At 41.6% G+C, this 144,179-nt stretch overlaps 4 protein-coding genes and 1 long non-coding RNA gene across 6 annotated transcripts; 4 read left to right on the forward strand and 1 right to left on the reverse strand.

The window, feature by feature from the left end:
• Positions 1 to 17,565: 17,565 nt before the first annotated feature.
• LOC311040985 (leucine-rich repeat-containing protein 3-like) lies at positions 17,566 to 19,488 on the forward strand (the record flags this gene model as incomplete). The annotated part of the gene is made up of 3 exons (XM_084051423.1): positions 17,566 to 17,919; positions 18,501 to 18,734; positions 19,264 to 19,488. The coding sequence occupies 3 exons, from the start codon at positions 17,566 to 17,568 to the stop codon at positions 19,486 to 19,488; spliced, it is 813 nt and encodes a 270-aa protein (XP_083907549.1).
• A 12,527-nt stretch (positions 19,489 to 32,015) lies between these two features.
• LOC311040507 lies at positions 32,016 to 38,238 on the forward strand. Its single transcript, XR_014600278.1, has 10 exons — positions 32,016 to 32,085; positions 32,287 to 32,327; positions 33,670 to 33,754; positions 34,680 to 34,811; positions 35,273 to 35,351; positions 35,545 to 35,689; positions 35,906 to 36,016; positions 36,410 to 36,548; positions 37,055 to 37,170; positions 37,341 to 38,238. It is a non-coding gene; the product is annotated as an uncharacterized lncRNA (long non-coding RNA).
• A 7,760-nt stretch (positions 38,239 to 45,998) lies between these two features.
• On the forward strand, positions 45,999 to 62,957 carry fam171b (family with sequence similarity 171 member B; the record flags this gene model as incomplete). Its single annotated transcript, XM_084051424.1, has 9 exons — positions 45,999 to 46,218; positions 52,332 to 52,571; positions 56,267 to 56,359; positions 57,061 to 57,219; positions 59,060 to 59,233; positions 60,094 to 60,210; positions 60,593 to 60,716; positions 61,325 to 61,697; positions 61,938 to 62,957. 9 exons carry the CDS (start codon positions 45,999 to 46,001, stop codon positions 62,955 to 62,957), a joined length of 2,520 nt encoding a protein of 839 aa, XP_083907550.1.
• Positions 62,958 to 72,814: 9,857 nt separating this feature from the next.
• On the reverse strand, positions 72,815 to 88,321 carry zswim2 (zinc finger, SWIM-type containing 2; the record flags this gene model as incomplete). Its single annotated transcript, XM_084051425.1, has 11 exons — positions 72,815 to 73,381; positions 73,670 to 73,891; positions 75,448 to 75,604; positions 80,516 to 80,610; positions 81,746 to 81,833; positions 82,945 to 83,057; positions 84,563 to 84,719; positions 86,203 to 86,440; positions 86,752 to 86,792; positions 87,747 to 87,823; positions 88,175 to 88,321. The coding sequence occupies 11 exons, from the start codon at positions 88,319 to 88,321 to the stop codon at positions 72,815 to 72,817; spliced, it is 1,902 nt and encodes a 633-aa protein (XP_083907551.1).
• Positions 88,322 to 91,481: 3,160 nt separating this feature from the next.
• LOC311040500 (calcitonin gene-related peptide type 1 receptor-like) lies at positions 91,482 to 119,892 on the forward strand. Of its 2 annotated transcripts, none has more exons than XM_084050825.1 (13): positions 91,482 to 91,597; positions 106,966 to 107,060; positions 107,407 to 107,548; positions 108,514 to 108,624; positions 109,936 to 110,048; positions 110,843 to 110,934; positions 111,982 to 112,108; positions 114,032 to 114,185; positions 115,307 to 115,367; positions 115,646 to 115,712; positions 115,898 to 116,116; positions 117,141 to 117,182; positions 117,751 to 119,892. In XM_084050825.1, the coding sequence occupies exons 2-13, from the start codon at positions 106,992 to 106,994 to the stop codon at positions 117,967 to 117,969; spliced, it is 1,416 nt and encodes a 471-aa protein (XP_083906951.1). In that variant the 5' UTR covers positions 91,482 to 91,597; positions 106,966 to 106,991; the 3' UTR covers positions 117,970 to 119,892. The 2 variants fall into 2 exon arrangements, with proteins under 2 accessions (XP_083906951.1, XP_083906950.1); XM_084050824.1 differs by having other exon boundaries at positions 91,508 to 91,613; positions 106,980 to 107,060.
• Positions 119,893 to 144,179: the final 24,287 nt, after the last annotated feature.

The raw sequence follows: 144,179 nt of genomic DNA on the forward strand, positions 1-144,179 counted from the left end.
CCAAAGTAGCCTGACAGCGCGTCGCGGGTTAGAGTCCCGATCCCGACGGCCTTAGCTGCATGTCACTCCCCATCTCTATTCCCCATTTCCTGTCAGACTACTATCCTATCAATAAAGGCATATGAGCCACAAAATAAATCCTTAAAAAAAAAGAAAGAAAGAAACCAGTCAAACAAGTCCAATATTTCAAATCCTCCTAATATAATATGAGCAAAAAAAGAAACACAGTCCCCTAGTGCGTGGTTAGAATAGCAATAAATGAGGCAGAAATGCTGTCGGTGCAATTGGATAAACATTGGGGCGGGTATAATAACAGCAGGATAGAATCATTGTCTCTTCCTCTTTGCAAATTTAACTCTGAGAGCAAACAAATGGAACCAAATGGACCCTCTGTGTCCATTTGAGAGTGAAAAAATGGACCCATGTGTTCGCTCTCAGAGTTACAAATGAGTTAGGTTAGGGCCCATTTGGTTCCCATTTGCGCACACACACTCTCTCTCTCGAGTTCAAAGAACCACTGAGGATTTTACTGTGTGTAATGGTGCCTGCAAATATTGCCTAAGCGCCCTTGATCAAGGTGCTGAACTTCAAAGACACTTCCATCATGTATTCTCTGATGGAGCGCATGTGTGTCAGTACTGGCTACGCGTAGGTACAGGCAGGCTGAATGCATAAAGACAGACGTCCTCTTGAGTTTGACAATGAAGTACAATTTAGGCATTTAATGTAGCAGACGCTCTTAATCCAGAGCGATTTACAGAAAGCAAGGAAAACACGAGGTAATACATCAAAATGCATACAAATTGTAATCTAGGATCATATGTAAACCAATAACCTATCTATCATCAGTCTAAACAGTATAATATAAAACAAAAAAATCTATCATCAGTACATTGAAACTATGCACACTATAGGATGCCAGGTCAATCTAAATGACATTTTAGCCTTTGCATAAGTGCATTATGTACATTATGTACCCACAAAGTTCCATGTGTGAGTGGATCCATGTTGTCGGTCTGGCTAGTGCCAGATCAATCTGGGAACCCATCGCCAAATAAAAATGAAAAACAGCGCCCTCTGCTGTTTTTTACTCTTTCACTTGGCTCTGGGCCGAGCTGAATGGAGCACCCGTGCGCAAGGAAACCGGGGTTTTGGTCTACCCTCAGCGCTCCACTTCCGGTGGTGCGCTTATGTTTTCATTCCCACTAACAATATTTCTACACGGAACACTAACACCACTTCTCCCAGAGAACATGGATCGTTTTGGTTATAAGCCCACTTGTTTCTATGATGAAAGAGCAAGTTAAAATGTGAATATCTTTCCGTGGTTTTGTCTGCTTCAAGGACGCTATTGTTAAATGAGTTTCGGCTTGTTTTCAGTGGGAAGGGAACGCACAGACAGTAAATCCCACCCACTACATTTGATTGGGTAAAGCGCGGCCTGCTTCCTGATCTGAAGGCACGCCCACTTGTAAGCTAACGCGCACACGTTCTGAACGGGGCTCTCTTGAGAGATTAGTGCCAGGTTAACCCTAACCCCCAATTAGCATCCCAATTAGTCTCTTAACTACCCCCAAGAGACAGCGGGGGCAGTAGCATGCCACTTGGACAGAGGCCGGGGTCTGTTCAGCCTCGGTCGGGTCGCCTGGAGGAGGGTGCCTGTTGCAAGACCCGAAACACCCAGTGACTCCATGTGTCCAAGTGCGTGCATCAGTTGATGTTTTATTAACTCAAAATAAACTGTAGGCAGTGAATGCCATCACCTTTCTATGGGAGAAGTGATTTTACCTCCCTTTTGGCCTCCTGAAATATGAAAGATATTGCTAACATGTGAAATCTTTGCAACTGCATTTTAAGCATTTATCCCGAGTGATTTGTGGAATGCAAACAATAAGATAGGCGTCAGTTCCTGCATCACAAATGACAAGACATTACATCAAACCAAAGCTTCATTTACAACGGTGTCACTTCCGTGGAAATGAACTGTGACATGTTGGAAATAAGTTATTTGTGTCAAGGGGACACCGTTGTGTGACGGAGTGTTAAGTAGGCTTGATAATGAGCTCAAGAGAATTGAAGTCACGGTGCCATAACAGTCTGGTTCGGCTGATGCAACAGTGAGCTCATGAAAACAGTGCAGACAACAGCTATAGGAAAGACAGATAGAAGGATGTGTGTTTTTTTTTGTTAACCCATTCAATCCGGGAATGCATCTGTGTCATTTTAGATTTTATCTATAGCCATTATTTTATACTTTGGCTATTCAAAAATAGCAGATCTACAAGCTCATAGCGCGGCACCGAGTGCCGCGCTATGAGCTTGTGGATTTGCTTTTTTTTCTTTTTAAATCTTGAAAATGTGTAAGATCTTTGAATATATATATATTTATAAGCAAATATTTGTAACTCATATCTTTGCTGCTGGGGGGTCCCTGGAACTAAATATTTTGATAGGGGGTCGGCGGCCAAATACATTTTGGGGGTTCTTGACATGAAAAAGTTTGTGAACCACTGATCATAGAAAGAGTTTTTCAGAAACCTGTTAGGATTTAGAAGACATTTGTAGATTTGTTCCCGGATGGAATGGGATAAGAGAAGGGTCAGGAAGTAGAGGACATGGGAGAGGGGATATACTGTAACTTGGAGAGCTGATGCAAGCTACCTCTTGAACAAACTTTGTTCAAGACGTAGCTTACATCATCTCATTACTTAAGCCCTATATAATACTTTGTCGTACGACAAATAGCAAAAATAGCAGATCCACAAGTTCACAACAAGTCGCATTGTGAGCTTGTAGATCGACTATTTTCACTATTTTTGAGGAGAAGAAAAAACATGTTTAAAGTTTTTTTTGCATACTTTTTTGGACTCATTTCATTATAGGTGACATGTGTCCAGAATAGGTATGAAAGGTTGAAGTGGTTAATGAGTTGTTATCTCAGGACAGACGGTGACTACCGCTCTCCTGACCGGAGAGTGAACTGCCTCATTAGACGGAAGCTGACTACTCCACCACCACCCTTCAAAATGTCAGCACAGCAGCAATGATTACCTGCAACTGACCCTGGTCTGGTTCACCTCCGTATCATCACTGGGGAGGCGTATGCTTCTATAACGTTGCTGGGGAGGTGCGTGCTTCTGTATCAATGCTGAGGAGGTGTTTGCTTCTCTAGGGCATAGCAGTGGCGGCCATTTTCTGGTTCCATCGTTCCAGACCCCCCAATCATTTAATTCTGCGAAAAAGAAAAAGAAATTGAATATTTAATTGTGTGATATACTATTTTTAATAAATACCCTTTGCTTTGCGGTTTTTGAAAAAGAACATTCACAGTATCAAAAATTACTGGGGAGGTGCATCCTTTCATTAGCCTGGGATCCAGCCTGCTTCGCTACGTTCGGCGGACTTTTTTTTCTCTCTTCGCTTCTCAGTCTGGAATGCCTCCTATCTCCAAGGGAGGCGGGACATGGCATACGGCTGGAATCGTGCCGTGGCTTCTGATTGGTCTGTGGTGCGGGGCGGGACAAAAGAAACGGTGTGATCGTTGTGATTCGTCATTCGTTTGAACAACATCCAATCAGCAACGACGTTGCCTAACGTAACATATGTAGTTCCAGTGTAGTTCTGCAAAACGAGTCAATAGGAGGATTTCCAGACTGAGAAGCGAAGAGAGAAAAAAAAGTCAGCCGAACGTAACTAAGCAGGCTGGATCCCAGGCTATCCTTTCATATCATTACTGGGAAGGTGCATGCTTCTGTAGCATTGCTGGGGAGGTACAGTGCATGCCTCAAGATCTTTGCTGGGGGAGGTGCATTTTTTTCATATGATTGCTGGGGAGGTGCATGCTTTCATATCATTGCTGGGGTGGAGCATGCTTTTATATCATTACTGGGGGAGGTGCATGCTTTCATATCATCAATGGGGAGGTGCATGCTTTCATGTCATTAATGGGGAGGTGCATGCTTTCATGTCATTAATGGGGAGGTGCATGCTTTCATGTCATTAATGGGGAGGTGCATGCTTTCATATCATTATTAGGGGAGGTGCTTGCTTTTAGCCTGGCATGGCCAGACTAATATCACTGCGTAGATATTTGTCATGTGGAACGTGCATTTCCGAGGGGCTAATAAAAAAAATGCCTCTGGTAATAAACCCGCCCCATTTTTGCATACTGGGCCCTGATTGGTCCCTCACTACTTCGGAGGGAGTGAAATCCAATCACAACTGAGCGGTGCCAGATATTATTGCTGGGGTGGAGCATACTTTTATCTCATTACTTGGGGAAGAGCATACTTTTATCTCATTACTGGGGGAGGTGCATGCCTTCCAGTGGGTCATCAGTCTACACTTATGGCAATAACAAGACAAGGGAGGGGCAGAGGGAGAAAGCTTTATGTAGTGTATGGACATAATTAAAGTGCATTGAAGTGCATGAAGGTTCCGACTATCTGAGAGACAGCAATGGAATATTTGTTTCTGTTATTGTGAACACGATCTGAACAATATGACTAAAGGAATGCTTATGTAAACTCGTATGCACTATTACTACTTCGGTCATCGATTCATATATTATTCATATATATTCATATTTTGTCCTCTAAAACGCTGCTATTTTTTTGTAAAATAACATATAAGTCATGCAAGTAAAAATTAGTTTTAGTCTTAAGGTCCTTACATACCGGCGAATATAGCGAATATACGCAAAATTCGTACTCGTTCCGAATAATTAAAAGACGCTTTTTCGCTTCGCTTTTTCGCTCCATGTACGGAGCCATTGACTTTATAAGGTTTTAAAAAAAAACGCATTATTCGCACGAAAAAATCGCCCCGGTGTGTAAGGACCTTTAGCCTTTATAATAGATATACTTTGCACCTTTTGTACTTGTTTTGTACCTCTGTTTTTCTATCTCTGTTCTGTTTTCCTTGTGTAATGTACTGTAATGTAGGCTCTATTGTTGCTTGTTTTTATGATTTTTTTGTGGGGACTGCGGATGAAGATTTCCATCATTGCTAAGTCCGGTGTATGTGTATGTGCATTACATTGATATGTATTGTTTCATTAATATACAGTGTCCCGTCTAAATAAACAAATAATCAGAGATTCTGCCTTTCAGAAATATTGGCAGAGGCACTTTGCATGATGTGGGTGGCCTATAATGAAATCTACGTCACGGGACGGGTCATTTGAATCACACAGTTAGCTGTGGGGGGCGTTTAGAGGTCCTTTGTCATTGTGTATGTGACAGGCTCAATATTGAAGCTCTTACAGTCAGCACAGGACAATTACAATCTGGGCATATTGAACAGTGAGAGCGGTTTATAGCAGACACACTTTACTTTACGTCTACGAGGGGGAGAAAAGAGAGAGAAACTGTAAATGATAAGATCTGAGATGATTAGAAACCATTGAGACCTGGAGCCGATTCTACAAATGTCTTCTAAAGCGCATGTTTCTATATCAGTGGTTCTCAAACTTTTTCATAATTGTCTAGGACCCGCCAAAATTATATGTATTTGCCCGCGTACCCCCCACCTCAAAAGATTGTTTTTCCAGGGACCCCCCAGAAGCAAAGATTGGAGTTAAAAATGTTCGCTTTAAAAGAATACATATATTCAACGATGTTCACACGTTTTCACAATTTTTCAAAAATAGCAGATCTACAAGCTTTTTTTATAATAGTCAAAGTGTAAAATAATGCTTTTTCAGCTCAAATCTAAAAATGACACAGATGCGTTCCAGGTCTTAATGGGATAAACTACAGCAGCACTTGTGACTTTTAGAACAAACACACAAATCCATTATGAACGTGTCTTTTCTCATCTGCACTCCTCCAGGATAAACTACTATAACAGTGGTTCTGAAAGTGGGGTCCAGGGACTCCTAGGGGTCTTAGGGGGGGTTCCAGGGGGTCCCCAGGAAAAATTGTTAATAACCTATAGCGTCACATTTGGAACCACTATTATTTCGTACTTTGGCTATTAAAGAATAGCAGATATACAAGCTCACAGCGTGGCACGAAGCTTGTACATCTGCTACAGTATTTTTGAAAAGTCTTGAAAATGTTTGGATATTTTTGAATATTTTTTTTACACTCTTCTTGGGGTCCCTGGCACAAAGCATTTTCAGATGGGGGGCCGCAGCCAAATACATATCAATTTGGGGGTCCTTGACACAAAAAAGCAAACTTTTTCATGTCAAGGACCCCCAAATTGACACATATTAGCGTGCAGACCCCCATCTGAAAACATATGCCCAGGACCCCCATAAGAGAAGATTTGTTACGGCTCTAGCAGTGATTCCTCAACCATTTTCATTTCAAGGATCCTCAGTTTTACATGCATTAGGCTACGGACCCCCATTTAATGGCATTTCTACCTCTGGGACTCCAAATTATATTGTAAAATCAATGTTAATGTAACTCTGAGAGTGTACAAATGGAAGTTACAGACCCATAAGGGTCCATTTGGTTCCTAACTATCATTTAGCTGGGGACCCCCTGGAACTCCATCAAGGACCCCTGGGGGTCCCCGGACCCCACTTTGAGAACCACTGTCCCAAAGCACTACTGGTTCTAGGGTTTGGGGACCCCCAGGGGTCCTTGAAACGGTTCCAAAATTACTGATAGTTAGGAATCAAATGGACCCTTCTGGCATTTGGGGTCCCCAAATAATTGAACTGTCAGAGTTAAATTTAAATTTAAATTAATTGGGCGTTTTACTATATGGCAGGGAACTGTTAATGAGGTGATTAATAATTTCATAGCTCCATCAGGACATTAGGCAGTGGTGTAAAGTAACTAAGTACATTTACTCAAGTACTGTACAACAATACAATTTTGAGGTATTTTTTACCTATATCCAATTTTCAATACGTTTACTTCCACTCCACTACATCTCAGAGGAACATATTGTACTTTTACTCCAACACAATTATTTGAAAACTTTAGTTACTTACTTTTTAGATTTAGATTTTTATTACTAAACATACCATTAACCACTTGAGCTCTCTATATATTTCGGCTATTTGAAAATAGCCGATCTACAAGCTCACAACGCCTGGCATCGTGGGGCGTTGTGAGCTTGTAGATCTGCTATCAAAACAGGATACATTTTGAATCTTGAAATGGGACATTTTGCATAAAGAATACTTTTAATTCTGGGACTTTAAATAGCCTACATTTGCCATAGAACTGGGGACCCTGCAAAAAAATCATATTTGAACTGGGGACCCACCCACAAAATAATCATATTTGAACTGAGGACCCCCAAAATAATCATATTTGAACTGGGGACACCGCAAAATAATCATATTTGAACTGGGGACACCGCAAAATAATCATATTTGAACTCACTGGGGACCACCCCATTGCATTAATGGTCTTTTAAAAAACAAAATTGTTTAGATATTAAAAAGGTCTTTAATAAAAGTCCTTAAATTGTCACTTTACATGTCATCTGGGGACCCCTCCAAAATCGTGGTAACCCTCCTTGGGGGTCCACGACCCACAGGTTGAGAACCACTCTGCAGTAGGCTACCATGACATTGCTGACCACGAAATCACATTGTATGACGTAATGTCAGACTCCACAGTGTTTGCTGAGCTGTTATTTAAAGCTACGCATGTTGCTATCATCAAAGTGAGTGACGGGACTACGACGGTGTTGCACCGACATGGGTGACCTATCGAGTTCTGTGACTCCAATTCGCTGAGGGGGACGGACGGTCGGAGGAGTGTAGTGCAGTCTATGGTTAAATCCAGTGGTGGAAAAGTATTCAAATGTTTTACTTAAGTAAAAGTATCAATACTGCAAGTAAAAGTCCGAAATTAAAGTACAAAGGTATTGATATCAAAATGTAGCCTACTTAAAGTACCAAAAGTAAAAAGTAGCCTACTCGAATGCAGAATGTCCCATTTAACAAGTTTTCAAAAATGTATAAAAATCTGTTGAAAATAGCCGATCTACAAGCTCACATGTGTCACGATGCTACATATAATGTGAGCTGAGCTTGTAGATCGGCTATTTTCAAATGTGTTGGCTCCAGACAGTAATCAGCAGAGGGGGGGCATTATTTTTTCCAAGGGGGGGCACTTTATTTTTCAACACCCCTATATATAGCAAGCAAATTCTCACCTACAATTAACAACACCACAGTGAAAGTGCTTTGAAAAAGGCTACAAATATAGGCTACAATTATGCACCAACAACAACAAATACAATTATAATGTCTTAATGTAATGTCACCATCTCCACGGCGGGAGAAATATATTATGCGTACATAATAACAGCCTTCATGTAATGTAGTAGACCCACTGTAAACAATAACTATACACAAAAAAACAATGTTGAGCATTATAATCATATCATTTCGCCATTTCCACGGCGGGAGCAATGGGCGGGAGGAAAAGGGAAAACAAGGCTATGCACCAACAACAACAAATACAACTATGTTGAGCATTAATTTATATACCTACAGTATCTTAATGTCGCCATCTCCACGGCGGGAGGAAAAGGGAAAACAAGGCTATGCACCAACAATAACAAATACAACTATGTTGAGCATTAATTTATATACCTACTACAGACAGTGTCTTAATGTCGCCATCTCCACGGCGGCAGGAAAAGTTGGTCAAAGTTAAACCTCGTCCGTCACAACTTTGACCGTCATGGCTGAACTTCAACCTGTTTTTTGCACTTTCTCCATTACAACCCGTACATCTACATAAACGTTCAAATTTCAAATATAAAGTGCTTACCCCATGGCCACAGATGTTACAATTCTGTACGGGCCCTCAGAAGTACCCGTATCTTCCGTATTGTTAATTAAAAAGCATTTTAATCCGATCGGTGGCCATTTTCTCCATGCTTTCTACTACGTGAAACCCTACCCTATCGGTTGAAAGGTGTATTGCACTCCGATACATTATAACTATGAAAATGGCCCCCAATCGGATTAAAATTATTTTTATTGAACAACACTGAATATACGGGTACTTTTGAGGATCCGTACATAATTGTAACGTCCGTGGCCATGAAGTAAGCACTTTATTTTTGAAATGTGAACGTTTAAGTAGATGTACGGGCCGTAAAATGGAGAAAGTGCAAAAACCAGGTTGAAGTTTCGTCATGACTGTCATGATATGACGTTGCAGTGCTACCATGACACCATGAACTCACAAACGCGCGTTTCTTTCCTACTGTAAATGCTGCTCGGTCGGATATTTATCCCATTTCACCTGTTTTAGTGGCTCTGGTCCAAACGTTAAGCTGTGACTGGCTCTGGAAGTTGCAGCGGGAACCGGACGTGCGTTTGAACTCGCCGCAACGACAGACACCGGGCATATAGTTTCACAACAATCTACATCGTCGCCTGACATTCGGACGGTGGTGGTGGGTCTGATTTTTCAGATGTAGATGGACAAGATGGTGCCGTTTTTTGCGGCGTTTTGAGACACTTCCTTAAGTTCCTTATGTCCATTTCACTAGTTTTCTCACTTAATACGTGCACCATGCATGCACAACAACAACACACAGGAGGTAATGTCAACTGTCAAGTCGCTCGCGACGTGTCAGGTGTGCTACATCAAAACAAATCCGACTCGGTGCAGTGCCAGTGTACCTTTTGTTATTGCATTTTCATTAAACTAGTAATTAATTAGAACATGTATATATTAATAATAATCACACAGAACATGTCAAGAACATATATTTAACAACCTATATATGGACTGGGGGGACCGATTCTAATGTGGGTGGGCATTGCCCCTCAATGCCCACCCATAGGCCGACACTAACAAATATTTTGAAAATAGCAGATCTACAAGCTCACAATGTGTCATGATGCGACGCATTGCTTGTACATCTGCTATTTTCAAATGGCCAAAATGTATACAGGGTTGACAGTAGAGTATTTGTTACTAGCCTACAGTAACTAGTAACAAAGTATTCAAATAATTGTAGTGGAGTGAAAGTACAATATTTTCCTCTGAGATGTAGTGGAGTAGAAGTAGCCTACTGAAAATTGGAAATACTCCAGTAAAAGTACCTCAAAATTGTACTTAAGTAGCTTACACAGTAGGCTACTTGAGCACATGTACCGTTACTTTCCACCACTCATTAAATCCCATGCTCATTGAACTCCTTTAAAACGGCATGACGTTTGTGTGTCTGGGGGGCTTACATAATTCGTTGGGTCACCATTGTCGGTGAAACGCCTGTCCAACTTAAGTGCTGCGCAGAGACAGACAGTCCAGCCGTTTGCTATTACAGCAGGGCTGCTGGTATAGCCTTTATATATATACTGTTCTTTAAGCGAGCCATTTGTTATTTATTGTATCTATGGATCTATGAAGTTTCTACTTAGAAACGAGGATTTAAGTGTCTGGGATTTTTTAATTAATTTGGATCTGGATATATAAAAAAAAAAGCGACCGTTACTCTCTGGGGGTTTGATGACCGGATCATGAGGATCAGGTAGGTCATTGGGTCTCAAAGTGGGGTCCGGGGACCCCCAGGGGTCCTTGAGGGAGTTCCAGGGGGTCCCCAGCTAAATGATGGATAGTTAATAGTAACCAAATGGACCCTTATGGGTCACACACAGTAAGCAAATTTTGAATTCCGGACTTTTACTTGTATAACAGAGTATTTCTACATTGCAGTATTGATACTTTTACTTAGACTAGAATAAACCCACCACCTACAGTATCTCCCAGACTCCTAGAAGTGACTACTAGAATGATGTGCAGGGTGTAATGTGTATACAGTAGATGTGAGGGGACTTAATTTAACCCATTAAGACCTGAAGCTGATTCTACAAATGTCTTCTAAATCCCAACAGTTTTCTGAAAAAACTTATGTTTCTATATCAGTGGTGCTCAAACTTTTTCATGTCAAGGACCCCCAAAATGTATTTGGCCGCTGACCCCCATCTCAAAATATTGTGTTCCAGGGACCCCCAGAAGCAAAGATTGGAGGTAAAAATGTTCACTTTAAAACAATATATATTCAATGATTTGCACACGTTTTCACGATTTTTCAAAAACAGCAGATCTACAAGCTTGTAGTGCGGCACTCAGTGCCGCACTACAAGCTTGTAGATCTGCTATTTTTGAATAGCCAAAGTGTAATCAAAATAATGAAAAACCTCTCTCTCACACATTTGCCAGTATGCCAGTGATCACCCTTGTAGATCTGCTATTTTTGAATAGCCAATGTATAAAGGGGTATAAAGTGGTTAAAAATTATTATGAATGCTATGTTTACTACTTTTGCTGGGGACCTCCTGGCATCATCCCCCTTAAGATAATGTTTTGGATTTCATGTGTTGTGATATGTTATAAGCATGAATCTGAAGCAATTTTTTGAAATGTTCAAAAAATTGCAGATCTACAAGCTTGCAAACAAAAACACAAAAAAAAGTGCTGCATACTCAAAGTACATTTACTTAGTTACTGCCCACACCACTTCTGGTGTGATGATCCTGCAGCATAAAGCATAAACAGTAAAAACAAAACAAAAAATGAAAATCTTTTATTTTTGTTGGCATGAATCAGTTTTTTAAAGTTCATCTCCTGCATGTTAAACAGTGCCTTGATGATGTCAGTGGGCTTATCGTTTCTCACGACGAGGCAGACGGAACTGCGTGCATGCGTACAATCCACTCTGTTGAAACAGCACCGCCATTATTATGATAATCTTGACCTTTGCTTGTCACAACCCCAAGGAGTCTGAACATAACTTAACCCATTTAGACCCAGACCGGGAAATAATCTGTGTCATTTTCAGATTTCTTAGGGCTATTCGAAAATAGCAGATCTACAAGCTTGTAGATCTGCTATTTTCGAGAAAAAAAAACGATTGTGTAAATGTGTGAAAATCGTTGAATATATAATAATAATAATAATACATTTTATTTGTATTGCACTTTACATTTGAAACAAACCTCAAAGTGCTACAGTACATAATAAAACAAGATAAAAAAAAAACATTTGCAAGGTAATCAAAAAGTCTAAAACAGGTTTAAAACATGTTTAAAAACAAGTTTAAAAATGAGAGGCAGGGTCCATTAACCCGGCTTAAAAAGCTAACCAAATGCTTTGTTAAAATGGTAGGTTTTTAGTGCTCTCTTGAAAGTGTTTTTTTAACTAAAATCTTTGCTACTGGGGTCCCTGGAACAACTTTTTTGGGAGATGGGGGTCCGCGGCCAAATACATATCATTTTGAGGGTCCTTGACATGAAAAAAAGTTGAGCACCACTGATTATAGCAACATACTTCTAGGATTTAGAAGACATTTGTAGAATCCCCCAGAAGCAAAGATTTGAGTTACAAATGTTCGCTTTAAAACATACAGCATTATATTCAAAGATTTGCACTAATGTTCACGATTTTTCAAAAAGATTGCAGATCTACAAGCTCATAGCGGTATGAGCTTGTAGATCTGCTATCTTTGAATAGCCAAAGTATAAGATAATGGTTAAAGTGGTTAAGATATAAAATCTAAGATGATGCTTTCCCGGTCTTAATGGGTTACGGCTTGTGACACGGGAAGGTGTTTAATCACTAGTGGGGATATATTTTATCTCTGCTTCTATGTCAGACTGAATTAAATACATGCTTTTTCCTTTTGGGAACTGTCTGATATGTTTGAAACGATCAGAATTTAATAATGAAATTTAAAATGACCCTGAAGAAAAAAGGGAAAGAAAGGAAAGCTCCTCTCTTGCTTAGACAGAATATAGAACTTGCTGGAGCAATAAAATAAAAAAAAGCTGAACAAAATGACATCCCAACAAACCATGCCTAACTGCTTCTCCAAAGCGAGTGACACCCACGGTCACACCACCAGAGGCAGCGCCTATACGATCTAGTAGCTACCCGACACATTTAGCACAAATGTGGGACAATATTCATTCTACTACTCTGCCACTATAACGTGGAATGCCCTGACATCAAATTAAAGGATGTGAATCACTGCCTTTTTTCAAAACTGGCCTGAAAAAGCATCTGTCAGAAAACAACAACTGGAGCTAGACATTACATCCCATTGAAATGAGGGCTCATAAACTGCAGCTATTTCTATGTTTCCACATGGAAACAACTCCCCAGGACTTTTTTGTCAGCCTTTTAGCCCAATTTACAATTGGCACTATCAGTGGTCTCTCAAGGCTGTACAGAGCCAACTAGAACGGCTCAGTAAATCAGCATCATTTGCCCTTTCAGGAAGGGATGGATAACATAAACAATACGTACGTATTTACTCGCGTATAGTGATCGATAGTCTACTGTAATAGACAGGCTATATGTCATTCTGCATTCAGGCTGAGATGTAGTATCTTGGGCCATAGTTGGCTGGTTTCCCTCAGCTGTCACCTACAGTGATGTAAAGGATAACCTTAATTGGAAACAGGTGCACCTCGTTGACCTATCGAGGTCATTCCTGTCTCTTTCTGTTGGCCAAGAAGCTCTAGCTGCAAATGGATGCTCCCCTAGAATGAAAGTGAATGGGATGTTCTGTGTCGTAATAGACCTCGGCGGTTTTCCGGCAAACAAACGCAAAAGTATTTTCAGCTGTAATGTCCGCAGCACAAGGCTCCCGGCTGTAAAATAATGTCTTCCCGTAGAAGCCACATGTCTGTATGCAATCCATTTAGTGGAAAGAAAACTGTTTAATTTGCGATGGAGAAATACTTCACTACCTACAATTCTAATGGGGCGGCAGTGGCTCAGGGGTAGAGTGGCCGGTAGAGCGGTGGAAGCCGTGAGGTTCCCAGTTCGATCCAGTTCGATCCCGGGCTCCCCCCCCCCGGGTTCGATCCCGGGCTCCCCCAGAGTTAGTGTCTAAGTGTCCTTGAGCAAGACACTGAACCCCTAATTGCTCCCGATGAGCAGGTCGGTGCCTTGCATGGTTTCCTCCGCCATCGGTGTATGAATGTGTGTGTGAATGGGTGAATGTAATGCACAATCTTTGTAAAGTGCTTTGGTTAGGCCACCTGTCCACTATTACGACTCAGTACCATGGACAGCTCACAGTTCATGTGGTTTCAGAACTATCATCACCATGGATAGCTCCACTTTGCTCAAACCTAGCATTTCCCCCATATAGGGGGCACGGTGGCACTGTCGGTCTGCATGTTCTCCTCGTGTCTCCTAGGGTAGTTAATACCCTCACAAAAACATGCAGTAATCCTGGTCGCTATACCGCCACCCCATGACAGCCTTCCACGCGCTACGTCCTACTGGGGAAACTCCCCCCTGTCAGGTGATAAGAAGCTCAGTTGGCTCTCATGCATTGAAGGAGACATGAGCTCGGCTCTTGGCTCCCTAGGCTGGCGGGCGGAGTGTAGCGCCCAGGATCACTTAGATAATTGGCACCGGGTGAAAAAGGGTTGCAAAAATAGTGGGATAAAAAATATATGTAAAAAAAAAAAAAAAACTAGCACTTCCTCCTCCGGAAACAGCAGCGTTCTAAAAGTGGGCGGTCACCATCGAGGTCTATAATGAGGGTCATGTAGTGATGACTCACTCCAGTGACACATTTGCTGTCACACCAAGCCCCCTTGTTCTCCGGCATCTAAACTAGCTTTCCACCAAGGTTGCCCAAATGGCACAAGGATAGATAAATGATTTAAATCCAATACCACCGAAGTGGAAAAAGCGGCACTCCAAAATAAAGGATGCAAGACTGGCTCAGATGCAAATTCTCAGTGGTGGAAAAAGTACTTAAAGAAGAAAAGATATCAGTTAATTTTCGCTTTAAGAAATATAAATATTCAAAGATATGCACACTTTTTCAAGGTTTTTCAAAAATAGCTGATCTATATATCTGCTATTTTTGAATAGCCAAAGCTAGGTGGTTAAAATGATTGTGATGCTATGTTAACTAATTTAGCTGGGGACCCCCTGGTACCCCTCCAAGGACCACTGGTGGTCCCCGGACCACTGGTTGAAAACCACTGATCTAATCCATAGCTTGAAAAAAGAAGCAACTAGAAAAAGTGCTCCTCGGAGCACAGGTCTCCGCCAGGTCACGTAGGTTATTGTGGGCCGGCAATGTTCGGAATTTGCCAATCAGGATGGAATATGAAAAATCGGACGGATCCGTCTTGATCACTTGACTGAGATAATGTGTACCGATTTGCATGATGTTTGGACAACATTTTTAGGAGTAATATATAAAATAAATCGGCTATAATAGAGCAATGTTAAAATGGTGGCATTTGCTCCTCAACGTAGCACGAATTTGCGTGCAAAGTTTCACCGCAATCGGACGCTGTGTTCATGATTTGCAGCATTTTGTTCAAAACGTGCCACTCCTGCAAACTTCAGATGTCAATCTTAGCCAATCACAATGGAATATGAAAAATCTGAAAGACGCGTTTCGTTTAATGACTATAGAAATACTGTGTACCGATTTGCGGGATTTTTGGACAAAATCTGTAGGAGTACTGTCAAAAAACGTGTTTTGCACAAATCGGTCTCCTGGTGGCGCTATAAAAGGCCCATGTGAAAGATTTGGGCCAGAGGTTCTGAATTGGCATCAAGGGAGTGTGTGTGCACAGTTTTGCTGACATCAAGCCAACAGTGCCAGAGATCAGCTGTACACAGAGAGAATGACACGCACATGGACGGACGGACACACGGACGGACAGAGTGCAAAACATACTCTCTCGCCATGCCTTTCGGCCTGGCGGAGACAATAACAATGCACAATAATGTCACTTCTTCATCAAAGTGTGCAGATATGGAATTCAGGGGGGTGGGAGGGATAACATACTGTTTGTGTATGCTTTTGTCTTATTGACCTGTATGTGAATAGGCTCTATGCACAGCAGCCATATTGGAAAGAAATTAGGCCTCTTCCTTACTTCCTTCACAGGTGTTACCAATGATACTAATGAAGGCTCTGTTCCATTTAGTGTAGCACAGTGGTTCTCAAACCTTTTCATTTCAAGGACCCCCATAACTCTGAGAGTGTACAAATGGAACCAAATGGACCCTTACGGGTCCATTTGGTTCCATTTGTACACACTCAGAGTTACACACCTGTAAGGGGTCCATATTGAACCCCCTCAAGGAACCATGAGGGTCCCTGGACCCCACTTTGAGACCCACTGGTGTAGCAGAGTGTTTCCAGTGAGCAAACATGCACAACATTAGCGCCCTGACTCTGTTTGACCAGAATGGAACAGAGCCTTCATTAGTATCATGGATAACACCTGTGAAGGAAGTAAGAAGAGGCCCAATTTATTTCCAATATGACGGCTGTGCATAGAGCCTATTGGAAAATACCAATGAAGAAACCTTGAACAAAAAAAAGTGTGCAGATAAAGCCACCACAGGCCTGAAACAAGACAGTACAATTTGAGGCCAACTTTCTGGTAGTCTAGCATGACATTTGTTATCTCTCTCTCTCACTCACTCTCTCTTTCTTTCTCTCTCCCACCCAGGGTTGTTGACATAATTGGGAATACCATGCTATGCCCTCTCCTCTGGACATGTTGTCCAAAAATAGCCCTCCCCCCTCTCTCTTTTGCTGGATTACTTCTACATTGGGATGCAAGCCCGCGGGTGTGCTCAGCTGTCTGCGACTGTCAGTGTAAACGACTGAAAGCTTATTTGTAAGCATGCCGATGTACTTTGATGGTCCGGAAAAACATTTTCTCCCCGGTTTAGTCAACCCCAATTTCCCCCATGTGCACTGTGGTGCCAGTCACTGCCAAACTCCACTGTTAGTCGCGTGGGGAGGAGGGCGTAGATGAACATTCTTCATGTCAAGGAAATCATTTTGTCCCAGGGACCATCACAAGAGTAGAGTTATGTTGTTACATACAGTATAGATCTAGTACATACATGTCATTCTATGACCAGAGAGTGAAACCTAGGGGTCTGAATAGTCATTATTGTACATGATCTCATACATTCTCTCATCAAACGGTTTGTTAAGACCGTTTTTGGTCGAAACATGTAGGTGTGTTAAAGAAAGGCTGTTCCCTCTTTTAACTTCCGAGTGCCCGGATCTCCCATTTTTTGGGAGATCTGATGAAATCTGATGTCTTATACCGTCTGATCCAGGAGCACCTTTTGCTAGTTTAAACTTCCACGTCTCCGGTGAGCACCTGGTTGCTTCGTTCTTGGTTCCACACTTTGCTGGGGACCCCATTTGAAGCTGGGAACGCCTCTGTGTCATTTTAGCCGTTGCTATATATATAAATATATATATATCGCTGTCGCCGGGCAAAAACCCTATAGTTGATCACACTACACAGTCACACAAAAAAAAACATCAAAAGTAGCAGATCTGCAAGTTCGTTGTGAGCTTGCAGATCTGCTACTTTTGCAGAATTTCAATCCTGAAAAGTCACAGTTCTGGACATGTAAAGTTTTCCAGAAAACTGAGGATTTAGAAGGGGTTTTTTGGAATCGACCTCAGGTCTTAATGGGTTAAATAAAGGTCTACCCCCCCCACCCCCAAGCTCACTTTACTTTAAGTACATTTTAATACCAATACTTTTGTGTTGATACTTTTACTGAAGTATTTTTCCACCACTGTATGACGGGGCCAACACTAATGGTAGTCTCAGGGCCATTCACTGGACCCGGGTCTCTGGCCGCTAGCTTCGTGGTGGGAGGAGCGCTCTGGTGGCTCCTCCTCCTGTCGGTGGCGATGACGTCGACCCTGGACGCCTCCGCCGCGTGCCCCAAGAGCTGCCACTGCTCGGAGCGCGGCGGCGCCGTGGTGCAGTGCACGTCGCGCAACCTGGAGCGCATCCCGGCCGACCTGCCGCGGGACACCGTGGTCCTGCTGCTCTCGTCCAACCGCATCCGCCACATCCCCAGCCACGCCTTCAAGGACCTGCCGCGCCTACGGGAGCTGGACCTCTCCTACAACGCCATCGAGAGCGTGGAGGCCGAGGCCTTCCAGGTACTGTATAGGCCCGTCACGATTATGACATTTAGCTTGACGATTAACTCTTTTACCGCCATGGATGCGTTTTCGAGTCAATTGGTACTTGGTCCACACGGCCATTGACTCGCTAGACGCGTTTAAAAAAAAAAGGGGAAAAAAGAAAGAAAATGCTGCTCCATTCACTTCCCAGTTAAAATATTAGGGAAATATTCTGTATCTCGGCTCCTGTGTTTTACTATGTATTTTTGGCAAAACATGCTATTTTCAACTTTTTTTGCAACTATGGAACAGATTACCGTGTTCGGCTATTTTCCCCCCCCAAATTCTACGAGACCCTTGTGCGTGTAATGAGGGGATCACAGAAAGCTCACAGAAAATATTCCATGTTTTTTGCCGTCTCAAGCGAACTTGACCCATGAGAGGCACCACGAGCGAGCTAAAGCGAGCGAGTTGCCATGCCGAACGAGTCATGTACAGAATGGTAAATCATGTTTTGGGGTGAGCTCTGCCCGCCCGGTAGGTCAGTATCTCACCTACTCAGACCGATCAATAGTCTGATTAAACGTGATAATGTCCCATTCCCGCTCTACTTCCAGGGCACGTCGGAGAAGCTGAGGACGCTGGACCTCTCCAACAACCGCCTGAGCCGCGTGCCCAAGGAGACCTTCTCCAAGCTGCACGCCCGCATCCGCCTCTCCAACAACCCCTGGCACTGCGAGTGCTCCCTGCAGGAGATGCTGAGGGAGCTCCGCCTGGACCCCGAGACGGTCAACGAGGTCAGCTGCTCCACCTCCGTGCAAGAGGAGTACGCCGGACAGCCCGTCATCCAGGTATACAGTGTATATATATACCGTGTATATATGTTGTTGCTATGGTTGGGGCGGAAAACCCCTTATCTCCATACTCTAAACTTTTTGTGTTTCTTCGTAAATGAACCCATTAACACATGCCAAGGACGTGAATATTCGTCCTCCACCGAAGAAGAGTACACCCAGAAATCACGTGATCACAAAAACAAAATTTATGCTAATAAAGGATTTATAAAAGTCAATTTTTCTCGTTTTTCTGTTGTTTTTGGCCAAAACAAGCCACATTGAACTGGCCATAGCTCTGGAATGGCCATTTTCTACACTTTCAAGATTTTTCAAAATGTTTTTCAAAAAAATAGCAGATGTACAGGGAAAATGTATGGTTTCTTGTACTCTTTTTCCTAATCCCAGTGCGTTGCTACCTGCCGATGACTCTTTTTTTTCTAATTTTCATCGTTTTACCCATGAAATCTAAACGTTACTACAAAATGTACCGAAACAAACAAAACTAAACTAAACTATCTAAACTGTCCGTCCGTCCACCCCTCAGGTCCTGGACGCAGGGATCAACCTATGCAACTTCCACCACAAGACGACGGACGTGGCCATGCTGGTGGCCATGTTCTGCTGGTTCTCCATGGTGATCGCCTACGTCATCTGCTACGTCCGGCACAACCAGGAGGACGCCCGCCGCCACATGGAGTACCTCAAGTCACTGCCCGGCGCCTCCCACATCGACGGCAAGGACTGCGACACCGCTAGCAGCGTGGTCTAGTAGTGCGTTGGTGGATCCCCAACCTTTTGGGTTAATACACCCAAAAGAACAGAATTTTGAACATTCAGTGGATTTTCTGTGCTCCGGGGTTTTCTGAATAATTAGGCTCAGAAAAGTGCTGTGATTGGCCCGTGGACTTTGACGTCACAGTCCATTAATCCCGCCCCCCTGTCCTCCCCGCCCCTCCCTTCCCCGGTCCTTCTCCTTTGGGGGACGATGATTGACAGGCAAAATCCCTCAACAGCGACACCCGCAGGCAAATAGGCTTTCTTTTTCATTGCAGCTGAAAAGGCCTCAGAACACAGGAAGAAAAACAACTGCCATGGCTCACTGAAGTGGATTTTTCAGTTAAAACCTTTTAATACACGTTTGAAGGGACTATGATGAAGACTTTTAATGTTTTGTATGTTTTGTTCTAACTCTAAGGACCCCCAGTTTGATGAGCATTATTATACCATGTTTTTTAATCTCTGGGACCCCAAGAATGGACACTGCAAAAATCCTCAGTGTTTATTTAACTCTGAGAGTGTACAAACCATCTGGACCCCATTGGTGGTCCCCGGAACCCAATGTTCAGGAACAGTGATCTAGCCCAGGGGTCTTCAACGTTTTTAGCCCAAGGACCCCCTAGCTGAGAGAGAGATGAAGCAGGGACCCCCTCTATATTGTACACAATTGTGTTTCAAATTCAACTTTTTTTGTTTACTTGGTCTGTTCTTTTTTCCCTCTACACCGATAGCTCTTTAGGCAAAAAATAGCAGATCTACAAGCTCACAACGGCTCACGCTGAGACGCGTCGTGAGCTTGTACATCGGCTATTTTGGGCTAAAGTTCTCCTCAGAAAAGGGATGCTAGGGTTCAAGTGGTTAAGGTAAAAAAAAAAATCATATCACACAAAGATTTGGCGGACCCCCTGTAGTAACTCTGAGGACCCCCTAGGGGTCCCGGACCCCCTGTTGAAGACCCCTGATCTAGCCGCACTGATGTTTCCCAAACTTTTTTAGCTCGAGACCCAAAAGAGACATTTGATGTCTCCCCAGGACCCAAACTATAGTGGAAACAGCAGATCGGCTATTTTCACTACGTCTTACACATTTGTTTTCTGATTTAGTGAAATTCTTTGATTTTTTATTTATTTATTAATTCATGAAATGATTGAATATGAAAAATATTTAAATTTGTTTTTAATTCATGAAAAAACTATTTTTTTTAATGGATTTTTCCAATGTTTTGAAATAATAATTAAAAATAAAATGTACAGTAGGACAAAAAATAAAGGGGTATTTACTCGTGACCCATAGAAAATGTTTCCCCGACCCAGTGTTTGGGAGACAGCGGACTCTAGTGGTATAGTGTGTGTGTGTGAGAGTGCATTATGTAGCATAAAGTAGCCTGTAAACCCAGAATCCTATAATATCTCCCTTGGCCAGCAGGGGGAGGGATTCCTCTTTAGTTCATCGGTATGTTATGTTTGGTTTCCCATTGAGAGACCAGGGTTCAAATCCAGGTATAGTCACAGTACAGTACATTAGCGCTGTGACCCGTATGAGGTTTCCCTAGGTCAGTGGTTCTCAAACCTTTTCGTGCCAAGGACCCCCAAAATGATATATATTTGGCAGCGAACCCCCATCTCAAAATATGTTGTTCAAGGGACACCCGAAGCAAAGATTTGAGTAACAAATGTTCGCTTTAAAAATATATCTATTCAAAGATTTTCAAAAATGTTCACACATTTTCAAAAATGTTCACACATTTTCAAAAATGTTCACAAATATTCAAAAATAGCAGATCTGTACAAGGTCATAGCTTTGAGCTTGTAGATCTGCTATTGTTGAATAGCCAAAGTATAAATAAAGAGGTTAAAATTATTGTGACGCTTTATTAACATATTTTGCCCCACTTTGAGAAGACCCCACATTGAGAACCACTGGCCTAGGTTCACTGATTCATAGGTTCATTTGTTTTGCCCCCCCCATCCAGTTATTACACCTGTTATTACATACACAGTACATAAGAATTTATGAATTTATGTTGCTGCTGGGTCTGAGTTAAGATTTTTGTTTAGATTCACGACATACGTTATGTTTTTATTATCATGTGTGTGTGTGTGTGTGTGTGTGTGTGTGTGTGTGTGTGTGTGTGTGTGTGTGTGTGTGTGTGTGTGTGTGTGTGTGTGTGTGTGTGTGTGTGTGTGTGTGTGTGTGTGTGCTTTTGCCCCATTATTAACGTTTCAACACTAAAGATTAAATTCACACTGGATGAAAAGACGGTGTCCCTTATAGTGTTGAGTTTTACTTCAATTTACATCGAAGATCCATAAACACACACAAGAGATGATATATAGCTAAAATCTAAAATTCGTAGTAATGGGTTAATGTCACTAGACCAACTTTATATGCTAAAGGGATAGTTCACCCAAAATATGTATTATTTTCTATCAATTACACACTCCATGAAGCCTTGAATTCAAGTAGATTTTTGTTTTTGTCGCATTCCTAAGCCAATAATTTGATAACCGGCGTAAAGATGCTAATGTCTCCGGTAGGAAACTCAAAGTTGACACTTTGAGTCTCCTATACCGGAGCCGCCGCTGGTCCTTGGAATGCGACAAAAACAAAAAACCTCTCCATGAATTCAATGGGCCATGCCATGGGCTGTGTAATCGATAGAAAAAAAGTCATTTTGGGGGTGAACTATCCCTTTAACCACTAGGTTAAAACATTGAAATAATTTGGAACATTTCACCATCTCTAAAAAGCTCACAACGCATCGCGACGCTTTTATGAGCTTGTAAATCTGCAGTTTTCTTCCACTATTCCTCGTACAGTGAAGTATACAGGACTATTATGACTTTGCAATACGTCTCATGTCGGGTGGAAACCTCATTATGTCCAAAAGTGTTACTTTTCAGGATTCAAAAGCATTAAAAATAGCAGATCCACAATCTTTAAAGGCGGAGCTTGTAGATCGGCTATTTTTGATGCTTTGGTGTGACGCTGTAGTATGATCAAGTATGGCTTTGATTTACGGAAAAAAAACTAAAAGTACAAATATGGAGATAAAGAGGTTTCTGCCCGACAGCCAGTCGCGGAAAAAGTACTCAAATGTTTTACTTAAGTAAAAATATCAATGCTGCAATGTAGAAGTACTCTGTTACAAGTAAAAGTCCGGAATTCTAAATTTACTTGAGTACAAAAGTATTGGTATAAAAATGTACTTAAAGTACCAAAAGTAAAAGTACAAAAATGTTTGAAAATAGCAGATCTACAAGCTCACATAGTTACTTTACACCACTGCCGACAGCAAAGGTACCATGCATGCAGAAGGTGGGAAGAAGCTCAATTCATGTCCAAAGCTTAGACTTAAAGGAAAGATAGCAAACACAATTCCTGTGGCCCCCCGGAGAGTAAATAGCCCCAAGCTGTTTTAAGAGATAAGTGTGCGCCATAATGAGGAAAGCAGGCCATGAATGGCCTCATGAAGCTCTACAAAAATGATTACCTTTACAAAAAATAGACAAGGAAAAGAAAGGCCAATCAACCTGAGCATACAGAGATACCATCTCCAGAGCTCCATTATACAGATTGCCCTATGGAGTCACAATGACATGTTCATTGATTTAGTATGACGCTCCTCCATAGGGCTGTCATGATCGTGAGACTTTTTTTAGTTGACTATTTATTGCCATAGAGATAAATAATTGAGATGAATGAGTCAGTTGTGTGTTTGGCATTGCCTATTGAAAAAAAATAAAGAATTCAATTACATTTCTTTTAGGCTTTGTGTTAACATACATTGCACAGGGCAGACAATGACGAATAACTTAAATATACGAAGAATGACTGACAATGACCTATAAATACAAAAATAAAACAATAGTGAAAATGCTATTAAACATTGAAAAATAAATCAAAACATTTTAACGGTTCCCTGTTTCAAATGGACCCTTACATATCAGTAACTCTCAGAGTGTACAGTATATATGGAACCAAATGGACCCTTACAGATCTGTAACTCTCAGAGTGTATATATGGAACCAAATGGACCCGTACAGGTCTGTCACTCTGAGAGTGTACAAATGGAACCAAATGGACCCTTACAGGTCTGTCAATCTGAGAGTGTACAAATGGAACTTACGGGTCCATTTGGTTCCAATTGTACACTCTCAAGAGTTATGGTAGTCCCAGAAAATAAAAGGTTTGTACAGCAGACGTTCCGGATCCCAACCCTATAAGGCCTATAGGCCTCATCCCCACTATGGTCGAGTCATGACTATTCGGTCTGACTCATTTAGCTGCAAAAATAAATTCATTAACACAACTGCGGTGGTTTGGAGATGGTCTGGTCTCCCTGCTCTTCTATTGATGCATTTATGCCGCACATTGTGAGCTTGTAGATCTGCTGTTTTTGCTATTATGCGTCATTATGACGAAGTAGCCCTGTAAAGGGGCTTAAGTAGTTAAAGGGTGCTGAATATCATGGCGAGACAGCCTTCAATCGATAGGCCTAAATAATTCAACAAACCCTTGGTGTCCTCCTATATGGATTATTCGTTTTTTTTAATGGCGTTTTTATTGAATTACTTGGGAGACGGGACAGCGGAGATGGACAGCAAAGTGAATGTCGGTGTTTGGGGGGGAGGGGGGAGGGGGGGGGGGGGGTGGTGGTCTTGACATCCAGGCCCCCGTGGGAACTTCTAATAAAATGCACTGAATCGTTTTCACATCCTCAGGCTTTAGACCCTATAATCATTTAGACGTTATCTCGCACAGCGTTGGTCCATTGAGGGCTTTTGAATGAGACATCGTCCACCAGCGAGCGATGTGTCATCTTCACCGCGGCACCGAACGCCGGCATAATATTCAAGTTTTAAAGCTAATTAACCCATTTAGACCCGGGAAAGCGTCTTGTGGCATTTTTTAGATTTCTTGGGCCATTCAAAAAAAGAGCAGATTTACAAGCTCATGCATGGCGCGGCACTCAGAGCTTGTAGATCTGCTATTATTTGGGGAAATCGTGAAACTTTGTGTTTTAAAGCGAACATTTTTTGATCTGTGTTTCTGGGGGTGGGGGGGGTCCCTGGAACAACATATTTTGAGATGGGGGGGTCCACGGCCAAATACATATAATTTTGGGGGTCCGTGACATGGAAAAGTTGGAGCACCACTGATATAGCAACATACCGTTAGGACATTTTTAGATAGGTAGGTATTTGGCCGCGGACCCCCATCTCAAGATGTTTTGTTCCAGGGACACCCCCCCCCCGCCGCCCCCCAGAAGCAAAGCTTTGAGTTACAAATGTTCGCTTAAAATATACATATTCACCGATTTGCACACATTCTAACGATTTTTCAAAAATAGCAGATCTACAAGCTCGTAAATCTGCTATTTTTTAATAGCCAAGGAAATCTAAAAATGACAGAGAGGCGTTCCCGGATTGAATGGCTTAAAGTGAGAGAAAGAGAGAAAGAAGTGTGTTGTCGGGAACAGGGACAAGGTTTTAGTTTGCACGGTAACGAAACATAAAAGTGACGTGCTAATAAACAAGAATACAAAACAACAAACGCATCAATCCAAGTTTGTGTTGGTTAACGTAAAATAAGACCCAAAATGTCTCATTAGCTCTCGACCTTTGTCGAAAAAAAAAAAAAGGTCCTTCCAGACAGCTGAGACAACTTTCTCGCATGGCAGCCGCACCCACTCGCTCTCGCCTTTCTTGTCTCTGTGTCCCTGTCTGAAATAAAGCATAAAACGCCCCAAAAATAAATCTATAAAAGAAGAAAACAGAAAATCATTATACGAGACGACGGGGGGGTTTGGGAAATCGTTGTCTGTCGGAAGTTGTGCGGAAGCTAAATAATTGCTTTGGGCCTCGGATAACTTGAACTTTTTCCGTTTACAAAAACCTCAAAACTTAACCCATTATAAGGCCTGAGGTTTCGATTCTACAAATGCCTTCTGGATCCTAACAGTTTTTGGAAAAAAAACGTATGTTACCTTGTCAGTGTTTCTCAAACCTTTTCATGTCAAGGACCCCAAAATGTATATGTATTTGGCCGTGGGCCCCATCTCAAAATACGTTGCTCCAGGGACCCCCCAGAAGCAAAGATTTGAGTTACAAATGTTCGCTTTAAAAAAAATATATATATATATATATATTCAAAGATTTGCACCCGCTTTCACGATTTTTCAAAAATAGCAGATCTACAAGCTCATAGCGCGGCACCGAGTGCCGCGCTATGAGCTTGCAGATCTGCTATTTTTGAAAAGCCACGGTGTAAAATAATGCTTTTTAGCTCAAATCTAAAATTGACAACAGATGCGTTCCCGGTCTTAATGGGTTAAAAGAAAACAGATTTCAGAGAGAAAACTTTTTTTTATCTCGCAAAAGATATAGTGAACATGGTGGTCTGTGTAGCCTATTCACCGCTGAGATCTTTGAACACAGTGTTCGGAGGAGGCGTTAGCATAGACTGTATAGGTTCGCTCCTCCTTTGGGTTTCTGGTGGAGATAGGGATTTGAATGGCAGTGCATCTCTGCATTTTCATACACAGCCTTTGTAATATTTTCTCGCATGGCCCCCAATTAATGTGGTAAAACTTGGTCTATAGTTTCAATATAAGGGCCCTGTAACATCCATTGCATAATGGGCTGTATATATCAGTGGTTCTCAAAGTGGGGTCCGGGGACCCCCAGGGGTACTTGAGGGGGTTCCAGGGGGTCCCCAGCTAAATGATGGATAGGAAGCAAATGGACCCTTATGGGTCTGTAACTCTGAGAGTGTACAAATGGAACCAAATGGACCCGGACGGGTCCATTTGGTTCCATTTGCACACTCTCAGAGTTACATTAACATTGATTTTACAATATGAATTGGGTTCCCAAATGCCATTAAATGGGGGTCCGTAGCCTAATGCATGTCAAACTGGGGGTCCTTGAAATGAAAATGGTTGAGAAACACTGCTAGAGCCGTAAAAAATAATCTTCTCTTATGGGGGTCCCTGGCATATCTTTTCAAATGGGGGTCCGCGGGCTAGTAAGTGTCAATATGGGGGTCCTTGACATGAAAAAGTTTGAGAACCACTGGTATATATGTTAGCCTGGCATTGCCAGACTGATGACGTGGATTCACTCGCACGTTCCTCCACACGGTATCAGGTTGGACCATAGGCAGAAAGTATGAGAAATCAGAAAATGAGACTGGCCCAATCAGTGACCGCGTTGCAACTGCTTTCCGTACAACAGTGAAAAGCAGACCCTGATTGGTGGAAAGTAACTAAGTACATGTACTCAAGTACTGTACTCAGTGGCGTAGCGTAGCGGAGGGGTAGCAAGCGATGCGGTGCGGGGGGGCCACCAGCAGGGGGGGCCCCGCCTGCGCTGATACAAATATTTTTACAGCAAAAAAAAAAGAAAAAAAGTTGATTTATATTGATCAAATAGAACCGAATTAGACCCGAATTAGACCCGATTTCTTTTCGCACGCGTGCGCGTGGGCCTCACGTGAAACTCCCGCGGGGAGGCCCCGCGATTCTGCGCTACGCCACTGACTGTACTTAACATATGTAAACTCTCCCCCCCTCCCTCTCTCCCTCCCTCCCTCCCTCTATCTCTTCCCTCCCTCTCTCTCCCTCCCACTCTCGCTGTATCTTATCTTTGCATACCTCACATGTTATGCTCCATCCAGGGGAATGTGTGATGGTGTGCTGCTAACAGAGCATTCTGTGAGGTGTTGCTTTGTGATGGTGTGCTGCTATAACAGTGCATTGTGTGAGGTGTTGTTTTGTGATGGTGTGCTGCTATAACAGTGCATTGTGTGAGGTGTTGCTTTGGGGAACGTGTGATGATGGCCAGAGCCTCTCGATATATAGATAGATAGATAGCGCTGTTGAGTTGTGCTGAGTGCCTGAGGCTGTATCTGCCAAGCAGTGGTGTAAAGTAACCAAGCACATTTACTCAAGTACAGTACGTTTACTTAAGTACAATTTTGAGGTACTTTTACTTTACTGGAGTATTTCCAATTGTCTATACTTTTACTTCTACTCCACAGCATCTCAGAGGCAAATATTGTACTTTTACTCCACTACAATTATTTGAAAACTTTAGTTACTAGTATACTTTGCAGATATAAATGATTATATTATGAAACACACATTAACCACTTCAGCCTTATTCTATACAGAGGCTATTTGAAAATATCAGATCTACAAGCTCACAACGCGTCGCATCGCTCCACTACACGCGTCGCATCGCTTCATTCATGAGTTTCCTTCATGACATTTCATAAAACGTGCATGTTCGATGTCTGTCTGACATGAGTAATGCATTTTTCGACTACCTGAGGGTGGGAGGAAGATATGCACACACATGCACACATGACATGAGAGCCATACGTGTGCACATGCACACATACATGAACACTACATCCACTCAGAGAGGGACACATACCAACATATTGACGCACGTTCGCGCACACACACAATTCATGATGACCCGCAGGGCGCAGAAAAAATTACTATACAGAGAGCTACATGAGAATACAAATCAAAACTTTGGCGTTTGGGATGTTCATGGTGCTCATCAACTCTGACATGTATTGCAGTGGTTCTCAACCAGTGGTCCCTGAGGGGGTTCCAGGTGGTCCCCAGCTAGATGATGTAGAGTCGGTAGCCGAATGGACCCTTATAGATCTTTAACTCTTGAGAGCGTAAAATGAAACCAAATGGACCCGTAATGCTGTTTAGTTCTGCATGTGAAGCCGTTTTAATGCTAATTCACTGTGAGTGAGCGGACCTCCTGTGAGACAGATGTGTTGAGCGTCATCTGGACCTGGGCCTCACCGTGGCTGTGAGCCACTTGGCTCGTCCTCACACCTGCTGACACGTCTGGTGGCTCACACCACTTTATTAATGTCACACAGCTCTGACAGTGAGCTGATGTATTGAGTATAAATGCCCAGAGTGAGCCACGAGGCATGCTAGCCTGGCCCCGGTTCAAATATGATTAATTTGGGGGGCCATGGCATTGAAACGGTTGGGAACCACTGAATAAAGGGATAGTTCACCCAAACAATAACCTTTTTTCTATATATAATATTAGTCACTCCATGGAGACTTGAATTCATGGATATTTTTTTTTGTTTGTGTCGCATTCCTGTAAGCCAATAATTTGATGACCAGCGGTTCCGGTCAGGCAGCGGTTCCGGTAGGAGACACAGAGGAGACTCTCCTACCGGAACCGCTGCCGGTCATCAAATTATTGGCTTAGGAATTGGACAAAAAACAAAAAAATATCTGTGAATTCAAGTCTGAATGGTGTGACTAATCGATAGAAAAAATGTCATTTTGGGGGTGAACTATCGCTTTTAGACACTATGAAAATGCTGAAGGCAGAGCTGGCCCATGGTATTTGGGGGGCCCAACAAAACAAAAGCCTCTCTCCCCCCTGTTGAGGTGTTCAACCCCCTCTTGCTTGAGAACTGTTGGAAAAATTGCGCTGTGTCGCCACCTAGTGGCAAACGAGGCAAATAGTTCAAAGGAGAAGTAAGTAAGAAATCTATTACACTTATTTGCTAAGAACGTACCAAATAATACATTGTTATATATTACCACCATGCTGGATATATGTTCATTTTGAATGTCCGTTATGTTGATTTCAACTGGATTCTGTTTGTGTTTTTATTTGTATTTAAGTACACTTGATGAAGGGTAGATTAAAGGAATTATAATTTAAGATTGCATGTAACCTAACTCAATTCAATTTCAATTCAATTTTATTAAAGTGTCAAATCACAACAAGTTGTCTCAAGACACTTTACATGTAGAGAAGAGACCCGACATCCCACCCTGAGCAAGCAATTTTGCGACAGTGGCAACGAAAAACTCCCGCTTAACTGGAAGAAACGTCAGGCAGACCCTAGGCTCTAGGGTGGCGGCCTTCTGCCTCGACCGTGTCGGGGGAAAGAAGAGAGAGAGAGAGGGAGATACAGAGGAGAGATAGAAAGAGATACAGTGCAAGTAGTAACAATAACAATAGTAGCAAATATAATAGTTTAAGATACACTCTTAAAAATGCTGGGTTATTTCTATAAACACATTGCTGGGTTGATTTGGCTGGGTCATAATTATGGGTTATTTGGGTTCTGTAAACACACTGGTGGGTCAAAGGGGTTACCCAGGGGCTGGGTCAAAGGGGTTATTAGGTCTTCAAACACCTACCTGGGTTATTTCTAACCCAGAGGTTGCTTTATTTTCATTTTCATCATTCTGGAACCATCTTTTTGTCACTTCTCACATCAAAACACAAGGTATGTAACCTATATTTTTTTATCACTATATTTTACCTATATTTATATAATTAAATGTATACATTGTGGTTCTATATGGGCGTTGGTGTAAAGTAACTAAGTACATTTACTCAAGTACTGTACTTAAGTACAATTTTGAGGTATTTTTACTTTACTGGAGTATTTCCCAATTCTCAGTACTTTAAACAAAATGATGCAACGCTGATATCGCTTTTGTAATGCATTTTATAAGGCACCCTGTGTGTATTGTATTCCAATAATAATAATAATAATAATAATAATAATAGTAATAATAATAAGGGTAATAATAATAATAATAATAATAACATGTGTGAGGAAAATTATATTGGCGCGTTCGAGCTGAAGAGCTGATAAATAATCCATTGTCCGATTCGGCGCCCCCTAGTGGCCAAGTTATTCTAGAAGGACCGTAACCCCAATTTTCAGAACCACATGTCTGTGTGAGAGGAAATTTATATTGGCGCGTTCGTGCTGAAGAGCTGATAAATAATCCATTGTCCGATTGTGTTCTCGCCCCCTAGTGGCCAAGTTAATCAACAAAGCACGTAACCCTAGCTTTCGCAACCACATGTCCGTGTGAGAGGAAACTTATATTGGCGCGTTCGCGCTGAAGAGCTGATAAATAATCCATTGTCCGATCGTGTTTTCGCCCCCAAGTGGCCAAGTTAATCGAGAAAGCGCGTAACCCTAGCTTTCGCAACCACATGTCCGTGTGTGAGGAAACTTGTATTGGCGCGTTTGGGCTGATTAGCAGATACGGAATCCGTTGTCCGATTGTGTTTTCGCCCCCTAGTGGCTGAGATAATAGCGAAAAACTGTTCAAAAATAGTAAAAACAAAATCGGACACCAGTATACGCATCAGCGCGCCACCCCGAACGTGCTCGTATAACTCTCCTTGCACACGGCCTTACCGTTCTCCTCAAATGGCTGGGGACTAATCTCAACTTATTTCGCAAATAACACAACATATCTCCTTAACGATACGTTTTTAGAATCCGTCGTTCGGATATGTTGTACAGCTCGCCGAGACGCACGCATGGATGTCTTGTTTGTCCCACTACGACACTTCTAACGTTTACTTCTGACAATGACATAAGGTACATGGAGTCGTAGAACGTTCACCCATACTGAGAGGCAAATTCAGAAATTGGTAAAAATGTCGGTTAGGGACAAACAAGATATCCACACGTGCGTCTTGGCAAGTTGAACAACATATCCAAACATTGGACTCTAAGTCCTTATCGTATTTGAGATATTAAAAAAAATGCAATTGTTTCGGCCGCGTCGACCTTTGCAGTCTTTTCGGTGAACTTTTGAACTTATCAGTGTCAGAAAAAATCAGGATTGGTTCCAATAAATCCGGCTTACTCTAAACATGGATGGAGAGAAGTTTCAGATTTTTAAAAAATATCTCCATTGATTTATCACAGATTAGGTGCTCGATACCGCACGTACAAATCAATGTTTGACAAAACCACTTTCCCAAAGTTTACAAAAATCGAGACCTATCCCATTCGATTCAGCGTCCTTTTCTGAGTCTGGAAAGGTGTTTTTTTAATATTAAAAAAAAATATTTAAAAAAAATGTGAGAAAAGCTAAACCTTGAACTATTTCAAAAATCGATAACTTCTTATTAAACAATTCTAGACTATTGATGTAACCTACCATTCGACTCAAAATCATCTCAGTAAGCGATTGGAAGGGTCAAAAAAATAAAAAAATAAAAAAAATATTTTTGTGAAAAAAGCCTCACGTTTATGACAATTTAACGCTTGTTTAAACCACTTTCCCAAAAGTTAAAAAAATCGAGACCTATCCCATTCAATTCAACGTCCTTTTCTGAGTCTGAAAAAGTGTTTTTTAATTTAAAAAAATATATTTTTGAAAAATGTGAGAAAAGCTTAACTTATATATTTTTCAAAAATCTATAACTGCTAATTGGAAAATTGTAGACTATTGATGTAACCCACGATTCGACTCAGCGTCATCCAATTAGTGAGGGAGGGTGTTAAAAAACAGATTTTAATTATTTGATCTGGTTTAATGTTTATGTCCGGTGATTACTCTCTATACATAGTTTTGGGTTCGTGTGCAAAATTATCAGATGTACAAGCTCCACTTCAGTCTAGCTTTTGACTTGGGAGGCAATACAGATCTGACTTCCCAGCATTCAGCTCGCGCGCGCACTTCCTCCCTCTCACACACACACACACACACACACACACAGAAGTTGCGGTGAAGTTGGTCTAAAGCAGTTCATTCATTTAGGTAAGTTGAGGTTACTAGGGTTATTTATTCATCACATTAATCATTAAAGTTAACAACTATTCAAGTGTATTTTTTAGGAGTGAGTGACTGAAATCACCAACAACATAATGTTACATTTGCTTCATTTGGAAACGTTATTCATTCACTACCAGCGATGTTCTTGACAAAATATATATTTTTTATCTTTTGCCCATTTTGCAGAGTTTATCTGGAGTCGGATAAGAAGGGGGAAGACGGATATCGTGAGTTAAATTACTTTAATGGCTTTGTTTTAGTATGTAACCGAAAAGATTTTCTTTGGGAACCAACTTCGATGTAACACCCGCCCGGCAAGTCACGGTTGCTTTTGGTGTAGTGCGAAGTTAGGTTTCCCATCACAAAGTGTTACCACCGGTTAGCTTAGCATAGCATGCTACTGTAACAACACCAGGTCATGAATGGCGAGGAGGGGGCCAATAATAATAATAATACATCGTGAATGATTAAAATGTCTTTATGGAGAGATTGTTCTTTCGTGAGAGTGAGCTCTATCACTGGTCTGCTTTATATTGCTTTATATTGGGCATTGCGCGCCTAAAGTAGTAAACAAACCAGCAGCCAGCGTTGCCAGATATTGCGAAAAAACAAGCAACCCGGTCTATAAAAAGAAGCCTAAAATAAGCAACCAAGCCAGCTCAGCTTTATTGTCTAATGTTGTTTTCGAGCAGTGATTCTATAAGATGTTCATGTAAAGCATTGGTTCTCAAAGTGGGGTCTGGGGACCCCCAGGAGCTGAGGCGGTTCCAGGGGGTCCCCAGTTAAATGATGGATAGGAACCAAATGGACCCTTATGGTTCTGTAACTCTGAGAGTGTACAAATGGAACCAAATGGACCCGTTAAATTAATATTGATTTTATAATATAAATTCGGGTCCTAGAGCTATAAATGCCATTAAATGGGGGTCCGTAGCCTTAAAATGGTTGAGAATCACTGCTAGAAAGCCATATAAACCTTCTCTTATTGGGGTCCCTGGCCTATCTTTTCAAATGGGGGTCCGCGGGCTAATAAGTGTCAATTTAGGGGTCCTTGACATGAAAAAGTTTGAGAACCACTGATGTAAAGGACCCCCAATATTTACAGGCTACTTTACAGAAAAACAAGGCCAAAGTCGCTTATAATAAACCGATTTGGCAACACTGCCAGAAGTGTGAACGAGAGTTGCTTTCTTTACCTCGTCTCGTTTCGGATGTGCTAGGATAACTAGTTTGTGTCATGGAGGATGAAATGTTGTGTATTATTAAAGCTTATGCTATGATAGTGGCATATAAGAAAGAGAGAGAAAAAAAATAGACTACATATTCATTAATCACAATTATTTGTATGACAATTAATGATCGTCTCCAGACATTCATAATCGTGACAGCCCTACTAACAGCTACTGTACAGCCTGTTTAAAATGACATTTTATTCATTAAAACAAGTTATGCATTGCAGCTCTAACATATGAGAATGGCCCCAAAAATTGGCAGCTAAGGTTACCATACATGTTTGGATATCGCACAGTCTTGTGACATTCTAATGTACTTAATCTGATTTCATTCTAGTAATGTGAGGGTGTCACCATGGACACGTTTGTCACAGAGACCTTGACTGCATGGCAGCTTGAGAACTTGATTGACACATTTAAAGGTAAGTTCATTTTAATTGAGACAATGTTGAGATGTAACTATTAATTATTATTTTGTTGTTAAAAGCAGAAGGCCATATCCAGTTTAGTCTCTATTTTGACTAGGTAATTAACCACCTAACCCCAATGGACATAGTATACTGGACGTGAGTTAGCTCTGTACTTTTCTTTTAATCAACAAAATCTACAAAAATAGCAGATCTACAAGCTCACAACGCATTGTGTTGTGAGCTTGTAGATCATCTATTTCTGGCTAATAATCCCCCCAAAATGTGGATGCTGGGGTGCAAGTGATATATTGTGTTGGTAGCATTTTTTGGTTAAAAAGATAAAAATGTATAATCTGATAGTAATCATTGTTAGGTGCCATTATCATGGTCTGACACATGTCTTTGGAATCATCCTTTAAAGGTAGGGTAAGTGATATTTTTTGGTTAAAACAAAAAGTATTTTGTTAAAAGGTTAAAATACTATATTCTGATAATAATCATTGCTATAGAGTGTTTGTTCAGTAACAGGAGTCTCCCCGTCTCTCCAGCTCTTTAATAAACAGAAAATACATTTTTCGGTAGGTGTCAAAATCTCAGCCAATCAGGAGAAAGTACCAATTTTTAAGCTTAATTTGTATAGTGTTCCAGTTCCAATTTTGCATGCTCATTTCTTAGTGTCATCACTTCCAATTTCACTTGTTTAATCTGTATCCTGATTGAGTTCTCTGTCCTGATTGGATAAAATTGGAAATGAAACTGAAACTGAAACGAAAATGCATTTTCTGTTTTATAAAGAGGTGGAGAGACAAGGAGACTCCTAATACTGAACAAACACTCTATAGCAATGAGTACTATCAGAATATAGAGCTATTTAACACTTATTTTAACCAAAGCAAATCACTTACCCTACCTTTAACTTCACTATGATTCTCTACAGACTGCCATTGCCTCTAACACACCAAGTTCTGCAGAGGGTTTTCCAAGTTCTGCAGACACTTCAGTAACACCAGTGGAGGAATCCACATCAGGAAATCTCCTAACTGTGACTCTGAACCTGCAACCATCATTTGTAAGTATTGACTAAAGAATTCCAAGTGAAAATGCAATCCTAATGATACTGAATTTTAATGTATTCAATGATTTGTTAATTTAACATGTATTTGCACCATTGTCAAGTTATTTGATGAGATGTTTGCACTAAAACATACTCCTATAGGTTCACTTGCTGTTTTTGCATTCGTGGGTTGTGTGTGTTTAGTTTCTACTCCCTCCTGTTGTGACTGACTGACAGTGTGACTTGAATTATTATTATTATTGTTATTGTTGTCCTAGTCTAGTCTAATTCTTTATCCACTCGGTGCCACACTATGAGCTTGTATATCTGCTATTTTTGATTAGCCAAAGTGTAACCATATAACCACATAACCATTCAGTGTTCAATTCAGGGATTTGAATCGTCATATATTTGTAACAATGATTACTGTCTCATTTCATTGTTCTTTGACAAACTTCTACTGTCTATTTCAACAGGCCATCTAATGACACCAAGAAAGCCCTGTATGAATTCCCTTGCCTTAATTTGGATGGTACTACAGTTGGCAGTGGCTATGTAAGTGAATCAACAAACAAACACATAAAGGAGAACACTCCATACACACACACACCTAAAAGAAATGTGCTCAAAGTTTTTCCTAGTGCACAGTCACACGCACATTTTTGGATTGCTCCTTAAAATCCCATGTAACCATCTTCATGGTTTACGCCAGGCCAATTTAAACTGAATCTATTTGTCTCTTTTACAGGCAGCTTGGTACACACCTGGCCGGGGGAAAAAACCTGCTACAGGTTTCCTGGAGGAGCGCTTGAGGAACACCAGGAAGCACATGAGAAGCCTGAAACGACCACACCACCAAGAACCAGAGGAACAGACCGTCCCTTGTACACCAGGTAATACTAATAACCAATGTTAATTATCCCCACCAGGCTAGATTGGACAAATGCAAGGGATTATATTTTCGGTCCATGACTCTTCTGTCCATCATCTTCTAAAAAGTAGTCTCAGGCACCGCTGGACCGATTGGCAACTTTTCACACACTCCAAGTAGGCCAGAACCTCAAATGCTTGAAATCAGCTATAATTAATCTGTACTTAACATTCAACAGAATCTGATGTGCCTCCTGAAAAACTTATTGAAATGGTTGAATGGATGAAGGTCAATAGGTATCCAGTGTCCCAGGTTGAGGACTACATGAATCAAACAGCTCTACATAGAGGCAAGTGGACCCCCCCCCCCTCTACACCAAATGTCTTTGCCGAAAATTGGCAATATAAATGTGCACAACGCATCACAGCATGACACATTGTGATCTTGTTAAACTCAATGTTAACCTATTTTTGAATAATGTTTGCCTATTATGACCCGACCAGATGAGGAATTCGAGGGTTCATGTGGTTAAGCAATATAACATCAGAGGGACTGCTGTAAAATGTATAGTCATTGTCCCTAGGTCACAGGACGGGTGTTGACAATCCAAACATTGACTGACTTAAATCATTTACCTGACACTGCCTGTCCCCTAACCATTTTCCTAACAGGTACTACAAGCCCATATCATTTCTCTAAACACTGTTCTATTGTTTTTCTATTGTTTTTCAAAATGTATCAGATTTCACAAGACTTCCAGCAGCTTCATCCAGACGCAGTGGGAAAGCTGTTTCAGAACTGGGCTACTTTAAGTGACCCAATCCTTGCATATGCCCAGCGAGAGGGAACACTGCCCTCAGTGTTTGATGACATGACACCAGGTAAGCTATTTCCTACTATGTAACACACACCGGTTCTTTGGAAATAGCAGATCTACAAGCTTGCATTGCGTCTCAATGGGACTCGTGAGCTTGTAGATCTGATTTTTAAAAACATTTTAACAATCATCTTGTATGGGGGTCCCTTGCACAACATGGATTGGAGTCCGTGGACACATACATAAATACATGAAGTTTGAGAACTACCTTGTCTCTTAGATTCCTGCTCCCCCCTTCCTTTTCATTGTCTTTCTGGAAACAATCAAAATGATTGAGCTTGCACAAAAATGAATTTCACCCACTGTTTTACACCTGTAAACCTGTGATGTGACAATAAATATTCTGATAAGATGTCACAACATTTCCTGTGATTATAATAGGCTATTCAATTCACACCTTGTTTTACCATTCAACATCACGGCAGAAAAGTCAATATTGCTTCAGAAATATCAATCTTTACTATACTATTTAAATGTTGATGTTATATGTATTTTTCTTATGTTGCGTAGACAGGGCTTTGAAAATCCTGCCGACGCTGCTTCCTCCACCTGTCTTCAGGATGGGAGGAAAAGTCTACAGACCGACCATAGAGGAGTCCTGTGAGTTCTTCATTAATATCCAACCAGTAAGTTTTACTTTAGTTTTTCTACTTCAATAATGGTGGGTGTTTCTGTGTTTATTTATTAGCATTTCCTTGCTTCCATAAAAAAGATAATAAAAACAACATGCTTAACTTAAATGGCAGGTTATATTGCAAGTAACTGTTATGTGTTTTGTGTTATGTGTAATTAACAGGTGGGGACCAACATGGTGCAGTACCTACAGGCAGCAGAGAGAAAGCAACCCTTCCCACACATTTTGTGTCTTGGTGATGACATGACAACATCCCAGGTCTTCACCATTGTCTCAGACAGCGCCATTGATATATCATTATATATAATATAATATATATTTTTTTTTAATTTGTAACTTTGAGGAAAATGGTCTCTATCAACCTTCTCAATCTTTGGGCTAGGGTCCACTGTTGGTCCGCAAGGATATTGCGCGTGGGCCCCCCAAATTCTAATATTTTTGTTTGTTCCTTTAAATTTATGTTTTCTCATTGTGATACCAAGATATAGGACATGTTAGTTCCCAGCTCAATTCAATCGATTAATTGATCATTAAATTAACATGCTCTGAAAATGCTGATCCAGGAATGGTTGAGAACCACTGGTCTAAAGGAGCATTCACATATACTAGAACCTTGCAATTCTTATGCAACTGTTGAATACCACACACACACACACACACACACACACACACACACACACACACACACACACAGAATTAAGTCAGTTGCATAATGTTTGTGTCTGTATATAGTTTCTGCTGGGCAGAGAAATGTTTTATCTCCAGTTCTCCACATTTAAACACGTTGTTTTGTGTGTAAAATGTAAATGTTCAATCAATTACACACCCCATGAACCATTGAATTCATGGAGATTTGTTTAGTTTTTGCCAAAGGAGTCTCTCTGTGTCTGCTACTGGTCATCAAATGATTTGCTTAGGAATGCGTCCCAAAAAAACATCTCAATGAATTCAAGGCGTTGAGGGGTTATTGATAGAAAAAAACTGTTCCTTTAAAATTTTTCATTGGTTCAATATTCATGTATAAAATGTATGTGGGGGGGGGAGATTGTAAAATGTTGTATTGAAAAAAAAAGAGAGAGATTGCTACAAATCCTGTTTTATAGTTGAAATAAAATGTTGCTTTTTGTACATTTTATATATGTGTGTGTGTGTAACTTTTATACATTTTGGGCTTTAAGAAACTGTTCCAAAAACTGTGTAGCCCAGCTAGCACCAGGAGTAATGGAAATAGTCTAATGGAAATAATTCATTAGACTATTTTTACATTATTATTATTATATTATATTTAACCCAGTGATATAGTTAATTTCAATCGCTAGGTTGGGTCAAATAAACAACCCAGTGAATGGTTTAAATTTAACCCAGTGATATAGTTAATTTCAATCACTAGGTTGGGTCAAATACACAACCCAGTGTATGGTTTACATTTAACCCAGTGATATAGTTCATTTCAATCACTAGGTTGGGTCAAATAAACAACCCAGCACATGGTTAACATTTAACCCAGTGATGTAGTTATTTCAATCACTAGGTTGGGTCAAATAAACAACCCAGCACATGGTTAACATTTAACCCAGTGATATAGTTATTTCAATCACTAGGTTGGGTCAAATAAACAACCCAGCACATGGTTAACGTTTAACCCAGTGATATAGTTATTTCAATCACTAGGTTGGGTCAAATAATACAACCCAGCACATGGGTTAAAATGATCGAACCCATATATGGGTTAAGACAACCCAGGGCGTGTTCTGTCCCATAGTGACCCAGTAGCGGGGTTATGGTTGGGTTATTTTTTAACCCAGTTGTTTTAAGAGTGTACTAGTATATGATAATATAATATAGTACAGCAATAATGTGTATGCAGTATATAATGGTATAATATAAAGATGTTAAGATATACAGTATAGTGTAGTGGTATAGTGTAGACTGATGGGAAGATACTAAGATAGCAATATTTCCTCTGTCTATTAGACCTGGCCTGAAAGCAGTGATGGAAGAAGTACTCAATTGTTTTACTTAAGTAAAAACATCAATACCACGATGCAGAAATGCTCTGTTAGGGCGCGCTCCCACCGCACTTTTATTTCACCTCTGGGGCAGAATCTGCCAATGCTTTGTCAATGCAAATGCGTGGATTCCTGGTCTTGCAGATTTTTTCCTAGAATCCACGCATTTGCATTGACAAAGCATTGGCAGATTCTGCCCCAGAGGTGAAATAAAAGTGCGGTGGGAGCGCGCCCTTACAAGTAAAAGTCCGGAATTCAAAATTTACTTGAGTAAAAGTACAAAAGTATTGGCACCAAAATATCAAAACATAAATAAGTACCATAAGTAAAAGTACTCATTACGCAGAATGTCCAATTTCACAAGTTTCCAAATGTATAGAAAGCCTTTGAAAATAGCAGATCTACAAGCTCACAACGCTGTGAGCTTGGAGATTGGCTATTTTCAAATAGCCAAAGTATAGGTAAGGGCTAAGCAAAGCAAAGCAAAGTTTGTTGTTTACCCAGGGTGTCGGACTAAGTACGAAACTTGTTTCCAGCCGGACCCTGCATGGAAGCCTTGCTCAAGGGCTATTCAGCGGTGATTCATGATTGATGTGATGAATTGGGGAATCGAACTAGGGACCTTCAGGTATCAAGGCCGCCCCTCTAACCACTAGGCCACCGCTGCCACTCAAGTGGTTAATGTATGTTTTGTAATATTAATAATCAAAATGAAAAAGAATGTACAAATGGAGCTATACGGTGGTCCTTGAAATCTCAATGTTTGAGAACCACCGGTGGTTGTATTGTATTTGCAGAACAGACGTGAAGTCCACATAACCAGCTCTGACCGTGTGATTAAAAAACGGTTCCAGAAACGAGGTTCCAAATGTGATGGAACCGACTACGGCTCCACAATGTGGGATTCTGGTTCTGTCCAGTTCCGGAGGATCCCAAGCAGTGTTGATTTCGTCGACTAAAACTATTACGAAAAATGTTTGTCGTTCTCACTGACGAAAACTAAATAAAAACTAAGCTATGATGACTAAAACTAAGCCTAAATGTATTGACAATTTTGTCAACAAATAAAAACTAGACTAAAACGTTAGTGAGGGACTAGTGGAGAAGAGATCCAGTAGAACTAAAAGACGAGTCATTTTATGTTTAGTTGCACTTGGGTGATGCGCTCTGAAAATAGCAGATCTACAAGCTCACAACGCTGCGACGCGTTGTGAGCTTGTAGATCTGCTATTTTCAGCATGCAACCAAGTGTAAAATCTGCCGATACGACGCCATCAAGGCACCGGCAAAATACATTTTAGTCGACTAAATCGACTGTAGATTTAGTCGACTATAATCTTATGATATTTAGTCGACTAAAACTAGACAAAAACTAAAACATTTCAGCTGACTAAAATATAACTAAAACTAAATGGAATTTTAGTCAAAAGACTAATGACTAAATGACTAAAACTAAATCAAAATTTGCGGTCAAAATCAACACTGATCCCAAGCATAACCATAACAAGGGTACGAGATCGGTGCTCTGGGTTGCTTTGGCCCTGCTGGGAGCTAGAGGGGTGTGTGTTGGCCTAGGCCTGTTGTCATGCTGTTTTTCTGCCTGAATCCTCCTCAATAAATTGTCAACACAACAAAATCCCTGACTGGATATTAATATTTTCCATAATAACACTTTTATTTTTGTTAGTTTTTTTTTTCCCCACACCAAAAAAAATCCTCAGTGTTCATTAAACTCTTATAAGCGTATACAAATGGACCCAAATGGACCCGTATAAGGTCTGACCTAAAGGTTGTTTTGTTTTGCGAAAGAGTTTCATGTCAATACACTTTGGCTATTCAAAAATAGCAGATATACAAGCTCATAGCGCGGCACCGAGTACCACGCTACGAGCTTGTAGATCTGCTATCTTTTTTAAATCATGAAAATGTGTGCAAATCTTTGAATATATATTGTTTGAAAGCCAACATTTTTAACTCAAATCTTTGCTTCTGGGGGTCCCTAGAACTAAATATTTTGAGTTGGGGGTCGGTGGCCAAATACATATCATTTTGGGCGTCCTTATTATTTTGAAAGAGTTCCCAAAACAACTGACGAGACTTCCAAGAAAGATAATAATCACCGTGACTCATATCTGAAGCTCCAGGAGGTCTGTCTGTGAGCAGGAACATGATCCTGCCTGTGGACAAAGCCATGTGGACCGTATTACATCTCTACCTCGCTGGGGGGGACAGCGGACGTGTCCTTGATGATACTGGAACAGATCTGGCACCACTGGGGGGAAAAAACTCTCTTTTACTTAGGTACAAGTATCAATTCCACAATGTATAAGTACTCTGTTACAAGGAAAAGTCTGGAATTCAAAATGCACTTAGTAAAAGTACAAAAGTATTGGCATAAACAATGTACTTACAGTACCAAAAGTAAAAGTACTCGTTATACAGAATGTCCCTTTTCAAGTTTTCAAATGTATAAAAATCTTTTGATCAATAGCAGATCTACAAGCTCACAATGTGTCGCATCGCGACACATTGTGAGCTTGTAGATCGTCTATTTTCAAATGGCCGAAATATATAGGGCTGATAATAATAATCATAATCATAATCATAATCATAATCTTTAAAGTAACTAGTCACTAAAGTTTTCAAATAATAGTAGTGGAGTAAAAGTACAATATTTTCCTCTGAGATGTAGTGGAGTAGAAGTAAAAGTATTGAAAATTGGAAACACTCCAGTAAAGTAAAAGTACCTCAAAATTGTACTTAAGTACAGTACTTGAGTAAATGTACTTAGTTACTTTCCACGACTAGTTAATGGCACTCTCAGCCTCTCTCACACAACTGATCACAGGTTGATCACAACCTTTGGACAGTCCCAAGATTGTCGTCACACAGCTCGCCTATCAAATCAAGTATGCAAAAACCCCAAATCTAGTGGCTTCAATGAATAGACTATACTGCATGATCAGGGCTGCCCACAGAAATGGTCTGGGACCCTGAAAAGGTCCAGTGAATGGGCCCTCCCCCTGAAATCTGCTTCATTCATATCAACACATCTGCATGCTGAAGTATCTCTACTACATAAACACATGCAGAGTCATTGATGGCGATGTGGGCTAGATAGGCAGTGTTCACGTGCGCGCACGCACGCACGCACGCACACACAAGCAAGGAAGGGCAAATACACACAAATGCACTTGATATATTCACTCTCTAGCACAAAGAGAATCAGGGACTCTATCACACTCACTCACTCACTCACTCACTCACTCACTCGCACGCACGCACGCACGCACGCACCCTCTCTCACTCACTCACACACACACACACACAACACACACTCTTGCGCACACACTCTCTCTCTCTCACTCGCTCACTCACTCACTCACACACAGGTACTCTCTCACTCACACACACACACACACACACACACACACACACACACATACTCTCTCTCTCACTCACACACTAAAAGGTCAACACGTGTTGACAAGTGTTGTTACACCATGTGTTCTTAGTACAGGATGCTATTTCTTACCTTATGGTTTCATCTTTGCTTATAAGGCCATCTTCCTTACTCTTTCTCATAGACTGTATAAAATGGTCTTTCTGGATGCAAATGAGTCCTTCAAAGTGACTCATTTGTGCAAGCAGTTCTATATTTTCCATTTAGGCCAATAAGGATCTCTCTGCCACAGTTACTGGTGTCACTGTCAATACAAAAAAAGTATAAGTATTCTCAGTGAAATGTAAATGAACACCAGTTAGCCATAGCTACTTCTTGGCTAGTTAACATTAGCCTGGGGAGCAGCTTTCTGAGCTGACTGAAACAAGTTGGTCATTGCCTCCTTGCCAGCTTTTCCTTATATTCCTTATTAGCATGCATGGCACTGGTTATTCAGTCCAACATTAGCTAGTAGTTTAGAAGATCAGTGATGTGCTGAGGTCATGTGTGGCTGGTGTGGTGTTACACTGTATTTTGTGACCCATCCGATTCTGTGACCTGCCCTCACCAGCCTCCATGCATAATATTTGACATTTTTGACTCGTATCATTTTCAGGAGAGGGGGTTTTCATGATCAAACACGCTACAATTTACTAAAGCAACAATACATTTCTGTATTGATGTTTTACCAAACTAATGGTGAGTACGAGACAAACCATCATTTACTATTGAGCTAATAGAGCCGGTGACAAAGATTAAAACGAGACCAGATCAACTTGAGACCGCGGAGTAGAAGTAAAAGTATAGACAATTGCAAATACTCCAGTAAAGCAAAAGTACCTCAAAGTTGTACTTAAGTACAGTACTTGAGTAAATGTACTTAGTTACTTTACACCACACCACATAAGGCTCATATGACAGCAGGTGTTTGATTCTGAAGGACAAGCATGACTAACAGACTGGGTCTATGCAGACAGACAGACAGATAAATATAGCTGAGGTGCATCAAAGCTCATTAAGACTCAAGTCTCAGCTAGTTGTTCTTTCCTGGCTTGAGCCCTGAAAAGGGTGTGTGTGTGCGCGCGCGTGTGCGTGTGTGTGTGTGTGTGTGTGTGTGTGTGTGTGTGTGTGTGTGTGTGTGTGTGTGTGTGTGTGTGTGAATGCTAAATTATTCTCCCCCCATATTCTGCAGTGCATTCCCCATGTCTCTCTTTGTTTTTTCATTTGTTTATTGTTGTTATTATTATTATCTTGTTTGTGTTGGCACAGTCTATAATAGAGCAAACCACACCAACACTTCTTAATAATTAGACTCATAATTGTTGTAGGCTAATACGTGTCAGAATACAGAGTCATATGCAGAACTTTGAACACCTTACCTTGAACGTTATGGTCTGTTTAGATACATTGGCTTCACGTTTCTTCTCTGGCAAAACATTGCATTTTTGTGTAAACATGCGATATAAAAAGCAGCACACGTGCTGTTAATTTACTGTACCAACAGAGGGCGTCATGGAGCCCAAAATGATGTAATACACGCCCTGCTGTGCACAGAGGGTACTTTATTTTACCTTTTATCACATTTATTAGGCCGAGCGGGGACACAAAAGGCACGTGCTTATTTAGGGAATTAAAACTTCAAGGTTTATTGTAACATCAGAAATTTACAGGTGTAAAACCGGAGGTATATTAATTTTCAGTAGGCTATAACAAGCTTCCACAAATTGCATTTTATTTCAAGGTAGCCTACAGCCATAAAAAAAGGAAAATGACAATCAACAAAACAACAATATAAGTGTGTTATTGTGTAGCCTATTCAAAAAAATGAAATTAAAATAAGGTAGAGCATCTCAGTCTCTTGTGCAATAAGAGCAAGTATCAAATATCAATGATATTAATGCTATTCACAGTCACATAAAAAAAAATTGTGTATGACACTCAAAACTGTAACATTGATCTATAACAAAATAATAATTCTGTACATGGGAGTGTTAAAAATCCATTAAAACTAGGAAAGCATCTGTGTCGTTTAAGATTGTTTCAGACAGTTGGCTCTTAAAAAAGTACCAAATAAATACACATCAAATTGGGGGTCCATGGCATGAAAGAGCTTAGAACCAGCGTTTAACATTTTTAGTTTAGAAGGCATTTTGTAGAATTGGCATCATCAGGTCTTAATGGGTTAAATCAGTGGTTCCCAAACTTTTTAGCTCAAGACCCAAAAGAGAGATTAGACCCAATCTGCTGAAAATAGCAGATCTACAAGCTCACAACGTTTAGTTGCTCCACTGCGCCTCCTACAGATCTTGTCAATAGAAACATTCCATCGACCGGATCTGTAGGGGGCGCAGTGGAGCAACTAAAACTTTATTTCCTTCCGGTGAAATATTTTCTTTTCTGGCTAAAAAGTGCATTTTAGACGTGAGGTGTGAGGGGGCTCAGAGTGGTCCCACTAAGGAAAGCAGGCTTTCAACATCTCAAAACCGTCTTTGTTATGGTGAGTAGTGGTGGAAAAAGTACTAAAATTCTTTACTTAAGTAAAAGTACCAATACTGCAATATAAAAATACTCTATTACATGTAAAAGTCCAGAATAAAACATTTACTTGAGTAAAAGTACAAAAGTATTGGCATAAAAATGTAGCCTACTTAAAGTACCAAAAGTAAAAGTACTAAATATTTGAAAATAGCCGATCTACAAGCTCACAACGCGCCACGATGCGACGAGTTGTGAGCTTGTAGATCTGCTATCTTCAAATAGCCTAAGTTTAAAATAGGTTTAAAGTGGTTAATGTATGTTTCATTATATCATAATTTATATCTGCAAAGTAATTAACTAAAGTTTTCAAATAATTGTAGTGGAGTAAAAGTACAATATTTGCCTCTGAGATGTAGTGGAGTAGTAGTAAAAGTATTGGAAATTGGAAATACTCAAGTAAAGTACAAATATCTCAAAATTGTACTTAAGTACAGTACTTAAGTAAATGTACTTAGTTACTTTACACCACCGGGAAACAGTGGGTTAAATGTATCTGTAGAGGCGTGCCTGCCCTAACCACTCACAAGGCAAAACAAGACACCCCATGATCCCCACCGCACACACACACGCACACAGTCAACCTCAGCACCAGCCCCTCTCTAACCCGCTGCACGCTTTGATTGCGTGGCTGAGGCTCCATCCATCCATCTGCCCCTGTTTCCATGAGGAGGCCTCCTCCTCCTGCATAAACAACAGAGATACATTGTATCCGATCCATCCATTCTCCATGTGTTGAGCTCGTTCCGCGGACCACCAGTGTTAAAGTGATGTCTTTTTGGGCTCTCCTCTTCTGGGCTCCCTCTGCTCGCCACGACGCCGCCGGCCAACAACATGGACCGTTACCTGCTGCTGCTGGTGCTGGTGCTGTGCGCGTTGGTGACCGTTGCGTGCGGGGATGAGGAGGAGGCTGGTGATGGAGCTGGAGTCAGCGGCCTGGTGGTGCTCTCCTCCTCCTCCTCCCTGTCCGACGAGGAGGACAATGCCACTGCCAGGGAGCCATCATCAGGGATCATGGTCACTGATCACACCCCGGGTAAAGTCCTCATAGCAGGTAAAGAGTGATCAGTGTGGAGCTTATGGAGGAAAAGACAATTTAAGCTTTGTTTTGGGAGAAAATGTTAAGACGTGGAGCGAGAAGGGGGATTCATACAGGATAGGTGGGCACTATAGGGACATCTGGGCACCTCGATGTGAAATTGTCTATTTGGTCCAAAATGTAAAAAAAATATATATATATTTGAAAAACGGTGTTAAGTAGTGTAAAGTATACATGATGTTAACATGCACGGTACGTCATTAGGAGACTTATTTTTATCCTTCAACTTCTTGTTTATGCCCCAAAATGACTGGATGTACAGGTTGTGTAGCGATTTGTAGCAATTGTAGAAATATTAGACCTTAATTGGCGAATGTTTAAGCATTTTCTGATCATGTATACTTTATTACTTAAGACCATTTTTATAATATTTTTATTTTATTTTATATTTTGGACAAAATAGACAATTTTACATCGAGGTGCCCAGATAGGTAGTGCCCACCTATCCTGTTACAGAGAAAAGTCTAAATTCAGTAAATGCATCCGTCACTGAATTTACACTTTTCTCGCTATTGCTGAACAATAAAATCCTGTACTATCCCATTAAGACCTAGCCTACACATGCCTTCTAAAATCAGTAGTTATTCTCACACTTTCAAGACAACAAAATAATAATAATAAAAAAGAAATAGCAGATCTACAAGCTCACAGTGCGGCACGGAGTGACGCGCTCTGAGCTTGTATATCTGCTATTTTTTTCCTTTTTAATAGCCAACGCCATAAAATCTAAAATGACACAGATGGCTTTGGAGAAATATTAAAACCGTCAATGATGGGATGCATTAGCTACACACAATAAAAGCCTGAGTGTTTATATTACACTGGAACAATTGAACCAAACAAAGGCTTTTCAATGGTTTGTTGAAATTAAACATTTTGGGCGAAATTTTGCCTAAACCACGCAGGCACTGTTTAGGTACAGCCTTACTAACGCTGCCACCTGCCTATACTTACATCCTTTGTAACCTAGCTGTGTTTTCAATGTCCTCCTGATAAACTGTATTAACGTGGTCTTGATAACAGTTATAAGCTATTTAACGTCCCGATGGACTATTGGTAGACGTTTTCAGAGAGTCTAGCCAGCGCCGTCTAATCGGATTATAAATGTACTAATATCATTGTGAAGGTGTGAGGGATTAGAGAGAGTTTTAATCTCTCGCTCTCTGCCCTGGCCATGCAGCTATAGCAGCCAGGCTCTCTGTATAGTGAAGGTGAATGTATATGTTAATCCTATATAATGTGTGCTCCCTTCTGATACAGTATAGTGCTAATAATACCAGCATATCACTTCCACTGATAGCCACCAGGGTGGCAGTCTTTGTTTACTGTTGGGTGGGTGGGGTGGGGTGGGTGTGTGTTTATCCACCATTCCCCACGTCCTCTGCTGCCGACACCCACTGCAACAAAACACCCCCCCCCCCCCTTAACCCATTTAAGACCGGGAACGCATCTGTGTCATTTTCTAGATTTCTTTGGGCTATTCAAAAATAGCAGATCTACAAAAAACAGCAGATATACAAGCTCATAGTGCGGCACTCGGTGCCGCGCTATGAGCTTGTAGATCTGCTGTTTTTTTGGAAAAATAGTGAACATTTGCGCAAATCTTTGAATATGTATATTCTTTTAAAGCAAATATTTGTAACTCAAATCTTTGCTTCTGGGGGGTCCCTGGAACAAAATATTTTGAGATGGGAGTCCGCGGCCAAATATATATATCATTTTGGGGGGGTCCTTGACATGAAAAAGTTTGAGAACCACTGATGTAGCAACATAGGTTTTTTTCAAAAAACTGTTAGGATTTAGAAGACATTTTGGAGAATCGGCCTCAGGTTTTAATGGCTTAAAAGAATGTTTTACAATAATGGGGGGGGATGGGGGGGGGCGGGGGGCTCAGAACCCTGAACTCACCACACGCTACCCGTGCTTCTATATTGCTCGGGGACATACAGTACAATAATAAATATACAGAAACATTATTTAAAATGTACTATTTGTGCCATTTTTGTGGAAGTGTAGAGGATGTGTATATAAGCCTGTCTTTGACTGTTTAGACTAGAGCATTTGTTCTCAAAGTGGGGTCTGGGGACCCCAAGGGGTCCTTGAGGGAGTTCCAGGGGGTCCCCAGCTAAATGATGGGTAGTTAGGAACCAAATGGACCCTTATGGGTCTGTTTAACTCTGAGAGTGTACAAATGGAACCTAATGGACCCGCTATGGTACATTTGGTTCCATTGGAACACTCTCAGAGTTAAATTAACATTGATTTTACAATATAAATTGGGGTCCCAGAGATAGAAATGCCATTAAATGGGGGTCCGTAGCCTAAAGCATGTCAAACTGGGGGTCCTTGAAATTAAAATGGTTGAGAATCACCGCTAGAGCCGTGAAAATCTTCTCTTATGGGGGGTCCCTGGCATATCTATTCAAATGGGGGTCCGCGGGCTAATAAGTGTAAATTTGGGGGTCCTTGACATGAAAACGTTTGAGAACCACTGGTTTAGAGGTGATGGGTAGAGTTATTCTTGGGATCGGAACGACCGCCGATACCGCCTAACATGCTGGTATCGGGGAGTATGCTAGTCACGTAACTCATCACTTGATGACAATTATGTAATTTACAGTAATACATTATTTTGTATTTTGAATGCTTCAGTTGATGTTGCACTACTGTTTTACACTTTAACTGTGGTATTTACATTATGTTGCTAACTTGTAGCTAACTATTATTATTATTAATAATTATTTATTCCATGATCAGTGGTTCTCAGACCTTTTTTTAATTTCAGGGACACCCATAACTGGGTCCACTTGGTTCCATTTGTACACTCTCCGAGTTACAGACCTGCAAGGGTCCATTTGAAACCCCCTCAAGGAACCCTGAGGGTCCCTGGACCCCACTCTGTTAGTATATACATCTTTGGCAGCTGCCAGGTATACCAGACAAATGCTGGTTATTCCTCCTATGGCAATGGTCAATTTCTCAATTCTACCAAGCATACTGTAGGCATCTTTCAGAGGTGCCTTTGGGTGCTTTGGGGTTCAAAACATCTATAGTTGGCCAAAATAAAACTACTATTACTATACAGAGTACCGATTCGGAATCTAGGAACTAGGGGCAGACCAACGTCCACACTGGCCTGGGAACGCCTCGGGATCCCCCAGGAGGAAGTGGCTAAACTACTCATGGTATCGAATCGGTACTCTGTATAGTAGTAGTAGTTTTATTTTGGTCATTAAAAGCAAATTAATACAATGCCCTCATTTGTTATCATTGAAAACATAGACCAAAAAGGTGTAGGCTGAAGCCTTTTAACCTTTGAACAACTATCATAGGTAAGAAAAAACAACAAAACAAACAACAACAAAAAAACAGACAAGCAAACAGGTATTGACCGATATGCAAGTTATATATATCAGAATCGGTATCGGGAAGGAATATATGGTATCGGTACATCTCTAGTGGTCTGGTAGATCCTTTTGTTCTGGTGCGTGGGAACCTCCCAGCACGTTTATTTGAATTAGGCCCAAGAAACATTCACAAGGCATTACTGTAAACAGCTCTGTTGATGACCTAGAAGAACCATCCCTCCTCCGTATAACCTGCCGTCAGCACTGGACTAATATCAGTGGTGTAAACTAACTAATTACATTTACTCAAGTACTGTCCTTTAGTGCAATTTTGAGGAACTTTTACTTTACTGGAGTGTATCCAATTTTCAGTACTTTTACTCATACCCCACTGCACCTCAGAGTCTCTGAGGAAGGTCGAAAGACCGAAACGTCAGTCATTCTTTTACTTGCACTGCATCAATAAAAGGCGTAAATAGTCATTTGAACATAGCCAATCTACAGGCTCACAATGCGTCGCGTTGCGAGCTTGTAGATCTGCTTTTTTCAAACTATTTTCTTTTTCAAACTTGTGAAATGGGACATTCTGCACAATGAGCACTTTTACTGAATGAACTCTGGACATTTACTTTTAACAGAGTATTTCTGAATTGCAGAAAAATGTGTACTTTTCCCACCACTGACTAATATAATGTAGGCCAACACTGCATTCCTTACACAGTGATATACACACACGGTATGCACTGTAACTAGGTTGCAGTTGCATTACAGGTTGTATAGCCTTTATGTGCTGTAGTTTGCATGAATAAGTCTATTTTTGCAGATGTGACTTATATTCATTGGAATGCCTGCTCTATTTTTTTCTTTATATGACGTTTATTTATTCCGTTGAGAGCAAGCTCTCTTTTTCAAGGACGCCCTGAGCACACTGTGATCACAAAAAAAAACGATACAATTTTAAATAAAGTGCAATATATATCAAACAACATTAAAAACGTCACAGTGCCGATACATAAGGGCTACGCAAAGCAGGTGCGGTCCTTATGTGTAATGCATCCTCAAGTAGCATCTTAACCAGGGGTGATGCAACTTTGATGATGGAGAGGGCCACGATATTACCAAAGGAATCTAAAAATGACACAGATGCGTTCCCGGTCTTAAAGGGTTAAGGACAGTAGAGTGAAGATAGGGCAGGAAACGGGGAGAGAGACAAGGAGTGACACACAGTACAGGCCGTCGGGCTCGGGAATTGAGCCCGCGACTCGCTGTCAGGCTGCATTAGAGCCTGTGTTTGTGGTAAGCGCATTACCCGCTAGGCCATCGCCGCCCCTGTAATTTGTTGTTGCGGAAAGTGCAACATTCAAACCGCGTCATTCTGCAGGGAGTAGACGGCACTGTGCTGCTTGGCTTGGGCTTGCCATAGAGATGTGAAGTGGTGTAAAGTAACTAACACATTAGTTACTATACATGTACTCAAGTATTGTACTTAAGTACAATTTTGAGGTACCTTTTACTTTACTGAAGTATTTCCAATTGTTCCAATACTTTTACTGTTACTCCACTACATCTCAGAGGCAAATAAACATACTACATTAACCACTTTAGCCCTATTTTATACCTAGGCTATTTGAAAATAGCCGATCTACAGCTTGTAGATGTGCTGTTTTCATACTTTTACTTTTGGTACTTTAAGTACATTTTGATACCAATATTTTTTACTTTTACTCAAGTACATTTTCAATTCCAGACTTTTACTTATAACAGAGTATTTCTACATTGCAGTATTGATACTTATACTAAAAAAAAGTTTGTACTTTTTCCACCACTGACCATTGCCATAGGAATAACCAGCATTTGTCTGGTATACCTGCAGTTACCAAAGATCTGTATTATGCTAACAATTCATGTCACATGATGACAAACCCCCCCTCCCCCTCGGTAACCTTTCGCTGGTCATAAAATAGTGATGAGCCAACAGCGGCACGGAGGAAAAATACATCAAAGTCAAGTGGCAAGAGGAGCCACGTGCCTCCCTTAGTCATGTCCTCCATTCTAAACTCTGTAATGTGCACACGTCCACATTAGACTCCCGTCTCCACCAATGAACAGTCAACAAGGGAAAGAATGCTTTCATTTTTTATGCCCCAGGCAGTGGTGTAAAGCAGCTATACATCTACTCAAGTATTGCACTTTTTTGAGGTATTTTTATGTGTACATATATATATATATATATATATTTTTTTTTTTAAAGCAAACATTTATAACTCAAATCTTTGCTTCTGGGGATTCTACAAATGTCTTCTAAATCCTAATAGTTTTTGGAAAAAAAAACTTATGTTGCTATAATTAGTGGTTCTCAAACTTTTTCATGTCAAGGACCCCCAAAATGATATGTATTTGGCCGAGGACCCCACTCTCAAAATATGTTGTTCCGGGGACCCCCCAGAAGCACATTTTTGAGTTAAAAAAATTTCGCTTTGAAAAATATATTTGCAAAAATGTTCACGATTTTTCAAAACATAGCAGATCTACAAGCTCATAGATCTGCTCATAGAACACTCGGTGCCGCGCTATGAGCTTGCAGATCTGCTATTTTTTAATAGCCCAAAGTATGAAATAATGGTTAAAGTGGTTACACCCATTACGACGCGTTCCCGGTCGTAACGGGGTTGAAAATTCGTCCAAATTGTAAACGTTTGTCGTTCGTCCTCCTCTAAACAGAGACCCCGGAGTTTGCCCTGAGGGTGCAGGTGAAGGACGCGGTGACTCGGCAGCCTCTGGCGGGCGCCTCGGTGGACGTGTACGTCAACCACACCCTCCGGACGTCCCGGCGGGCCGGGGGGGCCCGGGGCGAGGTGCTGCTCAGGGTGCCCTACAGCCCGGGCCTCAGCCTGGTGCTGATGGCCACCATGGAGGGCTACGTCCCCAGCCCTCTGCCCTGGAGGACCAGCAAGAGACCCAGTGAGTACATCCGTCATCCACTTCCATTCAGAGCAGCTGTGTGGTATTGACTATAGCAGGGGTCTTCAACAGGGGGTCCGGGACCCCTAGGGGGTCCTCAGAGTTACTACAGGGGGTCCGCCAAATCTTTGTGAGATATGATTTTTTTTTACCTTAACCACTTGAACCCTAGCATCCCTTTTCTGAGGAGAACTTTAGCCAAAAAATAGCCGATCTACAAGCTCACAACGCGTTGTATAGGTGTATAGGTGTAGAGGGAAAAAAGAACAGTAAAAGAAAAATGAGTTTAATCTGAAACACAATTGTAGGCCTACACAATATAGAGGGGGTCCATGCTTCATCTCTGTCTCAGCTAGGGGGTCCTTGGGCTGAAAACGTTGAAGATCCCTGGACTATAGAGCACCCAAGTCTGACGTAATTTACACATCCTACCTGGTTCGCGGTTTTCCACCCCCATTCTGAGTTCCCATAGACGTGTTTAATATCGCGTCAAATAAGAACTGTGTTCTAAAAATAAACAAATGATCCCGGCGGTTTGACTCTTATGGATATGAAGCATCAACTGACGGTGAGAAAACGATAATGTTACTTCCGCCGAATTAGTTACATTTTCGCCAGAAACAGGCTGTATCAAATATAAGTGACTGACTATCATAAACGATACAGAACCTCCTCCCTGACAATATCGCTGAGACAGTTTGTTTATTTCTGGACCACAATTCTTATATGAGACGATTCTAAGATGACCCAATGTTATTCTCCATAGAGAAATTCACGAACCAGGGGATGAACGAGTGACGTCAGGACTTCTGTACTCTATAGGGCTGATTATGAAATTTTACTTGACGATTAATTGTCACGCAAATAATTGTGTTTTTGGCATTGAACAAATGAATACCAATTACATTTATGTTTGGCTTTTAAGCTTTGAAGTTGCACAGGACAGATATGACAAATAACCTAAATTAAAACCATACTTGACTGACATACTTTCAAAAAGACTACAAAAAGATTAATAGTGAAAATAGCCGATCTACAAGCACACAACGCGTTGCATCGTGGCGCGTTGTGAGCGTCTGTGTCATTTTTATATTTCTTTGGCTATTCAAAAATAGCAGATATACAAGCTCATAGCTATGAGCTTGTATATCTGCTATTTATTTAATTTATCCTGAAAATGTGTGCAAATCTTTTAATATATATATATATATTATTTTTTTAAAGTGAACATTTGTAACTCAAGTCTTTGCTTCTGTGGGATTCTACAAATGTCTTCTAAATCCTAACAGTTTAAAAAAATATATATATATCAAACTCTTTTCATGCCAAGGACCCCCAACATTATATTGTATTTGGCCGCAAACCCCCATCTCAAAATATGTTGTTCCAGGGACCCCCCAGAAGCAAAGATTTGAGTTAAAAATGTTTTTTTGCTTAAAAAAATCTACATATATATATCCAATTATTTGCAAAAATGTTAATTGCAGATCAACAAGCTCATAGCGCAGCACTCGGTGCCACGCTATGAGCTTGTATATCTGCTATTTTTTAATAGCCAAATAAATCTTAAAATGACACAGATGCGTTCCCGGTCTTAATGGCTTAAACAAGACTAAGAGTAGGGTATGAAATCAGTTTCCAACCCGAGTGTCAAACGCAATAGAGACAAATAGCCAAAGGCAACAGCAGTAACACTTAACTGAGCCATTTATTTGTGCCAAAACGGCAAAGAACTGCCCTAAGCCATTCGTGCCGCATGCTAATAATAAACATGTAAAAAAAAAACACACACAATTATTTACAGTAACAGAAGCTATTCTAACACACATTTTGAATTAAATATGCTCATTTAAGATTGATGAGCCTCTCAGCAGCCCAGTGACAACAAACAATTTGTCACGAAGGTTTTCATTCCCATCACACAGCAGACAGCAGAGTTACAGTACTAATGCACTGTAAGGTGTAATCCAACGCTCCAGGTTCCACGGTCGTTGTATTGATTTACGCCCTCCTGCTTCCAGTGGCGTAAAGTAACTAAGTACATTTACTCAAGTACTGTACTTAAGTACAATTTTGAGTTTTTTTTTTTACTTTACGGGAGTGTTTCCAATTTGCAGTACTTGCAGTACAATTATTTGAAAACTTTAGTTACTAGTCACTTTGTAGATTTGGATTATTATTACAAAATATATTAACCACTTCAGCCCTATATACATTTCGGCCATTTGAAAATAGCCGATCTACAAGCTCACAATGCGTCGCGATGCGACGCATTGTGAGCTTGTAGATCTGCTATTTTCTATCAATTAGTCACCCCATGGAGACTTGAATTCATGGATAATTTTTGTTTGTTTTTGTCGCATGAATTCAAGTCTCCATGGGGTGACTATTTGAAAGGAAAAACATGTCCTTTTAGGGGTGAACTATGCCTTTAACATCATAATAGTGCAAATGCATCAGGGGGGATGCAAAGGCTCGTGAATATCGAAGATGTGACAAATAACCGAAAGAAAGGACTGATTATCTTCAAACTTTAACAAAGAATATGTGGTAATACCCGATCTACAAGCTCACAACGTGTCGCATCGTGAGCTTGTACATCTGCTATTTCCACTATTTGTGATTTAAAAAATATATATGAACACTAAAACATATTAAAAAAACTATAAAACTAAAAAATATCAAAATATATGTTACTCTACTTTTCAACATTATGACGATTATTATTAAGGCGATGAATTATGTAGTAATTGTGACAGGCCAAGCTCTGGTGAAACATATCCCCCCAGATATAGGAGGAAAAAAAACACTCTCTATTGTCCCGTATCGCGTACCCTCCCCATGTGGAGGATGGGAAGGGATGGGTGGGGGGGGGTGGCTCCCATCCCATGTGCATGTTGACGCGTGGTCTTTGTTAGAGAGGGGCCCGCCGGACCCTCTGCTTGGGTGGGAGTGGGGAGTGGGGGGTGGGCGGTGGGGGTGGGCGTTGTGTGATTACCCTCCTCATGCTCTGGCTGAGAGGCAGGAGGGTTGCAGCGACAGAAGACACGGCAGGATGAGAGCGAGGGGAAGCCAGATGGAGCGAGGGGTAGAGCGAGGGAGGGTAGCCACTAGCGTGGGTAAAGAAACACAGAGAGAGAGAGAGAGAGAGAGAGAGAGAGAGAGAGAGAGAGAGGGAGAGAGAGAGAGAGAGAGAGAGAGAGAGGGGGAAACAGACAGACAGAATGAGTAATAAGTAGCAGCTGGAGGAACACGTTGCTGTGATGTCATCATCATGCATCCGCACCGACCCAGAGTTTGAGGCACCTCCCTGCTGTATTATCTAACCAGCTGAACCCCTTAAAAAACACACACTGTGTCAGTGACACCACCTGCTGGTGGTGTTGCACATTACACGCTGCAAGTGCTCCTACAGTAAAGCACTGATGATGATGTCCATTCATTCATAACATCACAAGTTGATTAGCATTATCTTCAACCAGAGGAAAGTGATTATTAGTTGGTGTTGTGTTATCATGTATTGTATATGTGTTAAACTGTGAGGCATAGGTCTTAATTACTCCAGCGTTGAGTGAGTTGTTTGGCTGGTTATGTGTGAGAGTGTGTTACAAACAACAAGTCGTTCAAGTAGTTAGTAATGTAATGTGTGTGTGTGTGTGTGTGTGTGTGTGTGTGTGTGTGTGTGTGTGGTCCAGTATTCTCTTCAGTCACCATCCTGCTGCTCCCTCACAGCCAGGGCAACATCTGGCTGTTTGAAGACTCCGTTCTCATCACCGGAAAAATACCAGGTACTGTAACGTCAGTCCTCAACCAAGCTCATAGCACGGCACCGAGTGCCGCGCTATGAGCTTGTAGATCTGCTATTTATGTATTTCTAGCTTGTATATCTGCTATTCTTGAATAGCCGAAGAAATCTAAAGTGACACAGATGCGTTCCGGGATCGAACGGGTCAATCGAACAGAAAGTGACCCGAAACTAACCGCTCCACTTCCTCGTGCGCTCTCTCTCTCTCTCGCCCTGATTCCTGCTGCTCTCGAATAGCGGCAAAAAAAGGGCTCAGTAACATACACCGTATTTATGTCTATAAATACATTATGCGGTCGAGGGATTCAGATGGCCGTCAAATAACCCTTTAAGACCGGGAATGGATCTGTGTCATTTTAGATTTCTTTGGCTATTAAAAAATAGCAGATGTACAAGCTCTAGATCTACTATTTTTTTTTAAATTGTGGAAAATCTGTGCAAAATGTTTGAATATACATTTTTAACTCAAATATTTGCTTCTGCAACATAATCCCCCAGAAGCAAAGATTTGAGTTAAAAAATGTCGCTTTAAAAAAAAATATATATATATATATTCAAAGATTTGCAAAAATAAAATCACGATTTTTCCAAAAATAGCCCAAAGAAATAAAATAAAAAAAGACACACAGATGCGTACCCGGTCTTGAAGGGATAATTTGATACGTGGTCTTCCTCTCTCCACAGATATGTCCTCCCAGCCCAGCGTCAGGTTTCCCAAGGACCTCCTGGCGCTCTCCGAGGGCGCCAACGTGTCGTCCCTGACGGCCTACGTGACGGTGCCGCACCGCCACCTGACCAAGGACTGCGTCAACTGCACGCCCGGCGTCGTCAGCAGCAAGTCAGGTGAACCGGCTGAATGATACTTCTTTTAAAGTGGGGTCCGGGGACCCCCGGGGGTACTTGAGGGGATACCAGGGGGTCCCCAGTTAAATGATTTATAGGAACCAATGGATCCTTGTGGGTCTGTAACTCTGAGAGTGTACAAATGGAACCAAATGGACCCTCCATTTGTACACTCTCAGAGTTACATTAACATAGATTTTACAATATGAATTGGGGTCCCAGAGATAGAAATGCCATTAAATTTTTTGGGGTCCTTGACATGAAAAAGTTTGAGAACCACTGGATTAGTCACCCCATGGAGACTTGAATTTGTGGTTCCTTTTTTGTTTTTTTTCGCATTCCTAAGCCAATAATTTGATGACCGGCAGCGGTTCCGGTACAGGAGACACAAAGATTCTCCTGTGTGTCTCCTACCGGAACCGCTGCCTACCGGTCCGCTGGTCATCAAATGTATTGGCTTAGGAATGCGACAAAGAACTAAAAGATATCCATGGACCATGACTTCAAGTCTCCATGACTAATCGATAGAAAAAACGTTTATTTTCGGGGTGAACTATCCCTTTAAGGCCTTGGGCTGATTCTACAAATGCCTTCTAAATCAGTAGTTCTCAAACTTGTTCGTGTCAAGGGCCCCCAAATTGATATGTATTTGGCCTCTTGAGTGAGAGGAGGTTAAGTTAAATGAAATACACATGATCAAGGGTCATATCTGACAGACAGCAACATTTCTCTGACGGGATATCCAACATATTAGTCTTTAAAAGCTGACAGTTTTAAAGCCTTTTTACAGTTTGTTCCCGTCTCTTGCCCCGGGCGGACCGGAATGAAGACAAAACAAACGAAAGTGTTTATCCTTGTACTAACGAGACATTTTACGCCTCCAGCTCGCGCTGCCGTTCCTCTGCGTTGAATGTGGCACATACAGTACAGCGGGCATCATTTGCACTCATTACACACCAGCAATCGTCTGAATTCACAAAATAAACTCAATTTTGTTCAGCTAACCAGCGTTTGGTTAACCCATTAAGACCTGAGGCGATTCTTTAAAAAAAAAAGTTTTTCAAAAATTGCAGATCTACAAGCTCATAGCGCGGCACTCGGTGCCGCGCTATGAGCTTGTATATCTGTTATTTTTTAATAGCCAGAGAAATCTAAAGTGACACAGACGCCTTCCAGGTCTCAATGGGTTTAAATTGTTTAAGAAATAAATCGTACAACAAATAGCGAAAATAAGGGTTCTCCGAATAGGTGTTCGCAAGCTCACAGCCCAACTTTTTAACATCAGCATCTTACGAGATGTATTGCTCAGCACCTAGATGTTGCTGCTGTTTTGCTGTCGTTTTACATCTGTTTTAGATTTTTTTATTGTTTTTCATCCGTTTTGACTTTTTCTGTATTGCTTTTCATCCGTTTTGACTTTTTCTGTATTGTTTTTCATCCGTTTTGACTTTTGCTGTATTGTTTTTCATCCGTTTTGACTTTTGCTGTATTGTTTTTCATCCGTTTTGACTTTTGCTGTATTGTTTTTCATCCGTTTTGACTTTTGCTGTATTGTACGGCACTTTGAGCTCCATTTCGAAAAAGTGCTATATAAATAAAGCTCATTATCATTATCACAACGCTTCGCATCTTGACATGTTGTGAGTTTGTAGATCAGCATTTTTTTGGCTACATTTGAATTTAAGAAAATGGCAGATTAAAAGCAAAGGCATGGATCTCCCCCCAGCAAATCCAAACCTATCTATACTCATTACAAGCTGAAAGCACTAAAAGTTACAGATACTGTACACTATACTCAGAGTTAAAGGAACACCCCGCTGTGTTTCCATCCATACTACAGTCTACAGGAGTGTGGAGCTGAAGGCGGTGGCGGCCATCAGCGCCATTCTCTACTCTGAGGGCCAGGAGCTCCAGCTGCGGCGGGGTCCCATCCAGATCACCTTACCCCTGGGACACGGCACCAACCTACGGGCCGCCGACGCCGTCCCGGCCTGGGCCTTCAACGCCAAGACCGGTACATATAGTTCTTTTAACCCACTAAGACCTGGAACTGTGTCATTTTTTGATTTGAGCTAAAAAAGCATTATTTTACACTTTGGGCTTTTCAAAAGGTGCCGCGCTACGAGCTTGTAGATCTGCTATTTTTGAAAAATCGTAAAAATGTGTGCAAATCTTTGAATATATATATTTTTAAAGCGAACATTTTTAACTCAAATCTTTGCTTCTGGGGGGGTCCCTGGAACAACATATTTTGATGGGGGTCCACGGCCAAATACATATAATTTTGGGGGTCCTTGACATGAAAAAGATTGAGCATCACTGATATAGAAACATACGTTTTTCAGAAAACTGTTGAGATTTAGGAGACATTTAGAATCGGCTTCAGGTCTCAATGGGTTAACCCATTAAAACCAGTCGTGGAAAGTAACTAAGTACAATTTTGAGGTATTTGTACTGTACTTTATTGAGTATTTCCACTTTCCAATACTTTTACTTCTACTCCACTACATTTCAGGGGCAAATATTGTACTTTTACTCCACTACAATTATTTGAAAACTTTAGTTACTAGTTACTTTGTAGATTTGGATTATTATTACAAAACATACAGTAATCACTTCAGCCCTATATACATTTTGGCCATTTGAAAATAGCCGATCTACAAGCTCACGATGCGTCGCGATGGGACACATTGTGAGCTTGTAGATCGGCTATATTCAAAAAGATTTGAAAACTTGTACTTTTTCCATCACTGATTAAAACCAGGTATAAGCATCTGTGTCATTTTAGAGCGTGTCGCAATTGTACTTGAGTACGGTACTTGAGTAAATGTACTTACGTTACGCCACTGGTTTGGTGTGTGTGTGTGTGTGCAGGTGCGTGGGAGAACCAGGGTCTGGGTATGGTGAAGACTGCCCCCGGTGGTCTGGTGTGGAGCTACACGGCCTCCCATCTGGGCTACTGGATTGCTGCTCCCCTACCCTCCTCAAAGGGTATGAGAAGTTTTATACTGTTACACGCACCCTCTGTCTGTTTGTTTATTAAAGAGCTGGAGAGACGGGGAGACTCCTGTTACTGAACAAACACTCTATAGCAATGATTACTATCAGAATATAGTGCTTTAACCTTTTAACAAAATACTTTTTGTTTTAACCCAAAAATATCACTTACCCTACCTTTTAAATGTCATCAAAAGGTGGTTCCGTGGCTCAAATGCCGAATAAATAATGGACCTTGATGTGAAAAGGGTTGAAAACCTCTGGCATACACCAATGACACCAGGGCAAACCCTTAGTGCCTTCACTAATATGTTTGGCAGTGAATTTGAATTATGGTAAATGGTAAAAAACGTATGTGTTTGGCCTGTCCTTCCAGGTTACATGGGACATGGGAGCTCCATGGAGTTCCTCTCGTACCATACCTACCTGCTGGTGGGCATACTGGGAGGAACGTTGGCCATCGTGATCGGGTTTCTCTCTGTGCTCGTGTGCCACTGTGGGTAAGTGTAGCCGTCACAGCAGTGTTAACCCGTTGAGACCTGGAACGCATCTGTGTCATTGTTTTGATTTGAGCTTTTAAAAAAAAGCATTCTTTTACACTTTGGCTATTCAAAAATAGCAGATCTACAAGCTCGTAGCGCGGCACCGAGTGCCGCGCTACGAGCTTGTAGATCTGCTATTTTTGAAAAATTGTGAAAATGTGTGCAAATCTTTGAAATGCCTCCAAATGTTATTATTATTATTATTTTAAAGGGCTGAAAATGTGTGCAAATCTTTGAATACATTTTTATATCTGAAAAGTAACTATAACTAGTTTTCAAATACTTTTAGTGGAGTAAAAGTGCAATATTTGTCTCTGAGATGTAGTGGAGTAGAAGTAAAAGTATTGGAAATTGGAAACACTCCAGTAAAGTACAAATGCCTCCAAATGTTACGTAAGTACAGTACTTAAGTAAATGTAATGAGTTACTTTCCACCACTGACCATGGATCCATTTTAAGTAACGTAATAACATGTGAACGGACGTGTTTTCTTCTTCCGCACACACACACACACACACGCACACACACACACACACACACACACACACCTACACCCACACACACAGAGATTCACACCGAGAGCCCCGCAGGAGGAGGAAAGCCCGCTTCTCCAAGCTCTCCGTCCTGAAGAAGGACCAGACCACCTCCACACACATGGAGGAGGGGCTGCTGGCGTCGCGCGGCAGCGCCCAGTGTGACCCCTCCTCCTCCACGCCGCGGCACAACAAGGCCAACTACAACATCTACGTGGAGGACCCCTCCGGGAGCCGCCCGGCCGGGGGGGCGGGGGCCCCCCTCTACGAGAACCTGGGCCCCCCGGACCGCCACGCCCACCAGTCCTCGGCGTCCCACTACGTCAACAACGGCGAGGTGGCGCGCCTCCGCGAGCGCTCCGAGCAGAACCGCTGCTCCAACCTGAGCGCCGATCAGTTCTTCCAGGTAGGGATGGAAATGATCGTTTAATTCATTGATTGATAACCTTATCGATCGATTGACCGATTGATTGATAAGCGGCGTTTTTTTTTAGGACCAAAAGGAAAATTCTTGTCCGAAACCGAAAATGAGTGCAGAAACATAATTGCCTTGATGTATATAACATTAACGAGATAATTTTGATCGAATACATTCTTAATGGTAGTTAATCGATTGTAGATTAATTGTTAACATCCCTTCTTCCAGGACAAGCTGATGCACATCTTCAATCAGCCGGTCGCCCTCATCCAGGCGCCGGAGCTCTTCGGCGCTCAGGAGCTGCAGCAGGCGCCCGGCGGCTGCAAGTCCGCCACTTTCCCCCGCAACGGAGGCGACTACGACCCTCACTCGGAGCCCGCCGACGGCGACGGCTTCGTCCAGACCCTTCCCAAAGCCCCCCACCACCACCACTCTCAGCAGGCACGGAGCAGCCCCCAGCGCGGGAGCCAGGACGAACCGCAGCCCCTGGAAACGCCTCCGCCGGGGCAAGTTCCCAACCCCGCCGCATGGGGGCGCTACAACAACCTCCTCGAGTCCTCCGTCTCCGTGCCGGGGACTCTCAACGAGGCGGCCGGCATGGGGGCCTTCGGCGGCGGGGGGCGCGGGGGTCCGGGAGAGCTCCAGGGGATCTCCGAGCGAACCCTGCTGGAGCTGACGCGGGGCAAGTCGTCCTCGTCCCACCCGGGACCCCGGGCCTGGTTCGTGTCCCTGGAGGGCAAGCCGGCGGCCCGCGTGCGGCACTCCATCATCGAGCTCCACGGCCGCCACCGGCCGCCCAGCAGCAACGACACCAGCCTGGACTCCGGCGTGGACATGAGCGAGTCGGCGCCGCAGAGCCTCCGCGACGCCTACCGCGACCGGCCCCACTCCTCCGCCTCCCGGGCCTCGTCGCTGCCGTCCCACCACGGCCGGAGCGGCCGCTACGGCGAGGAGCAGGACCTGAGCAGCAGCGAGAGCGGCACCACGGCCACGTGCTCGCCGGAGGACCCCTCCCTGAGGAACATCCTGGACAGCAGCAGCGGCGCCATCCCCAACATACCGGAGGAGCGCGACGGCATGGACACGTCCAGCGCCCAGGAGGACAGCCAGGAGTCCCGGGGGACGCCTCCCCCCCGCCGGCTGAGGAAGGTGCGGGAGAAGGGCGGCGGCGGGGGGAGGACGGCAGAGAAGAGGAGCGGTGGCGCCAAGCACGTGCGCGAGGGGCGGCCGCTGGCCAAGCGGAGCTGAGAGGCGCGGACGGACGGAAGCCGTTTCTTTGAACCCCCGGCAGCGGTGGCTCCGTTAAGGTTTGTGATCGGGAACCAGAGGAATCGGAGGAACCTAGATCCAACATTGAGGAACCCGGTTCCATCGCATTTGGAACCGTTTCCAGAACCGGATCTACCACACCGTCAGAGCTGGTTATGTGGACTTCACGTCCGCTGTACAATTACAATACCGGTGGTTCTCAAACGTTTTAATTTCAAGGACCAACCATAACTCTTGAGAGTGTACGAATGGAACCCAATGGACCCGTAAGGGTCCATTGGGTTCCATTCGTACACTCTCAGAGTTACAGACCTGAAAGGGTCAATTTGGAACCCCCTAAAGGAAACGTTAAGGAATCAGACCGTTAAGGAGGGAATCGTCAAGGAACCGGAATCGTTTAAATATTTAAAGGTTCCCAACCCACCCAATGGAAGCCTGTGGTGGAACACGTGGAGGGTTAGGGTTCACAGTGGGGGCGGAGTGACTACGGCAGAAAAGTCAGGAACATGACACACTCCTACTTAACAGTATATATGTCTGGTTTATCCGTTTACCCATATCGAGCTATTTTCACTATGCCCGCACGATATTTGTAAACAAAAAAACAAGGAGAAAAAAAACTATTTGCGATTGTTTTGCTGATCAGTGCGACGCGATTTTAATTGCGATACACGTGGGACACAGCTTTTTATAAATACGTTTTCTTTTTTCGCACTCTCAAAAAATATTAAGAACATGTGCATGTGTTGTTGGTTTTTGTTGGGGTGGTGGGGGGAGGGTAAATTCTTAGGATTTCTTAGGGTCTCTGGACGGAAGATTTTGATTCAGACTAATTTGTAAACTGTTCTGAATGGCAGGGAGCCCTGACAGTCGTGTCGTTGTTGTCTGTCTGAAGCGCCGGTCCCCTCTAAGCCAAAAGTGCTGCTTCTTGTGGTTTTTGGGAAGTTACAGTACAGTAAATATCGCCATTTTCCCCACATAATAGGCTCTATGCACAGCAGCCATATTGGAAATAAATTGGGCCTCTTCCTTACTTCCCTCACAGGTTTTACCAATGATACAAATGAAGGCTCTGTTCCATTTCATGTAGCACAGTGGTTCTCAAACCTTTTAATGTCAAGGACCCCCATAACTCTGAGAGTGTACAAATGGAACCAAATGGACCCTTACGGGTCCATTTGGTTCCATTTGTACACTCTCAGAGTTACACCTATTTAAGGGGCCATTTGGAACCCCCTCAAGGAACCATGAGGGGTCCCTGGACCACACTTTGAGACCCACTGGTGTAGCAGAGTGTTTCCAGTGAGCCAACATGCACAACATCAGCGCCCTGACTCTGTTTGACCAGAATGGAACAGAGCCTTCATTAGTATCATTGGTAACACCTGTGAAGGAAGTAAGAGGAGGCCAAATTTCTCTCCAAAATGGCTGCTGTGCATAGAGCCTAAATGTTCAAACACTTTCATTGTTGGCCTTGTAGCGGCGAGTGGATTATCTGTGTGCGTGTTCACAAGGCATTGTTGTAGCTGGATTACGTGATTGTACAACTGTGCCAAAGAATGCATAATTACGCTAGCTAGCTCAAGTACAAACGCAAGATCCTCGTCGTATACTGAAGCATCTTGTAGCTGCTGTGGGTGTGTGTCGTACACCGTTGATGCCCATTCGCCCCATGAAGCTTAAAAATGTACTCCATCGTGTTTGCTTGCTTAAAAGAACAGATCTACAAGCTAGCGCTGTTCTTTTTTCCTTTGTCCGTTTTCCCCTTTTCTCCCAATTGTGTCGCTATGCCAATTCCCCTTTGTGCTGTAATCCCTTGCTGCTGCTGACCTCTACTGGTTGGTTCATTAAAGGAGTAGTTCAGCCAAAAACACTTGTTTTCTATCAATTACACACCCCATGAAGCCTTGAATTCATGGAGATTAAGCCAATCATTTGATGACCGGCGGAGTCTCCAGTAGGAGACTCTTTTAGTAGGAGCTATTGACCGATGGTCATCAAATTACTGGCTTAGGAATGCGAGAAAAACAAAACAATCTCCATGAATTCATGGATTCACAGGGTGTGTCATCGATAGAAAATAAGTCATTTTTGGGGTGAACTGTGGGGGAACACACTATCCTTCTCAGTTCAGCTCCCCGCTGATCGGGCACCCTGACCAGCCTGTAGGGGTCGCTACAGCGCAACGACAGCGGTCACCTTCCCCACCCAGCTTCGCTTTCCCGCCCCAAGCTGGATGAACCGCGGAGGATTCAAACCCCTAGACTCCTTGGTGGTGGTGGTGGTGGGCACCGGGAAGGAATTTATACCCCCTTACATGACCCCGGCCGGGCGCCGACCAATAGATCTGTTCTTTTTTAGGCAAGCGGCGCAGCGCAGAGTACGAAGTAGGCTTAAATCAAAGATCACCAGCGAGATGTTTCACTGCAAAAATGTCCAACGGAACCTAATGTCCCACAGCTCCTGTATCTGCCATTTTTTTATAGGGCACCTATCATCCTGCCTCTACTACTCAATATTTACTATGATGTGCTTTTCTCAATCCAGTCAGGTGTCACTATAAACACGTTTTTGAGTTATGTACACTATTGAGGACATGTTCAGGTCAGATTACATTACTGACTCGCCTAACTGGGGCCAGAATGACGTAAGAAATATATATTTTGAACGTGAAATACGTTGTTTTTTCTTAAATGCTACAAGCTTACTAGCCTGCCTACACAAGTCCTGTCTTAGATGAGTCATTAGCACGTTAACTTGGTCTTTCTCCGCTATACACTCACGACATGCTTCAACTCGTTCTCATTTTTAACCCGTTAAGACCTGATGTCAGGTGGAAACCTCATATTGTCCAAAACTGTCACTTTTCAGGATTCATATTCAAAAACAGAAAAAGTAGCAGATCTACAAGCTCGAAACGCGTCGCTTCGCGACGCGTTTCGAGCTTCTGGATCTGCTACTTTTGATGCTTTTGTGTTGACGCTGTAAAAAACACAAAAAGATGAAATATGGAGTTAAGAGGTTTCTGCCCCCAGTTTAAAAAAAAAACATGTTGCTATAAATATATATATATATATATATATATATATATATATATATATATATATATATATATATATATATATATATATATATAGCTAAAATGACACATATGCTTTCCCGGTTTTAATGGGTTAACTGGGCCAATACATTTATTGTACAAATCATGAAAGGCAGGACTTCGTTCTACCGCAACCCACTGAAACCCCCAAACGGCCAAACACTAAATCTTCTGACGTACAATCTTAGTTTTTACCTCCAGAGGAGTCTCAGTGACGTGTGGCCGACAGAGGTATTACGCCACAAACAAACAAGGCACAGTTCTAGCTGAAACTGGTCTGTTTTTTCAGGGTGGATATGGACACAGGTCTATAGTGCACTTATCCCTCACCATAACTGCCTCCTGTAAAGGAAATAGATATTTGGAGCCTTTTTTCGATATTTGGAGCGTTTACAATGCTCGCTAAACCTGCTGCTTTTAGGTACATTAGGAAACCATAGCTGGAAATCAGCATGCTGTCCGTTCATAGACGTAGCTTATTTAATTTCCCTCAAATGAAATAACTTATGAAATAACTTATAGTGTGAAATGCCTCTCATTATGTAATATTATGACAAGACTTTTATTGAACTTAGATTTAGACTTTAGACGTGCAAAACTGAGTTTGAGAAACCGAGAATGTGATCCTCTATGGTTTTGGACGACGGAGAGATTAGTGTAGCTTTTAAATGATCATCGTTTGACATAACCGCCACCTGTCATTTGTTTTAGAATGCATGAAAGTGAATGTTTTACCGTGTGTAGGAATATATTTCGCGTTTGCCCGTGGAACCCACATGGGGCAGATAGAGCGTCAGTCAGAATGTGGTGTCTGAGTGAGTGGTCCCATTTTCACTAAAGCCAGCTCAACATTGTGAGGTGACACCCAAAGATAATAGTATCTAGTAACTATAAAACACATAGAGGATCTTCTCAACAATGGCCTAAATTCTTGTGAGGTTTATAGGAACAGAGACTCTCTCTCTCTCTTTCCCGATAAACTGTACATGCATTTCATTTTAAAAGAAACCATTTTGAGCTTTTTCTACACTTTCAGCCCAAACACGCTTCCTGAAACAGAATGGAACGCCGCCTGGATCTATAGCTACTTTTTCTTGGTTTGGAGATACGCTAGAACGTATGATATTTAGATTACATCTTCAGGTAGCTCTCCACTGCGCCGACGTTGGCAGCGGTAAGTGTCTGTTGCCGAAAATCTGCTGCCGAATGGGCAGTGGGTAGACTGTCGCATCGGGTCGCAAGTTTGTTAGGGAAGCGTCGAAAGGCGGATAGCAGCGGGTTTGTTGTTGCAAAAGACATAATTTCAGGTGCATTCAGCAACTTTTTTTCACACCTTCCAAACCGACTGATCTGCCGACTTCCATTCGACTGTCAGTCTGTAGTAATCTGTTGGAGCCTGTTTTGGTGGAGAGCTAGTCTCGCGTTACCACACTGTTGCCTCCCACAATTTTCAAATGTTTCCGGTCATACAGTCTGGGACTCGGAAGCTCTGATCATGATTAGAATATAAACCGGATGTGAAGCCTCCTCTCCACTTCCGTTTCGTCTTTACAGTCGCTCAAATTTATCCCAATATAAATACAAATCATCTAAGTATATTTAGCTTGCTGCTTAGCAGAAATGGAAATTAAAAAGTAAATGTAAAGATATTTTAAAATATATTTTCGTGAACGGAAGTGCCAGTTTCCTCTCTCGGATTTTGGGAGTTGTAGTTCCAGACTCTATATAGCATTCAGAGATTGTGGAATACTGTAGTTGTCTGGCTACGCGAGACTAGTGTAGAGCTAGCTACCTTTAAGGCTGTTCAAGGCGACCACTGCTCACAAAGCCCTCAGTGTGCAGACTCTAGGGCCTAGAGTCTGCACACTGAAATGAGTTCACACCTTTTAGTAAAAACCCATCTTCTGTTTAGACACGGTGTGTTTTTTTTTTCTTCTTTTCAACGACACGCTGAACATTTTAGCACAGGGGTCTTTAACAGGGGGTCCGGGACCCCTAGGGGGTACTCAGAGTTACTACAGGGGGTCCGCCAAATCTTTGTGTGATATGATTTCTCTTTTCGCATTAACCACTTGAACCCTAGCATCCCTATTCTGAGGAGAACTTTAGCCAAAAATAGCAGATCTACAAGCTCACAATGCCTCGTGCTGCGAGGCGTTGTGAGCTTGTAGATTGGCTATTTTTTAGCAAAGAGGTGTTTGGTGTAGAGGGAAAAAAGAACAGACCAAGTAAACAAAAAAAGTTGAATCTGAAACACAATTTTATACAATATAGAGGGGATCCCTGTTTCATCTCTCTCTCAGCAAGGGGGTCCTTGGCCTGAAAACGTTGAAGACCCCTGTTTTAGCACACCTGTTTGCTACACTGCCGCACCACACTAGCAAACAGTATACATTTTGAATGTAATCCAACCTAAAGATATTCACAGTCATAGTAATGGAGCCTCTAGCCCCCGATTTTGTACATCAACTTACGACAGTGTCGTCGTGCACCGTACAAGCTCACAATGCGTCCCGTCGTGAGCTCATTACACGAGAGGGCATGGCGTTTGGCGAACCACTCATTGCCCCGCTATACGCAAATACAGTCAAAATGGTTTCTTCAGCAATATTGACACCACACTGAAATCTCGATAGAGACCTACACAGGCAGAAATGTTATATTTAGTCTTCCATCATAGTAGCAGTAGTTGTACTATTTCACTCATTTCACCTCTATATGTATGGGGCTTATTGTAGTTACATACATAAGAGGCTTCTTTTTTTTGTACATAGTTAAGCAATATGTTATGTGTTGTGTGACGAGAATGTGAACTATTTATTTAGCTATTGCTTTTTTGGTTGAAAGGACAGTTTTTTTCTTTCATACTGAGAGTATGCCAGTGTGTTCGTTCAGTGGTTCTCAAACTGTGGGTCGGGACCCCCAAGGCGGGGGAGGGAGGGGGATTTTGGGGTCCAGATGATTAGCTTAAAGTGCAACGTTGTTTTCTCACCCAACAGTAAACAAACCAACATACAGTATACTGTAAATGTATACACTGTTTCTAAAGTGACAATTTGAGGGCTGTTAAGACCTTTTTAGTACCTCTAAAAAAGAAATAAAAATAAGACTGTTACTGCATAAAAAAAATATTCAACAAACTATACTTTAAAAATGGTCAAACATTGGCCAAATTGTAAAGAGGCCAAAATTGTGAAAATAGATCGATATGGATCGATATTTTCACAATATCTATCTGTGGAACCGAGTCAAACTAAATGTAATGCCTCAATCCTACAATTCCAAGTGCTTGTCAGGATGGGGGGTCCCCCGTTCAAATATGGTTATTTTGGGGAGTCGTGGCCTGAGCAGTTTGAGAACCACTGTGTTAGTCAACATGCATTGAAATAACACGCTCTTTGAGCCATGCACAGTACAATATGGAGGGTTTATAGTACTGTAAGTGTAAAGGGTCACTTTTTACACTTGCAGAGTTAAAGGGCAAGACCATTTTGGTAGAGGTTTTGGGCTGTGTAGCTACCTTACCATGATGTAACTCCAAAGGTGGACAAGACATCAAAAATAATTGTTGCATTGATTAGAAATTGATATTTTAAAATATGCTCCTTATTGACTCACATTGTACGGTTAAACAGCTCTCAAAGTAATTATTTTAGCCCGTAAACAAACACAAACAAAGCTGATTCAGACAATATAGAGCATCACCAAATCCAGTACTGTTTGTTTTTTAAATACAAATGTCAACTTCCTGTTGATTTGACTAGTTGTATTAGGAACAAAATCCGGACTGGATCCACGGATCCAGATCTTCAAATAGTAAGATCAACAGGAAGTTGACATTTTTTATTTAAAAAGAAAAACAGTACTGCAGGGTTTGGTGATGTTCTATATTGTCTAAAAGAGTGACTTTGAGAGCTGTTTAACCCGTACAATGTAAGTCATATGAGGAGCATATTTTAAATAATCAATTTCTCATCAATGCGGCAATTATCTTTGATTTCTTGTCCACCTTTGGGGTTACATCAGGGTCAAGGTAACTACACAGAACTCTATCAAAGTGGTCTTGCCCTTTAACGCTCCGGATCTTCCTCATTCTATTAATGTGAGTACTTTGTCGAGGTCGGACTGAGGACGGACGGACGTCTTCTGACGACTTTAAAACAACTTGAACATCCATAAATGTAGCACGTTAAGCACATGGTCCTTATGGGTTGTCAAAGAATGAAAATACCCTCTCCCCTCGACAGCAATCAGCTTGGTAATGTGTTTAATGTCCCAGCCATCATGAATAAATGAGGGGGGGGGGGGGGGGGGGGGGGGTTATGAAAGAATATTTCTAGAGCCCGACCGATATATCAGTTTGGCCGAAATATGGGCCGTTATTTCACTTTAATTGTTTGCTTGTTCAATGTATAATTACAATTAATTTCATTATAGTATGAGTTTAATACATTGTTACATGTCCTCAAATGGAAACTTTAATCAAATCTTAGTTGATTTCAAGATTTTGTACTATTTCGCAATGCGTCGCGTTGTGACCTTGTAGATCGGCTATTTTCACAATAGCAATTTATGGAATTTTATTTGATTTTTGGGAATTTATTTATGAAATTATTTTGTTTTAAATTCATGAACATTTTAGATTTTGGGTCGGGCTCTAGATATTTCATTATGGAAAAAAACCTGAGCCTGCCATTCTGCTACACAGAGATCAGTGAACCAGTGTTGCCAGATTCTGTGAGAGAAACAAGCAACCAGGTCTAGGAAAACCAGCCCAAACTACATGTACATCAGCTATTTGAAAATAGCAGATCTACAAGCTCACAACGCGTCGCGATGCGACGCGTTGTGAGCTTGTAGAGCGGCTATTTTCAAATAAAATCTTGCCGGAAAATTATAATAAGCAGATCTGGCAACCCCGGATAGAACAAGCAACAAGTGTTTGAAATGTAAAAAGCTCATGATTTTACTGTGTGGTTTGGGTTTAGATCTGATGTCGACATGAGTTTATACCCTTGAATGTGACTGAAACAACATCACCTCTGTAACAACCAATGCTTTCAACAGAGCGAGTAGCTAACTTGGGAGATCGTTTTCCCCACCCGGTTTCACTGCTCTCACTGTTACTACTATACTGGCTTTTTAAAACCCCATTTATACGTTGTCTACGGCGGTGGGGCGTGCCGGAAAACGGCCAGTGGTGGAAGAAGTACTCAGATATTTTACTTAAGTAAAAGTAGCAATACCACAACATGAAAATACTCTGTTACAAAGTAAAAGGCCTGTGTTCGAAATGTTACTTGAGTAAAAGTACAAAAGTATTGGCATCAAAATTTACTTAAAGTACCTAAAGTGAAAGTACAAAATGTTTGAAAATAGCAGATCTACAACTTGTAGATCGGCTATTTTCAAATAGCCTAGTTATAAAATGGGGCTAAAGTGGTTAATGTATGTTTTATAGTAGAATAATTTCTTCTGCAAAGTAACTAGAAACTAAAGTTTTCAAATAATTGTAGTGGAGTAAAAGTACAATATTTCCCTCTGAAATGTAGTGGAGTAGAGGTAAAAGTACTGAAAATTGGACATACTCAAGTAAAGTAAAAAATACCTCAAAATTGTACTTAAGTACATTACTTAGTTACTTTACACCACTGGAAATAGACCATTTTTTTGGCATACAACTGTACGACAAAGTATAAATGAAGCATTATTAGGCAACATTGCTTTCATTCTAAAGTGGTCCCGCTGAATGTATTCGTATTGATTTTCAATGTTTTATTATGTATTAGCGTAGCTCTATTGTGTCTAGTCATCGATTGTTACAGGCCTCCATCCTTCTGACATGGCCGACTCTTTGTGTTTACCCCCGTAATAGCAGTAGTGTTCTTTAGTCTTGCCTTTTTCTGTGCACTTACTTAATAAACTCACTTGATACCAGTGCAAGTTGACACGCGTTCTCATTCCAACACTTTTGGATCGCGATGAAAATGATCCCAGCAAAGTGAATACGTCATGTGATCACAGCATGTCGTATTGATCGCATTGATCGTATGGATCTCATCTTAAACAAGCTCAGTGCTTAATGAGTCTTCCAGTTTAGTAGACCTTGTATTGTGAATTTGTACTTCCATGTACTGATGTTCTCATGTCTTACTAAATAAAGTACATCAATCAATCAATCAATCAATCAATCAATCAATCGCAATGAACCCATTAAGACCTGAAGCCGATTTTACAAATGTCTTCTACAATAAATCCCAACAGTATTCTGTTGGGACCACCCATCTTAAAATATTTTGTTCCAGGGACCCCCCAGAAGCAAATATTTGAGTTAAAGATGTTCGCTTTAAAAGAATATATAAAGTGGTTAAAGTTAAGTTGTTCAAATCTAAAATGACAGATGCTTTCCCGGTCTTAAAGGGTTAAATATAATAATAAGTGTAATATTAACAAGTTATCCGCTCAAATTAACTCATTCAGTGCCACATGACGTCTAAGACGTCACGTGGCCTGACGCCCCGTGCGCCACATGACGTCAAAGACGTCATGAAAAAGAAAAACATGTTCAGAACCCAAGATATGATGATTTGAAGATTTGCTGCTCCATTCACTCTTTGTTTAACTTCTAACTTAAAAAGGCTGTATCTCGGCTCCTAAGCACTTTTTCTTTTTACAATGAATTTTGGCTGTGGCACTCAGAGCCAAAATTGCATAAATAAGCTGGGCACTGAATGAGTTAATAATCGTATGACTTCTTCCTCCGTTGCTGTGCGTTCATCAAGACACCAGTCATTGTGAGCTCCGTGGGGGGTCCGTCCTTCCTGTCCGCTCTGAGCGCCGCGGGCCCGGCTCTCACCCGAGTACCGGTTCGCCACACGGGCGTGGCCGCGAAGGCCGCGACATCACGACGCTCTAATTCTGGTCTCTTCGCACCGGCAAAAAGACCCGCGGCTCGCGCACGCTGGCCGGCGTTTGGGACCGACGCTGCAGGTCCGCGTGCCGTCGGCGTCGCTGCTCCGCGTCGTCCCGGGGTCTGGCGCGAGGGGGCGCTGCCGTGTCTGTCGCCCAAGGGACGTTTTCCCTGTTCGTCGAAGGTGTAGCTCCTTCCGGGAAAAGTAATGTGGCGTGGTGGGTGTATTTCCCACTGTATCTCTGCGTTTCTCCCCATACCCACTGTATTGACACGCAGGCCTCGTAAGGCGCTATCCGTTGGTCGATCTTCCGGGGCGTTTCCGGGTATCAGAGACCCAGGTAGCACCTCTAAGCTCCTCGGGGGAGGAGGAACCCGGGCCGTCTTGTAGGGCTGCAGGAAAAAATCGATTTGAATTAAAAAATCGATTCTCATGTTGGACGATTCAGAATCGATTCTCATTTAAAGAAAAAAAAAATCCCGGTATTTTTGTATGATGACATTTTTGAGAAGTGGCAAGTTCTGGGTTGCATCGGGAAAGAAAATCGATTTTGAATCGGAAAAATACGTTTTTTAATCGAGAATCGTTTTAAATTGAAAAAAATCGGAAGAAATCGGAATCGTGACCCCAAGAATCGGAATCGAATCATGAGAGAGCAGAAGATTCACAGCCCTACCTACCGTCCTGGCCATCAGCGACACGCCGGGGACGAAGAGGTCCGTCGCGCTCTTCTCCGGGACGTCGGCGCGGTCGAAGGCGCGGCGCGGCGCGGCCAGCTTGGAGGAGGAGGAGCCGGTGGTCGTCTTCGTCTCACTGGCGGTCAATGGGCTGTAAACGACATAACCGTCCAACGGGCAAGAGTCGGACGCCTGCAGGACCCCATCCACACAGCCGGCGTGGAACTGAAGCAAGAGCGCGTGTGTGTGTGTGTGTGTGTGTGACGGGGGAAAGAGAGAGACATCGGTGTAATATATCTCATAGTTTTAGGTTTTTGTATTGTATACAGCAGTGGTTCTCAAACTATTTCATGTCACGGACCCCCAAATTGACACTTATTAGCCCGCGAGACCCCTATTTGAAAAGATATGGCACGGACCCCCCATAAGAGATGATTTTTACAGCTCTAGTCAATTCTCAACCATTTTAATTGAAGGACCCCCCAGTTTGGCATGCATAAGACTACAGACCCCTATTTTATGGCATTTCTATCTCTGGGACCCCAATTCATATTGTAAAATCAATGTTCATTCATGTTCACCAAATGGACCCGTTAGGGTCCATTTGCACACTCTTAGAGTTACAGACCCATAAGGGTCCATTTGGTTCCTAACTATCCATCATTTAGCTGGGGACCGCCTGGAACTGCCTCAAGGACCCCTGGGGGTCCCCGGACCCCCCTTTGAGAACCAATGGTATACAGTAAACATATACACACGCGCACACATGTGGCTCTAGTGTATGTACTGTACCATGTCATTGCTGTGGGTCAGAAACCTCTTATCTCCATATTCTTACTTTTTGTGTTTTTTCATAAATGAACGCCCCACTACAGCGTCCCACAACAGCATCAAGAGTAGTACATCCACAAGCACAAAGCAACGCGTTTTGAGCTTGTCGAAATTGAATAATGAAAAGTAACAGTTTTGGGCATACTGTACGAGGTTTCCACCCGGCAGAGACAATGTACTGTGCATGCTTTTATGCCTGTTTGTGTTTAATTTAGTGTAACTGGTTGCATCTTTGTGTTGCAATCAACTGCAGCTGTTGAGGCCAGACACAAACATGTTGAGGCCGTCCGCAAACATACGGACGGACAGACACACACACACACGTTCAAATGTAGGGGCGGTTGGCACCACTCAAAAACGGAGTAGCTTGCAGCGCCTTCTTTTTTCCCAATTTTTATCTCACGATTTTGTAACCCCATTTTTTACACCCAGTGCCAATTGTCTATGTAATCCTGAGCGCTACCTTCCCTCTGCCAACCTAGGGAGGCCAGTCCCTTGAGGGGTTCCAGGTGATCCCCAGCTAAATGATGGAAGAGTTGGTAACCAAATGGCCCCTTATAGATCTTCAACTCTTGAGAGCGTAAAATGAAACCAAATGGACCCTGACGGGTTCAACATCAGATGTTAAACATCTGCATTACTTAATTTACAAAAAGTCTACACAATTAGAGAATGTAGAATGTATTGTTATTTTGACGTTTGCCTGTTATCTCTCCTATTGGTACCAACATCAACACAGCATGGAATTGTGGACAAAATCGTACCCAACGACGACAAAATATCAAGAGGACAAGAGGCAAAATTGCATCAAACGGCGGTTCCGCGACTCAAATGCCGAACAAATAATGGACCTTGACATGAAAAAGGTTGAAAACCACTGTTTTAGGGACATCCAAGTGATATTTGGTCGCCTGCAAAGGTGAAAAATATGATGATCTTTTTCTCTCTACCTTGTGATGGCAGGGCAGGGTTCGGACATGCTGGCCCAGGGCGAAGCTCTGGAGACAGATCCGACACTGCTGTCCTGCACGCAGCAGTCTGGATCCTGTCCTCACCCTGACTGTGGGCAGACACTCCAACACACGCGCTGGCAAAGAGGAACCACCGCTATGGAGATAGATGATAATACATAGAAACGTTGATTGTATGTTTACGTACTTGGAAGATAATTACCATAACCCTTTAAACCAGTCTTCAACGTTTTTCAGGCCAAGGACCCCTTAGCAGAGAGAGAGAGAGAGAGAGAGAGAGAGAGAGAGATGAAGCAGGGACCCCCCACTATGTTAAATGTGTGTTCAGACATTTAAGCACTTAAACCCTGAAGTCTTTGTAAACTTGACCTTTGGCTTGATACTTGGTCTACTCTTCCCCACCCCCCCCCCCCCCCAGTACACCAAAACTCTTTGCCGGAAATACCCGATCTACAAGCTCACAACGCATCACAGACATGTTGTGAGCTTGTAGGGTTTGTAGATCTCGCAGATCTAATGTTAGTTGGTTAATGTCAAAATAACACAAAGATTTGCAGTATCTCTGAGGACACTCTAGGGGTCCCGGTCCCCTGTTGAAGACACCTGCCTTAAACCATATTTTATAATCAGCCGGATGACATATCCCGCTGCAAAAAAATGTGAGTACAATTGTGAGCTTGTGGCTACGGCGAAACATTTTCCATGTAAAGGACGTGAACAAGCATTGGCTTCCCTGATTGGCCATCCCAACCAACCGTCTCGCTTCATGGATTGGCTAAGCTTTGTGTGACTTTTGAGCCGCTTTACCAACATAAGCGGTAGCACACTTAATACAATGTTTTACAGCGCAGGACTTAAGCCAAAATTAATCAAGCCAATTTGTAACGTTTGTCCTGCTGGTGTGTAAGATGTTTCGCTGGACCCTGCACCTGAAAGGAGCACCGGTCAGATCCTACTGTCCTGGTGTGGCGGTAGGTCATAAGGTGTACTCCTTTGTGGGGCTGGGTAACACGGACAACAGAATCAATGTGCATGTTTTCAACACCGTGTCTCTGCGCTGGATAAAACTACCCAGAAGAGAACAGAGAAAGGTTCCCGCCAACCGCTTGTACCACACATCTGGGCTGATAGATGATGGCATCTACATCTGGGGAGGAATGGTCAATTTTGAGTTAGAAGATGCCGGCAACGGGGTCAACATCTGGGGGGACCACTGCAATGTGCTTTATGTGTTCGATGTCAACACCCACAGATGGTTCAAGCCCAAGGTTTCCGGGACTGTTCCAGAGGGGCAGGCCGGCCACTCGGCCTGTGTCTTGGGGAAGGTCATGTATATCTTTGGGGGAATCAACCATCTGACTATATACAGTAATGACATCTACAAGTTGGACACCAACGCAATGGTCTGGTCTTTGATTGACACCAAAGGCACTCCGGCACCCGTTTCACGATGTCACTCCGCCACCATCATCGGGACAAAGATGTTTGTGTTTGGTGGCCAAGGGAACCAGGACGAGATCAGCTACAACAATATCAGAGTGTTTGACACAGAGACCAACAGCTGGCTGAGCACGCCTTCTGCACAGCTTCCAGAAGGACGCAGGGAACACTCTGCCTTCGCGTACAACGGAGAGCTGTACATATTTGGCGGTACCAACTTTAATCTGGACCGGAACTTCAATGATCTGTGTAAGTTCAATCCACAGACCTTCTCCTGGAAGAAGCTTGAGCCCAAGGGGAAATGCCCGTCATGTAAATTCATGCATATAATGTGCTGTTGCATGGTTGGAGATCGTATCATCTTCTTTCGATCATGTCCACATGTCCACATCCTAGACTTGAGTCCTAGTTTGAGGACATTATGCAAGCTAGCCGTTATCCAGTGTGGTCTGCAGCATTCAGGACTCCCATATGACATCAGGTGGGAACTGGCAGCCATGACTGGTCACGTATGTCAAAGGAGCAAGATCCAAATGCAGGAGAAACATAAGAAGAGTTGGTTTGTAACGAATCAGTTTAATGCCCATCGGATGATTTTGAGAAAAAGAAAGAAATACGACATCAAGCGGGAACCTGCAGCCATGACTGGTCACGGTATCCGTCAGAGGAGCAGGATCCAAACGAAAGAGAAACCGAAGCAGAGCTGGTTTGTGAAGAATCAGTTTAATGCAGGGGTGTCAAACCGGCGGTCCAGTCCCGCCCGCCAGATGGTTTTGAGAAAAAGAAAAAACAAGAACCATTAGCCACTCTGACGCCTATATACCTCACCTCCCACCATGTCTCTTCACACAGTCCTCGTCAGCGAGCTTGTTGTGTAAAGTTTAAACAGCATAGCAATAGATGGCAGTTACCTCGCTGCTCTCACTTTGCATAAACCATTGGGGGCGGCCATAGCTGAATGGTTAGTGAACCCGCCTAGGGAGCCAGAGGCCCTGGTTGCCCCAGGTTCGATTCCAGGCCAGGTCAGCATGTGTCGATGAAATGAAATTTGTCCCTGAGCAAGACTCTTAACCCCTAATTGCTCACAGGTTCTCATTGGAAACAAGACCGCAAGGACTTTCATGAACGACCTGTTAAACGGAATTATCCTTATCCTTCTCAAAGTGGGGTTCGGTGACCCCCAGGGGTCCTTGCCCCCCCCAAGGACCCCTGGGGGTACCAGGGGGTCCCCAGCAGCAAAATTAATTAATAAAGCGTCACAATCATTTTAACCACTTTAGCCATATGTTATACTTTGGCTATTCAAAAATAGCAGATATACAAGCTCATAGTGCGGCACCGAGTGCCGCACTATGAGCTTGTAGATCTGCTATTTTTGAAAAATTGCGAAAAAATCTTTACATCTTTTTTTTTACTCAAATCTTTGCTTCCTGGGGGTCCCTGGCACAACATATTTTCAGGTGGGGGTCCTCGGCCAAATACATATCAATTTGGGGGTCCTTGGCGCGAACAGGTTTGAGAACCACTGGCGTAAACTACATCGTTAGACATGTATGTATAAACACACACAAATTACTCAGGTAGGTAAGATGTAGTAGTTGACGAGAACAGCAGAGAAGTCCGTGGCAATGTAGCTGCCCTTAAAAAGGCTCCCTTCATTCAAAGGGGAAATAAAGCAGTAGACGGTTTCAGCCTGAGCCCAACAGGGCCTGTCGGGGACCGCCTGTCGGGGACCGCCTGTCGGGGACTGCCAGGCTCAGGCTGAGATGGCAATCTATGCTCATTCGCTGGGTTCCGCCTAGGCTGCATGCGCAAAAATAAATACATACTTTAACAAATAAACAATATAATATATAGTGTGTCCTAATACATTAGTATTACATTATTCGTATTAGTACAAGTGGAAGCACTGAGTGAACGTTTTTGAGTAGACAGACAAAACAAACTGTAACACTCAAATCAACGTGTCCATTCAGCATGATTTATAAACGGCTCACAAAAAAAACCCAAAATATAAAGTCTCTCTCTCTCTATTTCTGTCTCTCTCTTTCTCTCTCTGTAGCCTTTCTGGCAATAACTGACTTGTGTTTTTGTTTTTTTCTCTCAGATTTGGGTCGGTCTCTGGCTCAGTATTGTATGTAATTATCAGGCTTTGGGTCGGGCTTCAGCTTGTTCTCAAATCGGTTCACGTTTTTATTTTCAGGTCCAGCATTGAGAAATGGTAAACCCACTGCTCCCCACCAGGAGCCAAGCAGCATCACACAGGAGGATAGAGAACCCTATTATTACCAAATGAACTACACTATGACTAATCTCTCAAGAACAGATTCTGCCCTGCGGTGGAATCTGTCGGAGGAGTTCGTCATAACGTGTGCGCATTGGCTACAAGTGGGCGTGCCTTCAGATCAGGAAGCGGGCCGCGCTTTACCCAATCAAATGTAGTGGGCGGGATTCACGTGTCCATCCACCCTTCCCCCCTCGAAACTAGCCGAAACTAATTTAACAATAGCGTCCTCGGAGCGGACAAAACCACGGAAAGATATTCACATTTTAACTTACTCTTTCATCATAGAAACAAGTGGGCTTATAACCAAAACCATCCATGTTCTCTGGGAGAAGTGGTGTTAGTGTTCCGTGTAGAAATATTGTTAGTGGGAATGAAAACGTGGTCGCACCAACCGGAAGTGATGCGCTGAAGGCAGACATGAAACCGGAGTTTCCCTGCGCACTAGTCTTCCATTTTCCTCCCGCCAGACCCCACAGACAATATCAGAAAACAGAGGTCGCTGTTTTTCATTTTCTGTGGGGTCTGGCTACGCGAGACTACACTAGGACAGACACGGCTGTGCAGATCTTTGAGAATAGAAACTTCTTTACCAGTTCATCTCCTTCAAGGATGAATGAAGAACAGAGGTGCCCCCAACCTTTTGTGAATCAGTGCCCACTTGAAAATGTAAAGTGTTCGTGAACGGCTGCCGCATGCATTTTCAGATCATGTTTCATTTAATAAATCAATCAATCAATCAATCGTGCTCCGGCTTGTAGGGACCCCCTACTCTATATTGTATGAAATTGTGTTTCAGATTAAAGTTTTTTTTTACCTAGTCTGCTATTTTTCCCTCTACACCTATAGCCTCTTTGCCAAAAATAGCAGATCTACAAGCTCACAACGCCTCGCACTGCGAGGCGTTGTGTTACAAATGATACTAATGAAGGCTCTGTTCCATTTAGTGTAGCACAGTGGTTCTCAAACTTTTTAATTTCAAGGACCCCCATAACTCTGAGTGTGTACAAATGGAACCAAATGGACCCTTGCGGGTCCATTTGGTTCCATTTGTACACTCTCAGAGTTACACACCCATAAGGGGCCATTTGGAACCCCCTCAAGGAACCATGAAGGTCCAAGGACCACACTTTGAGACCCACTGGTGTAGCAGAGTGTTTCCAGTGAGCCAACATGCACAACATCAGCACCCTGACTCTGTTTGACCAGAATGGAACAGAGCCTTCATTAGTATCATTGGTAACACCTGTGAATGAAGTAAGAAGTGGCCCATTTTCTTTCCAATATGGCTGCTGTGCATAGAGCCTATTAGGCATGCCTTGCCTGTCATCAGCTGGCTGAGAGGTCACCGTGGTGCTTGGGTCATCAGGTAGAGGGATCAGACGGTGTTCTGCATACTGCCACTTCTCTCTTCTTTTCTGTCGGACAATTAATCAAATAGTTCATTTGTTTTTTTTTCCCCACAGTAATGTATGTTTATTTAGCTGTGGTCCTATACCCTCTGATCTCCATCTTTGGACCAGTCAATTCATGTTTTTACAAAAGTGACAACCACTGAACTTACTGTACTTCAAGAATTCACATCTGAAATCCAGTACCACAATTTACAAGCTCAGTTCTTATTTAAGAATGTAATATTAAATGTGAGAATTAAGGAGGAACTTTTGAGTTCGTAAATTAAATTGATTCCCACATGCACAGCTCTCCCTGTTTCCAGCTCAGTGGTCCCACCCTCTTTTTTTTATTATTATGTTTTTTTTAAATTAATTTTTAATATCCAATCACCCCCCACACGCATTTTCCCAGAGAATTTCATACATTTTCAAAAATAACTAACAAAGAAATGTCATGAATTGAAACAAGAACTTTTAAGAAGTAGTGAAAATAGCCAATCTACTAGCTCAAAACGCATTTTGAGCTTGTAGATCTGCTACTTTCACTAGTTTGGGTCCTGGGAAGACATCAACTTTCTCTATTGGGTCTCGAGCTAAAAAGTTCGGGAAGCACTGTGATAGACCAATCAAATGGGGTAAACAAAGACACGTTTTGGTTACAATGTGAAGGAGGTATGCACAAGCTAAAATGGGGTGTTCTTTAACCGCCAGTCAGGTGAGCATTTCCACAGGGTGACAGAGTTCAGCGCCTCAATTGGCCAACGCCGCCTCCTAGGGCAGCTCATTGAAGGGAGGTACAACTTCTATAATCAATCAGCTTGATATGGTGGCATCTGCACTCTGACTGGCAAGCTGTAGACAGCTGCACTGAGTTGGTTCTGATCAAGTTTGTCTATGAATAGTGCTCACTCTGTCTCAAGTCTTCGCTGGCTCTCCTTGGTGGAAGGTCCTCAGTTCAAATTTGACTATTTTGGGGGCTCCCCAGTTCAAATATGATAATTTTGGGGGAGTCCCCAGTTCAAATACGATTATTTTCGGGGGTCGCGGCCTTAAAAGTTTGAGAACCACTGCCTGTAGAGAAATAACCTCCCAGCTGAGGTCTCCAGAGGAGAGCATGCAATGCAAGGTGTGAATTCAAAGCTGGGTCCACTTTTCTTACCGTTCGTGAAACAAACTGATGCTGCGGCGGGTGGCGGTTGTTCTTCACGCAGGCCTCACACAGGTAGTAGTAACTGCAGACCGTGCACCTGAAGTCCATACAGAGGGAAGCGAAGAGCAACCAATGTGGCACATGTTTCATCAAAAGGCAAAGACTTAATGGGCCCTTACCTTGCGCGGCGCCTTACCCATTATCCCTTAACTTATTAGCCATATTTCACTAGTTTGAAAAACATTTTTAAATAGTTCAACAAGCCGATCGACACATCGACACATTGTGAGCTTGTAGAGTGGCTATTTGAACTATTTTAAAATGTTTTTCAAAATAGTAAAAAATGGCAATAAAGTTTAGGGATAAGGGGAAAGGCGGCGCGCAAGATAGGGCCCAATGTTTTCATTCCAAACACACATTTCACCGGCTGAGAAGTTACGTGTGTGTGTGGACAAGATAACTTGAGAATGCAGGAGGATGAGACTAGGAGGATTTGCATGAGACTAATTAGTGGTAATGATCGGCAGCCTGCCTTGAAGAGATTATTAACTTTTGGGAGGTCAAGCTCACAATCATGATCGAGGTCTGACTCGACCACTTGAGTCCCTATTTTATACTTTGTCTCATGACCCACCTTTCATGTTCATGTTTGAAAAGGTTTGCCTATGATGACACACCTAAATGCCAGGCTGAAAGCAGTTAACTTTTGGATCAAAAAGGTCAACGGTCAAGGTCACACAATCTGACTGTCAACCTAAAGTTTAGTTGTAAAATATCATGGTCAACAAAGTACTACATTTTTTTTTACTTTAGTAAAAGTATCAATACTGCAATGTAGAAATACTCTGTTACAAGTAAAAGTCTAGAATAAAAAATGTACTTGAGTAAAAGTACAAAAGTATTGGTATCAAAATGTACTTAAAAGTACCAAAAGTAGAAAGTACTCATTACGCAGAATGGCCCATTTCACAAGTTTTCAAATGTAGAAAAATGTTTAAAAGATCTTTTGAAAATAGCAGATCTACTGTACAAGCTCACAATGCGTTGCATCGCGAGCTTGTAGATCGTCTATTTTCAAATGGTCAAAATGTATATAGGGCTGAAGTATGTTTTGTAATAATAATCAAAACGTACCGTACTTGAGTAAATGTACTTAGCTACTTTACACCACTGATGGTCACAAACAATCCACATGGCTTCGGGCTTACTTGTAGCATGTGCCCGTGACGGGGCAGACCCGGCAACCGTGGCAGACGACTCCCAGGTGTTTGTCGGGCCTCTCTCTCTCGGCGGAGGTGTGCAGCGAGGCCGCGTTCTTCACCTGCTCCAGTGTTGATTTTGACCGCACATTTTTATTTAGTTTTAGTAATAGTATTTTGAATACAATTCCATACAGTTTTAGTCATATTTTAGTCATCTGAAATGTTTGACTTTTTGTCTAGTTTTAGTCGACTAAATCTACAGTAGATTTCTAGTCGACTAAAATGCATCTTGGCGGTGCCTTGATGGCGTCGTAATGGCTGATTTTACACTTGGTTGCATGCTGAAAAGAGCAGATCTACAAGCTCACAACGCGTTGCGCTGCGACGCGTTGTGAGCTTCTAGATCCGCTATTTTCAGAGCGTATGATACTGCATATGATGGTGATCATATGCAGTATCTATCATCAGCACTGAAGGTGTACAACATGCTCAACGGCTTCTGCTTAATGTTCTTGCTTTTCATGATGACATCTCATGTGGGTAAAGGACATTACTATCGACAACATTCACAACAGCGTGGGGGCAATTTATCCAAGGATTGGATTGAAGAGATGAGGGCGGTGATCTTTCTGTGTGTGAGGATACACCCCGATATTTTATGTCAAGACACACCAGTGCTTCAACTCTCCCTCTACTGGTTCTGCACATTCTGGGGAAGTCCACTCCACTCACATGCATCATGACAGCATATTTCCTGATCTTTATGGCAGTCTGCTCCCCAGACTGGTGAGCAGAGACAGTGATCCAGAATCCATCATGGTGCTGACAGACAAGGTCTAGTTTAGCCTCTATGGCATGGAGCACATGCATCTTCGGCAGGCACTGGGTTAGATATCAAACACACTGCGCATGGCTAGCATGGAAGAAGTACTTCATCATGTGCTTCATGGGAGAAAAGGTGACAAGTTAATGTCAATGTGTCTCCCTGCACATTCAAACTGGTGGTTGTGAAGTGTAGGAAGAAGTTGTCTACCCACTGTCAGCCAGTAGGATGGAGATGTGCAGTGTCCAGGTAGGCCACTGCTGTATCTGTTCAAATGTCTTTGGCCCAGTTGATAGAAACCACTTCAAGAGTGCTGCTGATACACTCAGGACTGACCACTGAACTTGCCTGTCATGTGCTGCAACCACATGCATTTCCACTTCCAGTGCTGAACCTTGCATCAGTTTTGCAATGCAGCTGAAGAATGACTGTATAACATGCATCCCACCGGGATGCACAATTACATTATAGAGCTGTTCTGGCTGAATTGTGAGGTGAATAGGGCCTACTGTACATGTCAACCAGTGACCATATCTGCTGCCTGCTTGGACACCTGGTTGGAAGGTGCGTGAGATACCTTGACCTGACCTTTACCACATAGGCCAAAGACTGACCAGCAAGTGAAAATATAACAATAGAAATAGATTCTACAACTATGACGAAATTGTCAATATATTTAGTCTTAGTTTTAGTCATCATAGCTTAGTTTTTATTTTGTTTTTATGTACTTTTCGTCAGTGAAAAAAGGTAGTCGACCAACATTTTTCGTCATAGTTTTGAGTAGACGAAATCAACACTGACCTGCTCCTCCAGCAGCTTCAGGGAGCTGAACACCTCCCTGCACAGGGGGCACCTGACCACCAGGGGGCACCTGACCGCCAGCTCCCCCTCTGAGCGAGTCTGGTGGTCCGCCCACACCTTCATGCAGGATATGTGGACGTTGTTGCCACAGCCGAACCTGGGGAGGGGCAGTGGTGGAAAAAGTACTCAAATGCACATTTTACTTGAGTAAAAAGTACAAAAGTATTGGTATCAAAATGTACTTAAAGTACCAAAAGTAAAAGTACTAAAATGTTTGAAAATAGCAGATCTACAAGCTCACAACGCGATGCGATGTGTTGTTGTGATCTTGTAGATCGTCTATTTTCAAAAAGCCTCGGTATAAAATAGGGCTAAAGTGGTTAATGTTTTATAATGTAATAATTTATATCTGCAAAGTAACTAGTAACTATTTCAAATAATTGTAGTGGCGTAAAAGTACAATATTTGCCTCTGAGATGTAGTGGAGTAGAAGTAAAAGTATAGACAATTGGAAATACTCCAGTAAAGTAAAAGCCCCTCAAAATTGTACTTAAGTAAAGTATTTGAGTGGGGGGGGGGGGGTTTCAGATGGGGGCGTATCCCCATCTGAAAACATTTTGTGCCAGGGAGCCCCATACCAGATTTGTGTTGTTAAATGTAAAAAAAAGGGAGAAGGGAGAAGGAGTCCCGCACACTAGGCTACCCTAGCATGTCTGATATCTGCTCTAGAGGGGCGGGTTCAAAATCTCTGGAGAAACATTCCGTGAGATCCCATTGGTTCACCGATCTGTCCGTCAGCCCCCGCCCCGCCCCATGCCCCTCCTCCTCCCCTCAATGTGCAGCATTGAGAGCCCTGACGTCACAACATTTGGAGCGACGCCCACTGCACTCTGGTTGGTTGGGGAAATGAAACACTTCCTATTCCAGGAACGTCAACAGGCTGGTCCAGGCTCTTATTTTTGAGCGAAAATAAAAAATGAAAGCCTGGAGATCGAGGCTATACGCGCACACTGTCTTCACTTATAAAGAGGTCTATTTAGGATGCAACGTTTCGGCCGCTTGGACCTTCATAAGCCATAAAGAAGCAAGTGGGCACACAGCCAGTATGTATGACATCTCTCAGAGAGGTGAGGGCCAATCAAAGCCACACGCCAATCTGCTACCATGGAGCAGGGGGGCGGCCCATATAGGTGAGTGAAGCTGGTACTTTTCCACAGTAAAAGGAATATTCTTACAGAACTTGAGAAAAGATTAGCTACAAAAATACAATTAAATCAGTCAGTTGAAAGGTATTACAATCACAAATATAAAATGCTATTAGGGTCTATACCGAGTGAGGCAGAATATATGAACATGGATATAACAACAAATGTCCCAGGAGGCCGTTAAAATGTTTAAAAAATATTTCAAATTTACTTTTTTCCCCAAGATTCTTTTTTGAAAATAGCAGATCTACAAGGAAGTTGAAGGGATGGCAGATCGGCTATTTTCAAATAGCCGATGTGTATAGGTGTGTGGCCTATAGAGTCGCTTGTTTTGGGCTTGTTTTCATAGACCTGGTTGCTTATTTCTCTTGCAAAATCTGGCAACACTGACACACGCCCCCCCCCCCCACCACCACCACCACAACAATAAGTCACCTGCAGTGTGCCACAGGTAAGCGTTTCTCCAGCAGTCCCTCTTGGCAGATGGGACAGACGTCCTGGGCCTGGATGCTTTTCTGGCGGACGATGCATCCGTCCTCCTGGGGGTCCGCGGCCTGCTCACAGGGGGTCCCCGGGGAGCCGGAGCTTTGCGTCTGATGGGGGGCTCGACCTCCACATGCACCCTGCAAGACCTCCACGATCTGCCTCTCCCCCAGACCATGCTGAAAGCAATCTGGAGCAAACAGAGTTACCTTATAGCAGAGTTAAAGCTTGCATGGCAGTGTACGTGCGTGTGTACGTGTTCCAACCCTCCCTAGTCAAAGAAATCCTATAGGATTTGTTCCAAAATCTTATAGGATTATTAATTGGATTTTTTTCTATTGGAATCTTACAGGATTTTTTTTACTAGGACCGTAAGAATAATATAATTAGAAATGAATCACAATGTCAACATACGCTGGGGTTCAATTCTTTTGACAGTGTACTGCGTCATGAAAGAAAATAAGGAATAAAAGGTCCGTATAATCAATCCCTTCAACTTACATTCGTGGTCTCGGGGTAGCCTGAATTTCCTCATTAAAACCCTGTGATGAAGTCAGAGGAAACACATCATTTTTCTATCTAATTATAGCATTGTAATCACTTTCGGTATGATGGTGTGTATCGATAAACCTGATATTAATCATTCAAACAAGACAGGAATCAATATTGACCATTATATATTACATAGGTTTTCATTTATCACAGATGGTGTTAGCTGAACGATGATGAATGTCTCCATGCACTGAGCATATGTACTGTTCTTGTAAATTCAGACGTGTATTAGGATTAGGTTTAATTCATATTGCTTAACCACTTTCAAACTGGCGTCCTTATTTAGGCAAAAAAAAAAGATAGCAAAAATGGTAGCTCTACAAGCTCACAACGTGTTATATCGTGACGCAAATGGAGTTTGTAGATCTGCTATTTCTACAATTCACTGTAATACTAAGTAAGTATAAGGTTTAAGTCATTAAACCCTTTCGGTCAACTAAAGGAGGGGTCTTCAAAATGTTTCAACCCAAGGACCCCTTAGCTGAGAGAGAGAGAGATGAAGCAGGGACCCCCACCCATATCGTAGAAAATTGCGTTGCAGATTAAACCTTTTCATAGATTTCATAGATAGCTGCATAGACTTGTTTGACAGACACTATCATCAGTGTGTATTGGATTAATTTTAATGTGTATTTTCACTTTCAGACATTTATACCACTCGAACTTTACTTAGTAAACTTGACCTTTCACTCTGTACTTAGTGCGCTCTTTTGTCCAAACGTCTTTGCCAAAAAACAGACGATCTATAAGCTCACAACGCCTCGTAGCGCGAGGCGTTGTGAGCTTGTAGATCGGCTATTTTTTGGCTAAAGTTCTCCTCAGAATAGAGATGCTAGGGTTCAAGTGGTTAGTGTAAAAATAATAATAATAATAATGTTCCTATCACAGAAAGCATTTGGTGCTCCTGATGAAGACCCCTGAACGTGGCCGTGTCCTCATCATACCAGCAGATGTGTTTGCAGAGGTCCCTGTCCCTGTGGAACGCAGGACACGTGCACGTATGCAGGTCACCCAGGCACACCTGTGGCAAAACACAACAACAACCAGTGGTGGAAAAAGTACTCTACTAATTGCTTTACTTAAGTAAAAGTACCAATACTGCAATGTAGAAGTACTCCGTTACAAGTAAAAGTCCCTAATTCAAAATTTACTTGAGTAAAAGTGCAAAAGTATTGGCATCAAAATGTACTTAAAGTACCAAAAGTAAAAGTTACTAAAATATTTGAAAATAGCAGATCTACAATAGAAACAAAGGAGACTCTCTGTGTCTCCTACCGGAGAAGCAAAGTATTGAAAATTGGAAATACTCAAATAAAGTAAAATACCCCCAAATTGTACTGAAATACATAGTACTTGAGTAGGATTATATTACCTTGTGTTTGGCCTCTCCTTCCTCTTGAAGCAGGAAGCGCGTGGGGCCGTAGGACCTCAGGAGGAAGATGGTCGTGTTGAGGGCTTGGTCCTGGTGGAAGCTCACAGCGTCACTGGCCGTGTTCCTCCATGCAGGTTTCTTGTACATGATGCTTTGTCACTAAAGAATTAACCAGTAGTCATTATTAATTTCTCTTCACGGAGGTTAAATTAATAGTAGGGTAAGTGATATGTTTTGGTCAAAACAAAAAGTGTTTTGTTAAAAGGTTAGAGCTCTATTTTATGATATTATCATTGCTATAGAGTGTTTGTTCAGTAACAGTGTTAAATTGCTCTGTGTTGTGATAGTAATCATTGCTATAGAGTGTTTGTTCAGTAACAGTGTTAAATAGCTCTGTGTTGTGATAGTAATCAGAGTGTTTGTTCAGTAACAGTGTGTTAAATAGCTCTGTGTTGTGATAGTAGTCACTGCTATAGAGTAGACTAGAGTGTTAACAGGAGTCTCTCCCTGTCTCTACAGCTCTTTAACAAACAGAAAATACATATTCACAAAATGTCAGCCAATCAGGAGAGAGTACCCATTTATCAGCTTCAATGTTATAGTGCAGGGGTCTTCAACGGGGGGTCCGGGACCCCTAGGGGGTCCTCAGAGTTACTACAGGGGGTCCGCCATATCTTTGTGTGATATGATTTTTTGTTTTACCTTAACCACTTGAACCCTACCATCCTTTTTCTGAGTAGAACTTTAGCCAAAAATAGCAGATACAAGCTCACAACGCCTCGCTCTGCGAGGCGTTGTGAGCTTGTAAATCGGCTATTTTTTTGGCAAAGAGGTATAGGTGAGATGTAGAGGGAAAAAAGAGCTGACCAAGTAAACAAAGAAAGTTTAATCTGGAACACAATTTTATACAATATAGTGGGGGTCCCTGCTTCATCTCTCTCTCAGCTAGGGGGTCCTTGGCCTGAAAAGGTTGAAGACCCCTGTTATAGTGTTCGGGTTCCAAATGTGTCTGCTCATGTATTTGTGTCATCACTTCCAATTTCACTTGTTTGATAATAATCTGTATCCTGACTGAGTTCTCTCTCCTGATTGGATACGATTGGTATCCTGACCGGAAAATGCATTCTGTGTTCATTAAAGAGCTGGAGAGACATGGAGACTCTGAACTCTATCACTGAACAAACACTCTATAGCAGTGATTCTCAACCAGTGGTCCGGGGACCACCAGTGGTCCCTAACGGGTCCATTTGGTTCCATTTGTACACTCTCAGAGTTAAATGAACACTAATGATGATGATTACAGTGTAGATTAAGACCCCCAAGAAATCAAAATGGTTGAGTCCCTGGCATATCTTTTCAAATGGGGGTCCGTGGGCTAATATGTGTCAATTTGGGGGTCCTCGACGAGAAAAAGGTTGAAAACCACTGCTATATAGCAATGAGTATTATCGGAATATAGAGATATTTAACTCTTACCCTACCTTTAACTCGAATGACAGGCTGCAGACGTGTGTGTTGATTGTTCTCTTTACCTGAGATAAAGATACATTTAAATGCAAAAAATAAAATAAAACTTAAGGCAAAGAAGGACCCTATTCATTATGATTTTAAAGTTGGTTTAAATTAATACTAACTGCTACAAAGCTTACCTGGAGCTGCTGAAAAAAAGTCCATCCCCTGATTGGCTGAAGTCTATCAGTCAGATGGAAACAAGTTAATTAAAAAATAAAAACCCAATTTGTTGCGTTTATGACTACTATTAAAGCTCATACGTTTAGCTAAATGCATTGCAGGTACTTGCTGTTACAATAAAACTGGTGACATAGTGAAAGATGTGACTACAGCGGTCCACGCGTCTTACAGATTCCGCCACAGTCACAGTATTCGATAGGGCACCGATGTCGGTGAAACAATTGTGATGACAGCTGTCAAGAGAAGCACGCTGTAGTCATGGTAACAGCCTGGCTGTTGTTGGTGTCCCTCGCCTGTAGAGGACGGTGTTGACATGATCACCAGTCTAACTGGGTTTGTTGGTGAGATTGACTTGACCATTTAAAGATAGTATTTACCTGGATAGCAGTGGTGTAAAGTAACTAAGTACATTTACTCAAGTACTGTACTTAAGTGCAATTTTGAGGTATGTTTTACTTTACTGGAGTATTTTCAATTTTCAAAACGTTTACTTCTAATCCACTAGGCCTACATCTCAGAGGCAAATATTGTACTTTTACTTGACTGCAATCATTTGAAAACTTTATTTACTAGTTACTTTGTAGATTTTGATTATTATTACAAAACACGCATTAAACACTTCAGCCTTATGTATACTGATTTTAGAAAATAGCAGATCTACAAGCTCACAAAGCGATGCGTTGTGAGCTTGTAGATCTGCTATTTTCAAAGCATGTTTATACATTTGAAAACTTGGGAAATTGGACATTCTGCATAATGAGTACTTTCACTTTCAGACCGTATAAGTATATTTTAATGCGAATACTTTTGTACTTTTAAATCGAGTACATTTTTAATACCGGACTTCTATTTGTATAATAATTATGGTATTGTACTATAAGTAAAAAATATGAGTACTTCCTCCACCACTGCTGGATATGTGTAGCCTGGTTCCAGACAAATCTGCCATTGCAAAATAAAATTGCCCGTGGCAGATTAGGTCTGGCCCCTCTCAATAGAGATTTTGTTTCTCTCCCTCCGAAGTTGTGAGGGACCAATCAGAGCCCAGTATGCAAACACGGGGCAGGTTTATCACCAGAGGCATTTTTTTAATTTGCCCCTCGGAAATGCATGTTCCACACAGAGATTCCAGACTAATATCTACGCAGTGATATTAGTCTGGCCATGCGAGGCTAGGATATGTGGAAATAAATACATAAAATAACTTGTAGAGCCTTGCAGAAAGCTTTTATTCAAAACGCATTGTGAGCTTCTAGATCTGCTATTTTCAAAAGATTTTTATACTTCTTTTATTTTCATTTGAAAACCTGTGAAATGGGACATTCTACATAATGAGTACTTTCTACTTTTAGTACATGTTGATACCAATACTTTTGTAAGTAGTACTTAACAGAGTATTTCTGCGTTGCAGTATTGGTACTTTTACTTAAGTCACAAATGAGCCTAGGCTACTTTTTACACCACTGATGATACAGGCTATTCAGATGATGACACCCCCCCTCCCAGTGTGTGACGTCACAGGGATCTGCGTCCAGTCTCTCCTCTCTATCAGGTTCAGAACAGACTCTCTCTCATTCTATTTCTAACCCTCTCCTCCTCATTGGACTTGTGGATCTAACACTTTGTAAAGGAGGATATATAATATATATATACACGATCATTTAACAAGGACACTGCTCTGGAAACAGCATAGAAAGTATATTGTTGCTGTAACTGTTCTTTCCAGGAAAGGTAAGTCCTATTACATGTAATGTAACGGTTTCTCTAACGCAGTGGTTCTCAAACTTTTTCTTGTCAAGGACCCCCAAAAATGACATGTATTTGGCCGCGGACCCCCCATCTCAAATGTTTTGTTCCAGGGACCCCCGCAGAAGCAAAGATTTGAGTTACGAATGTTTTGAAGATTGAAGATTTTTCAAAAAATAGCAGATACAAGCTCAAAGCGGGCACTCGGTGCCATATGAGCTTGTAGATCTGCTATTTTTGAATAGCCAAAGGTATAAAAGGTTAAAATGATTGTGACACTATATTAACACATTTTGCTGTGGGCCCCCCAAGGACCCATGGGGGTCCCCGGGCCCCACTTTGAGAACCAATGCTCTATGTCCCATCTAAGCCTAATTTAGGTTTCGTCGTAAAACGGTGTCACTGATTGCCGAAATATAACTGATTAATGCGTCGCGTTTTAATAACTTCATTTCGGCCAAATTAAGGCACCGACGTGCAACGAGCTTTTACACTTTTAGACGTGTGTTTGCTGGCTTATATGTCGTATAAAACCTACATGATCATGCATCAGGTTATTATGGGAATTATAGAAGTGGAATGCACAGTTTGTATGCGTTCTATGGACATAAAATGGTCTTAAAGTAATGTAAAGTGTGATGTGAACACAGTACATCAGTATCAGACTTAATTTTATCCTTCAACTTATTATGCCCCAAAATGACTGTATATACAGGTTTTGTAGCAATTTGTAGAAATATTAGACCTTGTAATTGTCGAGCGTTTAAGCATTTTCTAACCATGTATAGCCTACTTTACTTTACTTAAAAACATTTGCCAAATATGTATATATTATTTTTACATTTTGGACAACATAGCCAATTTGACATCGAGGTGCCCAGATGTCCTGTAGTGCCCACCTATCCTGTTACCACTGTAAGATGCATGTACTGTAGGCTAGATATGGTGTAAGGCAGGGGTCTTCAACGTTTTCAGGCCAAGGACCCCCTAACTGAGAGAGGGATGAAGCAGGGACCCCCTCTATATTGTATACAATTGTATTTTAGATTTTTTTTGTTTACTTGGTCTGCTCTTTTTTCCCTCTACACCTATACCTCTTTGCCAAAAAATAGCCGATCTACAAGCTCACAATGCCTCGCCCTGAGAGGCGTTGTGAGCTTGTAGTTCGGCTATTTTTGGCTAAAGTTCTCTTCAGAAAAGGGATGCTAGGTTGGTTAATGTAAAAACATAAATCATATCACACAAAGATTTGGCGGACCCCCTGTAGTAACTCTCTCTGAGGACCCCCTAGGGGTCCCGGACCCCCTGTTGAAGACCCCTGGTGTAAGGCCATTGAAAGACATGCAGGGGACACACCTTACGCATGTTGCGTAGCATTTTAAGCTACATTATTTTCTTTGGAAATGTCACATATCTGCCATTATTCTAGTTGAATCCATCTTGTTGTCATACAGTAGGGCAGGCTATGTCTGCCCTGTTTTATGAAGATAATGATTTGTGGGCATGTCTAGGACAGGGGTCTTCAACAGGGGGTCCGGGACCCCTAGGGGGTCCTCAGAGTTACTACAGGGGGTCCACCAAATCTTTGTGTGATATGATTTTTTTCCTTTTACATTAACCACTTCAACCCTAGCATCCCTTTCCTGAGGAGAACTTTAGCCAAAAATAGACGATCTACAAGCTCACAACGCCTCGCTATTTTTGGCTAAAGTTCTCCTCCTCCTCCAAAGAGTTATAGGTGTATAGGGAAAAAAGAGCAGCAAACTGTTATCTGACACACAATTTTATACAATACAGAGGGGGTCCCTGCTTCCTCTCTCTCTCTCTCTCAGCTAGAGGGTCCTTGGGCCTGAAAACGTTGAAGACCCCTGCTATATAGGAGTTAAACAGGGTCAAGTTGGGGCTCAAACCTTTTGTTTTTACCCTCTCAGTATCCATACATACACATAATGCACAAATATACAGACACATGAACCTGTTTGTGATGTGCTACTCCTGTTTCTGCAGATAACTGCAAGTGATTCTGCAGTGATCTGTAAACAGACTGTCTAACTGACAGGATCAACTAGTAATTAATCTGTCTATTCTGTCGGACAGATCACAAACTATGCTATAGGGACAGATCATTAAGTAAACTATTCTCTCCTATAGAGCGTTGGTTCTCAAAGTGGGGTCCGGGGACCCCCAGCGGGTCCCCAGCCAAATGTGTCAACATAGAATCACAATGATTTTAACCACTTTAACCTTTTATATTTTGGCTATTCAAAAATAGCAGATATACAAGTTCATAGCGCGGCACCGAGTGCCGCGCTATGAGCTTGTAGATCTGCTATTTTTGAAAAATCGTGAATATTTGAGCAAGTCTTTGAATATAATATTTTTTAAAGCAAACATTTGTAACTCAAATCTTTGCTTCTGGGGGTCCCTGGAACAAAACATTTTGACATGGGGGTCCGCGACCAATTACATATCATTTTGGGGGTCCTTGACATGCAAACGTTTGAGAACCACTGATATAGAGGACATGATCATTAGTAAACTATTCTATAGGACAGGATTTAGTAAATTAAATTGTCTATACTGTTGGGACAGGATCATTAGCAAACTGTATATCAGGACTGCAACCTATTAAGTCCAGAATTGTCTCTTGGCAGCGGTGTAAAGTAACTAAGTACATTTACTCAAGTACTGTACTTAGTTTTGAGGTATTTCTTACTTTACTGGAGTATTTCCAGTTTTCTATACTTTTACTTCTACTCCACTACATCTCAGAGGCAAATGTTGTACTTTTACTCCACTACAATTATTTGAAAACTTCAGTTACTAGTTACTTTGCAGATATAAATTATTATATTGTAAGACATACATTAACCACTTTAGCCCTATTTTATACTTATGCTGTTTGAAAATAGCAGATCTGCTATTTTCAATCATTTGAATACTTGGTACTTTAAGTTATTGTGATGCCAATACTTTTGTACTTTTACTCAAGTAACATTTTGAGCACACAGGCCTTTTACTTGTAACAGAGTATTTTTTTTATTGTGGTATTGCTACTTTTACTTAAGTAAAATATGCTTATGAGTACTTCTTCCACCACTGAGTAGCAAACTGTATATCAGGACTGCAGCCTATTAAGCTCCAGAATTGTCTCTTGGTGCAGTAGTAATGTATTTAGAAGAATGTGTGAGGTTCGTGCACTCTGTGTTGTTGGGACATTGTTGCAACATTGCTTCCTAAAAGCCGAAAGGGCCAAGGGGCCTCTGCAACGGTCCCAGCAGGAGCCCCCTCTAGCACAGCTATGTCTAATCCCATTCAAATCAAATTCAACATAAAGTAGAGCTGCCAAGAGAATGTAGAACTATCACAAATGACAATATATCATGTGTTTTGTAATCAAACTAATCGATTTAATTGATTATATATTTAAAAAAAAGATAATTGGTAATTTAATATAATAATAGATTAAATACTCAATCCCTATTTTTGGGACAGGACATTATAGGTGTGTTGTGAGCTTGTTGATCTGCTACTTTCACTATAATTACACGACACTGTTGTGCAAGGTAAAACATTATTCTTAAGTGGTTATATATATATATATATATATATATATATATATATATATATATATATATATATATATATATATATATATATATATATATATATATATATATATATATATATATATATATATATATATATATATATGTATAAACTATTCAATGAATTGAAAAAGTAAACAATAGAATAATCACGAAGGAAATAATGGATATTTGCAGCCCTATATTTCCATAATCTCCCAACCTGCCATGCACAGCTGTTTTGCATCGCTCTCTCTAAAGTCGTACAGCTAATATCTACTGATGGGTGTTGTTGTAGGGCAGTGCATGGTTTTCAACCTTTTTCATGCCAAGGACCCCTAAATTGATATACATTTGGCCGCGGACCCCCATCTCAAAATGTTTTGTGCCAGGGTCCTCAGAGTAACTACAGGGGCGGGGGGGCCGCCAAAACTTTTATTTTTTCACACTAACCACCTGAACCCACCACCACTCTGAGGGGAACATTAGCCGAAAATACCCGATCTTGTACAGTTAGATCGGCTATTTTCGCTGAACGTCGCCCCCCCCCCCTGGAAACACAGGGACGGCTAGGGTTCATGTGGTTAGAGTGGATATTATGTAACCGGATCCGTCCTGTGTACAGTATAGATGGGAAGCAACGACGTATGTTAAAATAAGAATCACTGGTCAGCACTCTAGAGATATGGGTATTTGTAAGAACGGATACATGAATGCAAAAATGACCCCTCCATGCCCCCCTGACGCGGCCCCTGACCACCAATATATCTGAAATAATTGTACATTTGATGCTATAGCAGTACCTTGTTATAAAACGCTTTTAGGGGCCAGCTCCCAAGCGTCATTTAATCTGCCTTTTGTTTTCACATGCTCAGCATGTCACTGTTCAGTGGTCCAAGAAGTACTCACATGTTTGTACCTAAGTAAAAGTACCAATACCACAATGCACAATGTAGAAATACTCTGTTACAAGTAAATGTCCGGTATTCAAAATGTACTTGAGTAAAAGTACAAGAGTATTCGCATTAAAACATGCTCAAGTACTGAATGTAAAAGTGCTCGTATTTGCAGAATGTCCCATTTCACAAGTTTCCAAATGTGTAAAAATGCTTTGAAAATAGCAGATCTCACAGATCTCACTCGCAGATCTCACAACGTGTCACTTTGCGACGCGTTGTGAGCTTGTAGATCTGCTATTTCCAAATAGCCTAAGTACTGTATGAATAGGGCTGAAGTGGTTAATGCATGTTTTGTAATAATAATCAAAATCTGCAAAGTAACTAGTAACTAAAGTTTTCAAATAATTGTAGTGGTGGAGCAAAAGTACAATATTTGCCTCTGAGATGTAGTGGAGTAGAAATATTGAAAATACTCCAGTAAAGTAAAAACAATCCTCAAAATTGTACTTTAAGTACAGTACTTGAATAAATGTAATGAATTACTTTCCACAACTGTCTACAACTAGTCTTAGAGAGCCTTGGCTTGAGAACCTATATCCTTCATTTCATACAAGCTCACAGATCTACAAGCTTAAAAAAAACATGTGGCGGTTGTGGGCTTGTATATCGCCTATTATCAGTGTGTGACACCAAAAGTACAAAGGGGCTTTTTTAGATGTCTTGACTAGGCAAACATGCCCAACCCCCAAATTCGTTACAACCATAGATGCAATTGCTACCCTAGCCTAATACCTGTCACCAATGACCCCAAGTTTAGTAATGGAGGTGCCAAATTGTGGACGTAAACAAACAAAGGACACGTGACGTGCTAAATTGTCTCTCAGATTACACAAACTGAAATGGACGAGTTTTGCTCCTAGATGATGAGATAATTGAAAAAAAAATGAAAAAACGGATGGTAGCACTTTCAGCAATTAAGACCTGGAGAAGCATCTGTGTCATTTTTTGATTTGAGCTAAAAAAGCATTATTTTACACTTTGGCTATTCAGAAATAGCAGATATACAAGCTCATAGCGCGGCACCGAGTGCCGTGCTATGAGCTTGTAGATCTGCTATTTTTGAGAAATCGTAAAAATGTGTGCAAATCTTTGAATATATATATTTTTTCAAGCAAACATTTGTAACTCAAACCTTTGCTTCTGGGGGTCCCTGGAACAACATATTTTGTGATGGGGTCCTTGGCCAAATATATATAAATTTTGGGGTCCTTGACATGAAAAAGTTTGAGAACCACTGAAATAGTAACATAAGTTTTTCCAAAAAAAAATAGACATTCTAAAAACAGACATTTTGTAGAATCGGCCTCAGGTCTTAATGGGTTAAGCCTAGATCTGGTTGGCCCAGATTCTTTGAGACACTCATGCTGACACTCATATTGAGAAACTCCCCACTGATGTCAGGACAGCAGAGTCACTGCCCATCTTTCGACCGCAGGCTGAAAACCCACCTCTTCAGGAAACACTACCCTGACCCTTCCTCTTTGCCTTGCCTACTTGTTGTCAATTATTTGTACGAGCTCTTGTTTTATTGGATCTTGTTTATTTGATACACTTATTTGTTTTAGCTCTTGCTCAGTTCTCGCTGATTTTCCTATTTGTCTCATCTGTTTAAGAAAGTAGCGAGCTGATATATTGCCCTTTTATCTTAGCGCTAGGTATACTCTTAGTTGCTTGTTTTAGAAGAGAATGCACTTAAAACTTCTGGTGATTAGTAGTTTTCCTGCCTACCCATGTCGAATGCACTTATTGTAAGTCGCTTTGGATGAAAGCGTCTGCTTTGAATGACCGTAATGTAATGTAATGTAATACTGGTATTAGGGGGTGTGGCCAAATCCTCAATTGTCTTGGAGGTGCAAACACAGGTATCGGCATTACGTTTGTGTGACGGATCGTAAAAGCTGCAACGTTATGTATTTTAGTGCAGGGACCTGCAACGGCTATCTTATGAAAAACCAAGACGGGGGGCCCCTCTCTTGCGCGGCTGGCTTTATGCCTACACTTCTTAGGCATTATTTAATACTTTGAAAAGCATTTTAAAGTAGTGTAAACAGCCGATCTACAACCTCACAACGTGTAGATGTAGATCGGCTATTTTCAATATTTGTTTTAATATTATTTTAAGTATTAAAAATGCCATAGGGCCGGGGATGTCCCAATATTTCAAGCTCCCGTGCCACGAAAAGGAGCCAAATCCCCTTCACTTATTCGCATAGTACTAGGGCATTATTTCACTGTAGGCATTTTACATGATTTTTGTCTCCGCCAGGCTGAAAGGCATGGCGAGAGAGTATGTTTTGCACCCTGTCCGTCCGTCCGTCCGTCCGTCCGTCCGTCCGCGTGTCCTGTCCGTGTGTGAGCAGCTAATATCTGGCCCTGTTGGCCCGGTCGCTGCGAAACTGTGCACACACACTCCCTGGATGCCAATTCAGAACCTCTGCCCCACATCTTTCACATGGGCCTGTTAAAGCACCACCAGGAGGCCGATTTGTGCAAAACCCATTTTTTTATATTACTCCTACAGATTTCATCCAAACGTCATGCAAATCGGTGCACAGTATCTCTATAGTCATGTGATCAACACAGATCTGTCCGATTTCCCATATTCCATCCTCATTGGCTAAGGTTGGCTTCCAAAGTTTGCAGGATTGGTCCGTTTTGAACAAAGTGCCTCAAATTATGCACGCAGCTTCCGATTTTCGTGAAATTTCACACGCACATTCCCACTAGGCCAAGGAAGAAATGCCACCCTTTTCACATTGGCCTGTTATAGCGCCACCAGCAGGTCTAATTTAGCAAAACACATTTTTGAAACAAAATGCCTCAAACCATGAATGCAGTGTCCGATTGCAGTGAAAGGCCTAAGAATAAATGGCACCCTTTTCACATTGGCCTATTATACTGTAGCGCCACCAGGAGGCCACAATAACGTACCTGACCTGGCGGAGACCTGTGCTCCGAGGAGCTTTTTTCTAGCTTGGTATTTTTTTCCCGTTTCGTCATAAAAGATGTATACCCTTATGACGGCTGTATATACCAGTAGTTGCCAACCTTTTCAGAGCTCACTTGAACATCTCGAAAGCGTTCGCGGAACACCAGTGGTGTAAGGTAACTAAGTACAGTACATGTACTCAAGTACTGTACCTAATAAGTACAATTTTGAGGTACTTTTACTTTACTGGAGTATTTCCAATTTTCTGTATACTTTTACTTCTACTCCACCACATCTTAGAGACAATTATAACATGTACGACTGCAGCCCACTTTTTTTTTTCAGAAATCCAGCTGTTGTCAGGAATTTATCTGGGGAGGACCGCACAGACGAAGGGGAAACGGGGGTGCAGCACGTTAACCTTTTGACCCCGGAGGTCTCTCTGGGAGCGCTGCTTCCTCCCTGGTCCTTGTTACGCTGCAGATAGCAAAAGATTTAACCCATTGAGACCGGGGAAACGCATCCGTGGAACCACTTTTTAACCATTATTTTACGCTTTGGGCTATTAAAAAAAAATAGCAGACCTACGAGCTCATAGCGCGGCACCGAGTGCCGCGCTATGAGCTTGTAGATCTGCTATTTTCTTGAAAAATCATATTTTTTTTTTGCAAATCTTTGATTTGATGTATTTTTGAAGCAATTCTTTTTTTACTCAAGTCTTTTCTTCTGGGGTGGGGGTGGGGGGGGTGTCCCTGGAACAAAACATTTTCAGAAATGGGGGGTCCGCGGCCAAATACATATCATTTTGGAGGTCCTTGACATGAAAAAGTTTGAGCAGCACTGATTATTATATTATTATAGCAACATACGTTTTTCTTTTTTCTCCAGAAAACTGTTAGGATTTAGAAGACTTTTTGTAGAATCCCCCCAGAAGCAAAGATTTGAGTTAAAAATGTCCGCTTTAAAAAATATATGTATATTACATTCAAAGATTTGCACACATTTTCAAGATTAAAAAAATAAAATAAAAGCAGATCTACGAGCTCATAGCGCGGCTATGCCCGGCTAATAGCCAAAGTATAAGATAATGGTTAAAGTGGTTAACATCTAAAACAACAGACTTTCCCGGCTTTAATGGGTTAAAGCCAAAACGCAAGAATAGTACGCAACAGCATGACACCATGCCCTGTTTAATGTCTGCATGTGAAATAGATGGAAAGAAACGTTTCGTTTCGTAAACGCCATGACACGATCACATTTAAAAGCAAAAATGCATTAGTAATAAATAGTTTCATGTATTACTTTATGCAATACATGACATAAATGACTTCATGCAATAAAGTCATTTATTGCAGTTCATCGTTCAGCCAAGAAATAACGTTTTTTTTTCTTTGTTGATTTCAATATGTATCAATCGTGTTATGAGAGTGTCGAGATTGGATAATGATGATATAAGATATAGGATGAGGATAAAACAGCATATAGGGTATAGCGTGACTGGCCGACCATATGCAATCAGTGACTATTGTGTTGACTGTTTACAGTGCTTGAACTAGGTTTCCTGTGTGTCTATGTTGTACCACCAACGAGAGACAGAGAGAGAGAGAGAGAGAGAGAGAGAGAGAGAGAGAGAGAGAGAGAGAGAAGGGTAGGGTACATTGCTATTCTCTGAGAGTCATGTACATATGCATTCTCAAGCAGCTGAAGCTTAATATCTTATGACCGTAACATGTATCTCGCCTCAGATAATTGTTGTGGAGTAAAAGTTTTGGTACTTTAAGTACATTTTGATACCAATACTTTTGTACTTTTACTCAAGTACATTTTTAATCCAGAATTTTACTTGCAACAGAGTACTTCTACAGTACATTGCAGTATTTAGTAAAAAACATTTGAGTACTTTTTCCACCACTGCAAATCTGTTTGGGTTTTTTTGCATCTTTTTCAAGACTTTTTGAAAATAGCAGATCTACAAGCTCACAACTTATAGATCGGCTGTTTTCAAATAGCCGATCGTATATATAGGTTTTAAAAAAGTGGTTAAACTGACACAGTGGCTTCTTTTTGGGCCGCGGCCCTGTTAAGTGCCCGTATATTTTCTCCTGCCAAAGCGTGGTTTAAAGTTGCTTAGCCTGCATAACATCTACAGAGGAAGGAAGCTGTACGGCCAGCAGAGGAAGTGAAAAAAGGCTTCTATCTGTAATCCAAACATTAAAAAAAGGAGAGTTACTGCCATCAAAACGTTCAAAACATGCGGGTTGGGGAGCCATGAGTTGGATTCTCACATTCATTTATGTCACTTGCCTCTACAAGGGCTTTTTAAAGGTCAGGGACACGTTTGGTAGAGGTTTAGGTTGTGTAGTTATAGTTACCTTGCCATGATGTAACTCCAATATAAATAAATAGATAAATCAAGACGTTTTGCTCCGTTTAATAATAATAATAAGAGTAATAATAATGATAATAATAATAATAACTAATTTAACAATAAAGCAAAAAAGAAAAGCAAAAGCATAAAACAACATTAACATAATAGCAAAAGGAATCAGGCAAAACAGTGAGGACATGAATAACAACACAGAGATTTAAACATCAACTAAAGGCAAGAGTGAAGAAATAGGTCTTGAGCTGTGCTTTAAAGCTATCCACAGAGGCTGCCTGTCTTAGGTGTAATGGGAGTTTATTCCAAGCCGTCGGCCCGTAGAAGCAGAATGCTGCTTCACCGTGTTTTTTATACTTCGAGCAGGTCAGCACTATATATACCTGAGCGGACGGTTTGGAACATATCTAGGCAGGCAGTCATAGAGGTAGGAAGGTGCCAGACCATTTAGAGCTTTATAAACAAGTAAAATCATTTTAAAATCAAATCTAAAAACAAGAAATCGATCATTCAAAAATAATGCTCCCCATTGTTGACTTGAAACAGCCCTCAAAGTCACATTAGCCCATGCATAAAAGAACAATCTTTTGAAAATAGCAGATCTACAAGCTCACAATGCGCCGCGATGCGACACCTTGTGAGCTTGTAGATCGGCTATTTTCAAATGGCCGAAATGTACTGTATATAGGGCTCAAGTGGTCAATGTATGTTTTATAATAAAAATCTACAAAGTAACTATGACTAAAGTTTTCAAATAACCGTAGTGGAGTAAAAGTACAATATTTGCCTCTGAGATGTAGTGGAGTAGAAGTAAAAGTACTGAAAATTGGAAATACTCCAGTAAAAACAATACCTCAAAATTGTACTTAAGTACAGTACTTGAGTAAATGTACTTAGTTACTTTACACTTTACACGCTGGGCGTGTGAATGGTCTCAATATGGATGTGATCAACAAACAGTGTGGAGTCTGAAGGAAATTCCAAGTGGAAAAAGAGACTTCCTCATGTGTGACTGACGCCTGATTTATACGTTGTTGCTCGCCGCTTGCGTTCCCCTGGCTGAAAATAGCAGATCTAAAGCTCACAACGTGTTTTGCGATGAGTCATGCTTAAAAAAAATAAAAGATAAATGTGAAAATGGTACATTTTTGCACGATGAGTACTTTTACTTATAAGACCTGAAGCCGATTCTAATGTCTTCTAAATCCCAACAGTTTTCTGAAAAAAAGTATGTTTCTATATCAGTGGTTCTCAAACTTTTTCATGTCAAGGATCATAGCGCGGCACCGAGTGCCAGCGCTATGAGCTTGTAGATCTGGTATTTTTTAATAGCCAAAGTGTAAAATAAAGTTTTTTTTAGCTAAAATCTAAAAATGACACAGATGCGTCCCAGGTCTTAATGGGTTAAGTATATTGCCCTACTGCAGGGCTATTCAACTGGTGGCCCGCGGGCCAAATCCAATGAAGTTGGACTGGCCCTTAGAAGAATTCCCCCCCCCCCCCCCCCCCCCCCCCCCGCCCCCCATTATTATTATTACAGTGTTTTATTTTTGGCGCTACTGAATCATGGCGAGTGTGATATGAAATGTGAGCTTACCATAATCACAGTAATCCTTAATCATATTCCATCATATTCAAGGGCTTTTGGAGAGAAATGAGACTCCAGTCACATCAGTTTAGAGCACTGCAGAGTGGAGGTGTGTGCGTCTGTCTGTCTGTCTGTCTGTCTGTGTGTGTGTGTCTGTGTGTGTGTGTGTGTGTGTGTGTGTGTGTGTGTGTGTGTGTGTGTGTGTGTGTGTGTGTGTTCTGTCTGTCTGTCTGTCTGTCTGTCTGTCTGTCTGTCTGTCTGTCTGTCTGTCTGTCTGTCTGTCTGTCTGTCTGTCTGTCTGTCTGTCTGTCTGTCTGTCTGTGTCTGTGACCAGCTGATGCTCGTTGACGCTCATTAATGCATCGAAGAAGGCAATATAGGCGCTATGCACGGCAGCCAGATTGGAAAGAAATTGGGCCTCTTTCTTACTTCCTTCACAGGAGTTACCAATGATACTAACGAAGGCTCTGTTCCATTTAGTGTAGCACAGTGGTTCTCAAACCTTTTAATGTCAAGGACCCCCATAACTCTGAGAGTGTACAAATGGAACCAAATGGACCCGTAAGGGTCCAATTGGTTCCATTTGTACACTTTCAGAGTTACATACCTGTAAGGGGCCATTTATAACCTCCCCAAGGAACCATGAGGGACCCTGGACCACACCTTGGGACCCACTGGTGTAGCAGAGTGTTTCCATTGAGCAAACATGCACAATATCAGCACCCTGACTTTGACCAGAATGGAACAGAGCCTTCATTAGTATCATTGGTAACACCTGTGAAGGAAGTAAAAAGAAGCCCAATTTAATTCCAATATGGCTGCTGTGCATAGAGCCTATTATGTTTCTGCAATGTCAAATAGGTCTACATCTATTGTAAGATGAGGCCACAGCTTTCTTTTTTCACGCTAGTGATGAGGGTTGGCCATCACTAGTGTGATGGAGCTAGGCTTTCTAAACAAGAAAGCACGTTTAAGCACTTTTACCATGTACATGAAACATGTACATGAAAATGTGAGTACTTTTTCCACCACTAAGGGTCCATTTGGTTCCATTTTGTACAATCTCACCTTAGAAACCTGTAAGGGTCCATTTGGTTCCATTTGTACACTCTCAGAGTTACAGACATGTAAGGGTTCATGTGGACCGCCTGGGAGGTCCCCGGACCTTACTTTGAGAACCGTGCAGTGGACTAACAGTATACTGGAATATATATATAGAGCCCTTGGCGATTACTGGAATATATCGTGTTAAGTTCAAGGGTACAGGGAACATGGACAAACATGTTATGGCACAACAGCTAATAAGCCTGTAATGTTTATTATAACAGTGTAACAGAACACCGCATCATCGGCATAGTGTTTGTAATGTTTACAATAACAACCACCATACTGTGCTTTTAGCTTTAGACATGAAAGAGACCGACAATATGGCTTTGACATTTAAACAAAGTCTTGTTTGTTTCTGCCGCTCGGGAAATATCCTACGGCAGTCCGTTTGTTCTACATCAGTGGTTTTCAACCAGTGGTCCGGGGACCACCAGTGTTCTTTGGGGGGGGGGGGGGGGGTACCAGGGGGTCCCCAGCTAAATGAGTTAATAGCGTCACAATCATTTTTAACCACTTAGCTTTGGCTATTAAAAAATAGCAGATATACAAGCTAGATCTGCTATTTTTGAAAAACCATGAAAAAGTGTGCATATATTTGAATATTTATTTTTTTTTAAAGCGAAAATTCACTGATATCTTTGCTTCTGGGGGTCCCTGGCAATAAAACCTTTTCAAATAGGGGTCGGCGGCCAAATGTATATCAATCGCGCGTTCGACTCCCACGCGGTCGACCTTTGCTCCGTGTCACCCCCCCCCCCCCCCCCACCCCCCATCTCTCTCGCCATTTCCTGTCAGTCTACTGATAAAGGCTGAAAAAGACCCCAAAAATATCTTTAAAAAAAAGCTTAATTTGCCAATCTAGCAGATCTACAAGCTCCACAAAATATGTTATTGATCATAAAAAAATATCCATTTTAATACAAAATAATCTATTTCTTTACTTATCTTTGGTGTGTGGGGGAGGGGGGGGGGTATAGAATATACTCAATACTTTGAGTAAAAGTACAAAAGTATTGGCATCAAAATGTACTTAAAGTACCAACAGTAAAAGTACTGAAATATTTGAAAATAGCAGCTCTACAAGCTCACAACGCGTTGCGATGCGACGCGTTGTGAGCTTGTAGATCGATTTTGTCCACAATTCCATGCTGTGTTGATGTTGGTACCGATAGGAGAGATAACAGGCAAACGTCCCTGGAACAAAATATTTTCAGATGCGGGGGTCCACGGCCAAATACATATAATTTTGGGGGTCCTTGAAAAGGTTTTGTTCTAGGGACCCCCAGAAGCAAAGATTTTTGTTAAAAATTATGTTTCCAAAAATATATGTATTCAAAGATTTGCAAAAATGTTCACGATAAAGAAACAAATCTACAAGCTCATAGCGCGGCACTTAGTGCCGCGCTATGAGCTTGTAGATCTGCTATTTTTTTGAATAGCCCAAAGTATAAAACAATGGTTGTATAGGCTATAGCTAAAAATCTAAAATGACACAGATGTGTTCCCGGATTGAATGGGTTGAACTCTGTGTGAGGTATTTGTTGTCCTCACCATACACATACTGCATCATTACACGTTTTCCCTCTGCAGTGTTGAAACACACAGAGCTCAGAAGTGGAATACATCATCCAGATCTGTGTGTACATATTTCTGTAAATATTTGTATTAGCAGATGCATACCTCCTGTTTAATGCGGTTACTCACGCTCTCACACCGGGGCCATGTGCATACTGTTTACAAGAGATCCACTTTTTCACCAAAAAAAAGAAATATCCCTTTTCTTAAAATGTTTCTTCTTTTTTATCAACTTTAAAGGGCAAGACCACTTTGGTATAGAGGTAGTTACCTTGCCATGGTGTAACTCCAAAGGTGGACAAGAAATATAAAATAATTGCTCCAGTCGTTAGAAATTGATAATTCAAAATATGCTCCTCATTGACTTACATTGTACGCTGAAACAGCTCTCAAAGTCATTCTTTTAGCCCATAAACGAAGGCAAACAAAGTTGATTCAGACAGTATAGAACATCACCATACCCAGTACTGCTTGTTTTTTTATATAAAAATAGTAAAATCAACAGGAAGTTAACATTTATAAATATAAAAAAAAACATGGTTTTGTGATGTTCTATATTGTCTGAATCAATATTGTTTGTGTTCGTTTATGTGCTAAAAGAGTGACTTTGAGAGCTGTTTTAGCGTACAATGTAAGTCAATGAGGAGCATTTTGAATTATCAATTTCTATTCAATGGCGCAATTATTTATATTTCTTGCCCACCTTTGGAGTTACATCATGGCAAGATAACTACACAACCCAAACCTCTACCCTAAGTGGTCTTGCCCTTTAACCATGGCTGGCGTCCCTGTTTTGGCAGGGCCGCAGATCTACAAGCTCACAGTGCGACGCACTGAGTGCGTCGCAACGTGAGTTTGTAGATCGGCTATTTTCAAATGGCCGAAATGTATATAGGGCTGAAGTGGTAAACGCATGTTTTGTATTAATATCCAAATCTACAAAGTAACTAGTAACAAAAAAGTTGAAATAAATGTATTGGAGTAAAAGTACAATATTTGGATCCGAGATGTAGTGGAGTAGAAGTAAAAGTATTGGAAATCGGAAATACTCCAGTAAAGTAAAAAAATACCTCAAAATAGCGGTATGAAAATAGCGTGATGATGCTCTCCCTCCAGGTGTCGATATACACTGTCAGCCAGCCTTCCCGTTGACTCAGTTTCCTGACAGGGCCAGAGAATGTCTTTCAGTGGGAAAACTAAAGCTATTTGTGGTCCTTTATTTCCTCAGGGTGTCCCGTGGAGAGCAGAGCGACCATGGGGCCTGCTGGCTGCTGTGTGGCCTGTGTCGTCCTGCCGCTGCTACTGCTGGGCTCTGTCACCGAGGTAAGGAATTCACGCCATTTATTTAGAGAGCAGTGGTTCCTCAAACCTATTTCATGCCAAGGACCCCCCCGAAATGATATGTATTTGGCCGCGGACCCCCATCTCAAATATGTTGTTCCAGGGAAATAAATGTTGTTTCTTTGTGGGTGCACGTTCAATGCTGTCTATTTTGTATTATCATTTTTATGTGCATGTGTGTTTCCACACGTGTGCGTGTGTGTGTGTGTGTGTGTGTGTGTGTGTGTGTGTGTGTGTGTGTGTGTGTGTGTGTGTGTGTGTGTGTGTGTGTGTGTGCGTGTGCGTGTGCGTGTGCGTGTGCGTGTGTGTGTGTGTGTGCATGCCCCAGGTGTTTGCAGTAGAAACTGTGGAAGTTGACCAGCCGGACCAGAATTCTCAGAATCAACAGTTTGCCACTCGCAACAAGATCCTCACGGCCCAGTATGAGTGTTACCAGAGGATCCTGAAAGACTCCCATCACCCAAAGTCAGGTGAGGGTTTACCTGGAATGGATCAAAATTGACAACCGAATAAAATGTTTCTAAATGATGACGAGACCAACCTGTCCCAGCTGTGACACATTTTCAGCTTATCTCATTATTCAGGCCGGGAACGTATCTGTGTGTCATTTTTAGATTTCTTTGGCTATTCAAAAATAGCAGATCTACAAGCTCGTAGTACGAGCTTGTAGATCTGCTATTTTTGAATTGTGAGCATATCTTTGAATATATGTATTTTTAAAGCGAACATTTGTAACTCAAATCTTTGCTTCTGGGGGATTCTACAAATGTCTTCTAATCTAAATCCTAATAGTTTTTGAAAAAAATTATGTTGCTATAATCAGTGGTTCTCAAACTTTTTCATGTTGAGGACCACCCAAAATGATATGTATTTTCGCCGCGGACCCCCATCTCAAAATATGTTGGTCCAGGGACCCGCCAAAAGTTGTAACAGTGTTAAAAATGTTGACTTTACAAAATATATATTCAAAAATTTGCACACATTTTCATGATTTTTCCAAAAAATAGCAGAAAGAAATCTAAAAATGACACAGTCAGATGCTTTCCCGGTCTAAACGGGTTAGATTATACGTCTGCTAATTGTCGGTGATGTGACACATAGAGCACAACTAAGAAAACCTGAATACCAACGGTGATGTATATGAAAAATGATCATATACTGTATTTTAAGGTTTTTCTTTTGTTTCAAAAATAGCTGATCTGCAAAATGTTCAAAAATAGCAGATCTGCAAGCAGATAGAGCAGATCGGCCCGTATGAATGAATGAACCAACCATCGTAGAACACTTTGAGCACATAAAAACGGTTTTGTGAAAACACACATACTGGACACATACTGTATTATGCGTTACCGGATTGAATGGGTAAAAAAAAAAAAAAATCTGGCATGTCTGTCACTTTATTTGTCATGTGTGAGTCATTGTGTTGTTGTCCCAGAGGCCGTGTGCAACAGGACGTGGGATGGATGGCTGTGCTGGGACGAGACGGAAGCAGGCTTCACCACCGAGCAGCACTGCCCAGATTACTACCATGATATGGACCCCAAAGGTCCAGTTTTATCTATGTCCTTAAAATAAATCACCCTTTAATAATAACAAACTACAGTAGCCCTCTCTGCCCGCTACCGCGCTTGTTCTGTTGAAACGTCCAATGTCACTCTTGGGTCATGACCAGTGTTGAGGAAGTTACTTTGAAAATGTAATGTTACTTATTACTTTCAATTCAAAGTAATACGTTTCTTTGCAGTATAATTGTATGTGCTAGGTAATGCATTATATTGCTTTTGTGTTGCTTTTACTGTCACAACACGCCTTCAAATGAAGTGCAAAAGGACCAGACAAATTAAATGTAAGAGGAGAGGACAGGCTAAAAAGAAAGGAATGCCACAATAATGTTAATGAACTATTTCCGCAGACTTAAAGACCCTGTAATCACAGGAAGTAGGCCTATAAACAGGAAGTAGGCATACTGTATAAGCAGTATTATGTATTGACGTGTTGTCAGACCACAGAATAATATGTTAAACCACCCAGCCAAATTAGAATGATATAAACAAATTGTTGAGTATATAAAGATTTGTTTCAAAGTCATGAAAAATAAGACTGGTATATCTTGGGTGTACTGTGGCATAATTCCTAACTAAACCAGTCTTCTGCCATCAGTCAATTCTGATGAAATCACTGAAACTCACCTGAGCGTGTGAACAGGTGAGGTGTTTAGCGCCTCCCAGAAAACTGCTCTCAGCAGGAAAAGCCCAAACAAGGCATTTCCCGTTTACATTCCCTTTAAGTTACATTTTTTACCTCTAGAATTACCACAGTTATCCAAGTAACTGAGGAGCGATCAAAGGCACCATAACTGATTTAATGAGCCTTTCGCAGTTTCACTGTACTTGCTGTTTGTATTTCTAAGTAGTAGACCTACCTGGTCCCATTAGATAATGTCACATGACACCTGAGAACACTCACAACGTGGTGTCAGACTCTTAACCCATTGGGACCTGAGGCCGATTCTACAGATGCCTTCGAAATCACTTGTTCTCACACTTTTTCGTAATTCAAAATGATTCAACATTTTTCAAACACTTTTCGAAAATGTTCAGAATGGTTTTGATGAAACACAAACATAACAGTTTTTTTTTTTAAATAATGCTTCACATAGTAACTGTAATAACATTTACCAACTTGTGAAGGTAATGTGTTCTATTACTTTGTTAGTTAGTTATGAAAGTAACATTATTACAGCATGTAATCTGTTTATGTCGTGTGTGATGAGAAAAAAAAGAACAACACAATGGAAAAAGTTGTTGTTCTCAGCAGTTCCATCCATCCTGATGTATTATTCCATATCCGTCGACAGAGATGGCGTCCAAAGTGTGCACAGAGACCGGCCACTGGGGGCAGCACCCGGACAGCAACAGGACCTGGACAAACTACACCAAATGCGTCTCCAACACCGTGCAGGGCCGAATGGTACGTCCGCCATCGTGGACGACACACACTATCAATCACGCTCCCGTTTCTGTCTGTTTTGCGGGCCTTTCACCGTTCACTACAATTCCCAGGATGCATCTGGCCTGCAGGTATCAGCCTCATAGACATAAAGGTAGACGCCTCCTCCGGCTCGGAGGCGGCTGTATCTCGGGCGCCATTTTGGAGAAGGCAAGCTTCCTCACTACTGGCCAATCACAGCGCAGTCTTTTCCTGGAAGAAAATCTACTTACGTATAAAAATATAACGGGATATTTATACAAGTAGATTCTGACAGGTCCCGGGAAAGACGCGCTGTGATTGGCCAGTAGTCAGGAAGCTTGCCTTCTCCAAAATGGCGGCCGCGATACAGGTCGCTCCAATGAACTGCAGAGGCCAATGAGGTATCTAGGTTTCTATATCTATGATCAGCCTGCCACTAAGATCGATGGCTACCATCAGTGTTGCCAAGTCTGCTTATTATAAGCGACTTTGGGCTTGGTTTTCTGTAAAGTTACTTGTAAATATAAATAATGGAAGTTGCGGGTTGAGTTGTTTTGGGCTTGTTTCTTAAGTGTAATTGCTAATTATTATGATGCTGTTTAAACCAGTGGTGCTGAAATATTTTCACGTCAACGTGTCAAGGACCCCCAAATGAATAATGTATTTGTTCGCGGGGTCCCTTAGCTGTCTCTCTAATCAAAGGAGTGCAGTCTGTGCTCACTCTCCTTAAAAGTTGATTTGTGCGCTGAAATGCCGATGTCATCCATGCCTTTATGCGTTGTGTTTCCTCGTAGACGGCGATGAATCTCTTCTACCTGGTTCTGATTGGCCACGGGTTGTCGTTGACGTCACTCTTCGTATCACTGGGGATCTTCTTCCATTTCAAGTAAGCGCGGTGTCATCAGCAAATAACACTCGCTGTCTGCGCTTGATTTAAAATGCTACAATACAGCGAGGTTAACAAGCATGTTGCGCAGCGAAAATAGCCGATCTACAAGCTCTCAATGCGTCTGCGACGCATTGAGAGCTTGTAGATCGGCTATTCTCGGTTATTGATAGCTTGTAGATCGGCTATTCTCGGTTGTTGATTTTAAAATTAGAGCATTTGAGGTGTTCAAACTAGCAATACATTCAGAAGCATCTTCCATAACATCTTATCAGTCTCGGATATTTCATATAAAAGCAAAGGTCAAAGCCTCAATCTGTGATTTCTTCACCTGTTTTGGCAGTGTGAAGAACAGCAGGAACAATATTACTGAAACATCATAATTGAATATTGTGCTAATTGTTTAGGACTCCGTGCTAGTGTGGAGGGGCTCCTTTCATAACTCTTTCACTGCCAGGAATTCCTTCATTCATTCATCCGTCTCCTCTTTTTTTGTTGTGATCACGGGATTTCTGAGTGTGCTCTTCTTCAAATGGCCGAAATATATATAGGGCTGAAGTGATAGTGCATGTCTGTAATAATAATCAAAATCTACAAAGTAAATAGTAACTAAAGTTCCAGTTCACTAAAGTGAACTGGAAAACCGCAATTAGGTTCCCAGTTCGATCCCGGGCTGGGGCGCTCCCCTAGAGTTAGTGTCGAAGTGTCCTTGAGCAAGACGCTGAACCTAATTGCTCCCGATGAGCAGGTTGGTGCCTTGCATGGTTTCCTCCGCCATCGGTGTATGAATGTGTGTGTGAATGGGTTAATGGCACAATCAATGTAAAGCGCTATATAAATGCACCATTTACCATTTACTCTGGAAAGGAAAAATACCTAAAAATTGTACTTAAGTACAGTACTTGAGTAAATGTACTTAGTTACTTTACTAACACTGTTGGCCATATACAAAAAAAATCCGTCGTGGGATATTTTCTTTGCTTTAATCCATGTTATAAGCAATATGTGTGTGATTTGGTCCAAACTGTCTGTCCCTGATCCCTGCAGGAGTCTCAGTTGCCAGAGGATAACGCTGCACAAGAACCTGTTCTTCTCCTTCGTCCTGAACTCCATCATCACCATCATCATGTTCACAACGGTGGCCAACAACCAGCAAGTCATGCAGAGTAATTATGTGAGTCCGATATTTAGCTGAAGGATTTCCTCCCATAGAGCGAAAATCAATCAAACAAAAACGTTTCAGGTGTGTTTTTCGAAATAGAAAAATAAGTGTATTGATTAACCCCTTCAAACCGAGAACGCAGCTCTGTCATTTTAGATTTTTTTGGCTATTCAAAAATAGCAGATATACAAGCTCATGTACACCAGGTACCGCGCTATGAGCCTGTAGATCTGCTATTTTTGAAAAATCTTGAATAGTTTTGCACATCTTTGAATATATATTTTTTATATATATATAACATTTGTAACTCAAATATTTGCTTCTGGGGGTCCCTGGAACAACATATTTTACAAATGTTCGCTTAAAAAATAAATATGATTTGCACAAATTTTCACGATTTTTCAAAAATAGCCAAAAGTATAAGATAATGGTTAAAGTAGTTAAAATCTAAAAAGACAAATGCTTTCCCGGTCTTAATGGGTTAAAACGTTTAAAAGGCCCTTTGTTATTGTCATGTTGGGGGTCCTGCTGTGGCGCGGGAGGTAGAGTGGTCGTGCGGGAAGCGGAAAGGTCTCCGGTTCGATCCCGAGCTATACCCTCCTTGGCTTTGTGTCAGAGTGTACTTGAGCAACACGTTGCAGTGCACCCCTAGCTGCTCCCGATGAGGAGGTTGGTGCTTTGCCTTGGTGTCCTGCACCCAGTGCAGGCTTAACGGAAGGGCTTTAGGTGCTGCAGCACAGGGCACCAGCTATCGCCGAAGAGCGCCGAAATTTAGAACCCCCCCCCTGACAAAACGGTCCCGGGGAGCACCGAAGCGGGTCGTCGCACCGGGCACCACGACCAGGTTAACCCATTAAGACCTGAAGCCGGTTCTACATGTCTCCTAAATCAGTTTTCTAAAAAAACGTATGTTTCTATATCAGTGGTGCTCAATCTTTTTCATGTCAAGGACCCACAGAATGATATGTATTTGGCCGCGGACCCTCATCTCAAAATATTTAGTTCCAGGGACCCCCTGAAGCAAAGATTTGAGTTACAAATGTCGCTTTAAAAGATTGCAGACATTGCACACATTTTCCTGATTTTTCAAAAATAGCAGATCTACAAGCTCGTAGCGCGGCACTCGGTGCCGCGCTATGAGCTTGTATATCTGCTATTTTTGAATAGCCAAAGTGTAAAATAATGCTTTATAGCTCAAATCAAGAAGTGACACAGATGCGTCCCAGGTCTTAACGGGTTAATCCGCCCCTGCCTGAATGTTACACGCACATTGTAAAGCACTCTGGAGAAATAGCATTTACCATGTTAGGTCATTATGCAAGATGAAAGAATACCAAGGACTAGCTCAGCCCTATTTTATGACATCATAAAGGCATTTAAAACTTTTCTATGGAATTTTAGTGTGCCTTGGATGCTATCATATTTGACAAAAACGGCTTACTTTCCTATTGATCTAACCTTGACTTGTGCGCTTATGTCATTATCTTTAACATGTAGTGCTATTTGAACAATAGAAGGTCATTTTAGGTCACTGTCTGCCTTGGACATTGTTTAAATTATTATGTTGTTGTTATTGTTCATTACAAGAATGTCTTTTACAACAAAGACAATATTGTTTCAGTCAACGATGCAAGTGCAATTCATAATTTCTTATTTCAACCTACTGTAGACGTCTATCTGGATAATGGTCCTGATTTGGATTTTTGACCAAACTGTTTCACAAGTGAATCTCGTTGAGACACAGTGAAAGCTGGAAACCGTTTTCTTTTAAAGTTCAATTCAGGTTCTTGAAAGTGAAAGCTGGAAGTTAGCAGGTAGCTAACAGGAAACTGTTTTCTTCTCCGAGTTCAATTCAGGTTCCTGCATCATAATTAAGCCTGCTTGCAAGCTGGTAAACAGAATAATAATAAACCCTCCTCTTTGAATCTTTTCTAGGTGAGCTGCAAGGTCATCAACTTCATCCATCTGTATTTGCTGAGCTGTAACTACTTCTGGATGCTGTGTGAGGGCATCTACCTGCACACGCTCATCGTGGTGGCGGTGTTTGCAGAGAAGCAACATCTCATGTGGTATTACCTCCTAGGATGGGGTGAGTATACTATACAGTGGTGGAAAGAGTACTCGCATTTTCTTTTACTTAAGCAAAAGTTATCAATACTATAATGTTAAAAATTAGGCTACTACTGTTACAAGTAAAAGTCCGGAATTCAAAATGTACCTGAGTGAAAGTACAAAAGTATTGGTATCAAAATGTACTTAAAGTGCCAAAAGTAGAAAGTATACTCATTGTGCAGAATGTCCCATTTCACAAGTTTTCAAATGTGTAAAATGTATAAAAATCATTTGAAAATAGCAGATCTACAAGCTCACAATGCCTCGCATCGCGATAAATCAATGATTATAAAACATACATTAACCACTTTACCCCTATTTTATACCTAGGCTATTTGAAAATAGCCGATCTACAAGCTCACGCGTTGTGAGCTTGTAGATCTGCTATTTTCCAATCTGGCGATATGACGAACCCCCCCGACAGATTCAAGCGGAGAGCAGAATCTGTTCTTGAGAGATTAGCTATTTTCCAATATGTTAATACTTTTGGTACTTTAAGTACATTTTGATACAAATACTTTTGTACTTTTACTCAAGTCAATTTTGAATTCCGGACTTTTACTCGTTAGGGCGCGCTCCCACCGCACTTTTATTTTACCTCTGGGGCCGGAATATGCCAATGCTTTGTCAATGCAAATGCGTGGATTCATGGAAAAATGCGCAAGACCATGAATCCACACATTTGCATTTACAAAGCATTGGCAGATTCCACCCCAGAGGTAAAATAAACGTGCGGTGGGAGCGCGCCCTAACAGAGTACTTCTACATTGCAGTATTGATACTTTTACTTAGGTAAAAAATGTGAGTACTTTTTCCACCGCTGAAGATGAGACGAACTAAATCCAAAAGACTCCCATGTAGCCAATAGGATTATAAAGCAGCTTATGGATATCAAACATCGATAACATAACAGAATAAGCTGTTCAAGACTATACATCCAAGTACAGTACAAACTACACAAAAGGGCTCTGCGAATGCCTTTATCTGAATTGTTTCTGTGCTTTCACAGGATGGTGGCGTAATATGTTTTTTATGATAATGTATCACATTTTATCAGACAATGTGATTAATTAAAATTCGTCTTAATTCTCTGCTCAGGTTTTCCACTCATCCCGGCACTGATCCATGCAGTCGCCCGTCGCTTTTACTACAATGACAGGTGAGCCTTTTTGATTTGGTTTCTCTAATGTTCTACACTGTCAAAGCCCATGGCCCCTTTTTACTCTCAGAGTTAACCCATTAAGATGCGGGAATGCATCTGTGTCATTTTAGGTTTCTTTGGCTTTTCAAAAAAAAATATATTTTTTTTTTATCGTAAAAATATTTGAATATATATATTTTTTCAAGCAAACATTTTGTACTCAAATATTTACTTCTGGGGGGGGGGGGGGCAATTAAACGACAATTAAACAATTATTATTCCTGTCGTTCACGCAGTTGCTGGATCAGTTCTGACACCTCTCTGCTCTACATTATCCATGGGCCCATCTGTGCTGCGTTGCTGGTAAGTGTTCCTTTTCCCTTTTTTTTTATTTCTTATGTTTTTTGCTGTTTCAACAGCGATTTGTTATTCCGCGAGCAAAAGAGTACAGTACCACGGGTCCATTTGGTTCCGTGCAGGGACGCTGGAGAGATCAACCTGGTACTACCATGACTGCGTCATCATTTCTTGTTTTGTCATGATGGCAGGTCAACCTGTTCTTCCTGCTGAACATCGTGCGCGTGCTCATCACCAAGCTGAAGGTGACCCACCAGGCCGAGTCCAGCCTGTACATGAAGGCGGTCCGAGCCACGCTCATCCTGGTGCCCCTGCTCGGCATTCAATTCGTCCTCTTCCCCTACAAGCCCCACGGTCGCCTGGCCTCCGAAATCTTCCAATACATCATGAACATCCTCATACACTACCAGGTAGAGTACAATACCTCATGAACATCCTCATACACTACCAGGTAGAGTACAATACATCATGAACATCCTCATACACTACCAGGTAGAGTACAATACATCATGAACATCCTCATACACTACCAGGTAGAGTACAATACATCATGAACATCCTCATACACTACCAGGTAGAGTACAATACATCATGAACATCCTCATACACTACCAAGTAGGAGTACAGCAGTGTTGATTTTGGTGCCGATACATTACACCAGCGGTGGGCAACTTTGATGATGGAGAGGGCCATTATACAGTATTTCCATTCCCAGAGGGCCACATTGCATAATTTTGTTGTTGTCGGGCAGAAACCTCTTATCTCCATATTGAAACTTTTTTCGTAAATGAATGCTGTACTTCGCCATTCTATGTCACACAAGAGTAGCAAAAATAGCCGATCTACAAGCTCAAAACGTGTCGCAGCGCGACGCGTTTTGAGCTTGTAGATCGGCTATTTTTGCCATTTTTGAATTGGAATCCAGATTTAGATGCATTTAGTTACTTATGTAAACTTTTTAAAATTAAATACAAATACATTAGAATTTTAATACTAGTCATTAAGCTACTAATATAGACTGAAGTAATTAAAGCTGGTCATGTTTGGAATTGGAACAGTTGAAATCAATAATATATCAGTATTCTGATATTAACCTGAGGGCCAGCATTAAGTGAAGGTGGGGGCCGCATGTGGCCCCCGGGCCGCCAGTTGCCCATGTATGTATTACACTATTGTATATTATATTCATATTGAGCTCATTGCTGAATTTTTTCTATCTGTGAAATATCGGTGAAATATCGGTCAAAATCTGTGAAAAAATATCGGAATATCGGTTCAATAACGATATTGCATTTTTTATGAAATATTGTCCAATATCGATATGCTACCGATAATATCGTGCATCGCTAATTATTTCTAAAATGTAGTTTTATAAAGTCATTGTGAAGGGCTATTTATTTATTTATTTGTGTATGTGTTTATTTTTGCTCCCAGGGTCTGCTGGTTGCTACGATATTCTGCTTCTTCAATGGCGAGGTAAGCAGCAGTGGTGTTAAGTAACTAAGTACATTTACTCAAGTACTGTACTTAAGTACAATTTTGAGGTGTTTTTTACTTTACTGGAGTATTTCCAATTTTCTGTACTTTTACTTCTACTCCACTACAAAATATGGTACTTTTACTCCACTACAATTACTTGAAAACTTTAGTTACTAGTTACTTTGTAGATTTAGATTATTATTACAAAACATACATTAACCACTTCAGCCCTATATTTATTTCGTCCACTTGAAAATAGCAGATCTACAAGGTCACAATACGTCGCGATGCGACACATTGTGAGCATTTAGATCTGCTATTTTCTAAAGATTTTAATTCATTTGAAAACTTGAAATGGGACATTCTGCATAATGAGTACTTTTACTTTTGGTACTTTAAGTACATTTTGATACCAATACTTTTGTACTTTTACGCAAGTACATTTTTAATTCCGGACTTTTACGTGTAACAGAGTGTTTCCACATTGCAGTATTGATACTTTTTACTCAAGTAGAAAATGTGAGTAGCCTACTTTTTCCACCACTGGTGTTTTTGCTCCTTGCAGGTGCAGACCGTCCTGAGACGACACTGGAACCAGCAGCGGATGCAGTTCAGCGGGACGTTCTCCCACTCCGGCATCTTCCGGCCGGGCTCCTACGTGGCGTCGTCCCTGACAGAGGTCCACCGCTGCTACAGCATCGAGAGCCACACGGAGCACCTGAACGGCAAGAGCTACCACGACATCGAGACCACCATCCTCAGGTCGGACAACCCTTTCGCCTGAGATCGTCTGATCGTTGATGACGAGCTTCATAAGCTGCTGCCAAAACCTCCTTCCTTCGGGCTTACTTTGAGATTATCTTTTTTTCTTCTTTTGGGATTTCTTTTTTTCTTTCTTTTTTTGGAGACTGGAGTGATTTTGGATTTTTTATTTTTTTTTGCTGAGACAAGATGGAAAGTTTATTATTATTTCCGTGCAGTTATGGTTTGTAGCATTTTCTTTTTTCTTTTAACTTTAATATTTTCTTCTGAAAAACATCTCTTTCGCCAAAAGTCCCAACAGGGATTTTTTGGGAGAGACCCTATTGTTGTCCCTGGCACATACCTAGTAAGCATAAACTGTTGCGGTTTAATATTCCGAGAGGCTTTTCTTGGACGTAGGGGAAGACTCAAATGGATTATTACTACCCACGTTATGTGCACAAGTAATCCATACGGATTAGAGGTCACCCACTGCGATCTCTGAACACTGAAGCACTGAGACTGAAGAGGAGCAATGTCAGCATTGCAGGACACGTTCACTCTGCTCTGTCTTTCACTGGAACTGCTGCGTTTTTGCAGAGAAAGAGTTTGGTGGCCGATGGCTCATTCCACACAGCATTCGGAGCTGTAATTTAGCAAAACATGCTTCAAATGTTTAATTTGAATGGCACTTCCGAAAGGGGATGGTACATATTTCATAAAATGACAGGATATGCGCTTGATTGAAACAGCTTTTGAGTTGTGATTCACTGTTTTTGTTCACAAGCACACACTAGTAATAGGTGTAGAGGCTGGTTCTGCTGGGTTGGGCCACACAGCGACAGAGAGAAGAGAACAGACAGAGAGGCCCCTTTTCTACAGAGCTTGAGCCGGTTCCGTTATTTTTCCCCAGCCTAATTTTCAACCAGTTCAGAGCGTTTCCACCGAAAAGGACCTGGTTCAGAACCCTAAAAGTTGGTTCCGGAACTGGAACCAAAAAAGACTTGGTTTTTCTTGCCCTGAACTGGGAACCAAAGCGGGTGTGTCACTATTCTGCAGGTTGGAAGATGCAGATGCGATATAAACAATGGCCAAAGCATGTGAAAAATCATCATATAATAAAAGGAAAAGGAAAACTGTAACTGCCATTGACAATTGAATTTCCCCTATGAAATGGACACTTGGGCCGGTCATATTTTTGACATATTGCTGGCGAGGCCTGGAATTGAACCTGGGGGGAACTGGGGACTCCTGGCTCCCCAGACAGGCTCTCTAACCATTCAGCAATGCTAGCCCCGCAATTGCAATCGGTTCTGCTTAGAATTTGGTGGAAAAGCGGGCCGGTTCGCGGACGGTTCCGTGAAAGCACCACGGTTCCAAGAATCTAGAACGGAACCAGTTCTGAGAACCAAAAGTTCTCTTGGTGGAAAAGGGACCTCTAGAGAGAACACAGAGAGAGAGAGAGAGAGAGAGAGAGAGAGAGAGAGAGAGAGAGAGAGAGAGAGAGAGAGAGAGAGAGAGAGAGACAGCTGACACGGATTTGTGCAACAACAGCACTGCCCATGTAAAACTATGGTGCGGCCGTTTGGTTTGTGTGTAATGCGTTTTAGTTTTGTTAAAGTGGTTGATTGATACCATCAAGAAACAGGTAAAGATGGATGGCATGTTATCTGTGATGTTCCACTTCACCCATTATTTTATACTTTGGCTATTCAAAAATAGCAGATCTACAAGTGCCGCGCTATGAGCTTGTATATCTGCTATTTTTGAATAGCCAAAGAAATCTGAAAATGACACACAGATGCGTTCCCGGTCTAAATGGGTTAAAAGTTGAAAATAAGCTTCCCAGTATGATTTTGTCTGGCACATAAAATGACCCTTCAAGTACATTTAAGTCGTTCATTGTATTCTCATGTTCATAACCAATTATTTCCAAAATGCTGGAGAGAGATGTGTGTGTGTGTGTGTGTAAGAAAGGAAGACGGGAGAGAAAGGGGAAAGTGTGAAAAGTGCACATTGTCTACTCTGTACATATTTATTATTTTGTTGAACATTACATATACAAAGACACAGTGGTATACAAAGAACGTTATAGAGGCTAAGTTCCTATGAATCAAATCTGTTTATCCTGACTTCTTTCCACGGCCTACGGTCGACTCGTTGTTGTTTTGATGAATTAATAATTTAAGATTTAAACATTTAAACAATTCCTCTGGGCTCTGCTGTTCTACCACTGGTTTCTGCTTCTAAAACAGAGTACACTCGTGTTACCCAGAAAGTGTTAGGAGTGCATGGGGTTATTTATATTTTCCATGTTATGTTCTGAAAGTATCTGAGGGTAAGCACTGGGTGGAATTCGGCAGAATTTGTATTCTATGTTCACACTAAATGCTTAGACTAGAAGCTAATATGCCTAAAGAAAGTCTAAAAAATGTACACCAGAAAAAAACATTTGACAATGTTTTTGTTACTTGTTTTTCTAGATAAAGATAAAGTGCATTATTAACAAGTAGGGTGCTGCTGGTTTCAGCTTTCTACAACCACTATTGGTTTAGCTTTCATAAATACATCAGAACACTGTGCTGACAGCAAGCGTGTGGAATCAGAGGAAGTGTTATTGTTTATAATCAGTGGTGTAAAGTAACTAAGTACATTTACTCAAGTACTGTACTTAAGTACAATTTTGAGGTAATTGCTATATACATTTCATCCATTTGAAAATAGCCGATCTACAAGCTCACAATTGGTACTGTAAGTACATTTTGATACCAATACCTTTGTACTTTTACTCAAGTAAATGTTGGACTTTGAATTTAGGACTTTTACTTGTAGGCCTACGGGCGCGCTCCCACCGAAACATGGTCGGCTGCTGTTAAATGCAGGTTGTGCGCGGCCACAGGTTTTTGAAGCCAGCGGATTCCAAAAAAAAAACACTGACGCGCCTGTCACCAACTTTCAGGACCCTCCCCGTAGCCCGCACCGCCTTCTGCCTTGAGCACCATGGTGCTTCCTGAGTCTTCGGAGGGTCCGCCTTCGACTCACCCGATTGGACACAGGGGGAAAATCAGCTCCTGCCTCCAGCAGTTTTATGCTTCAAATGGACATGTCTTGTAGAGCGGATAAACGCACGGTCTGCGCGACAGGCGTAAAGATCCGCTCTTGCGGTGAATCCACGCATTTACATTGACAAAGCATTGGCAGATTCCGCCGCCAGAGGTCAAATAAAAGTGCGGTGGGGAGCGCACCCTAACAGAGTATTTCTATATTGCAGTATTGATACTTTTACTCAAGTAAAACATTTCAGTACTTTTTCCACCACTGTTTATAACCAATCCATTCCACAAGTCTGGGTTTTAAATGAATGGAAAATGAAGAAATAATGTTGTCGCAATTAGGCTAAAATAAAAAGAGAAACTCTTCATACACACGAGTCATGTCAATAGTGTTTGTATTTCCCTCATCACACCTCTACGCTATTCAAAATAAAATATGTATCAGAACCCTCCTCATCGTCTTCAACTTTAGGTAGATCATTTGTCAAGTTACAACGTTTAGAATTAACCACTGGGAAAGTATGTAATACTGTACATGTAAATAAACATATTTTACAATAAAATGTATTCATATTTACTCTGCTCGCGGCTGTCTTCCATTTTGGATTGTCTGAGGCTATTGGAAAAGATCAAAATGCTTTATTTCTATCATGAGGAAAGGCATCTATTCTCAGTGGTAATTTGATGACCGGCAGCGGTTCCGGTAGGAGACACAAAGAGTCTACCTTATGTGTTACCTACCGGTCATTAAATTATTGGTTTAGGAATGTGACAAAAAAAAACAGCAAAAAAAAATCCATGAATTCAAGTCTCCTTGGGGTGACTAATCGATAGAAAAAAAATAACTTCTTGGGTGAAATATCCCTTTAAGGGAGGACCTGTCCTCTGACGTCACGCTCATGTCACCATGACACAGCCATAACTATATAAGGAGTTCCCAATGCAGTGACGCCCAAATATGGAGTGTGTTGTCTAACCTCAATGTGTCGTCATGGCATCAGGTGCAAACAAATCAGTCAGCTCCATATATGGGCACAAGAGGGGGCATGCCCACATATGGGAATATACTGATGACATCAGGGATCCTATATCGGCACTAAAGGGAGCATGCGCATGTATGGGCATATACTGATGACATCAGGGATCTCCATATATGGGCATAAAAGGGACAAGGACTGACGGATACAGAGATCTCCATATATGGGCATATCAGTCGGATCTGCGGTGCGACGTAGGCGAGGGCCGCGTAGCGCTCTAAATAGGCTCTATGCACAGCAGCCATTTTGGAGAGAAATTGGGCCTCTTCTTACTTCCTTCACAGGTGTTACCAATGATACTAATGAAGGCTCCGTTCCATTCTGGTCCGTGGGCTCCCATTGGTTCAGCGATCTGTGCGCCCGCCCCCGCCCCCGCCCCGCACCGCGCCCCTCCTCTTCCCCCATTGTGCAGCATTGAGAGCCTTGACGTCACAACATTTGGAGCGACGCCCACTGCACTCTGGTTGGTTGGGGAAATGAAAGGTTGACTCCCACTTCCTATGCCAGGAACGTCAACAGCCTGGTCCAGGCTGTTGACCTCCATGCTGGTAAAAGCCTGGGGATCGAGGCTAATTCTGGTCAAACAGAGTCAGGGTGCTGGTACTGTGCATGTTGGCTCACTGAAAACACTCTGCTACACCAGTGGGTCTCAAAGTGTGGTCCAGGGACCCTCATGGTTCCTTCAGGAGGTTCCACATACATCCCCTTATGGGGTGTGTAACTCTGAGAGTGTACAAATGGAACCAAATGTACCCTTACGGGTCCATTTGGATATTTGTGTTTTATTTTTCATCTTACAGGTCGGAGTCACAAGTTAACTGTGTGTGTGTGTGTGTGTGTGTGTGTGTGTGTGTGTGTGTGTGTGTGTGTGTGTGTGTGTGTGTGTGTGTGTGTGTGTGTGTGTGTGTGTGTGTGTGTGTGTGTGTGTGTGTGTGTACGTGTGTGTACGTGTGTGTGTGTGCGTGCGTGTGTGCGTGTGTCCTCCTGGGTGTGGTGTTTGAATCGCTGGCGTTGGATCAGAGAGCAGACATGCGCATGATGATGCAGTTCATTGCCTGACTGCAAGTGTTCGTGATGTTTCACAACAACACTGACCACACACTGTGTGAGACGTAAGATATACGCACGCACGCACGCACGCACGCACGCACGCACGCACGCACGCACGCACGCACGCACGCACGCACGCACGCACGCACGCACACACACACACACACACACACACACACACACACACACACACACACACACACACACACACACACAGATTCACTGAAATCAAAACAACCTCTTACCTTGAATCAATTTAGTATTATCTCTCTCTCTCTCTCTCTCTCTCTCTCTCTCTCTCTCTCTCTCTCTCTCTCTTAAATCCTCCCAGCTTTGGGTTTTTTCGTGTCCAAATGTTGGCAGTGAGTTGTGTTTGTGTTTCAAAGAAAATGCAATATTCACCTCATTTTTAATCTGATATTTAACAGAAGATGACAGTTTTCTTTCCGGGAAGCAGAGGCCGGTCACACCTCAGTACTGAGAACAAAGAGGACAATGCATCATGCAAGGACAGTTGAGTCAGAGTAATTAATGATGAGTTGCACTTGTTCCCGGTGATGTGATGGTCTTAGAGCTCTGCTGTTAAGGGCAAAGAGCTTACACAGAGAAACTGTGCAATCCCAAAACAAAAAACAGGCCAAGCCCTTGAGGCACGATAACTTGTATTGTGTTCATCCTATATAGTAGACTGTTTACTCTCAAAGCAAAAATGTCTTTTCGCGTTCTTTCTTTCTTTCCCTGCGGTGGTTGAGTGGCCGCTTGGTCCGTTCAATAACCGGTTCATCCTGGCTTAAAGGAGTAGTTCACCCAAAAAAAATTACTTATTTTCTATGAATTACACACCTGCATGAAGGATTGAATTCGTGGAGATTTTTTAGTTTTTAGCGCATTCCTAGGCCAATAATTTGATAGCCGGCGGTCTCTCCGGTAGGAGACACAAAGGAGACTCTTCGTGAAAATAATATGTAATCTTTTGGGTGAACTACTCCTTTAAAGTGTCAAAGTGTCCTTGAGCAAGACCTGTTAACTGCACTTGATGAGGGTGTCTACCCCAGCCTAGATCGGGGCCGAATCTCAGGCATAAACATTGTCTATCACACACAAATAAATTGGTGCTTCAGCGGTTCTTTGAGATTCTTGTGGTGCTATATAGCACCACAGTGGTTCTTAAGTGGTTCTTTGGGTGGTTGTGGTGCCTCAGCGGTTCTTCAGTGCTTCTTTGGGATTGTTGTGATGCTATATAGCACCTCAGCACAATTACTGAAGTCCTATACAGCACCACAGGGTTCTTCAGTGCTTCTTTGGGATTGTTGTGGTGCTATATAGCACCTCAGCACAATTACTGAAGTCGTATAGAACAGTGTGGTTCTCAATCCTTGCATGCCCAACATGTCAATATGTATTATATATGTATATATATATATATATATATATATATATATATATATATATATATATATATATATATATATATATATATATATATGTATGTATATATATATATATATATATATATATATATATATATATATATATATATATATGTATATATATATATATATATGTATATATATATATGTATATGTATATATATATATATATATATGTATATATATATATATATATATATATATATATATATATATATATATATATATATATATATATATATATATATATATATATATATATATATATATATATATATATATATATATATCAAACAAAACAGGCATGCACACATGTCAGCCAAATACATGAGCCATTTTAGTTCATCATAAGTAGCTTATTAATAGCCTACAGGCTACAGCCCGAGGTGTATCTCCTGGAATCTCTAGGAAACTGAAGAAAACTACAATTGGCTGCCAAGTGACGTAAATTCTCAGTGCTTCTTTCCGATTGGTTGGCTGACTTGGGTCCAAGTCAGAGCTCACCATGCAGGGTGTCGCGTTACAAAACAACAGATCTACAAGCTAACAACACGTTGCATTGCAACACGCTGCAAGCTTGTAGATCTGTCCTTTTTGACAAGTGACGTTGAGAGCAGAAGGGACGCTGCGTCACAGCGCGAGCTTTGAATTAGCTCGCGGAACAATAACAATCCTCCTGAGAATAAAATAATATAACTGCGTCATCGTTGATTCATCAAGAAGATAGAAGAAAGCAGCTTATAGAAGAGGGCATTTTTCTGAGGTGAGTGTTTAATGGCAAAGAATGTGGCTTTTGACGTTAGGCCTACTGGGGAAACTTTATTTTGGTCATTTGCAATGTTGTACGTGTTTTTGTTGTGTATTCTGGTGGCTTTGAAGACGATGATAATGGCTGTTATGGATATTAAGTATGTTAAGAATATGAGCCTCCCATGTGGCAAAAAACACAGACTTTAACTAGACGTATCTTGATAGGTACAGTTGCCCAAATGATAGTATTATTAATACCATTTTGTGTTTGTCAACAGAGTTTAACTGTCAACCTGGCGTCCCTATTTTGGACATGTCATTATAAGTGAAAATAGGGAAAATATCCTTTTTACAACAAGCTCACAATGGTCACATAGTGACATGTGAGCTTGTAGATAATCTATTTAGCTATATAGTGGTGGTTCTCATAAGTAATGTCTGGGGGCTTAAAGGGCTGTCAGTGGGCCCCAAGCAAAATGAGTTAAAATAGCATTAAAATTAGTTTGACCACCATAACCCTATTTTATAGTCCCCCTTTTTATATATTTACATTATTTATGTATAACTGAGTAGGTATTGGTATGAAAGTGTTAATGCATCACATTGAAGATTATTTAGGCTAGTGTTTATTTTATCCATTATGTTTAGGTACCATGGCTAGATTTTAAGTGAGGAAACCCCTTATAGCCCACTTACCTACAAATGCTCACATATTAGGTTTAGTTCTACTTTCATTGGTTTCTCATAAGAATAAGCTATATTAGTGGATTTCATACATTGTGATTGCCTCCTAAAAAACAGAGTTAAGCCTTTTTGAGATGCTGATGGAGATTACCATAATAGTAATTTCTTTAGCTACTGATGATTTTGTTTTGATATAAAATAGCATGCTGATTATATGGTTATAGGCTAACATTCATCCTAGTTAGTACAGTCATGTGTTAATTGCCTCCTTATTGATCTGTACCCAGTATTACAGCTACTGTAAGAGGTGTAAGGTAAACGTTATTGGACACTTGTATTGCAATACCGGTATTTTTATCAGTCGATTTGAGTATGCTACAAAGAAAACATTGCATGTATGCACCTGGGACGTATCATCAGTGTTGTAGCCTGGGGTCATAGGGTGTCTAGCAACAACATACACCCTCGCCCAGGTGACCCAGCCGATGTTGATCAAGCCCCGACTTACGTCCCAGTAGCTACCCACGGTCAGCCCTATAGGGAAAGACAGAGCTACTCAGTCCGCTTCTCTGGAACTATACTCTGCCGGGACTCGGGGAGGCTCTGGCACGTGGAGGGACTCACTAGGCTCTGTGGGTTGTCTCCTGGCTGGGCTCCTCCTTCATCTCACCAGGTCCAGGACCTGAGCGCTGCACCAGATCCGCTGCACCACCCCGATCCAAACATTTCCTTCTGGCGTGATGGTTCCTTGGGCCGTGGTGGTACTGCAGGCTCCACTTGCGGCTTGCTTGAATGGCCCTCCTAAAGGCCTCACCGTGGGTTTGTTGGGCTTCTTCCTCACGGAAGACACAGGCTGGGGCGCTAACCCATACTGCTCCCGGGATGCCGTCTACATTCCGCTTGTCACCCTTCTCTCCGGTGGTCACCAAACTATTCCTGGTTGTCACGTAGTCTAATTCCTATGAGCCACTATAAATAGAATCACTAACTATAAAGAAAACATTGCATGGATGCACCTGGGACATATCATCAGTGTTGTAGCCTGGGGTCATAGGGTGTTTCTGGTCTTGCAACAACAAAATTGATCGTTAATCAGATATCAGCCAAAATGTTAATATTGTGCATCACTAATTTGAGTAGTAGTATGAAAGCAGTTGAATTTGCCTTTCAAATAAATGTGAGACAAGATGGTTAATGCTATTCCCTCTTCCCCAGGGCCAAGCTCAGATCACCACTTCTGGCATGTCAACACCAATGCAGTATGACCACCGTGCTCACAATGGATGGCCAGGTGATCACAGATGAGAGTGAGTACATCTCCATGCTACTAGGACTCCTATTGTGTGTATATTTTGTGTTCAGAATCCAGTACCCTAAAGGACTGAACAAGACACTGACCTTTTTGAAGTTGTGTTGTTCTGAAATTGAAGGATGCAGGCAAACTTCCTGGGTTTGCCTCTGAGATGTAGTGAGTCCCGGCAGAGTATAGTTCCGGAGAAGCAGACTGAGTAGCTCTGTCTTTCCCTATAGGGCTGACCGTGGGTAGCTACTGGGACGTAAGTCAGGGCTTGATAATAATAATAATAATTGATAATAGCAAAGCTACTAAAGTTTTCAAATAATTGTAGTGGAGTAAAAGTACAATATTTGCCTCTGAGATGTAGTGGAGTATAAGTACAGTATAAGTGTAGACAATTGGAAATGCTCCAGTAAAGTAAAAGTACCTAAACATTTTACTAAGTACAGTACTTGAATAAATGTACTTTGTTACTTTACACCACTATGAAGTGATTATGATGGCAAATGGAAATCAAGCCTAGCATCTACCTAACCCATTAAGACCTGGAACGCATCTGTGTCACTTAAGATTTCTTTGGCTATTCAAAAATAGCAGATACAAGCTCATAGCGCGGCACCGAGTCCCACGCTATGAGCTTCTAGATCTGCTATTTTTGAAAATAACCTTTTTTTTTTAGATTTATTTCAAAAAACTGTTAGGATTTAGAAAACATTTTTAAGAATCGCCTCAGGTCTTAATGGGTTGTTAATGTACTTGGCTTCTGTAAATAAGTAGCCTAAACAACACGATAGGACCTAACGTGAACCCTGGGTTTAGAATCATCAGGGAGTATGCAGGGAACAAACAAATTAAATTCAATTAGTTTCTATTTTTGTTATAGTTGAGCAGTGTAAACCACCTCCCTGATGTTCAGAGCTGATATGATGGAAGACGTGCTGGGAGGAAGGGGGTTAACCTCCAGTGGGAGAACCCTCTGGAGCAGTGTTGCCCGATTCAGCGAGAGAAATGAGCAACCAGGTCTATGAAAACAAGCCCAAAAGAAGCGACTATTGTGGGCCATGTGAGGACCCTTAAACCTATATAATTCGACAGTTTGAGATGTAATTTAAGAGATGTAAGGTAAACATTATTGGACACTTGTATTTTTTATCAGTCAATTTGAGTATGCTATAAAGAAAACATTGCATGGATGCACCTGGGACGTATCATCAGTGTTGTAGCCTGGGGTCATAGGGTGTTTCGGGATCTAGCAACAACATACACCCTCGCCCAGGTGACCCAGCCGAGGTTGATCAAGCCCCGACTGACATGTGAGGACCCTTAAACCTATATAATTAGACTATTTGAAAATAGCCGGCTTCTGCCTTCTTGTACAGTACCGTTTCAAGTTTTCTAATGCATAAACATCTTTTAAAAATAGCAGATCAAGAAGCTCACAATGCGTCACATCGCGACGCATTGTGAGCTTGTAGATCGGCTATTTTCAAATGGCCGAAATGTATATACGGCTGAAGTGGTTAATGTAGGTTTTGTAATAATGATCAAAATCTACAAAGTAACAAGTAAATAAAGTTTTCAAATACATGTAATGGAGTAAAAGTACAACATTTGCCTCTGAGATGTAGTGGAGTAGAAGTAAAATTACAGAAAATTGGAAATACTCCAGAAAAGTAAAAGTACTTAAAATATTTGCTTAAGTACAGCACTTAAGTAAATGTACTTAGTTACTTTACACCACTGAATACAGGACAGACATGCAGGCTAAACATCATCATGTACAACAACAAACACTTACAGCACAACGCGACAACAACAATAATAATGACAGAGGAGCCTCAGGCTGTGTTGTTTTCACCACAACACAAGCGCCATCAAATTAGTCTGCTTCCTCTTCTTCACCCCGTGTGGAAAGGGGGGACCGGTGGACATATTGCACGGCTGCTTCCTGTTTCTAAGAATAAATTGCCGCCATTGAACTCTTGATCCGTCTGCTGCAGGCAGCAAAACACTTCCCCCCTTCTTCCAAGTCGCATCGCGGCCAACGTTTGTTTACCTGCCAGGCTTCTGGCCTTTTTCCCTTTTCTTTTACATTTTTATCCCAAGATTTGTGTAACCTATTTTGTTTCACCCAGTGCCAATTGACTAAGCTTGTTGTAATCCTGGGTGCTACTCTCCCTCTGCCAGCCTGGGGAGAGCCCCGAACTAAGTTCATGCTTCCTTCAACGCATGAGGAGTGAGCAGGCCGCTTCTTATCACCTGACAGGCGGGGCAACGGGACGTTATTCCAACCAGTTCCTTTCCCCTCCATCAGGCGCCCCGGCTGACCAGGCTGAGGCAGCATAGAGGCCAGGATTACTGCATGTTTTTTTTTGTGAGGGTACCTACCCTAGGGCAGTGGTTCTCAACTTGTCGGTCGGGACCCCCAGGGGGGTCCCCACATAATTTTTTGGGGGGGGGGGTCCCCAGATGACAGTGAAGTGACAACTTTAAGGACTCTTAAGCCCTCAAAAAAGAAAGAAAAGAAAAAGAGCATTACTGCAATCCACAAACTATACTAAAACATTGGCCAAATTGACAAATAATATAAGTAGGCTATATATTATTTGTATATATATATATTTTTAAATAGCCGATCTGCTATTTTCACAATTATGTATTTGTGGAACCGAGTCAAATAAAATGGGGGGTCCCCAGTTCAAATATGATTATTTTGGGGGTCACGACCTGAAAAGGTTGAGAACCACTGCCCTAGGGGACACGGGGAGAACATGCACACAGAAAGGCCCTTTCGCCAACTCCACCTAGGGTATGGGCAAATGGGGAAATCACCTTTTCTTATTTCATTAGTTGTGTTATTTTTTTGCCAGACCCAAGGGGTCGGGCTTACATGAGGCTTTGTATCTGTTTTGTCCATACATGGTATGTCACTTTGTCCCCCGGCCCCAGCCAAAAAAGTCTGTCCCCCTTTCGTCATAGAAGGGACATAGAAGGGACACACGTCATGCGAAGCCCGGCCATTCAGATTTCAACCACTAGGGGTCTGGCAGTACCAGGTCTCCTGGTTCTAGTTTATTTATTTATTTGTTGGAAATACATTGTGCTGTCCACTTGGTAGGTTGGTACAGTGGGTAGGCCTATATAGTAAATCAGCATTCATTAACCACTTTATTTTAATCAAACGGACGCGCATGTTCAAACACAAAAGGTTCGTAAATAGCAGATCTACAAGCTCACAATGCGACAAAGCTATTTTCGAATAGCCAACGTATAAGATACGGCTTAAATGTTAAAAACAGAACCAAACAAAAACATCTCAAATGTGCACCCGAGTACTACTGTACCATAGCTCACTATGACCATAGTGTCAGTACAATACTGATATTGTACCATATAGCCTGTAGTAGTTCTATTATCAGTACAGCATAGTGGGGTCTGCGGGGCCCCCAGGGGTCCTTGAAGGGGTTCCCACCCAGCAACAGTAAATGACTGGTAACTCGTAAGTGCGTACAAATGGAACCAAATGGACCCGTAACGGTCTATTTCATACATGGGCAACTGGCGGCCCGGGGCCCACATGCGGCCCCCACCTTCAGTGAATGCGGTCCGCAGGTTAATATCAGAACAATGTTATATTATTGATTTCAGCCAGTGGTGAGCTGTGGATTTTTGAACTAAGGGTACTGTATTTTATGACGTCACGCGCGCGCACGTGCACGCACATAGCCACTCAGCTCAGTGCTAGTTGAAATACTGTATTCAACATGTGATTATTAATGTAATCATATGTATTATTATTTTGTTGTATTGTTGCATTGTTAATTTGTTGTTTTTATTTTCGTTTCAAATTAATTATTTTATTTTCCTTTTAATTTTATATAAAAGAGACATATATATATATATTATATAAAATAGACTCACCCACACATAAGTAGGCCTACTTAAAATAATCAGACAACTTGTCTTTGTCTTGTCTCAGAGAACTGGGTCCTCTGCTAAGCGATCCCCTTCACACCTTGCAGTGCAGAGATGTTGTCTGTCATTGTGAGAGGAATGTAACACATTCAATTCAAGTCCGTGTCTTTTCTCGAGTAGCCTAATGTTATGCAAAGCAGCCAGGTAGACGCTATTGAGAACGGCTCGCCACTGACGGCGCGAACCTTGAGAGGCTATTGTTTTTAAACTTTAAGGCGTTAAACACCGCCGCTGACGGTGCGTGCACGCGCGCCCCCAGCTCCCACAGTGTCAGAACTAAGGGTACGCCGTACCCCCCCGTACCCCCTACAGCTCAACCCTGATTTCAGCTGTTTACAATTCCAAACATGCAAACATGACCCGCTTTAATTACTTCGGTCTATATTAGTAGCTTAATGACTAGTATTACAACAGTTGTCTTTTTTTATGTCCAATGTATTTGTATTTAAGTTCATAAAGTTAACATAAGTATAACTAAATGTATTTGAAATTAAAAAAAAAATGTTACTGTTCGAGATTCCAATTCAAAAGTAGCAAAAAAGAAAATCAGGATTCCAATGCAAAAATAGCAGATCTACAAGCTCAAAAGTGCGACGCGTTTTGAGCTTGTAGATCGGCTACTTTTGCTACTTTTTGTGACATAGAATGGCCCGACAGTATTATGCAATGTGGCCCTCTGAAGTGAGTGTGGATATATGGTGGCCCTCTCCATTATCAAAGTTGCCCACCCCTGGTCTATTTGGTTCCACTCAGGGGTGTCAGTTGGGTATAGCAAAGTATGGCAGCTGATTATTCTGTTATTAAATTACTGTAGAATAACAACAAATGCAAATTAGAACAAAATGAACGCTTTCACAAGGTATTATATTCTCCACAACACTTGTATTCCCCCTATCTTGACAAATGGTACATTCCCCGGTTCAGTAGGTCAGGACAGGTGCAATGCATGATTGTTAATTCGTTTTTTCAAGACAGTTGGCAGACAGTTGTTTACTCTTGGTAAAATAATATTATCCACTGTTGGACTAATCACCATGCCTGTTTTCATTAAGTTCATCTTAAGGTAAGACAGTGCTTATTTTTGTTTTAGCTTCCTTGTTGTGGATGTCTGTGTGCCATCAGTGAGTGTGCTCCCTTTTAAGGCATTATACATGGCTTAGGCTGCTGGCTTATCTCTTCAATTTGTATTTGCTGCTTTTGGAGTGAAACTGTTCTGGTCTGTAACTGGTCTGTTAATGTGATACTGTTGTGTTTTGTTGTTGCATAGTAGGCTAATCAAAGTCAAATCAGATTGCTTATCAAGACAGGCAGGCTGTTTCTTTGTTCTGCTCTCTAACCGTGCCACTTTTAAACGGAATTGCGCATGTTAATGAAAATGACAGTTGATTATCAGTAGCACATTGTATTGGCCAGAAGCATATAGCCACCATAGAGGAAAGGCAGGCAGCTGCCTGCCCAATTAAGTGAGCTCTTGCCTGCCCTGGCCTGAAAGACCAAAGGGGGGGAAAAACAAAAATGCTTTGCCCCTTCCCCGACGTCTCTGCTTAATGATAGATGGACGGGCCGCAAATCACCCCCCCCCCCCCCCCCCGCAGACAACCATTCCAACTGTCCATACTGTTGGATCGTCACAAACTGCACTGTGGCTGTGATTAGGTGACTGATATTGCTTAAAGTTTTCATGACATTCAGTTTTACAACACATTAAAAGTATTTATCATGGTCCCCCCCAAAGGAATGGATAGGGGAGGGGCGGAGAGGAGAGGGGCCAATCACAGATTACTTTTCAGCCTAATTATTCAGAAAACTCCAGCCCACAGAAAATCCCCTGATGGTTCAAAGTTCAGGTTTTTTGGGTCTAATTGAGGTCATAAAACCCCCCAAAAAACATAATAAAAAAAATGTAAATGAATGTCATAGAACCTTTAAAAAAAGACTGGGCAAGTGGGCAGGCAGGGCAGCATTTCACACCATCAACCTTCACTGAAACGAGACTCTAAAAAGTTTCATGTCTCTTAGCGCTTGAGAGATATTTACTGTAACTGAAGGTTTGAATCAAGGGCATATGAATATTGAATATTATTTGATGCATTTCTGTTTGTAGTAGAGGGATGAGACTGCATTTGAAAAGGCTTATGTTGTCTCAAGCCATTTGTGCACACAATTTAGCCTTTGTTTGGCATACTGTCATATTTGAACTGGGGAACCCCCAAAATAATCATATTTGAGTTGAGGCATTACATTTCGTTTGACTAAATATTGTGAAAATAGCCAATCTACAAGCTCACAACGCGAGGCATCTGCTGAATGCCTAAGATATAACCCATTATGACCTGAGGCCGATTTCTACAAAATGTCTTCTAAATCAGTTTTCAGAAAACAGTTTTCTGAAAAGTCTATGTTTCTATGTCAGTGCTTCTCAACCTTTTTCATGTCTTGGCCACGGACCCCCATCTCAAAATATTTACTTCCAGGGAGTAGGGACCCCCGAGAAGCAAATATTTGAGATAAATGTTAGTTTAAAAAATATATATATTCAAAGATTTGCACACATTTTCATGATTTAAAAAAAAAGCAGATCTACAAGCTAAAATAATGCTTTTTTTTTTTTTGAGACACAGATGCGTTCCAGGTCCTAATTGGTTAAACTGTGAAATGTTTCTACTCCTCCCTGCCTTATGTGAAGCTGTCCATGCCGGGCACAGCTGTGCTGGCTTGGGCCGCCTGTGACTGGAGCAGCGGAGCTGCGGACCACAACCTGCTTATTTAGTCCATGAGCCAGACAAGATTTCATTACCGAAAGAGTGGGCAAAACCATACCTATATTAAATTGTTCATAGCGTCAATATAAGTAAATAAATATATGATAACGTTTCCAGCTTTTTCATAGTTTATCACACATTTTTTTAGGTGAAAAAAATCCCAACATTTAAAAAATAGTTATCATAATGAACTTCCCCAGTTGATTACTTACTGTACATGAAGACAATGATTTATCGTATTACAAGTTTTCTGAAATTGTATATTTAAATATGCAAATTAGCATTAAGAAAATATGCCCGAATTTGCATAACTTTCCAGAATCAACATTGGAACATCGGACAAAGCCAGAGTCAACATTCTTATTTCATTTTGTTAAGATGTTGGAGTCAAAGGTTTTTAACGATGGAATATTCAATATCTGGCTCAATTTTGGGGCTCTGGCTCATGGACTAAATTTGCATATTTAAATACACAATTTCAAAAAACTTGTAATACAATAAATCATTGTCTTCATGTAAGTAATCAAGTGGGGAAGTTTCATTATGATAACTATTTTTTAAATGTTGTGATTTTTTTCACCTGTCATGTACATATGGGGAAAATAACAAAATGTGTGATAACTATGGAAAAGCTACTCCTGTGGAAAGGTTATCATATATTTATTTACTTATATTGACCCTATGAACAATTTAATATAGGTATGGTTTTGCCCACTCTTTCGGTAATCATTGCTCAATTTTGGGGCTCTGGCTCATGGACTAATTTACGAGGGTGTCACTCGTACAGTATACGTCGGACAAGCACAATTCTGCACTGGTGGAAATACGCTCGCCACTGAATCGAAAAATGTTCGTCCACTACCTTTTTTCGCTGACGAAAACTAAATAAAACCCAAGCGAAGATGACTTTGACTAAATATATTGACCGGTACTCCAGGGGGTCCCCAGCAAAATGTGTTAATAAAGTGTCACAATCATTTTAACCACTTTATCCATATGTTTTACTTTGGCTATTCAAAAATCTCAAATGTGTGCAAATCTTTAAATCTTTAAAGAAAGGCGAACATTTCGAACTCCAATGTTTTCTTCTGGGGGGGTCCCTGGCACAACATATTTTCAGGTGGGGGTCCGCGGCCAAATACATATCAATTTGGGGGTCCTTGGCATGGAAAAGGATTGGGAACCGCTGACGTCTAGGACTACCAATCCTTGGGCTGATGCCTGTGAACCATTGCCTCACCAGTCTTCCCACATCAGGCTATCTGTGCAAAAGCCTGGTTTCTATTCCGAATTTTAACCAGTGCCATCTGGCACAGACTTGTTTTGCCGGGACAGATAGATCTCTATCACACGCACTTGCACGCACGCACACACACACGCGCGCGCGCGCACACACACACACACACACACACACACACACACACACACACACACACACACACACACACACACACACACACACACACACACACACACACACACACACACACACACACACACACACACACACACACACACACACACACACACACACACACACACACATCAACTGTTATTTAGAGGACATGCTTTTTTTTGCCATGTTGTTTATGTTTGGAGCAGGTCTTTACTGTGGTTTGTGTTGAGTCATTGAGTTTGCACTGACAAAGACTAAGCCGACCATACCCATGCAAAGACAGGTGCACACACGCGTACGTGCGGACACACACATACACGCACACGCACACGCACACGCACACGCACACGCACACGCACACAAGAATAGATGAACACACACAGACTCTGGACACCTGCTATTTGTTATACGGAGCACATGTTTTCTGTCTTTTTTGTTTTTGTTTCGTTGCCAAATTGGTTTTGGAGAGCAGTGAGAGCGGAGCACAGCTTTATTGTTTAAAAAACAACCCAACAGCATTATGTTCTGCCCCATCTGTCTGTTTGACTGACAGGTTTATAGATCACTTATTGGTTCAATATTGAAGAAAAAACTTTGATGTCAAGTACTTTTGTCATGTTGCTGTAGCTTGGTTTGCTACGGTTCTCTGTGGGGCGGCTTCAGCCTTCAAGGCAAGTCCTTTCCAATGGAAGCCAGTAGTGGTAGAAAGTAACTAAAGTACATTTACTTTACTTAACTCATTCAGTGCCCAGCTTATTTATGGAAGTTTGGCTCCGAGTGCCACGGCCAAAATTCATTGTAAAAAAAAAAGTGCTTAGGAGCCGAGATACAGCCTTTTTCAGTAAGAAGTTAAACAAAGAGTGAATGGAGCAGAATATTTTCAAATCATGATATCTTGGGTTCTGAACATTAAAAGAAAAAAAAAAGAAAAAGGTAAAAAAATACTCTGTTAAAAGTAAAAGGCCTGTGTTCAAAATGTTACTTGAGTAAAAGAACAAAAGTATTGGCATCAAAATGTACCAAAAGTAAAAGTACTAAAATGTTTGAAAATAGCAGATCTACAAGCTCACAGGGCGTCAGGCCACGTGACGTCTTAGACGTCATGTGGCACAGAATGAGTTAAGTACAAATTGTAGGCTTTTTTCTTTTTTTACTTTACTTGAGTAGTAAAGATGTTCGATACTTACTTCTACTCCAGTAACTGGCTAATGTTGCAGATGCACTTTTAATGAGGCAAATTGTACTTTACAGCTTTAGTTACTACTTTGCAGATTCAGATTATTAATACAAAACATCCATGAACCACTTAAGTTATACTTTTGTTATACTTTAGTTATACTTTTTGTCAAGGACCCCCCAAAATTATATGTATTTGGTCGCCGACCCCCATCTCAAAATATCTTGTTCCAGGGACCCCCAGAAGTAAAGATTCGAGTTAAAAATGTTCGCTTTAAAACAATATATATTCAAAGATTTGCACACATTTTCGTGATTTTTCAAAAATAGCAGATCTACAAGCTCGTAGCGCGGCACTCGGTGCTGCGCTATGAGCTTGTAGATCTGCTATTTATGAATAGCCAAAGTGTAAAATAATGTATTTTAGCTCAAATCAAAAAGTGACACAGAATGCGTTCCAGGTCTTAATGGGTTAAAGAAAGGCGAACATTTTGAACTCAAATGTTTTCTTCTGGGGGGGGGGGGGTCCCTGGCAAAACATATTTTCAGGTGGGGGTCTGCGGCAAATGAGGCAAATTGTACTTTACAGCTTTGGTTACTACTTTGCAGATTCAGATTATTAATACAAAATATCCATGAACCACCTAAGTTATACTTTTCATGGAGGTAATCGAAGGTCATGGCCGCTGATGCCCCTCGTTTTGGCCTTATATATATGCCCATCAAAAATGCATATACCCTAAGGCAGGGGTGGGCAACTTTGAGGATGGAGAGGGCCACTATATTTCCACACTCACTCCAGAGGGCCACACTGCATATACTGTACTGTCGGGCCATTCTATGTTGCACAGAAGATTGAGCTTGTAGATCTGCTATTTTTGCTACTTTTGAATTGGAATCCAGATTTTTTTTGCCTATTTTTAAATTGGAATCCTGAAGAGTAACATTTTAATTTAATTTCAAATGCATTTGGTTATACTTATGTTAACTTCATGAACTTAAATACAAATACATTGGACATAAAAAAGACAATAGAATTGCAATACTAGTTATTAAGCTACTATAAACTGAAGTCATTAAAGCGGGTCATGTTTGCATGTTTAGAATTGTCCTTTTCTAAATTGAAGCTGATTCAAAGGGAACGGGGAAGGGCTCACAACGGGAAAGAGTCGCCTGTCTGGACTTAGCTACAGTACACTTACAGTATACCAGCGAAAATGCACGTGTCAACGTAGCAATTCCAAGAACAGAAAATACTTTTCACCTACTTAAAAAGTATGGTCGGTCTTGCCAAAACAAATAGCTCATATCCCTGAAGTCATGTGAACCCCATTGTTGTCCAAAAACCTGTAAAGAAGATAATTTATCATTCATTCATTCGTCATGTGTGATAAACCTTGTAGCGTAACGGGCTGTTAACCCGTTAAAACTGGGAAAGCATCTGTGTCATTTTTTATTTTAGCTTTGGCTATTCAGCTTTGGCTAAAAATGTAAAAATCTGTGAAAAATGTTGAATATATATATATATATTTTTAAAGGAGGAGTTCACCAAAAAAATGACTTATTTTCTATCAATTGCACACCCCATGAAGCCTTGAATTCATGGTTTTATTTTAGTTTTTGAGGCATTCCTAAGCCAATAATTTGATGACCGGGTGTGTATCCGGTAGGAGACACAAATAATCTACTTTGTGTCTCCTACCGGATACATTAGCCGGTAGGAGACGGGAATCAAATTATTGGCGTAGGAATGCCACAAAAACAAAAATAAATCCATGGATTCAAGGCTTCATGGGGTGTGCAATTGATAGAAAATAAGTCATTTTTTGGGTGAACTACTTTAACACAAATGATCGAATGAATGAATAGGTTTAGACAAGTAGAATCTTTGTGTCTCCTCCCGGAAATACACCCGGGCATCAAATTATTGCGACAAAAAACAAAATATATCCATGTATTCAAGGCTTCATGGGGTGTGCAATTGATAACTTCTCAGATTTTTGGTGTTTGCAAAAAGAATGCTTTCCATAAGCTTGTAAAAGTTGACCCTCCTTCGGTCTAGGGTGGTCAGAGCTGAATGGGTAGAGAGTCCCCCTGGGAAACTTAAAGGAGGAGTTCACCCAAAAAATGATTTATTTTCTATCAATTGCACACCCCTTGAAGCATTGAATACATGGATATATTTTGGGTGTATTTCCGGTAGGAGACACAAAGATTCTACTTTGTGTCTCCTACCGGATACATTAGCCGGTAGGTAGTGATAACTGCCATTAAGCTACAAGATTGGAAGGGTTATCATACCAAAATATAAACTAGAGACATGTAGGAAGACAAAAATACAAAAACTTTACGGTCACCTTAGGTGGTACCAAAATATGGCTTGGCCCCTGGACTAATTAGCCAAAAGTAGCCGCTCTAAGCTCACAACGTGTATAAGTACAGCTCAGGTGCAGACAACTGGCAACTCTATTTGGGAATCGTTTACACACAATCTTTCTGGAAAACTGCAGCCGAAAGTTCGATAGAATGCTCACAGCGCGTCGCATCACGACGCGTTGTGAGCTTGTAGATCGGCTATTTTCAAACATTTTTGTACTTTTACTTTTGGTACTTTAAGTACATTTTGATGCCAATACTTTTGTACTTTTACTGAAGGAACACAAGCCTTTTACTTGTAACAGAGTATTTTTATATTGTGGTATTGCTACTTTTACTTAAGTAAAATATCTGAGTACTTTTTCCACCACTGTTTTTACGCGAGTGCCGTGACTTCTTCTCCGTGGCGTCTTATCGGCGGTTTGGGTTATTTTGCAACATGCCTGCGTGATTGGTCAGTGTGCATGGCGCGTTCTGATCCCGGGTCAATATCAAAGACATGTAAGATAGGAAACCAAGCCTAGCCGTCTTCAATTGATTTCCCGTATCTGTGTGACATAGGTGCCCCGCCCCTTTGGGAGACCAGAAGTATGGCTGTGAGTCTCTTAAGTGAAAGGGGTGGGGACTGGGGACGAGGGGATAGCCGGCTGGGAGAGTCAACTACGGTCATTTAGAAGACCATCTGTGTACAATACGTGTACCATCTTGTACCTACAGTAGTGGCGACGCGTGGGGGATGGCTTATCTTGGTAACTTGGGGATCTTTGTCTATCATACAGACAAAGAATGCAGACTCTCTACGTCCCCAGCTAACAGCTGAGCGCTCATCACCGACCGTGGAAGACTCGGTGACGTCAGCGCGACACAGGGACGTACGTGCATGATTTATGACCCTGTGTTGGCGCGGCGCGCGGTGGCCTGAGAAGGCTTGGCCCGGTGGCAGACTTCCTGTGGTCCCACCCACACCCGGGTCACGATCATTTTGCTGTCGGGGCCACGCTGCTCACCCTAACCCTTGTACGCCCTCCCCACCCTCCCTCGCGCCGAGCCAACTCGCTCCATTCCATTGTTCTCAGGAGTGCAGACATCCCCATACTTGACTGGCTACATCATGCTCAGTGCTTCGCTTTATTTGCCAGATGTTTTTTTATGGTTGGTTCGTAAGTGTTTATGTGCGTGCGCGTGAACGCGTATGTGTGTTTGTTTGTTTGTTTATAGTACGTTTGGTTCGCTGGGAAATTGTTGTTCATGTGTCCTTGGTTTAGCAGAAATCACTGCTGTGTGTGTGTGTGTGTGTGTGTGTGTGTGTGTGTGTGTGTGTGTGTGTTTGTGTGTGTGCGCGTGTGCGTGTTTGTGCGTGTTTGTGCGTGTGCGAATGACTGGAATGACTGGAATCGGCCTGTCTATTGTTTCAAACACACACACACACACACACACACACACACACACACACACACACACACACACACAGTATGTGTGTGCGTGAAGTCACTTATGGACAGACACGTACAAACACTCAGACACACAAAACATTCAAGTAACACACACACACACACACACACACACACACACACACACACACACACACACACACACACACACACACACACACACACACACACACACACACACACACACACACGCGCGTCATTGGCAAGTGGATCAAAGATGAATAGACCACAATATGTGTTGTGTTTTTGTTTCACCTTGGTAAACACACAGTGTGGAATGAATGCCCCTCTGACCCAGAGAGTTCCAGGACCAAGAGGAACCAAACAGAACATTTTACTAAGTACAGTACTTGAGTACTTTACAGAACTTTGTTACTTTACATCAGTGGTTTTCAAACCCTTTTCATGCCAGGGACCCCTAAATTGATATACATTTGGCCGCGGACCCCCATCTGAAAATGTTTTGTGCCAGGGACCCCCAGAAGCAAAGATTTGAGTTAAAAATGTTTGCTTTAAAATATATATATTCAAAGCTATGCACACACTTTCAAGATTTTTCAAAAATAGCAGATCTACAAGCTCATAGCGCGGCACTCGGTGCCGCGCTATGAGCTTGTAGATCTGCTATTTTTGAATAGCCAAAGCTAAGTGATTAAAATGATTTTGACGCTATGTTAACTAATTTTGCTGGGGACCCCCTGGTACCCCCCCAAGGACCACTAGTGGTCCCCGGACCACTGGTTGAGAACCACTGCCTTACATCACTGCAAATTGTGGAGAGGGACAAGTGACCTCCGACCATCGTCTCTGACCAAAATGTTTACGTTTAGCCCTACACAGACTTTGTTGCACGGTCAGCAGAAATATGCAATCTACAAGCTCACAATTGAGTTGTAAATCGGCTACTTTGGCCAAATGTTCACCTATTTTCGACGAATGTTCGCCTGTTTGTCTCCGCCAGGCCGAGAGTATGTTTTGCACCCTGTCCGTCCGTCCGGCTGTCCGTCCGTGTGCCGAATTTTTCAGATTGGCCTGTTATAGCGCCACCAGGAGGCCGATTTGTGCAAAACCCATTGTTTTTATACTACTCCTACAGATTTTGTCCAAACATCACACAAGAGTATAGAGTATCTCTATAGTCATGTGATCAACACGGATCTGTCCGATTACCCATATTCCATCCTCATTGGCTAAGATTGCCTTCCAAAGTTTGCAGGATTGATTTGTTTTCAACAAAATGCTTCAAATCATGAACCCAGCGTGCAATTTCAGTGACATTTTGCACGCATATTCACACTAGGCCGAGGAAGAAATGCCACCCTTTTCACATTGGCCTGTTATAGCGCCACCAGCAGGTCTAATTTAGCAAAACACATTTTTGGAACAAAATGCCTCAAATCATGAATGCAGTGTCCGATTGCCGTGAAAGGCCTAAGAAGAAATGCCACCCTTTTCACATTGGCCTATTATAGCGCCACCAGGAGGCCACAATAACCTACCTGATCTGGCGGAGACCTGTGGTCCGAGGAGTACTTTTTCTAGTTTTGCCTAATATTGTGGTCTTAATTGTGGTGCATGTGGTCTCTATTGAGCTCTGGCAGTGGTGGAAAGTAACTAAGTACATGTACTTACTGTAAGTACACTTTTGAGGTATTTGTACTTTACTTGAGTATTTCCAATTTCCAATACTTTTACTTCTACTCGACTACATCTCAGAGGCAAATATTGTACTTTTACTCCACTACAATTATTTGAAAACTTTAGTTACTAATTACTTTTCAGATATAAATTATTGTATTATGAAACATACATGAACCACTTTAGAACTATTTTATACATATGCTATTTGAAAATAGCCGATCTACAAGCTCACAATGCGTCGTGAGCTTGTAGATCGGCTATTTTCAAATGTTTTAGTACTTTTACTTTTGGTACTTTAAGTACATTTTGATTCCAATACTTTTGTACTTTTACTCAAGTAAATTTTGAATTGTGGACTTTTACTTGTAACAGAGTATTTCTTCTATATTGCAGTATTGGTACTTTTACTTAAGTATGGAGTTTGAGTACTTTTTCCACCAAAATGCACCATCAAAACGACCACCCAGAACATATTTTTGTCAAATTTGGCATGCTCTCTCGGCAATTAAAATATTTGAAGTCACTGTTTTGTGTTAGTTCGCTGTCACGGTCTTCACTGTCACTGTCTTTCAATATTCTGTTAAGTGCATCCATCTGGAGCGTGTGTAACTCTGTCACAAGTAAGACTCAAAGACTGATTGCTTTGGTGCTTCAGAAAGTGTTACTGGAAATGTTCATGATAAGAAGACTTCCAAACTACTATGACGGTGAAGAAGTATTACTGTAATTAAGTATAAGTCATCTCCCACACGTTTCATATAAGATATCTGCTGCAATACGCGATGTCTCTCACTTGCACAAGAGACTGAGGCAAACCTTTTTTTTTTCTACACACCATATGTTTATTTGTACACACCATATGTTTAACAAATCCAACATTAAAACAAAGTTATGTAACTGCAATTGTTAGGGTGCTTGTAATGAAAATGTATTACATGTTAACCTTAAATCAAAGCAGGGTAAGTCATTTTATGGGGAGGGAAAACAAAAGTTTTTTTTATTGAAAGCCTAAAGCACTATATTCTGATACTAATCCTTGCTAGAGTGTTTGTGGGTCTCCATGTCTCTCCAGCTCTTGTGTTCTAGTTCCAATTGTGTCAGCTCATTTCTTTTGTGTCATCACTTCCAATTTCACTAGTTTAATCTATGTGTCCTGACTCCCGACTAAGTTCTCTATTGGATAAAATTGGTATCCCGACCTGAAAATGTATTTTCTGTTTAGTAAAGAGCTGGAGAGACGTGGGAGACTCCTGTTACTGAACAAACGGCAGTGAATACTATCAGAATATAGAGCTATTTAACACTTATTTTAACCACGTACCCTACCCTTTTAATTCAGATGAATAAATGCACTGGGCTGAGCCTCAAACTCAGTTATGCAATCTAATTGCTTTTTACGTTTAATTTGGATTACTATACTCCGAAAGCAATGTCAAATGACGCAACAGACCAAAAGAATCATATCTCTTGCGTCCCATGATAATTATGTGGCCCCCTTACTCCTCGTTTTTTTTAATCTGCTATCATTTTCAGCATTTGGCCTTCGTCCATTCCCCAGGGAGAGAGAGAGAGAAAGAAAGCACTCTTTTCATTCTGAGATAGTGGAGGAATGTGCTGTGAACGAAGAGCGATCGCTCTCATCTCTCACACAAGCACTAGCACCGACAGACACACACTGCAAACAGCTCCGGGTGAGAGCCAGATAACATGGAAAAACGTTTTTTCACTTAAGTAAAAGTATCAATACTGCAATGTAGAAATACTCTGTTGCAAGTAAAAGTCCGGAATTTAAAAAAATGTACTTGAATAAAAGTACAAAAGTATTGGTATCAAAATGTACTTAAAGTACCGAAAGTAGAAAGTACTCCTTATGCAGAATGTCCCATTTCACAAGTTTTCAAATGTATACAAAAAAATCTTAAAAAAAGAAAATAGCAGATCTACAAGCTCACAATGCGTCGCATCGCGACGCATTGCGAGCTTGTAGATCGGCTATTTTCAAATGGCCGAAATGTATATAGGGCTGAAGTGGTTAATGTATGTTTTGCAATGATAATCAAAATCTACAAAGTAACTAGTAGCTAAAGTTTTCAAGTAATTGTAGTGGAGTAAAAGTACAATGTTTGCCTCCAAGATGTAGTGGAGTAGAAGTAATTAAAGTACTGAAAATTGGAA

Source organism: Gymnoscopelus microlampas (genome assembly GCF_963454915.1).
Source record: "Gymnoscopelus microlampas genome assembly, chromosome: 24".
Lineage (NCBI taxonomy): Eukaryota > Metazoa > Chordata > Actinopteri > Myctophiformes > Myctophidae > Gymnoscopelus > Gymnoscopelus microlampas.

Bases quoted from the DNA above. Each gene is read 5' to 3' on its own strand.
- LOC311040500 (XM_084050825.1), top strand. From the start codon at position 106,992: ATGGGGCCTGCTGGCTGCTGTGTGGCCTGTGTCGTCCTGCCGCTGCTA. The intron at 110,049-110,842 runs GTACGTCCGCCA...GTTTCCTCGTAG, and splicing joins ACACCGTGCAGGGCCGAATG to ACGGCGATGAATCTCTTCTA. The intron at 114,186-115,306 runs GTGAGTATACTA...TTCTCTGCTCAG, and splicing joins GTATTACCTCCTAGGATGGG to GTTTTCCACTCATCCCGGCA.